The sequence below is a fragment of the Coregonus lavaretus genome (genome assembly GCF_964263955.1).
Source record: "Coregonus lavaretus genome assembly, chromosome: 12".
NCBI lineage: Eukaryota > Metazoa > Chordata > Actinopteri > Salmoniformes > Salmonidae > Coregonus > Coregonus lavaretus.
In genome coordinates this window covers 51,211,905-51,319,088 of record NC_139999.1, presented here as the reverse complement: position 1 = coordinate 51,319,088, position 107,184 = coordinate 51,211,905, and the positions used below count along the sequence as shown (strand labels likewise).

Here is a 107,184-nt window from a genome sequence, read left to right as displayed (position 1 = left end):
TTTAGTACTATATCTCTTGACACAATGATGAAAATAATCATGGCCTCTAAACCTTCAAGCTGCATACTGGATCCTATTCCTACTAAACTGCTGAAGGAGCTGCTTCCTGTGCTTGGCCCTCCTATGTTGAACATAATAAACAGCTCTCTATCCACCGGATGTGTACCAAACTCACTAAAAGTGGCAGTGATAAAGCCTCTCTTGAAAAAGCCAAACCTTGACCCGGAAAATATAAAAAACTATCGGCCTATATCGAATCTTCCATTCCTCTCAAAATTTTTTGAAAAAGCTGTTGCGCAGCAACTCACTGCCTTTCTGAAGACAAACAATGTATACGAAATGCTTCAGTCTGGTTTTAGACCCCATCATAGCACTGAGACTGCACTTGTGAAGGTGGTAAATGACCTTTTAATGGCGTCAGACCGAGGCTCTGCATCTGTCCTCGTGCTACTAGACCTTAGTGCTGCCTTTGACACCATCGATCACCACATTCTTTTGGAGAGACTGGAAACCCAAATTGGTCTACACGGACAAGTTCTGGCCTGGTTTAGATCTTACCTGTCGGAAAGATATCAGTTTGTCTCTGTGAATGGTCTGTCCTCCGACAAATCAACTGTACATTTCGGTGTTCCTCAAGGTTCCGTTTTAGGACCACTATTGTTTTCACTATATATTTTACCTCTTGGGGATGTTATTCGAAAACATAATGTTAACTTTCACTGCTATGCGGATGACACACAGCTGTACATTTCAATGAAACATGGTGAAGCCCCAAAATTGCCCTCGCTAGAAGCCTGTGTTTCAGACATAAGGAAGTGGATGGCTGAAAACTTTTTACTTTTAAACTCGGACAAAACAGAGATGCTTGTTCTAGGTCCCAAGAAACAAAGAGATCTTCTGTTAAATCTGACAATTCATCTTGATGGTTGTAAAGTCGTCTCAAATAAAACTGTGAAGGACCTCGGCGTTACTCTTGACCCTGATCTCTCTTTTGACGAACATATCAAGACTGTTTCAAGGACAGCTTTTTTCCATCTACGTAACATTGCAAAAATCAGAAATTTTCTGTCCAAAAATGATGCAGAAAAATTAATCCATGCATTTGTTACTTCTAGGTTAGACTACTGCAATGCTCTATTTTCCGGCTACCCGGATAAAGCACTAAATAAACTTCAGTTAGTGCTAAATACGGCTGCTAGAATCCTGACTAGAACCAAGAAATTTTATCATATTACTCCAGTGCTAGCTTCCCTACACTGGCTTCCTGTTAAGGCAAGGGCTGATTTCAAGGTTTTACTGTTAACCTATAAAGCGTTACATGGGCTTGCTCCTACCTATCTTTCCGAGTTGGTCCTGCCGTACATACCAATACGTACGCTACGGTCACAAGACGCAGGCCTCCTAATTGTCCCTAGAATTTCTAAGCAAACAGCGGGAGGCAGGGCTTTCTCCTATAGATCTCCATTTTTATGGAACAGTCTGCCTACCCATGTGAGAGACGCAGACTCGGTCTCAACCTTTAAGTCTTTACTGAAGACTTATCTCTTCAGTAGGTCATATGATTGAGTGTAGTCTGGCCCAGGAGTGTGAAGGTGAACGGAAAGGCTCTGGAGCAACGAACAGCCCTTGCTGTCTCTGCCGGGCCGGTTCCCCTCTCCACTGGGGTTCTCTGCCTCTAACCCTGTTGCAGGGGCTGAGTCACTGGCTTGCTGGTGCTCTTTCATGCCGTCCCTGGGAGGGGTGCGTCACTTGAGTGGGTTGAGTTACTGACGTGATCTTCCTGTCTGGGTTGGCGCCCCCCCTTGGTTTGTGCTGTGGTGGAGACCTCTGTGGGCTATACTCGGCCTTGTCTCAGGATTGTAAGTTGGTGGTTGAGGATATCCCTCTAGTGGTGCGGGGGCTGTGCTTTGGCAGAGTGGGTGGGGTTATATCCTTCCTGTTTGGCCCTGTCCGGGGGTTTCTTCGGATGGGGCCACAGTGTCTCCGGACCGCTCCTGTCTCAGCCTCCAGTATTTATGCTGCAGTAGTTTATGTGTCGGGGGGCTGGGGTTAGTTGGTTATACCTGGAGTACTTCTCCTGTCTTATCCAGTGTCCTGTGTGAATTTAAGTATGCTCTCTCTAATTCTCTCGTTCTCTCTTTCTCTCTGAGAACCTGAGCCCTAGGACCATACGTCAGGACTACCGGGCATGATGACACCTTGCTGTCCCCAGTCCGCCTGGCCTTGCTGCTATTCCAGTTTCAACTGTTCTGCCTGCGGTTACGAAACCCCTACCTGTCCCAGACCTGCTGTTTTCAACTCTTAATGATCGGCTATGAAAAGCCAACTGAGAGACCTGAGCCCTAGGACCATACGTCGGGACTACCGGCCGTGGTGACTCCTTGCTGTCCCCAGTCCGCCTGGCCTTGCTGCTATTCCAGTTTCAACTGTTCTGCCTGCGGTTATGGAACCCCTACCTGTCCCAGACCTGCTGTTTTCAACTCTTAATGATCGGCTATGAAAAGCCAACTGAGATTTATTCCTGATTATTATTTGACCATGCTTGTCACTTATGAACATTTTTGAACATCTTGGCATGGTTCTGTTATAATCTTCACCCGGCACAGCCAGAAGAGGACTGGCCACCCCTCATAGCCTGGTTCCTCTCTAGGTTTCTTCCTAGGTTTTCGCCTTTCTAGGGAGTTTTTCCTAGCCACCGTGCTTCTACACCTGCATTACTAGCTGTTTGGGGTTTTAGGCTGGGTTTCTGTACAGCACTTCGAGATATTAGCTGATGTAAGAAGGGCTATATAAAATAAAATTGATTGATTGATTGATATGCAGATGACAGATGTTGTGTATGCTTTTGCCCCCATGGCTGACCAGGCTAGTTTGGAGCTTCAATCTGCCTTTATTGCCTTGCAGAAAGCCTTTGTTAAACTGAAACTGAACAGCCACGGTCTCAGGGATGGCTAACTCTGTAGATCCCTTCGATCTCGACAGAGTTAGGTAAATCTGCCTTTAGCTATTTTGCACCTTGTTTGTGGAATGGTCTACAGAGGTCGCTGAAATTGGAGGAATTGGTGCCTCTGAGGCAGTTCAGACGGCTGTGTGAGGACCTTTTTAAGGACGAATGTGTTTGTTTCTTATGATTCTATGCTTGATTTTCTTTTCTTTTTTTTTCTGTTTGTGTTATTTGCTTGCTTATATATTTTGTAGGTTCATGTATTTTTATGTTTTGTAACTTTCTCCAGGTCGTTGCTGTAAATGAGAATGTATTCTCAGTTAAATAGAAATCCATTTAAAAAAAGGTCAGCAAATGTCTTATGTTTAAAAATGAAAACAATAACCTGAATCACTAACTGGGTCTTCTACTGTAAACAGATACATGTAGCGTAGAGATAAAGGACGTTTGGAGTTATGGACGTGAAGACAGGAAGTTTGGTCTGTCAGACAGGAAGTGCAGAACCCAGGGTTACACCTCCAGCTTCAGTCGTCCTTTTTTTTCTGTTGTCCTTTTCTCTCCTGCTCCTGATCTCTAACCTTTAACAGTTATCATCCCTGTCCACACCCCAGTTAAACGCTCGCTTTGGGCATGCACCCCAGAGGGGGTGCAGACCAGGGCTCTAGCACTGGCAGGGCTCTTGGGGTCAGTGCCCCCTGGGGCGGGCATGAGGGGGAGAAAGAGCGAAAGAGCGGAAGAGAGAGAGGCCTCAGAGGCCCATTGCACTAGGGATGGCAGTGTTATCATCCCTATAGTCTGGGCAGCCCTGCTGCACAAAAAAACGCCAATCTCATCTGACATAATGTGCTGCACGCAGTCATCTTCTAGCCGCTCCGCCAAGGTCTAAAAATAGCCGGGGCTAGCATGCGCTTACCGATTTAGTGGGGTGGAGAGATTTGTATGGTGTGCCAGGAGATGTTTCCACAAGGTTGGGTTTCACGTTAAATTCCCAGTGCATTCAAAATTCTGTTTTTCCTGTGTTTTATATCGTATTTTCAACAGCAGACAATGTAAAAGTGTCAAAAAATGGATCAGGTGACATCACCATGTAGTAAATTGGTTAATAGACCAATAACAAAGAGAGTTCCAAACCTCTCTGCCAATAACAGCTAGTTTTCAGTTTTCCACTCCCCAACCAGACAGTCCTAGCAAATAGTTGTACTAAAAAGCTATTTTTGACCATTTTAATGGAAATCTATTACAGTAAGGTACTTAATTGTTGCACAGAAAGATTTTATATTGATATAAAAACGGCTGCATTGGGGCTTTGTGTTTTGCAGAATGTCCAGAGCAGTGGTGAACCTTGACTATAGGACCGAGGCCTTCAGAGGGACCAAAAATCTTCCAATACGTTGTACCAAACAAAACAAATCTAGAAAATAACAGAAAACATAGCATCACTTAATTACATTTACATTTTAGTCATTTAGCAGACGCTCTTATCCAGAGCGACTTACAGTTAGTGAGTGCATACATTTTCATACTGGCCCCCCGTCGGAAACGAATCCACAACCCTGGCGTTGCAAGCGCCATTCTCTACCAACTGAGCTACAGGGGATAATGCGCCCGACAGTATATCTTCTGTAGTCGGACCATTCTAGTGAAGGAGGAGCAATGCTTTTTGATGACATTATGAATTAATCAAACAGGCCTGGCAGCGCGTCGGGCTGCAGCACACACAGAGACAGAACCGGCATGGACACAACATGACACACATCATAAAATAATGCACTGTATACACAACTTATCGTAGCCAACACCACTATTAGACTATCACCAATAGCAACAACAACAGTTTCACATCAAAGGTGACAGGCTCATGGTGCTGAAAGGGCAGCGACCGTAATACCTGTGCCCTCCATGGCACTGAAGGAGAGCCAATTTCGGTCAAGCACAGCAGTCACACACAGCATCAAATATTTGTAAAGAATAAGCAGCCCATTCACTCCAATAGGCCCCATGAAATCATACCAATACAAAGGCACAACCATTTCATGGCCAAAATGAAATGAACAAAGCAGTTATTACTTCCCACTGCAAATATATATTTTATTATGTTCATCACACTAACCAGTGATCTAAAGTTTAAATGCAACAATGTTTCACAGTCATTATTTTCAAAGAGATAGCTAACAGCAAGCGAGCTGCAACAAAAACAGTGCCACACCAGATGATAATCATTTGTAAACGAAGTTTGAAAGTTAATCTTGAAAAGGGTGATGCTAACAAATTAGCAACAACATCCACCTTGAAGTTGATAACAGCTGCTGCAGCCGCTGTCACCATTGTCACACTACTGCAACACAAGCTATCTAACGTTACTAGCGTTAAAGCCAATTTATGCTTGATCCGAAAATGTGGTCGGAGGCTCCATATGGAGGGTGTGACACAATTGCGCAGCCTCCGGAGGCATGCAGAGGCCAAATTGAGCACCACATCGCCATGAGCCTCCCAAATTTTGTAACAATGCGGAGGGCTACGTATAGCTCCGCATTGACATGATTGGTTGATGGTAGGTGAGGGCGGGTGGTCCTGTATAGACATAAACTCACTTCCTTGACAACTACCTTCATAACAGCTCTGCTCAACAGCTCTGCACTGCTCTGTGTATGAATGCTCTGCCCTGACTTCTGCAGAGGCTGTAAATGCTGCACTGCCAATGTAGATGTCGGATTGACCATGCAGCGCCCTTTAGCGTTGGAAAACGTCTTATTCTTTAGGGTTTTATGGCAGACTACAACCTAGTAGTGTATTACCACCACAGTCCCACCCATTGCAAGTCAAAATTTGATTGGTTTATTCCACTGTCACTCCAAAATTCTGTTCTAATACAGTTGAATAGCAGAGGCCTTCTGTCCAGCTTCTGAGCTAGCTAGATTTTTCTACCCAGAGACCACAAAAGAAAATCCTGATTGGATAAATGTTTCTATTCACTATTAACCCTGCTCTTTCCAACGGAGTCCGCACCTTTGGGGGGGGGGGGGGGGTACTGTCACGCCCTGACTCTGGGGACTCTTATTTGTTGAGTCAGGGTGTGATTTTCTATGTTTGTGATCTAGGTTTTCTAGATCTATGTTGGCCGGTGTGGTTCCCAATCAGAGGCAGCTGTCGCTCGTTGTCTCTGATTGGAGATCATACTTAGGCAGCCTATTGGCACTAGTGGGTTGTGGGATCTTGTTCCGTGAAAGGTATGTTGTTTGTGTCTACCTTGGACTTCACGTTTCGTTTTGTTTAGTCGTTGTGTTTATTAAGTTTAAATAAATATGTATGCATATCACGCTGCGCCTTGGTCTGACCCGTCGATGAATGAACGTGACAGAAGATCCCACCAAACGAGGACCAAGCAGCGTGCCCAGGAAGAGCGAGTAGCGATGTCACAGGTGGGCAAATTGTGGTCATGGGAAGAGATATTCGCGGGGAAAGGGCCATGGGCGAAGGTAAATGCCCAGGTAGGAGAGGAGAAACGGCGCCAATCGTGCCGACGACGGAGACCCGAGAGGCAACCCCAATAAAACATTTTTGGGGGGCTAAAGGGGTGGTCGGGGAGCGAGAGAGAAGAGCCCCAACCACTGCACCCGGTTGGTTTTCAGATTGGGTCCCTACGACCTTGGGAAGAGGAGTGGGAACAGTAAAACTCGGAGGATGACGACGACGACGAGTTTCTGTTCCCTAACTCGTGGGGGCTTCCGGAGGAGTCCTCACGGGAAGAGGAGTGCCAACGACGGAGACCCGAGAGGCAACCCCAAGAACATTTTTGGGGGGAGCACACGGTGTGGACAACGAGGCAGCAGGAGGCCACCATGTTACGGGGGCTATTGGTTCAGAGGGAGCAGGAGTTATTCGGTCAGAGGGAGGCGCTACAGGAGGCTAGAAGGGAGAAGGAAAGTGTAGAGGCACGGCGAGAAGAGCTGGTTAGGCAGCAGAAGGAAGCAAGTGGTGCGTGTCGCCAGTCCGGTCCAGCCCGTTCCTGCTCCCCGCACTAAGCCAGTGGTGCGTGTTCCCAGTACGGCCCGACCCGTTCCTGCTCCCCGCACTAAGCCAGTGGTGCGCGTCGCCAGCCTGGCCTGTTCCTGCCCCTCGCACCAAGCCAGTGGTGCGCGTCGCCAGCCCGGTCCGGCCTGTTCCTGCCCCTCGCACCAAGCCAGTGGTGCGCGTCGCCAGCCCGGTCCGGCCTGTTCCTGTCCCTCGCACCAAGCCAGTGGTGCGCGTCGCCAGCCCGGCCCGGCCTGTTCCTGCCCCTCGCACCAAGCCAGTGGTGCGCGTCGCCAGCCCGGTCCGTCCTGTTCCTGCCCCTCGCACCAAGCCAGTGGTGCGCGTCGCCAGCCCGGTCCTGCCTGTTCCTGTCCCTCGCACCTTTGGGGGGGGGGGGGTACTGTCACGCCCTGACTCTGGGGACTCTTATTTGTTGAGTCAGGGTGTGATTTTCTATGTTTGTGATCTAGGTTTTCTAGATCTATGTTGGCCGGTGTGGTTCCCAATCAGAGGCAGCTGTCGCTCGTTGTCTCTGATTGGGGACCATACTTAGGCAGCCTATTGGCACTAGTGGGTTGTGGGATCTTGTTCCGTGAAAGGTATGTTGTTTGTGTCTACCTTGGACTTTTGTTTAGTCGTTGTGTTTATTAAGTTTAAATAAATATGTATGCATATCACGCTGCGCCTTGGTCTGACCCGTCGATGAAAGAACGTGACACAAACTGAAGAGAAGAAATCAGAAAATTATTTTAATTCTTGTAAAGATTAAATAGAATTTAAAACGAAATTGTATTATATTTTTATAAATCCTTAGCCTCTCTGAAGGCCTAGAAGGCTATGACAGTTCCCCACTGGTCCAAAGTACAGACCCCCTCCTCTCTTTGCTTATTGATGTTGCATCCACTCCCTCCCTCTGCCTTGCGTGGAAAAACGTACTGTTCCAACAGAAAGCATTCGCCTCAGAAGTGAAGATTGTCTCTGGGCGGAAGGTAGCCTAGCTGTTAAGAAAGTAACCGAAAGGCCGCTGATTCGAATCTCTGAGCCGACTAGGTGAAGAATCTGTCGCTGTGACCTTGAGCAAAGCTCTTAACCGTAATTCGCTCTGGATAAGAGTGTGGTAAATGTAAAATTAGCAAAATAAAACATTCTGCCAGCACCAACTTTTATCAAGTTCACCATTGCTATTTCCCTTAGATACTCTCTTGGCCCAATTACAATACTTCCAAAGTATACAGCAAATAAGGGCGTTATTGTGACCATAAAAGGTCAAACTGCAGTGGCCTAATTCCAATAGTGCCAAATTATTCAGCAAATAAAGGCGATTGTCACCATTATAGATGAATGAAGTTTTAATGCTCATTCACGCCTGCACTGTTTTACGATAGGTCTGATATACACTGCTCAAAAAAATAATGGGAACACTAAAATAACACATCCTAGATCTGAATGAATGAAATAATATTATTCAATACTTTTTTCTTTACATAGTTGAATGTGCTGACAACAAAATCACACAAAAATTATCAATGGAAATCACATTTATCAACCCATGGAGGTCTGGATTCGGAGTCACACTCAAAATGAAAGTGGAAAATCACACTACAGGCTGATCCAACTTTGATGTAATGTCCTTAAAACAAGTCAAAATGAGGCTCAGTAGTGTGTGTGGCCTCCACGTGCCTGTATGACCTCCCTACAACGCCTGGGCATGCTCCTGATGAGGTGGCGGATGGTCTCCTGAGGGATCTCCTCCCAGACCTGGACTAAAGCATCCGCCAACTCCTGGACAGTCTGTGGTGCAACGGGGCATTGGTGGATGGAGCGAGACATGATGTCCCAGATGTGCTCAATTGGATTCAGGTCTGGGGAACGGGCGGGCCAGTCCATAGCATCAATGCCTTCCTCTTGCAGGAACTGCTGACACACTCCAGCCACATGAGGTCTAGCATTGTCTTGCATTAGGAGGAACCCAGGGCCAACCGCACCAGCATATGGTCTCACAAGGGGTCTGAGGATCTCATCTCGGTACCTAATGGCAGTCAGGCTACCTCTGGCGAGCACATGGAGGTGTGCTGTGTGCTGTGCGGCCCCCCAAAGAAATGCCACCCCACACCATGACTGACCCACGCCAAACCGGTCATGCTGGAGGATGTTGCAGGCAGCAGAACGTTCTCCACGGCGTCTCCAGACTCTGTCACGTCTGTCACATGTGCTCAGTGTGAACCTGCTTTCATCTGTGAAGAGCCAGTGGCGAATTTGCCAATCTTGGTGTTCTCTGGCAAATGCCAAACGTCCTGCACGGTGTTGGGCTGTAAGCACAACCCCCACCTGTGGACGTCGGGCCCTCATACCACCCTCATGGAGTCTGTTTCTGACCGTTTGAGCAGACACATGCAATTTGTGGCCTGCTGGAGGTCATTTTGCAGGGCTCTGGCAGTGCTCCTCCTGCTCCTCCTTGCACAAAGGCAGAAGTAGCGGTCCTGCCGGTTGTTGCCCTCCTACGGCCTCCTCCACGTCTCCTGATGTACTGGCCTGTCTCCTGGTAGCGCCTCCATGCTCTGGACACTACGCTGACAGACACAGCAAACCTTCTTGCCACAGCTCGCATTGATGTGCCATCCTGGATGAGCTGCACTACCTGGGTTGTAGACTCCGTCTCATGCTACCACTAGAGTGAAAGCACCGCCAGCATTCAAAAGTGACCAAAACATCAGCCAGGAAGCATAGGAACTGAGAAGTGGTCTGTGGTCACCACCTGCAGAACCACTCCTTTATTGGGGGTGTCTTGCTAATTGCCTATAATTTCCACCTGTTGTCTATTCCATTTGCACAACAGCATGTGACATTTATTGTCAATCAGTGTTGCTTCCTAAGTGGACAGTTTGATTTCACAGAAGTGTGATTGACTTGGAGTTACATTGTGTTGTTTAAGTGTTCCCTTAATTTTTTTGAGCAGTGTATAACGGGAAACATGCGTAGGCCTATGTATGGCATGCGCCAAGTTCATAAGTTCAGAAATGGCACATGCAGCCTCATTTATAACCGTTGCAATTTCACACTAAATACTGTATCTGTGGGCACAATTTCTGAAAAGACTGTGCACCCACAAAAATATATTCATAAACTTGGCGCACGCCATACATACAGTGGGGGAAAAAAGTATTTAGTCAGCCACCAATTGTGCAAGTTCTCCCACTTAAAAAGATGAGAGAGGCCTGTAATTTTCATCATAGTCAACTATGACAGACAAAATGAGAAAAAAATATCCAGAAAATCACATTGTAGGATTTTTTATGAATTTATTTGCAAATTATGGTGGAAAATAAGTATTTGGTCAATAACAAAAGTGTCTCAATAGTTTGTTATATACCCTTTGTTGGCAATGACACAGGTCAAACGTTTTCTGTAAGTCTTCACAAGGTTTTCACACACTGTTGCTGGTATTTTGGCCCATTCCTCCATGCAGATCTCCTCTAGAGCAGTGATGTTTTGGGGCTGTCACTGGGCAACACAGACTTTCAACTCCCTCCAAAGATTTTCTATGGGGTTGAGATCTGGAGACTGGCTAGGCCACTCCAGGACCTTGAAATGCTTCTTACGAAGCCACTCCTTCGTTGCCCGGGCGGTGTGTTTGGGATCATTGTCATGCTGAAAGACCCAGCCACGTTTCATCTTCAATGCCCTTGCTGATGGAAGGAGGTTTTCGCTCAAAATCTCACGATACATGGCCCCGTTCATTCTTTCCTTTACACGGATCAGTCGTCCTGGTCCCTTTGCAGAAAAACAGCCCCAAAGCATGATGTTTCCATCCCCATGCTTCACAGTAGGTATGGTGTTCTTTGGATGCAACTCAGCATTCTTTGTCCTCCAAACACGACGAGTTGAGTTTTTACCAAAAAGTTCTATTTTGGTTTCATCTGACCATATGACATTCTCCCAATCCTCTTCTGGATCATCCAAATGCACTCTAGCAAACTTCAGACGGGCCTGGACATGTACTGGCTTAAGCAGGGGGACACGTCTGGCACTGCAGGATTTTAGTCCCTGGCGGCGTAGTGTGTTACTGATGGTAGGCTTTGTTACTTTGGTCCCAGCTCTCTGCAGGTCACCGCTCACCGTTCTTGTGATCATTTTGACCCCACGGGGTGAGATCTTGCGTGGAGCCCCAGATTGAGGGAGATTATCAGTGGTCTTGTATGTCTTCCATTTCCTAATAATTGCTCCCACAGTTGATTTCTTCAAACCAAGCTGCTTCCCTATTGCAGATTCAGTCTTCCCAGCCTGGTGCAGGTCTCCAATTTTGTTTCTGGTGTCCTTTGGCAGCTCTTTGGTCTTGGCCATAGTGGAGTTTGGAGTGTGACTGTTTGAGGTTGTGGACAGGTGTCTTTTATACTGATAACAAGTTCAAACAGGTGCCATTAATACAGGTAACGAGTGGAGAACAGAGGAGCCTCTTAAAGAAGAAGTTACAGGTCTGTGAGAGCCAGAAATCTTGCTTGTTTGTAGGTGACCAAATACTTACTTTCCACCATAATTTGCAAATAAATTCATAAAAAATACTACAATGTGATTTTCTGGAGAAAAAATTTCTCAATTTGTCTGTCATAGTTGACGTGTACCTATGATGCAAATTACAGGCCTCTCTCAAGTGGGAGAACTTGCACAATTGGTGGCTGACTAAATACTTTTTTTCCCCACTGTATGCATGTTACCCGTTAAAAATCAGACCTGTCGTAAAACTATTGAATCTCAATTCACCTTTTATGGTGACAATCGCCCTTTATTTGTTGAATAATTTGGCACTATTGGAATTAGGCCACTGCAGTCTATAAGATTAAGAGCAATGGCATATTTGATCGCATTTCTGTAGAGGTGTGGGCAGAATGTTGTGATATTTTGCAGTGATTTTTTCTAACTTAACATGCCTATGGGTCGAGTAGATATTCACGTAATAATAAGGAATTTCCTTCGACCACGCCCACAAATTGGGGAAAATAAATTATTTCCCATTCACCCCATTGTGAAAGAGCCAACTTCATCATCGATTTTTTGTTATACAGAATTATACAACAGGTGGGTCTAATCCTGGACGCTGATTGGTTAAAACAGCATTCCAGCTGGTGTCTAGCTCTGAACAACAGTGTCCTGACGAGAGCGCACATTTTCTATGTCAGGTGAAATTGCTAATTGCATTAACTAATTCTTATGAATGTATCCAAATAAATGTCACTCGAAAACAGCTTAAACAAATGCAAATGAAGCCACTTTGCTGTTATTCTGGCTGCACTGTTTGACGGTCCTGGCGCTTGCTGGACTTTCTTGGGCGCCCTGAAGCCTTCTTCACAACAATTTAACCTCTCTCCTTGAAGTTCTTGATGATCCGATAAATGGTTGATTTAGGTGCAATCTTACTAGCAGCAATATCCTTGCCTGTGAAGCCCTTTTTGTGCAAAGCAATGATGACGGCACGTGTTTCCTTGCAGGTAACCATGGTTAACAGAGGAAGAACAATGATTTCAAGCACCACCCTCCTTTTAAAGCTTCCAGTCTGTAATTCTAACTCAATCAGCATGACAGAGTGATCTCCAGCCTTGTCCTCGTCAACACTCTCACCTGTGTTAACGAGAGAATCACTGACATGATGTCAGCTCGTCCTTTTGTGGCAGGGCTGAAATGCAGTGGAAATGTTTTTTTTCATTTTCATGGCAAAGAGGGACTTTGCAATTAATTGCAATTAATCTGATCACTCTTCATAACATTCTGGAGTATATGCAAATTGCCATCATAAAAACTGAGGCAGCAGACTTTGTGAAAATTAATATTTGTGTCATTCTCAAAACTTTTGACCACGACTGTAGTTTATTCGCCTAAGCATGACCTTCATCCACATACCAATTTTTTTCCAAACGTTGCTTTTTTGTGTCAGCAATTAGACATTGTTCTTAGGGGCGGCTAGTTACCCCCTAGTACCCTACTATGTCAAATTATTTTTGATTCCAAAAATAAAACACACTCTATTTTCGCTCTTCCCACTAACGACAAGTGGCTGCATCTTGTTACTATGTTTTTATGGATAAGCATGTCATCATACCCCTATTTGCACAAAATACTTAGGCCTACTTGCCTGCTTGCAATACAATACTTCAACCACTAGAACATGGCTCTCCAACCCTGTTCCTGGAGAGCTACCCTCTTGTAGGTTTTCGCTCCAACCCCTGTTATAACCAGAGAGGAAGAGGAAGAGAGAGGCCCAACTAGGCGGAAAATCATTCTCCCTCCAGCAGGTGGCGATTTTTCATTGTTTCACCCATCAAGCAAGCAGTTTTTTTTTTTTAGGTCAATGACCACGTTCACATGCGGACAGTATTCCGGATAGTAGCTCATACCCCGTTTAAGGTATTATTCGGGACAAGCGGTTTACAAGTACCTTTGATATCCCGCTCATGAGTATCCCTGGGATCTTTTATTTCAGCTCATGAAACATGGGACCAACACTTTACATGTTGCGTTTATATTTTTGTTCAGTATATATATTATTTTAAATACTGTATATATATATTCCTTGTTTTTTTATTTTCCCCTAACCCTACCACCCCTCCCCTAATTGGAGTAAATTTATGGACAACAATACTAAGGCTTCTACTTCCAGCTTATACACACTATATATATTTTACGGACACAGTATATCCTACATTAGTTATCTTTTGTTTGTTTTTAGTCCCATCCTTCGGCTACCCTCCCATCTATCTCTGAAGACCATCCAGTTTTGATTTCTAGCTGCCATATATTTTTACAATGTGCTGTGATGTTTCACAAAAGTTCTCAACCTTTCTTTCTCATAGTTTCTACAGATTGTAAATAACAAATTTTTCTAGGAGTATTAATATTCTATTGATCTTTTCAAATCACCCAGCAGTGCTATTTGCAGAGTTAGCTCCAAGTAAATGTTGCAATTTTTCAGCCATTCCTGAAAACAAGCTACATATGGGCAGTACCAAAACAAGTGATCTAATGAATCTGTCTCTTCGCACCAAAATCTGCAGAGCTGGGATGGTTGTATCTCCCATATATATAACATTCTATTGGTTGCAAGAATGTTGTATATCAGTTTATGAACAATGTGCCATGGAATCGATACATCGAAAATCTCCTCCCAACTATTTTGCAACCTGTATTTTTTGGTCCTTAAATGAAACTGGTATACTTTTTTCCTTATCACAATTTTCAAGCATAATATAATATTAACTCCTGCAGAATTATGCATTTCTTGCACTTTATTTAGTATTCTGGGGCATCAAGTTACGACAGAAGATAAGCTGCATGTATCTAACTGTAGTTGACAAACAAATGGCCTACCACATGTTGGAAATTATAATATGGCCTACCAAATGTCAGAAATTATAAACAGAAAATTGTGTAAATTAGGGGTGAATGTAGCCAGTAGGCTATGCGGTTCAATAATGAGTATCAGCAAAATAAATTATTATGGAATTATGGTTGATCGAATTGCGCAGGTAGCCTATTTTTTTAAGTGATATTTTTTTTTACAATCAGATGAAAACATCATCACACAACACCTATGGTATTCGAAACTGAGCCTACGCAGGCCACGAAAAACAACAGTAAACGGGATAAGATGTTTACATGCCACAGTATCCAGTCTAAGATCAGCATTTCCCAGGCATTTTATCCGGGTTTCTCATAACAGCGATACAAGTTTTTTTCTGGTTATTGTAAGCGGGATATGATGTTTAGCCTACATGTGTCAACTCAAAAACAGAATATGCCTACCTGAGTATCCCGAATAATAACGGGATATTTGTGTGCATGTAACCGTGGTCAGTTAGGGCGGAGAGACATGTATCTTGTCAGTATATCCATAATATTTCTTATAACTAACCTGATTCAGCGTATCAACCAGCTAATTATTAGAATCATGTGTGCTAGATTAGGGTTGGAGTGAAAACCTCAACAGAAAGTGCCTACCCAGCCTCAGACCTCACCATATGTCACTGCTACAAATACACCATAGCCCAGTGGTATTCAAAATCGGGGAATTGCAGTGGGGTCGCCAAAATTAATGGGACAATATACAAACGTTTTTGAGATAGATCATTAGAAAAATACAATTGTATTGAGTAAATGTAGCCTATTTATTGGTTTCTTTTCATTTTGATAAGAGATGAAAATTCAATGATTTTAAGGTTATTTGCTCATGTAAAAATAGAAATCTACCGATTTTGAAGGTTATGTCATTAGATTTGAGGTGTGGTCGCGAGAAATTATTGTGGGAAAAATTTGGAAAAAATTGTGTCCCCGCTGAAAAAGTTTGAATACCACTGCCATAACCAAACCTCTAGCATATTATTCCCCCCAACAGGAGTTAACATATTGAGAAGGGTCATGTCTATGATCCCCTCTCCCCTCAGTGTACGTAGCGCAGCCTTGGGGATTGAAGCTCGGTCATGTTACAGTCCAGTAGCACTCTGTCACACCCCGCTGCTTCTCAAACAGATGAGATCAGAGGATGACACTGAGGCGCCCAGCACGGTCCTTCCGTCACCCCCTCTGCCCCCAACCCCCCTACCTAGCTTCCACAATGCCTGCCCCTATTGGGGCTGCTCGTTCCAGCACCAATGACCCCTGTAAAATATTGTGGAAGGAGATGTGAAGGCCAGGTTGGGTCATCTGTTTGATTAAACTATATTAACTTAGGTGGTGCCAGAGTCGGCCTGGTGGTAGTGCTGACTCTAGACTAATGGTTCGAAACCCGCCGTGACCTTCCAAATCTGTCTCACCATCTCATTCCTCTTTATATCAATCCATTAAATTATTAATAAATAGCCTAACATTTTCATTTAAATTATTATAATAATAAAAAATACTATAATAAGGATGGATAGCATTGATGTGGTTAACCAATCATCAGATGTTTTAACTGTAGGTGTGCACTGTGTAGCATAACACACCTAATTTCCCACACGTGCTGTAGTGGAGAGTTGGAGAGACATCCGACCGTTTTAAGCAGTGGTAGCTGTTGTAAGTGGTGAATAATGAATAGGATATAAATGTTGTTCCAGGTTGACTACACAGAGAGGCCGTTTAAGACGGTGTAGTAGAGTTTTGTCAGGCAGGCTGAGCCAGCTTGTCTTCATAGATTATTCATAGATTCTTCCCCAAATAAATACAGTAACATCATAATTTTAGCTTGAGAATTAAGTAAAAACCATGTGCGTGTACTCTTGACTCAGGGCCTGGTTCTGGCAGTAACAACTACAGTAGGTATCCCAAACAAATCTCAAAGAACCTGAAAATGTCATAGCAGAGGCACTCAGAATAAATACAAATGAAGTTACAGTAGTCATCTGGTTCACTAGTGCGTTATTATGATTATTATTTGCATTTGTTTTGGATACATAATAATTGAACTTTAAATGCTACTAGATGGCGTTATAGTTTACTTTGGCTGAATGCATTATTATTAGTTTTTCCAGATAGTTAGTGTCTCCAGGGGGGCCAGTATGAAAATGTATGCACTCACTAACAGTAAATCGCTCTGGATAAGAGCGTCTGCTAAATGACTAAAATGTAAAATGTATCTCCACCAAATAATGGAAAAGCATGATATTCAATTGATTTATTTCATTTTTTCTTTAAAACAACAACACTAACAATGTTAAAGTGGTGTGTGACAATATCTGTCACGATGGACTCTCCTGCTGCACAATCTTGCATAAACATTCCATTTTCATAACATCGAGAGACATCACAGCATCTCATTACGATAGAAAATAACATTACGACTATTGCAAAGCAACAAACAAAGATTGAAAAGAAAAGCATTCAACAGGTAATGCACGTAAAAATAAATAGTTGGATGAATTACAAATTATTCCACAATTTCAGTTTTCTTGTTTTGGCACATTTTGATCAGAGAAAGAACAAAAATAAAAACAGATTCTTAAGTAAAAGTGACAGTGCATGTGACTACCTAGCCTGGGCAGCCGCTAGTGGGCCTTATGGATCTCCACTATCGTCTGGGCTTGATGTGCACAGCCGGTAATACACTCATGTCCCCCGGCGACCGGTTCCTACATAAAGCATTCTCTATTCAGGCTACAAAGGCTTCGACTTCCTCCTTAACTAGATTTAATGGCGAAAAGCGGGGAAAAAACTGGGAAAATATACATACTTTCTTTATGAAACATCATTTTCCACCACCATGCTAGTGGCTAATGCTTAGGAACGCCACTTCCTGATGTTGCGCCCCGCATTCAGCCAATCAGGTGGCAGCAGTCTGTTGTATTTCAAACCGAGACGAATCGTTTATTTTTATTTGTGAAATGGCAGCCAAGCATGATCATCATGTCACCAAAATAAGACCCTCAATATTTACTGGAAAGGAGCATCATACTCGTCACCGTGCACTTTCGCCACCCTGTGAAATTCATGATAATTTATTTAATCTGTACCCTAATAAACTGCATGCTTTCCCGAGTTGTAGTGGGAGGACCACACAACATATAATTGCGTGACTTTACGAGTTTACTTTGATACAATGGTTATGATATCAATATTTGCGCATAATGGCGTTTCCACCGCCATTTCTCGCATAATTAATTTTACCTACACCAAAAGATCCCACCTTATCTAGCTTATTTTGTTTTGTCAACATTTGGAAAGTTTACTGAAACATTTTCTTTTTCCATCAGGCGTGTCATGAAACGTTTTATCTGACATGTACTTTACTCGCATGAAAAGCTTGGATGGAATCCTGATTATTGGTACCGAGTGTCTTGTATATTGAATTCACAAACTCATCTCAGTGTGTGGTTTGACATAAGACTCATCTGGAGGGATGCTCGACACTAAGACTATAAATATAATTGTAATGTCATTTTTGGCACATTTTAGTAGAACATATCAAAGTGTGAATCAAGCAACAGATCATATAACTAACATACAAATTAAAGAATTGATATGGCAATTTGCTGACAGGTTTCATTGTAGCCAATACAGGGAGTTGTACATTTTTTTGGAATAATAATGAGGTTCAGAGATATTTGATGTAAATCACAGTAAAACAACAGGGATAATACAAAAATGAAATGGTCTCCCATTAGAACCATCCCAATACATTTCAATTTCCGTTGTTACATACACATTTAATTCGAATTGATGTGAGGCTGGGATGGGAGTAGAAATCTGCTTTGAAACGGCTATACAAAGGGTGCTTCTGAAATGGCATCCTATTCCCTATATACTGTATTGCACTACTTTTGGCACCCTATTCCCTATGTAGTCAACTAATTTTGACCAGAGTCCTAGTCAAAAGAAGGGATTCTGTTTAAAAGTAGTGGTCTACATAGGCAATAGGGTGACAAAAGTAGTGCAATATATGGACTAAAGTGACCCTTTGGAAGCTCTGTCCTGAGGAAACCCTCAGGATGTTGTCATTGCTGCTGTCAGGCCAATGGGGCGCAAGAGTGGTTTACAAGAGACTAGCCCAGTCAAACTCCTAATGAAAGATGTGCCACATGGCACTATTCAAAACAAAACAGCCTAGTGAGGGCACCCCTACCGTACAAAACACTGGATGCTCTGCAAAATATAAAACTCTCAAAATATTTGTAAGGGTCCAAGTATTCAACCATGAGGTACTCCCACCCATCTGCGTCAACGTGGGCTCTTGTTCCCTCAGCGTCTGTAGATCAGGGAGGTCATTTGATGGACAGGTGTTGATACGCACAACCTTGTAAGACTAGTTGGGGGTCAACTCAGTCCTCTTGTCATATTGTCTTACCAGAAAAGAGAACAGACATGTAGAAAACAAGTGAAAGGAAAGTGATACTAAGCACACCAAATTATATATATTTTTGTTCTATATTTTCATATCCCCATTCATATCCCTCTGTGGTCAGTTGTTACACCAGTCTTTCGTTTCCATGTCCCTCAGGTGGATAAAAGGCCTGAGGAGGACACAATTTCCTTCAAAAGAGTCTCGCTAAACGGAAACGATCGGTCTGAAAATGGCAATGGCCCGGGAGAAAAAAACTCTGATGATATTCATTCAAATACTACCAAGGAAACATATATTTTTGCATTTACAAGTCCTCATTTTAGAATGGCTGATCCACGGGAGCCAGAGGAAGGGGTGTTGGGATAAGGAGAGGAGAGGGGCGAAGAAAGAGTACGTGTCTCTGCCTGACGTCTACAGTAGGACGTCGACTGTGTTTGATTGTCAGGCTTTGCCGCCATTTTGCTGGGTTCCTCCTCCTCTCCCTTTGTTGTTCTTCATAAGCTCATTCTCCTTTGTTATTTGCTACATCTCAAAAGAGGAGCACTTCTATTTCCTCATCTATATTGGAGGTTCAAAGTTCAAGTATGGGGGACTTAAGGTATGGTGACATAGCTGGGTTGGGAAAGCACCACAGAGGAGTCTGTCCACCACCTAAAGAGACCGCTTTGATTACCTCTGCTCCACATCCAACATCCCATTAGTCTAGCCAGGCAGGACATTACGATTGTGTTGCAGCACAAGAGGTCAACCTCACTGACCTCAAGATGATGACACCAGTTCTATTGACCCAAGACATGTCGCAACACTTCGTCTACTCACCGTTGGAGAACAACCCTGGGATGTCCTGTATTTATTTAATCTGAGATCCAAAAATGGGATCTGTGATACACTTCTCTGTATGTCGTTTGACCTGCAGCTAAGCCTCACAGTAAGAAGATCTGTGAAAAGTGTGGGGCAAAATCTCTGGGCATCTGAGGTGTCAGGGTCTAACATTTAGTGCTGAGCGATTAACCAACATCTAATTGACCAATGTCGGTTCAATTATTAGAATTATATTTAGTCTCTAGAGATAAATCAGATCATGCCCGAACTGTGCGGTGTAGTAGGGAGTTGTAGTTTCCAACAGGCCAATATTCTACATAGTTTAGTGCAGAAAACGTGGCAATGAACTACAATGACCATAATCCATTGCATGCCTACTTGTCCGGTCTGTGTGGTGCAGATACAGAAATGGAGAGAAGAGACAGAAGAACGCGATCGCGAGGGAATTTTGTCAGACAGCATAGGCAGCAGCTCTATAGCGATGAGATGACTTGGAATTAAATAATAAACTTGTCAAATAGGCCTAAACAACTGTAATATACACAACAACTGAAATATTTTTAATTTATTTGAATAAATGATGGTTAATAAGTGATACGCAGTAATGGGCAGTCGCTACCATCATTGGACTGTGTCCATCATTGTTTTATTCTGTGTTGTTACAGCATTTAACCCACATAATGCATAGTGCATTTAATGTAATTTCTAAAAATCTAAATCATGTACCGTGATTATTTTTCAATAATCGAACCGAAACCGAACCGACCTCAAAAATCACTAATCGCTTAACACTTCTAACATATACTCTACTATAGTATTATACTCTACTCTACTCTAATCAGGTTGAATAGTGTCTATATTCTTCATTAGTTGCATCTCCCTGAGATAATACCGTAAAACTTTAATTAATAGCCCAGGCGTTTATTTGCTTAAATCACTGAACAAAACAGGCGCTTTTTAGGGACAGGCTTCTATTTGAGCCAGGCGTCTATTTCTTTAATGCACACAGCTTTTGCTCATTTGCATAGTTAATTGTTTAATTCCAGAATTAATTTCCAGCATTTTTATCAATTTCTTCATTTCCTGCACTAATGTGTTATCATTTACACACTGTGTCACGTTTCTTTTGTCTTAGTATGCCTAAAAAAATACATAAAAAAATACACAATTATTCTAAACAATGACTGTGTGCATTTTCGGCAGTTCTTACTTTCGCCACTAAGGGCGATTGGCCGATTTCTATGGGTCTGTACTCCCGAAGGTGTTGACTGTTTTTTGTTTGCCAGTTAGCTAGCAGTTCTCAGCTATTAGCAGCCAAAGGCTTGCAGTTTCTCTTACTGGCGATAAAAACGGATGATTGCCATAATTTTTTCAAGTCATTACCAAATTATTTAATGTAATAAATCAAACATTAAACCTTGTAAACAATTCATGGTAATTAATGTTAACCTTGTAAACAATTCATTTAGACCGGGCGTTTATTTGAAACAGACATTTATTTGCTGAAATGTGTGCCTCTGCCCGGCTATTAAAAGGGACAGGCGGCTATTTGAGACTGCGTTTAATTGAAGTTTTACGGTACTCTGGCCTGCTTTCACAATGATATTAACATGACCGCATGAGAAACAGAGGCTATTTTGCTTGTACCACTATGTTGCGATAGACTAAAAACGAAGTTTTCTTACCAACAGCAACATAGATTTTCAGCTAATGTTATGCTACCACTGCTAGACATGTTGTGTTACTTGTTTCCAACTTTCACTAGGGTTTTCCTCATTCTCTGGTTTGGGACTGTGAAGTTCACCTTTTTCCCAATCAAAGTTATGAATGATCATTCAGGAATGTATGAGTGCTTGAGAGGGGAGAGATCTTTTTGAGTCTGACTCATCTGTGCTCGGCTCTTAGCCCCTGGCCTGTGGAGTGGTAGAACCCTTTTGGGTTTCATTAACCCAAACGGGTTCTACCTGGAACCAAAAAGGGTTCTTCAAATGGTTCTCCTATGGGGACAAGCCTTTACGGTTTTAGATAGCACCTTTTTCTTCTAAGAGGGTAGACCATGAAGCTTGTTGTGTCTAGAGCATGGAGCTGGTTGCCTCTGGAGCAAAGAGTACTGTAAGCCTTTCTTTGCAAGCCTGCACTCTTAGAAAAAAGGGTTATTTGGGGTTCTATATAGAACCTTTTGCTTCTTTGGACAAGATTAAAGAACCCTTTACTAAAAAAAGTTATATATATATATATATATATATACCCATTAAAGGCAAATAACCAACAGCTAACAAAAGCTAGCACAATCACATCAACCTCTGAAATGGCAACTAACTAGCTCACTTTCCATTTGTTTTAGCTGTTTTGCATTGACATTTCTATCCATATTAATGATGCTGCTGCATGATTTCGCCTGGTCAGAAAAATGGCAAGCTGACATCCCACACCTTTAAACTCTCTATGGCAGGGGGGAGCTCGAATTCACATTTTGCAACATTGTTGCCGAGGTCGGAGTGGCAAACAGCAAGGTTCATACAAACCTGTGCTGTTGCAAACTAAATGCTAGCTAAAAGCAAGAGGAAATAATGTGTTTAATAAAAGCATACACTCTTAGATAAAAAAGGGGTTCTATATAGAACCTTTTGGTCTATTCAAATTTTAACTGCCATTCTGATTCAAAAACAAACTGCCATTCCAGCATGATGTTGCAAGAGGATGGTGGTTAAAGGTGCAAATAGCCTATCAATAAGCATGTTTTTTCCCATTTATTAAGGTAAGCAAAGTTGATTATTGAATTCAAATATATGACACAAAAGTAATATGATAAACTATAGCTATGCTAGATAGATAAAGTTGTATTAGAATTTTAGCACCATTTGTAAGCTAGCTAGCTAGCTAGACAGGAAAAAGCTAGGATACTTTAATTAGCTACTTTACAAGCTAGCTAGCTCAGTTATTAGTAACTCTTACAAAAAACTTTATTTTGTATTATTGAAAATGCCAAATAGAGCTACAGACCCAGCCTGACATGGGCTATTAGCTAACTGTTACTTTTATTTCAGTATTTCACTGTGGAGTCAGATGAGGGGACTGTTTCATGAAGCCATTAGAAGACTCTTGCTGACCTCTGTTGAATGCACGTGATGGGCAGTGGGCTGACTGAGAGGAGGTATGCATCTAAATTATTTATAATTATTTATAAGTCTTGGTGATTCAATAGCCTAGTTAATCATTACATTACTTTTAACACACGATCTATATTTTACTCAGTCTGGCAATAACCCAACTATCAGAGGTAGCGGATCTCTGTTTCGGCTGCTGCTGACAACAACTCTATGTAAGTTGTTCTTCTACATCATAATAATTATATGCCTGCACAGCATTTTGTTTTCATTTTGTCAGATTAACTAATGCTTATTTGATGACATGGGCCATCATTCAAACAAACATATGCCTCCTTGGCCACCAGTGCATATTTCCAAACTATGTTTGTATATAATGACAATAAAATCTCAAAACTATGCTGGTATTATTTTCTCCATTATATAATTGTTTATTAAATTATATTCTTAGCTACAAATATTACCATTTATTAGTATTAGCCATAATTCATAAATGGCACCATCCAGGGTTCTATATGGAACCAATTTTGGTTCAGTGAAGAAGAACCCTTGGGGTTCTGATCAAAGAACCCTATAAAAGGGTTCCATATAGAACTTTTAGAGGTTCCATATATGAAGCAAGCGATATAACCCTTTTTGTTTCTATAAGAACCCTTTTTTCTAAGAGTGTGAGTTAGATGCAGCATGCAGGATTGTGATTGAAATTCTGTAGATTGAAAGAGTTGAGAGCAGTGAAGTCTTTTCTTTTCAATGCCTGTCAATTAATTAGGTCCATCATTACCACTGTCGTTGCTCCTGTTGGCTTTTCTGGTTCAGGGATGTTGGTAGATCAAATTACACGGGGAGAAGAGAAGAAATGGTGCAGATAATCCACACTTCCTTTTCCAAGATGATGATCAGAAAGGGGTTGCTATTCCAAAGGGTTTTGAGTGATGATAATTATGGGGTAATAAATGCTAGAAGTCTTTTTACCCTGTTTCCATAGAAACACCTTATTTACACGTCTTCCTTTTCTTTTGTATTTCCTGGGACCAGACATCATGTACAAAGAGGGGGAAGTTGAAAATCAGTCAGAAAAAATATGATCTTCAAAATTCCTGTAGCTGTACAAAATTCTTGTTTGTGTTTTTTTCCCCTTTTTTTCTTATTTTATTAGATATCTCAGAAGTAGCACCCACTTGTACAAATGCACTTCTTAATGGTTATTTTTAAAGCTGGAAATTACTCATTTTCCATTCTGAATACAAATATGTAGATTTTCATAGAATATGCCTGCCGCAAGCATTATCATTATCATTAACTTAATTACCTTGGTTATAGTAATATTATGTGATAATTAATTAATACTGTATATCATTAATTATTTTCCCAGAGTTTTATAAAGCTGATCATATTATTCCTTTTTATCGTATTTCTCTTCAAACAGACGAATAGTTTCTCTTTTTGAATATCTTCCATTTCAGTTCTATTTTACAAACAGCTGGATGGAGCCTCCACTCCGAGACCAGTGGTTGGACCTGAAGAGCTGGGGTCTTTGGGGGCGAATGAGTGGAGGAGATGGAGAGGAGGAGGAGGGTCTGAAACAGTTGGGGAGGGGGATGCTCAGCGGAACCGTTGGACTCCGTATCGTGGATCCTTGGCCTCCCGGATTTCAATCTGTGAAAAAAATGAAAAGATAAGAGAAAGGTAAGAGTGGACTCCAGAAAGTAAGGCAACACATGGGGGAAAGAGGGAATGGGAGAGGAACAAGGAAGTAGCAGGGATCTGTTCTGGATTAAGGGGAGTGACACAAAGGTTCACATTATGGGTTTTGGATCATTCATGCCTGATTTCATACTTGTGTCAGGAATCCACTACCCACTGCCGCCCCACCGGCCACCCCCCTGCTTGTGTTGTGTGCTCAGTTATTAGTATTACTGTCCATCCCAGCACCATGGTGAAACAAAAGCAAGAACAAAGGTGCTGGGGCGGACAGTAACACTAATAACCAAGCACACAAGCAGGGGGTGGCCAAGGGTAGTGGTTCCTGCTTTAACAGAAAACAAATAACTTGATTCCTCTAGTGGCTATTATCATAATTTTTTATAATCCTGTCAAATCATTTCATTTCGAATGTCATCGTGGATGTGAAAGGAGCAGCACAAGGGAAACATGAGTCACGGTCAGTAACCGAGGTGTGTGGAATATGAAAGAAACAAAAAAGCATACAAATGCAATACCGTTTAAAGGTCACAGATGACATTTTCTCTGACATTTCAGACCAAATCCCTAAAAACAACATTTCATTATGTTTTTGTATGGGACCATCTTGTATATAACTTTTCATTATGTTTGATATATTTAAATTGAATGGGACTCAGCGTTGCGACAGTGATAACCATAGTAACTGTGCTACAGCACATAACAAAACTTGATGTGCCTCAGAACGTGTATCTGCTCTCCTTGTTTATATGCTATTATTGTCTTTTTGCCTGGTTTTAAAAATAGTGTTTGCATAAACAAAATGTGCATGTGCTTGACTTGTTTTGTCCTTGACGCTTTGCAGAACACACAGAAACCCAGCTGATGTTTTCAAGCACAACAGCCATTAACATTCTGTACAAAACGGCTACGTTGCCTAACGAGGACTATCAAAGTAACGAGTCAGTTAATTAAACCCAAACCGCATCGCGTGTCACATCCTGCCCTAACCCCACATCGTTAGTCCACTTGGACCTGAGACTACATGAACTTCCTGTTTGCGACTCAGCGTGCCTGGCGGGGATAATAATAGCTGGAGCACTTTGCCAGGATGACTCATCCTCCACGCAAGCCAATTTAATGAAAATCGGATTACGCCAAAAGTGAATCAATCAGGGGCGGGGGCTGAGGATGAATAGGTGGATGGAGGCGAAAAGGGATTACAGTGTTATTAATCTGTTTAAGAGCCTCGCTCTACCTCCGCCACCCAAGCAGGTGTCACATTTGGCTGGGGGCCAGGACGGCTGCGGCGCAGACTGAATTAAGTCATCACATTCCTCCCCCACTTTGGAAACATACCGGGAAGTGCTAAGGCTCCACCTGGAACACAACACTACATCTCACCCCCAACTCCCACCTCCAGCTGCCCACCTCTCTTCACCCCCCTCGCTACACATAGGTTGGGCTGCTTGCCTGGAGCATGAGTTTTTCCCCCTGATTTATGGGGAGATCTCTGTGCCTTCCAAAGACAGGCTTTTTGAGGTCATTAATTACAATAGTTTGGGGCATGTCGGCCATTTTGTTTTGAGTTGGCGTCTGACCTGTGCTCTGTGCAAAACTAAGTTGATTAATGATTGTATTATCTACAAAAATGCTGATTCACTGAGAAAAGTATCAACTTGTCTGTAGCAGGTTGGAGAAAATATCTAGAGAACAATGTCAAGATGTCTGATGTGGTCATGAAAAAAATTGCATCACCTGTCTATATCAAGAAGAGAATATGAACATAGTGATATCTAGATGTCTATTTTGCTGACTTATTTTAGACAAGCTAATTGATGCCTTTAATTTGGGAGCATCACGCACAGGAAATATTATTAGAGGTCGAGGGAAGGAGTGCACAAAACACCAGTACTACTTATTACAAACAGAAGCAGTCACGTCAAGACATCCGAAACAGCTACAAACAGGTTCCAGGTGAATGCTGGGGTAAGTCACATGCACATTGGTTGAGTGACAAGGTCATATTCCCCCATCATTGAATGGGGGAAGCTGATTGGTCTTACTCCGTCCATCCTGAGGGTGGAGCCAAGGTAGAGATGCTGGAGGGGAGGAACGTAGCGTTAGCCCTGTGAATCGTCACAACAACAATAGGTACTGCTATTGTCTACCACACCCAATTACTTTTGTCACATCACTTGCATTAATAGCACTAAATAAACATTAAGAAAATGTACATATTTATTGTAAACTATTACAGCGAAGAAACATAGCCAACCAGTGCCTAGTTGACCTTATTTAGATTTTATTGGATGATTAATTGGAAAAACTAGCCTACCTCTATAGCCTCAAAATTATAATTTAGTTTTTCTTACTGCAGCCAGAGTGAAAATGACATCCGCACATTAACCTATAGTTGTCCTGTACGGCATCCATATTAGGAAGTCATCAGTTCTCAGACAAAACTCTCTCACGACTTCCTAATATGGACACCGTACTGCTGACTAAAATGATGGACATTGCATTAAAAATGACCTCCGAAGTGTCTTTGTAGAGCAGTGTCATCAGCTTACTACTGTATATTAAATACCAGTCCTCCGGCTCTATCCATATTGTATGCGGACTCTGTCATTACTTTCACCACCTGACGAGCACAGTTGTCTCCTTCTACAGTATGTGCAAATAAAAATGCCTCATGGTTCAATTTGGCCCATTTCTATCGATTGAAGCTATAAGTCAGCGTTTTCAAGGTAGCCACTCAATCTACTGTGGCAAGGGGTTCATTTCTGCACTCGTCTAATAGACAACTCTACTTTGAGGTTATTATCTCTCCTTGAACTATGATAACCTTCCCTCCTCCTCCTCCTTAACCAAGAATAAGCCTTCTTCCAGATCAAGTGAACAGACACTTAAAATGCGGAAAACGGTTCTTAAAATACCCCTGACATTAAATATTCACATATTCAAGGTACAATTCCTTTTCATTGCGAGACATTTAAGATATAAGCAGACATTTTTTCCCCCAGCACATTAAAAGTTATCGCAGCGGCTTCTTTTCTGTGGAATACAAAGAGGCGGACACGTTTCTCCCCTTAAGCGTCACTACTAGTGCTTTTAACAATTCATTTTTCATGGGCCCCGGGGTGCTGGTGCGCACAGCTCACATCATATTTGTGTTTGTGAGAGCTTGTTTTTTTTTTAAGACCCCTCCACTCGTAATTAGGCTAGCATTTTCCTCTGCTCCCTTTCTCTCCCTCTCGTTCTCTCTTTCTTCCCAGAACTGAATCGGAGTGGCTACACACTAGCCCCAGGCCCCGTAGCTTCTCCTGCAGACAGAGGCTCAGTGATATGAGTTCCTCGACTTGACGGCTCCTCTCCACTCGCGGTATGCCTCGCTCCTGTGGGAGTGCATTCTGCCCCGGGATCTTTTAATACAACATGCTACCACCTTTGTTTTCCACTAACCTCTCTTCTCTCTCCCTCCTTCCCCCCTCTATCTACTCCCCTGTCCCCTCCAGGGGGGATGAGAGAGGACTGAAATCACTGTGGAATATCACTTAGTGAGGCCAGCGCATGTGACCATCTCACAGGGACGAGTGGAACGCTGAGGGGTAAGACAACCGACATAACACCAGGTTGGGTTAGCAGAGGCAGTAACACACGCACACACACAGGCTGAAGCAGGGGGTGGGGTTCTACTCTACTCGTTAACCCACCTGGACAGCAGAGGTCACTGTAAACACCAGAGGAGGCTGGTGGGAGGGACCATAGAAGGATGGGCTCATTGTAATGGCTGGAATGGAATAAATGGAGCGGTATCAAACACATCATATATATCAGTATATGGAAACCACATGTTTGACTCCCTTCTATTCCTTTCCAGACATTACAATGAGTCCTCCTATAGCTCCTCCCACCAGCCTCCACTGGTACAAACTAGTGGTGCGCGGGTCAGCTGTTTGTTCACCCGCACCCACCCGCAATTGCTAATAACCCATCCGCAACAACTTTATATGTGATACATTTTTTTTAAAAAAAGTGAAAATCTGAGGCCTGCACCTGACCCTAACCCGCTAATATAGAAAATACGCTGTAGGCCACACAGTCAGAGACGGCAGAACGATTTTTTGACAGGGGGTGCAGGATTATTTGTTGTTGCCTGATATAGATATGTTTCTGAATATAATATGACACTTTGGTAGGCTTTTTGTTAGTCAACTTGTCTATAATTAGATACATGCAGCTTCTCTGTCACTATATGTTGCCTTAGAAGACTAAATAAACCTTTGCTCACCAGAATAATGTCATAAATCGATAGAATGAATGCTTCAATGTAGTTGACATTGGTAAAGTTCTCTCTGTGATCTCTGCTTCTTTCGCCAAGCAAAGACATTTAGGGACCGGAGAGAAAATGCAATAACCAAAAAAAGTTTGACCGGTTCTAAGGAAAAAGAAAGTGCTGAAATCTCTTATGATGCTGATAAAGATAGTACCTCTACAGACGGTATCTAACGCTCAAAATTCTTAAATAAATAAATCATATTTCTCCACTCCTGTTCCCGAATAAACATTTTGTGTACATTTGGAGTATAATATTACTGCAAGCAATACTTAATTCTGCTGAGTTAATATTAAGGCTATGTGAGAGGTTATACACTGAGTGTACAAAACATTAAGAACACTTGCTCTTTCAATGACATAGACTGAGCAGGTGAATACAGCTGAAAGCTATGATCCCTTATTGATGTCACTTGTTAAATCCACTTCAATCAGTGTAGATGACAGTGAGGAGAGGGGGGGGGGGGCAACTCAATATTAGGAAGGTGTTCTTAATGTTTTGTACACTCAGTGTAGACCTAGAGTCAGTGTCCAGATTTCAGTTTCCATTTAACCCATCTGAACAGTAGGCTACAGTTCCTTTAAAGTACCATGGGCCTATTTGAAGTTCCCATCTTGTGACTGTCAAATTTGTATAGCGCATCTCACAATCATCACACATAATATAGCCGGCACTGCTATCATCCTCTTTTATCACTTCACCAAATATTTCCCAAACATTACTTTCCTGTCCCTACCTTCTCTTTATTTTCAACTCTCCATTTCGCAGCTTTTCTCTTCTTGAATTAAACTCCGATATTGTCCTTTTTGCCTCTGTGGATCGACAATAACTCTTTCTGCCCGTACCCAAAAGCATTTAACCATTGGCATGTAGGCCATTTGGCCCGTGTACAGTTAGGCCCTAAAACTTAAGCTTAAGCACTAATGGCAGATTGCCAAAAAGAATGAAAGCAAAACCTCAATGTAGCCTATAGATATAAATTGCACAAGAATTATACATTTAATACTTTTTTTTTACGTACTGTTTTCTATTTATTCAATCCACCCGTCACCCACCCACCCTTCATCCACACAATATTTCATGACCCTAAACCCACCCGCCCCGCGGATATAACCGAGAGGACTGCGGGTTATGAGTCAACCTGCGCATCACTAGTACACATCACACACACGCCGGCGCATGAGCAAACAACACAGATACAGTGCCTTGCAAAAGTATTCATCCCCCTTGGCGTTTTTCCTATTTTGTTGCATTACAACCTGTAATTTAAATGGATTTTTATTTGGATTTCATGTAATAGACATACACAAAATAGTCCAAATTGGTGAAGTGAAATGAAAAAAAATAGCCATGAAGACCAAGGAGCTGTCCAAACAGGTCAGGGACAAAGTTGTGGAGAAGTACAGATCAGGGTTGGGTTATAAAAAAATATACAAAACTTTGAACATCCCACGGAGCACCATTGAATCCATTATTAAAAAATTGAAAGAATGTGGCACCACAACAAACCTGCCAAGAGAGGGCCGCCCACCAAAACTCACGGACCAGGCAAGGAGGGCATTAATCAGAGAGGCAACAAAGACACCAAATATAACCCCGAAGGAGCTGCAAAGCTCCACTGCGGAGATTAGGAGTATCTGTCCATAGGACCACTTTAAGCCGTACACTCCACAGAGCTGGGCTTTACGGAAGAGTGGCCAGAAAAAAGCCATTGCTTAAAGAAGAAAATAAGCAATCACATTTGGTGTTCGCCAAAAGGCATGTGGGAGACTCCCCAAACATATGGAAGAAGGTACTCTGGTCAGATGAGACTAAAATTGAGCTTTTTGGCCATCAAGGAAAACGCTATGGCGCAAACCCAACACCTCTCATCACCCCGAGAACACCATCCCCACAGTGAAGCATGGTGGTGGCAGCATCATGACGTGGGGATGTTTTTCATCGGCAGGGACTGGGAAACTGGTCAGAATTGAAGGAATGATGGATGGCGCTAAATAAAGGGAAATTCTTGAGGGAAACCTGTTTCAGTCTTCCAGAGATTTGAGACTGGGACAGAGGTTCACCTTCCAGCAGGACAATGACCCTAAGCATACTGCTAAAGCAACACTTGAGTGGTTTAAGGGGAAACATTTAAATGTCTTGGAATGGCCTAGTCAAAGCCCAGACCTCAATCCAATTGAGAATCTGTGGTATGACTTAAAGATTGCTGTACACCAGCGGAACCCATCCAACTTGAAGGAGCTGGAGCAGTTTTGCCTTGAAGAATGGGCAAAAATCCCAGTGACTATATGTGCCAAGCTTATAGAGACATACCCCAAGAGACATGCAGCTGTAATTGCTGCAAAAGGTGGCTCTACAAAGTATAGACTTTGGTGGGGTGAATAGTTATGCACGCTCAAGTTCTGTTTTTCTGTCTTATTTCTTGTTTGTTTAAAAATATATATATTTTGCATCTTCAAAGTGGTAGGCATGTTGTGTAAATCAAATGATACCAACCACGCAAAAAATCTATTTTAATTCCAGGTTGTAAGGCAACAAAATAGGAAAAATGCCAAGGGGGGTGAATACTTTCACAAGCCACTGTACCTTACAACCACAACACACTACAAGGCACAAAGAAAATAGCCATAATAACGGTTGAACTTACCCTGGACACTGCAAAATCTGTGAAGACAGAAGGAGAATTGTTTTGAGTCAACCTCCTTTAGTAGGACTGATGTGAACATCGGGAAATGGTTTTGACTGCACATGTATATTCTATCTAATAATTTTTTCTCATCAAATTGTTTCTAATTTCATCATACATACAGTTTGATTCAGAAAACCATAACCTTTAAAGGCCCTACGCAGTCACAAATGTGATTTTCCTGTGTTTTATATTTACAAACCAAATCAAATCAAATTGTATTGGTCACATACATGTGTTTAGCAGATGTTATTGTGGGTGTAGCGAAATGCTTGTGCTTCTAGCTCCAACAGTACAGTAATATATGACAAGTAATATCTAACAATTTCACAACATATACCCAATACACACAAATCTAAGTAAGGAATGAATTAAGAATATATACACATGGACGAACGATGTCAGAGCGGCATGGACTAAGATACAGTAGAATAGTATAGAATACAGTAAATGAGATGAGAAATGCAAGATATGTAAACATTATTAAAATGACTAAGATACCGTAGAATAGTATAGAATACAGTATATACATATGAGATGAGAAATGCAAGATATGTAAACATTATTAAAATGACTAAGATACCGTAGAATAGTATAGAATACAGTATATACATATGAGATGAGAAATGCAAGATATGTAAACATTATTAAAGTGGCTAGTGTTCCATTTCTTAAAGTGGCCACTGATTTCTAGTCTATGTCTATAAGTGAAGAGGCGACTCCAGGATGCTGACCTTCTAGGCAGAGTTGCAAAGAAAAAGCCATATCTCAGACTGGCCAATAAAAAGAAAAGATTAAGATGGGCAAAAGAACACAGACACTGGACTTTTTCTTTGCAACTCTGCCTAGGTCAGCATCCCGGAGTTGCCTCTTCACTCTTGACATTGAGACTGGTGTTTGTGGGTACTATTTAATGAAGCTGCCAGTTGAGGACCTGTGAGGTGCCTGTTTTTCAAACTAGACACTCTAATGTATTTGTCCTCTTGCTCAGTTGTGAACCCGGGGCCTCCCACTCCTCTTCCTATTCTGGTTAGAACCAGTTTGCGCTGTTCTGTGAAGGGACTAGTAAACAGCGTTTCTTGGCAATTTCTCGCATGGAATAGCCTTCATTTTTCAGAAGAAAGTTATTTGTTTCTGGCCATTTTGAGCCTGTAATCGAACCCACAATTGCTGATGCTCCAGATAATCAACTATTCTCGAGAAGGCCAGTTGTATTGCTTCTTTAATCAGCACAACAGTTTTCAGCTGTGCTAACATAATTGCAAAAGGGTTTTCTAATGATCAATTAGCCTTTTAAAATGATAAACTTGGATTAGCAACACAACGTGCCATTGGAACACAGGACTGATGGTTGCTGATAATGGGCCTCTGTACGCCTATGTAGATATTCCATTTAAAAAATCAGCCGTTTCCAGCTACAATAGCCATTTACAACATTAACAATGTCTACACTGTATTTCTGATCAATTTGATTTTCTTTTAAATGGACAAAAAAATTGCTTTTCTTTCGAAAACAAGGACATTTCTAAGTGACCCAAAACTTTTGAACGGTAGTATATATATATATATATATATATATATATATATATATACAGTGGGGGAAAAAAGTATTTAGTCAGCCACCAATTGTGCAAGTTCTCCCACTTAAAAAGATGAGAGAGGCCTGTAATTTTCATCATAGGTACACGTCAACTATGACAGACAAAATGAGGAAAAAAAATCCAGAAAATCACATTGTAGGATTTTTTATGAATTTATTTGCAAATTATGGTGGAAAATAAGTATTTGGTCACCTACAAACAAGCAAGATTTCTGGCTCTCACAGACCTGTAACTTCTTCTTTAAGAGGCTCCTCTGTCCTCCACTCGTTACCTGTATTAATGGCACCTGTTTGAACTTGTTATCAGTATAAAAGACACCTGTCCACAACCTCAAACAGTCACACTCCAAACTCCACTATGGCCAAGACCAAAGAGCTGTCAAAGGACACCAGAAACAAAATTGTAGACCTGCACCAGGCTGGGAAGACTGAATCTGCAATAGGTAAGCAGCTTGGTTTGAAGAAATCAACTGTGGGAGCAATTATTAGGAAATGGAAGACATACAAGACCACTGATAATCTCCCTCGATCTGGGGCTCCACGCAAGATCTCACCCCGTGGGGTCAAAATTATCACAAGAACGGTGAGCAAAAATCCCAGAACCACACGGGGGAACCTAGTGAATGACCTGCAGAGAGCTGGGACCAAAGTAACAAAGCCTACCATCAGTAACACACTACGCCACCAGGGACTTAAATCCTGCAGTGCCAGACGTGTCCCCTTGCTTAAGCCAGTACATGTCCAGGCCCGTCTGAAGTTTGCTAGAGTGCATTTGGATGATCCAGAAGAGGATTGGGAGAATGTCATATGGTCAGATGAAACCAAAATAGAACTTTTTGGTAAAAACTCAACTCGTCGTGTTTGGAGGACAAAGAATGCTGAGTTGCATCCAAAGAACACTATACCTACTGTGAAGCATGGGGGTGGAAGCATCATGTTTTGGGGCTGTTTTTCTGCAAAGGGACCAGGACGACTGATCCGTGTAAAGGAAAGAATGAATGGGGCCATGTATCGTGAGATTTTGAGTGAAAACCTCATTCCATCAGCAAGGGCATTGAAGATGAAACGTGGCTGGGTCTTTCAGCATGACAATGATCCCAAACACACCGCCCGGGCAGCGAAGGAGTGGCTTCGTAAGAAGCATTTCAAGGTCCTGGAGTGGCCTAGCCAGTCTCCAGATCTCAACCCCATAGAAAATCTTTGGAGGGAGTTGAAAGTCTGTGTTGCCCAGCGACAGCCCCAAAACATCACTGCTCTAGAGGAGATCTGCATGGAGGAATGGGCCAAAATACCAGCAACAGTGTGTGAAAACCTTGTGAAGACTTACAGAAAACGTTTGACCTGTGTCATTGCCAACAAAGGGTATATAACAAAGTATTGAGAAACTTTTGTTATTGACCAAATACTTATTTTCCACCATAATTTGCAAATAAATTCATAAAAAATCCTACAATGTGTTTTTCTGGATTTTTTTTCCTCATTTTGTCTGTCATAGTTGACGTGTACCTATGATGAAAATTACAGGCCTCTCTCATCTTTTTAAGTGGGAGAACTTGCACAATTGGTGGCTGACTAAATACTTTTTTCCCCCACTGTATATATATATATATATATATATATATATATATATACATATACAGTGAGGGAAAAAAGTATTTGATCCCCTGCTGAATTTGTATGTTTGCCCACTGACAAAGAAATGATTAGTCTATAATTTTAATGGTAGGTTTATTTGAACAGAGAGAGACAGAATAACAACAAAAATATCCAGAAAAACGCAAGTCAAAAATGTTATAAATTGATTTGCATTTTAATGAGGGAAATAAGTATTTGACCCCCTCTCAATCAGAAAGATTTCTGGCTCCCAGGTGTCTTTTATACAGGTAACGAGCTGAGATTAGGAGCACACTCTTAAAGGGAGTGCTCCTAATCTCAGTTTGTTACCTGTATAAAAGACACCTGTCCACAGTAGCAATCAATCAATCAGATTCCAAACTCTCCACCATGGCCAAGACCAAAGAGCTCTCCAAGGATGTCAGGGACAAGATTGTAGACCTACACAAGGCTGGAATGGGCTACAAGACCATCGCCAAGCAGCTTGGTGAGAAGGTGACAACAGTTGGTGCGATTATTCGTAAATGGAAGAAACACAAAAGAACTGTCAATCTCCCTCGGCCTGGGGCTCCATGCAAGATCTCACCTCGTGGAGTTGCAATGATCATGAGAACGGTGAGAAATCAGCCCAGAACTACACAGGAGGATCTTGTCAATGATCTCAAGGCAGCTGGGACCATAGTCACCAAGAAAACAATTGGTAACACACTACGCCGTGAAGGACTGAAATCCTGCAGCGCCCGCAAGGTCCCCCTGCTCAAGAAAGCACATATACAGGCCCGTCTGAAGTTTGCCAATGAACATCTGAATGATTCAGAGGAGAACTGGGTGAAAGTGTTGTGGTCAGATGAGACCAAAATCGAGCTCTTTGGCATCAACTCAACTCCCCGTGTTTGGAGGAGGAGGAATGCTGCCTATGACCCCAAGAACACCATCCCCACCGTCAAACATGGAGGTGGAAACATTATGCTTTGGGGGTGTTTTTCTGCTAAGGGGACAGGACAACTTCACCGCATCAAAGGGACGATGGACGGGGCCATGTACCGTCAAATCTTGGGTGAGAACCTCCTTCCCTCAGCCAGGGCATTGAAAATGGGTCGTGGATGGGTATTCCAGCATGACAATTACCCAAAATACACGGCCAAGGCAACAAAGGAGTGGCTCAAGAAGAAGCACACTAAGGTCCTAGAGTGGCCTAGCCAGTCTCCAGACCTTAATCCCATAGAAAATCTGTGGAGGGAGCTGAAGGTTCGAGTGGCCAAACGTCAGCCTCGAAACCTTTATGACTTGGAGAAGATCTGCAAAGAGGAGTGGGACAAAATCCCTCAGGAGATGTGTGCAAACCTGGTGGCCAACTACAAGAAACGTCTGACCTCTGTGATTGCCAACAAGGGTTTTGCCACCAATTACTAAGTCATGTTTTGCAGAGGGGTCAAATACTTATTTCCCTCATTAAAATGCAAATCAATTTATAACATTTTTGACATGCGTTTTTCTGTTTTTTTTGTTGTTATTCTGTCTCTCAATGTTCAAATAAACCTACCATTAAAATGATAGACTGATCATGTCTTTGTCAGTGGGCAAGCTTACAAAATCAGCAGGGGATCAAATACTTTTTTCCCTCACTGTACATTTTATGGACACAGTCAATTTTACAATAATTCTATTTCGTTTGTTTTTACTCCTGAACTTCCTCTACCCTCAACCTCTCCGATCATTTTCATGATGTCCATCCAGTTTGCCTCTACATTCCATATCCCCCAAACTGTGCTATTTCACAAAAGCTCTCAACCTATATACTTATTATGAACACAGTATGTTCTACATTAGTTATTTTGTTGTTATTAGTTGTTATTAGTCCCAACCCTCAGCTACATTCAACCCCTCCCATCTATCGCTTAACACCATCCATATTGGATTTCTACTTGCCATATATTTCTCAACTGTACTGTGATGTTTCACAAAAGTTCTGAACCATTCTATTCTCATTGTTTCTACAGATTGTACATTGAAAATAATTTTTTTTCTAAAAGTATTATTATATTATTGATTGATTGACTATGACTTTCAGATCACCCAGTAGTGCTATCTGCAGGGTTAGCTCCAGGTAAATATTGCAAACTTTCAGCCATTCCTGGACCTGTGACCTAAAACAAGTTACAAATGGACAGTACCAAAACAAATGATTCTGTCTCTTTGCAGCAAAATCTGCAGAGCTGGGAAGATTGTATCCCCCATCTAAATAACATTATATTGGTTGCAAGAATTTTGTATAATAATTTAAATAGAAAAATTATACGTTTTGAATTCGGCGTCGTTTTGCGTATCAGTTCATAAACCATTTGCCATGGAATCGGTACGTCAAAAATCTCTATATCCCAACTATTTTTCAATCTATATAGGACGGCTGTCAGTCCTTTGGTCCTTAAATGAAACTGGTATACTTTTTTATTTATCACAATTTTCTTTAACCAATTATGGTCTTTAATGCAGGGCCGACAGAAAAGTTCCTTACTTTTTCCCCCTTCCACTTTCATCTTCAATTTTTGCGGTAATGCTGCAATTATTTGGTTGTAATTTTGGGTAGAGCAGACATTTCCATATGTTTTTGTTAGCTACATGTGCAACATAACTCCACCAGTCCTACCTATGATATCGTTTACGAATATTATACTTATTTTATTTTATTTTATTCAAAGAATAATGGTTTTTTATCAATTAGTATATTTGAGTTTAACCACAATATTTGTTGCATTATTTGTTCTGGCGTTTCTGGCGGATTAAATTGAAATTGCAACCAACTTTCTATGGCTTATTTTAGAAATAGTGATATTTGGGAGATTATTTCCTTTTCAAATAACTGAAAGTGAGAGGTTGTAATCTGAATAAAGGGGAAAAGGCCATTCTTGAACATGGGGTGAGACAATCTTACTAATTTGCTAGAGAACCAGCTTGGATTTAAGTATTACTTTTGTATGACTGAAGCTTTTAGTGATAGGTCTAATGCTTTAATATTTAATAATTTCTGTCCTCCGAATTCATATTCATTATATAAATAGGCCCGTTTAATTTTGTCTGGCTTGCCGTTCCAAATAAAATGGAATATTTTTTTCTCATATAATTTTAAAAACAGTTTGCTAGGCGTAGGCAAGACCATAAGCAAATAGGTCAACTGGGATAATACTAAAGAGTTAATCAGGGTGATTTTTCCACAAATAGACAGGTATTTACCTTTCCATGGTAGCAAGATCTTATCTATTTTTGCTAACTTTCTATTAAAATGTATTGGAGTGAGATCATTAATTTCTTTTGGGATATGCTAACAGTTCGATGGCCATAATAAATAGATATGCCGATAGTGGACAACCTTGTTTTACTCCTCTTGACAGTTTGAAACTTTCTGAGAAATAGCCATTATTTACTATTTTACACCTAGGGTTACAATACATGATTTTAACCCATTTTATACGAAATTCTCCAAAATTGAAACGCTCCAGTTGTACTTTATCAAACGCCTTTTCAAAGTCAGCTATGAATAGCAGACCTGGTTTCCCAGATTTTTCATAGTGTTCTATTGTTTTCAGTACTTGCCTTATATTATCTCCAATGTATCGTCCATGTAAAAAACCTGTTTGATTAGAATGAATAATGTCTGACAATACCTTTTTCATTCAATTTTTTAAATGGACTGGATCTTTATATTTCCCACTTGTATCCTGTTTCAGTAATAATGAAATCAGACCTTCTTCTTGAGTGTCTGATAATCTACCATTTACATAAGAGTGGTTAAAACATGCTAATAACGGTCCTCTGACTATATCTAAAAAGGTTTGGTATACCTCAACTTGTATGCCATCCAACCCTGGAGTTTTCCCGGACTCAAAGTCTTTAATTGCATCCAGAAGTTCCTCCTCTGTAATTTCACCTTCACATGAGTCTTTCTGTATGGCTGTTAATTTTACATTATCAATAGAAGAAACAAAATCCATACAATTAGCTTCAGTTAGAGGAGATGGAGGCAACTGAAACGAAAACATATGTTTAAAGTACTTGGCTTCCTCCTTCAAAATATCATTTGGTGAATCATGGGTGACTAAATTATTTTTGGTAGCATTTCTATGTTGAAGATTAAAAAATAATTTGGTGCATTTTTCCCCATATTCCATCCAGTTTGCTTTATTTTTATAATATATTACACTTGAGCTTTCTTGAATAAATTCCTCCATTTCTAATTTATTCTGAGCCTTTATGTTACAGTTTTTATAGCAATCTATCTGTTCTGTTAGACCTTCTATTTCCTTTGTTAGTATGGACTCTTTTGACCTAAATTGCTTTTGTTTTTCGAGATGAGTACTGAATTGCATGGCCTCTCAAGGCACATTTGTGTCGAGTACTGAGGATACGAAGAGGTAGGACGCAGATGCAGGAATCAACAATGTAAAGGTGTACTTAACACTGAGCAAGAGAACGACATGACACTAACAATCACACACTGAACAGTACAGGGCTATATTTAAATTTTAGTCATTTAGCAGACGCTCTTATCCAGAGCGACTTACAGTTAGTGAGTGCATACATTTTCATACTGCCCCCCCCCCCCCCCCCCGTGGGAAACGAACCCACAACCCTGGCGTTGCAAGCGCCATGCTCTACCAACTGAGCTACAGGGGTGGTGATGAGATGATGAGGTGCAGGTGCGCTGGAGGTGATTAGGGTGCGTTGGGTTTCCATTCTGGTGTTGCCGAGGTGGTGCGCTCAGACCGGTGGCTCAGTATACCGGCGAATCAGAGCGCCGGAGGGGAGCAACGGGATGAGACGTGACAAAATTTAAAAGTGTCCCATACAATAAGGGGATTTGCTGTACCTATGTTATGTCGGAAAAATTCAGCTATAAATTCCTCTCTCCTAGTTAAAAACAAGTTATCATCCAATAGGCTTTGATTAAATTTCCAATATCCTCGCCCACGTGGAATTCAGTAAGAGTAATGTATATGCCAATGATATGATGGTCCAACCGCATTCTGTCCCCTATCAACACTTTTTTAACATTTGGTGCCAACGAAAATGACATAAGAAAGAAGCCAAGACGACTAGCTTGATTGAGTCTCCGCCATGTACATTGCCTTGCAAAAGTATTCATTCCCTATTTTGTTGCATTACAACCTGTAATTTAAATTGATTTTTATTTGGATTTCATGTAATGGACATACACAAAATAGTGAAATGAAAAAAATAACTTGTTTCAAAACATTATAAAAAATCAATAACGGAAAAGTGATGCGTGCATATGTATTCACCCCCTTTGCTATGAAGCCCCTAAATAAGATCTGGTGCAACCAATTACCTACAGAAGTCACATAATTAGTTAAATAAAGTCCACCTGTGTGCAATCTAAGTGTCACATGATCTGTCACATGATCTCAGTATATATACACCTGTTCTGAAAGGCCCCAGAGTCTGCAACACCACTAAGCAAGGGGAACCACCAAGCAAGCGGCACCATGAAGACCAAGGAGCTCTCCAAACAGGTCAGGGACAAAGTTGTGGAGAAGTACAGATCAGGGTTGGGTTATAAAAACATATCTGAAACTTTGAACATCCAACGGAGCACCATTAAATCCATTATAAAAAAATGGAAAGAATATGGCATCACAACAAACCTACCAAGAGAGGGCCGCCCAGTCATGGACCAGGCAAAGAGGGCATTAATCAGAGAGGCAACAAAGACACCAAAGATAACCCTGAAGGAGCTGCAAAGCTCCACAGCGGAGATTGGAGTATCTGTCCATAGGACCACTTTAAGCCATACACACAGAAAAAAGCCATTGCTTAAAGAAAAAAATAAGCAAACACGTTTGGTGTTCGCTAAAAGGCATGTGGGAGACTCCCCAAACATATGGAAGAAGGTACTCTAGTCAGATGAGACTAAAATTGAGCTTTTTGGCCATCAAGGAAAACGCTATGTCTGGCGCAAACCCAACACCTCTTATCACCCCGAGAACACCATCCCCACAGTGAAGCATGGTGATGGCAGCATCATGCTGTGGGGATGTTTTTCATCGGCAGGGACTGGGAAACTGGTCAGAATTGAAGGAATGATGGATGGTGCCAAATACAGGGAAATTCTTGAGGGAAACCTGTTTCAGTCTTCCAGAGATTTGAGACTGGGATAGAGGTTCACCTTCCAGCAGGACAATGACCCTAAGCATACTGCTAAAGCAACACTCGAGTGGTTTAAGGGGAAACATTTAAATGTCTTGGAATGGCCTAGTCAAAGCCCAGACCTCAATCCAATTGAGAATCTGTGTTATGACTTTAAAGATTGCTGTACACCAGCAGAACCCATCCAACTTGAAGGAGCTGGAGCAGTTTTGCCTTGAAGAATGGGCAAAAATCCCAGTGGCTAGATGTGCCAAGCTTATAGAGACAAACCCCAAGAGAATTGCAGCTGGGATGAATACTTTCGCAAGCCACTGTATATCTCACTAGGTCAGGATATCTAAGCCTCCATATATCCACTAGTTCTAATGTATCCATGACATTCATGATTTCCTCAAGAGCATGAGGGTGATAGTTTGTAGTGTGATTTCCTTTACGGTCCATTGAGCTATTTAAAACAGTGTTATAATCTCCCACCATAATAATAGAGTCTTGTATTGCATGCAGGGTTGATAATTTATTATATATATTTTCAAAAATGTGTGGATCATCCTTATTTGGTCCGTAAAGGTTAATGAGCCATATCTGTTTATGGTCCAATAACATATTTAAAATCATCCATCTACCTTGTGGATCTGTTTGGACAATTTGCACATTCTGATCAAAATTACTGTTAAATAATATCATCACAACTTTTGAGTTCCTTTGCCCATGGGAGAAGTATATTTCGCCCCCTCAGTCCTTTTTCCACACAACTTCATCTAGAATTGTTGAATGAGTTTCCTGTAAACAATAGATATTATATTCCTTCTCTTTGAGCCAGGTAAATATTGTTCTTCTTTTCTTATTATCTGCTAAGCCATTACAATTATAACTGGCTATACTTACAGTATTTCACCATTTACCATAATGAGATACAAATTTCAAATCTATTTATCATTATATATGTTTGTAAATTTACCATTAAAAAGTACCATAGTGATTGAGTGTCGATATAGCTGTACCATGATATTTGCATTGCTACTAAGTAACCCTCCAATTGTTCTCCACTATTACCCCCGCTAAAGCCCCTCTCCATCCTAAATTGGGTTGTCATCCCAGTGATCGGCAGACCACCCCCGTCCCCCCGGATCCCTAGGCCCCCCGAGAGGCCAGGACCCATCCTTTGAAAACAGCACACAGTGCCACCCACAAAACAGAAGCAGGTCAACCACCAAAAGCCTTTCCAATGCTCTCACCTCAATTTGCTTTATATATAGCTATTAAAAATATAGATCTATTCAAATATCTTGCATATTGTAATTTCCATCATTATCGATTAATATGCGTAATAATGTCAGCAGTTCATGCAAAGGATTGTTACCTATAACCCGGATTGCCATTGCATTACATTACATTTTTGTCAAGCAATTATTATTTTAGCAAACAATTATTGTGGTTTATCCTATATTCTCCCTAACATCCTTACCCCCTTGCAACAGATGTGGGATACACACACACACACACACACACACACACACACACACACACACACACACACACACACACACACACACACACACACACACACACACACACACACACACACACACACACACACAACCCCTTTCCTCCACAATCATCCATAAGCGCAGATGCTCAACGGTTGTTACATCCCAGAGCCCAACTCAAAAAAAGGACCTGATTTACGAATGTATATACAGTTATAGCTGTTTGAGAAATCATGCAAGATTGAGCAAAAATTTACAAAAATTCCCCATCCCCATGGGTTACTGCAGCCAGTGTTGCCAGCACTGCCACTACCTGGGTGGGGGTACCCCACCGGAATCCCCACCCGGCTAGGTACAAGGTCGTCAAGGTTCTCATTAACAGCTTTGAGAATTTCCTTGTATATTATGCTCTCCCATCAGGGGGCTCTGGCTTTGTAGGACCAACCCTGCCAGGCAGGCTCAGAATCTTGAGGGGGCGGTGCTGCTCTCGTAGGTCTCTGACCGCATGTATCTTTCTGTTTTGGCTGCATATAGGCAACTTACAGCAGGGCCATAAAACAGATGGGGACTTCTCTTTGGTGTATGGGTCGCTCAGGTGGGTGTCTAGAGCCTCGAGCTTAATGATGAGCTAGGAGGGTACTATGGTGTTGAATGCTGAGCTTTAGTCAATAAGCAGCATTCTTACATAGATATTCCTCTTGTCCAGATGGGATAGGGCAGTATCCAGAGTGATGACGATTGCATCGTCTGTGGATCTATTGGGGCGGTAAGCAAATTGAAGTGGGTCTAGGGTGGCAGGTAAGGTAGAGGTGATATGATCCTTGACTAGTCTCTCAAAGCACTTCATGATGACAGAGGTGAGTGCTACAGGGCGATAGTCGTTTAGTTCAGTTACCTTTGCTTTCTTAGGTACAGGAACAATGGTGGCCATCTTGAAGCATGTGGGGACAGCAGACTGGGATAGGGAGAGATTGAATATGTCCGTAAACACACCAGCCAGCTGGTCTGCGTATGCTCTGAGGACACGGCTAGGGATTTCGTCTGGGCAGGCAGCCTTGCGGAGGTTAACACATTTAAATGTTTTACTCACGTCGGCCACGGAGAAGGAGAGCCCACAGTCCTTGGTAGCGGGCCGCGTCGGTGGCACTGTGTTATCCTCAAAGCGGGCGAAGAAGGTGTTTAGCTTGTCCGGAAGCAAGACGTCGGTCTCGGCGACGTGGCTGGTTTTCCTTTTGTGTCTGTAGATCCTGCCACATACGTTGTGTCGGAGCCGTTGAATTGCGACTCCACTTTGTCTCTATACTGACGTTTTGGTTGTTTGATTGCCTTGCGGAGTGAATAACTACACTGTTTGTATTCTGCCATATTCCTAGTCCCCTTGCCATAGTTTAATGCGGTGGTTCGCACTTTCAGTTTCACGCAAATGGAGGGCGGGGGAGGGCCTTGTAAGCGTCGCAGAAGTTTGAATAACAGTGGTCCAGTGTTTTAGCAGCGCGGATACTACAGTCGATATGTTTATAGAACTTCGGCAGCCTAGTTCTCAAATTTGCTTTGTTAAAATCCCCAGCTACAATAAATGCAGCCTCAGGATATGTGGTTTCCAGTTTGTATAAAGTCCAGTGAAGTTCTTTTAGGGCCGTCATGGTATCGGCTTGAGGGGGGATATACACGGCCGTGGCTATAACGGAGGAAAATCCTCTTGGGAGATAATACGGTCGGCATTTGATTGTGAGGTATTCTAGGTCAGGTGAACAAAAGTACTTGAGTTCCTGTATGTTACTACAATTACACCATAAGTCGTTAATCATGAAACACACACCTCCGCCCTTCTGCTTCCCGAAGAGATATTTATTTCTATCTGCGCGATGAACTGAGAATCCCTCTGGCTGGACCGATTCCGACAGAGTATCCCGAGAGAGCCATGTTTCCGTGAAACAAAGTATGTTACAGGCCTTGATGTCTCTCTGGAAAGAAATCCTTGCCCTGAACTTTGTTATCCAAAGACTGAACATTAGCGAGTAATATACTCGGAAGCGGTGGGTGGTGTGCGCGCCTCCTAAGTCGAACCAGCAGGCCGCCTCGAGTGCCTCTCCTCCACCGGCAATGTTTTGGGTCGGCCTCTGGAATCAGTTCAATTGCTCTGGGGAGAGCGAACAAAGGATCTGCTTTGGGGAAGTCGTATTCCTGGTCGTAAGGCTGGCTGTTCTGGTGAGTTACCGCCGCTCTGATATCCAATAGTTCTTCCCAGCTGTATGTAATGACACAAAACATTTCCTGACCTAATAATATAAAATAATATAAAAAACAAAATACCGCAAAGTTTCCTAAGAGCTAGTCGCGAGGCTGCCATCTCCGTCGGCGCCATCAATAAACCGTGCACCATCAATTGAGGTTGGAATAATACTGTGAAATTATGATAATGCCCTTTTAGTGTAAGAGCTGTTTGAAAAGACCGCCTAACATTTCTGCCTGTTTCGGTTGGATGGAGTTTAGGCCTGCCTGGTTACGTCACCAGGCAATACATTAGTTAATAGACCAATAAGAAAGAGTGTTCCAAACCTCCGCCAAAAAAAGCTCGTTTTCAGTCCCCCAAATGTGTTAAAAACAACTTTATATGGCCTATATCAGGGATGGGCAACTTAATCGGGGTGAGGGCCAAAAAAAATCTGAACTCATCATCGGGGGCCGCAGTGGCATAAACGTCTGCATACGCACATCCATACCCACACGTAGTCAGAGCTGGCCCTAGCCTTTTGGGGGCCCTAAGCTAAATTTAGTTTCCCCACCTTGCAAGCAAAACAAGTTTTTGACTTAATTTCTTGCAATTCAATACATTTTGCCATGGGGCATAGAGAAAATGTTGCAATTTTAAAGCAAATTTGTTGCAATTCTACTCATTTTGCCATGGGGTGGAGAGAAAAATAACAGCTTTACAGCACATTTCCTGCAATTCTACAAATTTTGACGTAGGGTGGAGAGAAATGTTTGCAGTTTTTAATATGATATCTGAGTGAGAGTGACTAACAAAATCAATGGGTCGGTAATTCAACCATGATTACTACACGTTTAGATAGCTGGCCACTAGACTTATTTACCACTCTAAAAATGGGCTAATTGAGTGACTGACATAACAAAATAAAAACTGTTGATGCACAACCAAATTTCTAAATTGCACCTTGTGTATACTACTATTCTAACTCTCAACAGTAAGCTGAGATACCGACTGAGTTAAATCCCGCTATGGCCTTGGATGAACAATGAAACAGACAAAGCTTCAATACAGGACTAAGATTGAATCCTACTATACCGGCTCTGACACTCGTCGGATGTGGCTGGGCTTGCAAACTATTACGGACTACAAAGGGAAACCCAGCTGCGAGCTGCCCAGTGACGCGAGCCTACCAGACGGGCTAAAAGCCTTTTATGCTCGCTTCGAGGCAAGCAACACTGAAGCATGCAGGAGAGCACCAGCTGTTCCGGACGACTGTGTGATCACGGTCTCTGTAGTCGATGTGAGCAAGACCTTTAAACAGGTCAACATTCACAAGGCCAGATGGATTACCAGGACGTGTACTCAGAGCATGCACGGACCAACTGGCAAGTGTCTTCACTGACATTTTCAACCTCTCTCTGACCGAGTCTGTAATGCCTACAGTACATGTTTCAATCAGACCACCATAGTCCCTGTGCCCAAGAAAGCGAAGGTAACCTGCCTAAATGACTACCGCCCTGTAGCACTCACGTCAGTAGCCATGAAGTGCTTTGAAAGGTTGGTCATTGCTCACATCAACGTCATCATCCCGGAAACCCTAGACCCACTCCAATTCGCATACCGCCCCAACAGATCCACAGATGACGCAATCTCTATTGCACTCCACACTGCCCTTTCCCACCTGGACAAAAGGAACACCGAAGTGAGAATGCTGTTCATTACCTACAGCTCATCGTTCAACACCATAGTGTCATCACTAAGCTAAGGACCCTGGGACTAAACACCTCTCTCTGCAACTGGATCTTGGACTTCCTGACGGGCCGCCCCCAGGTGGTAAGGGTAGGCAACAACACATCTGCCACGCTGATCCTCAACACGAGGGCCCATTAGGGGTGCGTGCTTAGTCCCCTTCTGTACTCCCTGTTCACCCATGACTGCGTGGCCAAGCACAACTCCAACACCATCATTAAGTTAGCTGGCGACACAACAGTGGTAGGCTTGATCACTGACAACGATAAAACAGCCTATAGGAAGGAGGTCAGAGACCTGGCAGTGTGGTGCCAGGTCAACAACCTCTCCTTCAACGTCAGCAAAACAAAGGAGCTGATTGTGGACTTCAGGAGGAACTAGGCTGGGCACGCCCCCATCCTCATCAACAGGGCCGCCTTGGAGACGGTAAAAAATGTCAAGTTCCTCTGCGTACACATCTCAGAGGAGCTGAAATGGTCAAACTACACAGACACCCCGGTGAAGAAAGAGGCTGAAGAAATGTGGCCTGTCCCAGAGGGTCCTCACAGTGTTTTACAGGAGCACCATCGAGAGCATACTGTTGGGCTGCATCACAGCCTGGTATGGCAACTCCAACGCCACTGAATGAAAGGTTCTACAGAAGGTGGTACGCTCAGCCGAAAGCATAATTGGGTGCTTCCTGCCTGCCCTCCAGGTCACCTACAACACCAAGTGTCGCAGGAAGGCCAAGAAGATCATCAAGGACCTCAGCCATCCGAGCCACGGCCTGTTCTACCCGCTTTCATCATTCAGACGCAGGCAGTATCGGAGCATCATGGCAAAAACTGTCAGACTAGCCAATAGCTTCTACCCCCAGACCATCAGGCTGCTGAATAGCTACAAATAGGCAGCTACCTGCTCCCCCTGTACCCCTCCTGTCCCCCGGACTTCCAAACGTTTACTCCTGAACTTATTTAGGCTTGCCATAACAAAGGGGTTGCATACTTATTGACTCAAGACATTTCAGCTTTAAATGTTTTATTAATTTGTAGAAATATCGAAAAACATAATTCCACTTTGACATTATGGGGTATTGTGTGTCAGGCTGTAACACAACAAAATGTGGAAAAAGTCAAGGGGTGTGAATACTTTCTAAAGGCACTGTAAGTCAAGGGGTATGAATACTTTGTGAAGGCACTCTCTACACTCACCCGCAGTTTATTAGGTACACCACCCCGTTCATGAAAATGGATCGCTCCTACAGACAGTGAGTCACGTGGCCGTGGATTGCTATATAATGAAGGCAGACAGGCATCGAGGCATTCAGTTACTGTTCGATTGAACATTAGAATGGGCAAAACGAGTGACCTAAACGACTTTGAGCGTGGTATGCATAGAAATGTAGTATAGTGTATTTTCCTTCTATCGCAGGTTAAACCAACTGTTCATCCCCAAGGGTTGTTGAATAAGACTATTCCTCTTGGGTGGCTCAAATAGGATTTGCAACTCAGTCGGAATTCTATCCAAATTCTGGCCTCCCACGGTGAGAACCAGTGGGAGGTCTGGAGTGGGAAGCAGAGGAGGGAGACCCTCTGAAAAATGTGCCAGGAAAATATCCCTCGCAATCCATCGGACACGGGCACGGTTCCCAACACGCAAACATGTCCACATCTGCCCTTCGATGCTCCATCGTATCTTATTCAAACAAAAAAGTGGTTTAATTGTTTACGTTTTTTTTGCTTATTTTTCATGTATAATTGTTTTCCCAATTGCATTTCAGGGCGTCATATTTCTATGACTGAGAGAAAAGACGAAGCAGTCATATCGTAATGAAACGAACCATGACGCTGTGAATGAAGCTATTTTATCTGATGAAGAATAAATAAATACAGATGGGGGAAACAGCAGAGTGGATTAAGGCAAAAACAAATAACGCCAGTGGAGTTCTGGCACAGTGCCACCAGGTTTGGTTGTTGACGCAACACCGATCCTCAGGCAACTACAGATGCCTTAACACCCCCCTCCACACACACACTGCATCCCCCCCCCCCCCCCCCCCCAATCTTGTGCTATCCCAGAGAACCCCAACCCTCCATCCCTGCTGTCTTGCCCCCCACCCCCTCCAACCTCATTTACCCCCTCCCACCTCATTTACCCCCTCCTTAAACCTGATGAAACAAAATGAGCATCCAGATGAGGGATGATAGGGAGAGAGAGAGAGGAGGGGGGGTGGGGAGAGAGAGAGACGGGGAGGAAAGAGAGACATTAATCGAGAGGGGGAGAATCGAGGAGGAATGATTGGAGGAATATTGGAAAATGTATGTGTGAGAGAGGGAGAGAGGGAGAGAGAGGGAAGAAGGAGGGAAAGCAGGCACAGCTGCAGAGTGCCAAGTCGCTTGGGAGAGAGAGCAACCGCAGCCTTATCCTGCTTGAATCTGACACGTAACCATGGAAACTTCCTCAATAGAATCAGAGGGCTATGAAGGAATTTTCCTGCCTCTGATCATGCTGCAACATCCCTCATCACGACGCTAACAATATTTATGGTAAATCATACAAATATACAGACGCACCAAATCTAGATAGAGCGGCGTTGTCTCGTTATGCAACCCTTAGACAGCACACATTGAAATATGAAATACACTGACATTTTATAAAGGGAACAGTGGGTAGATGATTGAAAACCTGGATGATGTAATGCACACAACTAATTTAATATCCCCTGATCTTCAAGAATAGGACTTGGAAATATGGAAGTATAGATTAGCTTAATTGTTTTACCTGAGCATAACCCCAAAACTAAGGACTTATTAGCCAGCCCTACTCTGTTGTTTATGATTTAGTTGTCATGGAGGACTGATTGGGCTCATTGATTCGAGTTGAAAAATAAATGCTGCGCTCATGGAATGGAATGCTTTGAGCACTACCGAAAAGTGCTATTTACATGAGAAAAATGTATGCCATATGCTGCATTTGCTATAGGCCTATTGTTTACCTTTTTGTTGGTGACACTTTGATATCTTGATAATATGCAGCGGTTTAAAGGGCAAGTCCACAGTTGAAACAATAATAAAACGGCCGCCCCGCCTCTGTTTTGGTAAAAAGCTGAGGGATGGGCCTGGAGAAATGTAACCACTCTCAGATTAGTAGACACAGCTATGGATGGAAGGACTAACCATCCATGATATCACAATTATTGTTTTACCATGTTATGAGGCTATACAGTGTTTGTTTACATTTACAATGTTTACAAACATTGGGAGAAAATAAGCTTATATTTTGGGTTCTGATGGGGTCATTTACACATTTACAAGTGATATTCTTAAAAAATCTATGATATGTATATATAATTAATTTATAAGTCCAAAAATGGATGTAGCAACTACAGATTGCCCCTTTAAGTCTATCAAAAGTGTGCGAGTTTGATCATGTGTCCATTAGGCCTATGGATTTGTTTTTTTATCAGCATGAATTAGATTGAGCAATAAAAGCCACACTTTTATTCCATAGGCTGGCATCCGCACTATGCAGCTGCTGCAAGAGCGCATTTTTCACTGGCTGTCCACTGGTTGCAAAAACATTGATTGATAGGCAGCTTAAACTTCTTCAATTCAACCATTATTGGGTTCAAATACACATTTAGATTTGTGAACAGCCATCCACAACAATCGCAATCCGTCAGGCGCAAATAGCTAAATGAGAGACCAGCAGTGTGATGCATATATCAATAATACATTATAGCCTCCCGAGTGGCGCTGTGCCACTAGAGATCCTGGTTCGAATCCAGGCTCTGTCGTAGCCGGCCGCGACCGGGAGACCCACGGGGCGGCGCATAATTGGCCCTGCGTCGTCCAGGGTAGGGGAGGGAATGGCCGGCAGGGATGTAGCTCAGTTGGTAGAGCATGGCATTTGCAACGCCAGGGTTGTGGGTTCAATTCCCACGGGGGGCCAGTATGAAAAATAAAATAATGTATGCACTCACTAACTGTAAGTCGCTATGGATAAGAGCGTCTGCTAAATGACTAAAATGTAAATGTAAATATCAGCATCGTCCGTAGACTACACCACTGCTGTCGTCGTTAACTCCAAGCGTTTTTTCAAGTCGGATAATCTTTGGATGCCGACAGCAGTCGCACCATTGGAAGACATAGTTTGGACTGTAGACCACAGAAGCCTATTGCTGCGCTTTTCCCACGATCCATCAAACACATTTGGTGTGTCATCATAGTGGTCTCTGACTTGTGGTCAGACTCGCTACGGCATAACAAATTTAAACATGCGCCTTTTTTCAATACTGATTTGAATGTCATTGAGAAAACAAAGACGTGTCAAATATTTATTTTCGCAAACATCCTTTCTGAATTTAAAAGTAATCCTAGAAGTAATCATCTACTTTTTCAAAAGTATCCGTAATCTGATTACAATATTTTAGCTGGTAATGTAAAGGATTACAGTTACAGTTTTTTTTGTAATCCATTACATGTAACAGATTACATGTAATCCGTTACTCCCCAATCCTGGCGGTGTTGCACTATAGCTGTAGCTAGCGGTTTTCATTTTGAAACAGCTAGCTACACCACATGACCAAAAGCATGTGGACACCTGATCGTCGAACATCTCATTCCAAACATCATGGGCATTAATATGGAGTTGGTCCCCCCTTTGCTGCTACAACAGTCTCCACTCTTCTGGGAAGGCTTTCCACTAGATGTTGGAACATTGCTGCGGGGACTTGCTTCCATTCAGCCACAAGAGCATTAGTGGGGTCGGCACTGATGTTGGGCGATTAGGCCTGGGTCGCAGTAGGCGTTCCAATTCATCCCAAAGGTGTTCGATGGGGTTGAGGTCAGGGCTCTGTGCAGGCCAGTCAAGTTCTTCCACACCAATCTCGACAAACCATTTCTGTATAGACCTTGCTTTGGGCACATGGGCATTGTCATGCTGAAACAGGAAAGGGCCTTCCCCAAACTGTTGCCACAAAGTTGGAAGCACAGAATTGTCTAGAATGTCATTGTATGCTGTAGCGTTAAGATTTCCCTTCACTGGAACTAAGGAGCCTGAACCATGAAAACAGCCCCAGACCATTATTCCTCCTCCACCAAATTTTACAGTTGGCTCTATATTTTCGGGCAGGTAGCGCTCTCCTGGCATCCGCCAAACCCAGATTAGTCTGTCGGGCTGCCAGATGGTGAAGCGTGATTCATCACTCTGGAGAACGCTTTTCCACTGCTCCAGAGTCCAATCGCAGTGAGCTTTACACCACTCCAGCCGACTGCGCATGTTGATCTTAGGCTTGTGTGCGGCTGCTCGGCCATGGAAACCCATTTCATGAAGCTCCCGACGAATAGTTATTGTGCTGATGTTATTTCCAGAGGGAGTTTGGAACTCGGTAGTGAGTGTTGTAAGGCTATTCTTCTGCCAATGTTTGTCTATGGAGATTGCATGGCGGTGTGCTTGCTGTGAGTTGAGCATGGAGACTTGTTTGTGGCGAATTTCAAACTCAAAACCACTACATTGAAACTTGATGCGCAATAAAATAATACAAAAGGACAGGGCTGGTTTTGAAGTTTCATCACTTGTATTAAAACATTGAGAATGCCAAAATAATACAAAAGGACAGGGCTGGTTTTGAAGTTTCATCACTTGTATTAAAACATAGAGAATGCCAAAATAATACAAAAGGACAGGGCTGGTTTTGAAGTTTCATCACTTGTATTAAAACATAGAGAATGTCAAAATAATACAAAAGGACAGGGCTGGTTTTGAAGTTTCATCACTTGTATTAAAACATAGAGAATGCCAAAATAATACAAAAGGACAGGGCTGGTTTTGAAGTTTCATCACTTGTATTAAAACATAGAGAATGTCAAAATAATACAAAAGGACAGGGCTGGTTTTGAAATTGCATCACTTGTATTAAAACAAGAGAATGCCAAGAGTGTGCAAAGCTGTCATCAAGGCAAAGGGTGGCTATATGAAGAATCTGAAATACAAAATATATTTGGATTTGTTTAACACTTCTTTGGTTACTACATGATTCCATATGTGTTATTTCATAGTTTGATGTCTTCACTATTATTCTACAATGTAGAAAATAGTACAAATAAAGAAAAACCTTGAATGAGTAGGTGTTCTAAAACTTTTGACCGATAGTGTAGCTGCATAGCATTTTGTAAACCAAATGCATTGCTTGATATATGACAACAATTAGCATTAGCCACTGGTGTCTCAATAACCTAGCCCATCTGTTAAATGGGCAATGCTTTATTTTACAGTCCTGCTGGTAAGATGTGGTAAAAAAATGGGACTTTTGGCGCATAATAAAACAAATGCCGATAGCATAGATTAGCATTAGCCTAGCCATCAGTCTAGCCTAGCGTCATTAGCGCCTCACCTTTCTGTTCTGCTTTAAGCTGCTCCTCCAGCTGGAAGTCGTTCTGCCGGTTGCCCAGCACGAAGGCCAAGAAGGAGAGGATGAGGGCGTCCATGATGCCAACGATGGCCAGCATGTAGGCCCAGCGCACCGAGCAGTTCCCCAGTGTGTACTTCCCCGTCTCCTCGCCACACATGTCGCGCACCACCTCAGAGTCCCAGCCGTCCGGAAAGATCATACAGCCCAGGATCAAACACACGGCTATGAGAGAGAGAGAGGAGGGGGAGAGAGAGGAGGGGGAGAGAGAGGAAGTGAGCCCTAGCTATAAGAGGTGCGCGTCGACTACCACACCACAGAGTCATCTATAAATCAGGTTGAAAGACCACACTGCCACTGTATGTTTTAGCGTACTCGCTTGAGACAGGATGAAGTGTACAGTTTGGGGTGGAGGGGGTTGTATGGGAAGTGTCATGAGGGAGGGGTGGAGAGGTAGATTGAGGGGGGATGGTTTGGGGGTTTAATATATGGGGGTGAACAAATGGGAACAGTGTTGTTTTGTTAGGGGTACTATAGTACTATATGGTAAAGTTGGCGCCGGAGGGGATGGCTGCCGTTTTATGGACTCTTAACCAACCGTGCTATTTTGTGTGTTTTTTTGCATTGTTTGTAACTTATTTTGTACATAATGTTGCTGCTACTGTCTCTTATGACCGAAAAGAGCTTCTGGACATCAGAACAGCGATTTCTCACCTTGAACTGGACGAATAATTTTTCTTTAATGAGTCGGACGAGAGGGCTTTGCTCCAGACACCCGACAGGGCCCTCATCCCCGTCATTCACAGTAGATAGAAAATAAGATATCGCGGAAGGAGATCGAGGTACCTGGTAAGGAGCCGGTGACGAGTGGCTAATCTGCCTTTGCCATCGATACTATTGGCCAATTTACAATCGCTTGATAATAAAGTGGACGAATTACAGGCAGGAATATCCTACCAACGGGACATTAAAAACTGTAATATCTTATGTTTCACCGAGTCATGGCAGGATAGAACGGCAGCCTCTGGTAAGACAAAGGGTGGCGGTCTATGTATATTTGTAAACAACAGCTGGTGAAAGATATCTAAGGAAGTCTCGATGTTTTGCTCGCCTAAGGTAGAGTATCTCATGATAAGCTGTAGACCACACTATCTACCAAGAAAGTTTTCATCTATATTCTTCGTAGCTGTCTATTTACCACCACAAACCGATGCTGGCACTAAGAACACACTCAATGAACTGTATACGGCCATAAGCAAACAGGAAAACGCTCATCCAGAGGCGGCGCTCCTAGTGTCTGGGGACTTTAATGCAGGGAACTTAAATCTGTTTTACCTCATTTCTACCAGCATGTTAAATGTTCAACCAGAGGGAAAAACTCTAGACCACCTTTACTCCACACACAGAGACGCATACAAAGCTCTCCCTCGCCCTCCATTTGGCAAATCTGACCATAATTCAATCCTCCTGATTCCTGCTTACAAGCAAAAACTAAAGCAGGAAGCACCAGTGACTCGGTCAATAAAAAAGTGGTCAGATGAAGCAGATGCTAAGCTATAGGACTGTTTTGCTAGCACAGACTGGAATATGTTCCGGGATTCTTCCGATGGCATTGAGGAGTTCACCACATCAGTTACTGGCCTCATCAATAAGTGCATCGATGACGTCGTCCCCACAGTGACTGTACGTACATACCCAACCAGGAGCCATGGATTACAGGCAACATCCGCACTGAGCTAAAGGGTAGAGCTGCCGCTTTCAAGGAGCGGGACTCTAACCCGGAAGCTTATAAGAAATACCACTATGCTCTCCGACGAACCATCAAACAGGCAAAGCGTCAATACAGGACTAAAATCGAATCATACTACACCGGCTCCGACGCTCGTTGGATGTGGCAGGGCTTACAAACTATTACAGACTACAAAGGGAAACCCAGCCGCGAGATGCCCAGTGACACGAGCCTACCAGACGAGCTAAATTACTTCTATGCTCGCTTCGAGGCAAGTAACACTGAAACATGCATGAGAGCATCAGCTGTTCCGGACGACTGTGTGATCACGCTCTCCGTAGCCGATGTCAGTAAGACCTTTAAATAGATCAACATTCACAGGGCCAGACGGATTACCAGGACATGTACTCCGAGCATGCGCTGACCAACTGGCAAGTGTCTTCACTGACATTTTCAACCTCTCCCTGTCTGTCTGTATTATCAACATGTTTCAAGCAGACCACCATAGTCCCTGTGCCCAAGAACACTAAAGTAACCTGCCTAAACGACTACCGACCCGTAGCACTCAAATCTGTACTCACGTCGGTAGCCATGAAGTGCTTTGAAAGGCTGGTCATGGCTCACATCAACACCATTATCCCAGAAACCCTAGACCCACTCCAATTTACATACCGCCCGAACAGATCCACAGATGATGCAATCTCTATTGTGTTCCACACTGCCCTTTCACACTTGGACAAAAGGAACACCTATGTGATAATGCTATTCATTGACTACAGCTCAGCATTAAACAGCATTTCACTGTAAGGTCTACACCTGTTGTATTTGGCGCATGTGACAAATCAAATTAGATTTTGATTTGATTTGATTTATAGGTAGGATAGGATAGGTGAGATTTAGGAAAACAGGTTTTGGGAGTAAGGACAGGGGACAAAAGGAGGGGATATGGAGCAAGAAAGAGGAAAGTGATGGAGAGAAAGAAAGGGAAGGAGAAAAAAAGTATATCATTTCTCAATTTCACATCGTAAATCAACCCTCATTGCCATTGGAACTGCTTCGCAAGCATCCCTCTTTGTCTTTCTCTTGCACTCGACCAAGGCTGAGCCAAAGAAAGAGGGAGGTCGGGAGTGAGAAAAATAGGGAGAGAGAAAAGAAAGAAAGAGAAAATGGAGTGCTAACAATCGTATTCATCTTCAGCAAAGGCCTAGTGGAGTCAGTGAGGAACACTGACACTGCAGCTGCGCCCAGTGAAAAGACCCTGGCTAAAGAGGTGCGCGCGTCTGTCGACTACCACACCACACAGTCATCTATAATGAGGTTGAAAGACCACACTGCCATTGCACTGCCACTGTAAGTTCTAGCGTTGTCCGCTCAGAGATACAATGCTGCACTTGCACTGTTTGTGGAGCGCCTCATTAATACTGTATCAGTGTCTTCTTCCAATGTAGCTTGCAACAAGCGAACTCTGACTAACACTGTAAATATTACTTGCAATGATACAAGCGAAGACAGACAGAAGTCGCGTAATATCGTACACCACCATATAACATACAATCTGATGTAGTATGTTACATGAAAAAAGGTCAAATAAAATACAATATTCTCTCTGCGCTATGTATGTTGATTGCACTAGGAACAGGCCTAAACTATGGCTTATACATACAGATACAGATATACACATACATGATACACAGTATCGGCTTCAAAACCAATATAAAAAACAAGTGTCTCCAGACAGTAGTGCCGTTCATCTGCAGTATACAACAGGAGGGAAAAGGAAAGTAAACGGATCACTTCATTTCTATCTACTTTTTAAGAGGAGCAGGGGGACAGGTTGTTTTCTGTCAGTGGCAAAGCCCAATGAGCGCTGATCTACGCTGTGAATGTAGAAGGTGCTTTGATCCACCACTGTCACAAACACACACACACACACAGCCGAGGAGAAGAGGGGGCAGAGCGCTTTATGAATTATTGATAATGAAGAAGAGAGAGAGAAGAAGGGAGGGAGGGATGAAGGGAGAATGCCAGAGTGAAATAAAGCCTCAAAAGGAGTAGGAGAGAGAGGGAGGATGAAGAAATGACTGGCATAGAAAGGACAGTCAGAAAGGAGAAAGAAAATGTGGCGAAGAACTGAAAAGAGAGGGAAAATTAGAGAGAAAAAGAAGAGAGAAGGAGATTTAGGGAGTCTAATATAAAGAAGAACGTGATAATGATTCATATTTATCATTACTATTCCCCCCCTCTGTCTCTCTCCAACCTCATATACACTATATATATGGCCAAAGGTATGTGGACTGAATTGCTTGCTGTTTGGGGTTTTAGGCTGGGTTTCTGTATAGCACTTTGTGACATCTGCTGATGTAAAAAGGGCTTTATAAATACATTTGATTGATTGATTGATTGGACACCCCTTCAAATTAGTGCATTCGGCTATTTCAGCCACACCCGTTGCTGACAGGTGTATACAATTGAGCACACAGCCATGCAATCTCCATAGACGGCGCACAATTGGCCCAGCGTCGTCCGGGTTTGGCTGGTGTAGGCCGTCATTGTAAATAAGAATTTGTTCTTAACTGACTTGTCTAGTTAAATAAAGGTAAAAAAAAAAAAAAATAGACAAACATTGGCAGTAGAATGTCCCATACTGAAGAGCTCAGTGACTTTCAACGTGGCACCGTCATAGGATGCCACCTTTCCAACAAGTCAGTTCGTCAAATTTCTGCCCGGCTAGAGCTGCCCTGGTCAACTGTAAGTGCTGTTATTGTGAAGTGGAAACGTCTAGGAGCAACAACGGCTCAGCCGCGAAGTGGTAGGCCACACAAGCTCACAGAACGGGACCGCCAAGTGCTGAAGAGCGTAGCACGTAAAAATAGTCTGTGGAATAATGGTCTGTGGCTGTTTTTCATGGTTCGGGCTAGGCCCCTTAGTTCCAGTGAAGGGAAATCTTAATACTACAGCATACAATGACATTCTAGACGATTCTGTGCTTCCAACTTTGTGGCAACAGTTTGAGGAAGGCCCTTTCCTGTTTTAGCATGACAATGCCCCCATGCACAAAGCGAGGTCCATACAGAAATGGTTTGTCAAGATCGGTGTGGAAGAACCTCAACCCCATCAAACACCTTTGGGATGAATTGGAACGCCTACTGCGAGCCAGGCCTAATCGCCCAACATCAGTGCCGACCCCACTAATGCTCTTGTGGCTGAATGGAAGCAAGTAACCGCAGCAATGTTCCAACATCTAGTGGAAAGCCTTCCCAAAAGAGTGGAGACTGTTATAGCAGCAAAGGGGGGACCAACTCCATATTAATGCCCATGATGTTTGGAATGAGATGTTCGACAAGCCGGTGTCCACATAATGTACCTCCCTGGTCATTTATTCATAACACTGTGTCTTATGGGCATATGTCCTCTTTTTCTGGAGCAGGACTTACAACTGTTCATCCATCACATAACAGGGAGAACAGTCCCTCGTCCACCGCTGCTCTCTTCTAGGCACGTCCACACACACAGCACCCTTACAAATAAACACATGAAAAAATCACGTGAAAGAAACCTGTGCTTTTCAGACACGTGTGAACAAACCCGTAAAAAATTTCACGTGAATTATTATTTAATGTTGGTTGTTGAAATGTTCACGAGACAGACACGTGGTTTTCGGACACGTGTGAAGTTTCACATGTTAATTCTTCACGTATTTTTCATGTGTTTTACTATCAATATTTCTGGGATTACATTTTGCTTTCAATATCAGTCTTTTTGTTTGCAATACTTCGAATTTTGTTCTCGAATTCAGAAGTTTTGCTTGATGGCACAAAAGTAAATCCCTCACTAGAGGATTGCACCATATAACACCACTACTACTCTATTAAAGGTGTTTAAAGCCGCAATTCTTAATTGAAACATTAACAAAGTGACTCCCCACCACAGTTTCAGTAAAATGCTGAGGAATGGGGTTGGAGAAATGCAACTACTCTCAAATCCATAGATTACGCTATGGAAAATACATTAAATCAAAATGATAGTTTTAACCATGTTTTAAGGCTATACAGCGGTTGTTTACATTTACTTTGTTTACAAACATTGGAGTAAAACAAGCTTATACACTGAGCAAAAATATAAACGCAACATGCAACAATTTCTAAGATTTTACTGAGTTACAGTTCATATAAGGAAATCAGTCAACTGAAATAAATAAATGAGCCTCTAATCTACGGATTTCACATGACTGGGAATACAGATACCTTTAAAAAAAGGTAGGGGCATGGATCAGAAAACCAGTCAGTATCTGGTGTGACCACCATCTGCCTCATGCAGTGTGACACATCTCCTTTGCATAGAGTTGATCAGGCTGTTGATTATGGCTGTGGAATGTCGTCCGACTCCTCTTCAATGCCTGTGCAAAGTTTCTGGATATTGGCGGGAACTGGAACACGCTGTCGTACAGGTTTGTGGCGGCGGATGAATGGCACGACAATGGGCCTCAGGATCTCGTCACAGTATCTCTGTGCATTCAAATTGTCATCGATAAAATGCAATTGTGTTCGTTGTCTGTTGCTTATGCCTGCCCATACCATAACAACACCGCCACCATGGGGCACTCTGTTCACAACGTGGACATCAGCAAACCGTTCGCCCCCACACGAAACCATCTGCCCGGTACAGTTGACACTGGGATTCTAATGAGGGAGGACGATTATCTTATGAGCATGGCCTTATTTCTATTACAGCAAATTGGATGACTGTCATTCATATTCCATTTACCCAGTTCAATGTAACATCGATAGGTTTAGGCTACTACATGATACTTTAATTTTCCCTATACCCATCATGAGGTTGCTACAACCTAGCCTATGAATGAACGTTTACAACGTAGGTGCACACAGGTCGAGTGAAAAATTTGAGGTGACAGACAGTGACACATGGACAGACAGTGACACATACTGCCTTGCACACTCTTGCCTTCATCTAGCTGATCTAGGGTGTAATCATTAGTCCAAGAGTTGCAAACAAGAGTTTCTATTGGACAAATGCAGGTATGTTTATCCCCATATCACACTGTTTGTTTCCGTTTAAGAAACGTTTTTCAACAGAATCGTCGGAATGAATACACCCCTGATCACACGTAAACACAGTTCACTTTCATAGCAGCCACGTTGTATTCCTCCTTGCATCTACGTGCTCTCCTCCTTTCACCTTTTCCCTTCGCTTGTGGACTTCAATGCACAACACAGCAGCTGTCTGTGACCAGGTGAGAAAACCTTTCCAAGCCGAACCATATCATAACCGCTAACCGCTACAAACTGCCTACATTGTTATCACCATACTAGCTAAAGTAACGTCATAGTCAACATAGCTAATAGAACTAACACATTAGTAAACCCACTACAATCATGCAGTACAGTGTACAGTCAGTAAGCAGTTTAGCAGTCACACCGGCGGGCCCCCGGTGGCAATAAATTAGTAAAACCAAAAGCTTACCTTGACTTGGAAGAGTTCCAGTGTTGGATAGCCATAGCCTGCTAGCTAACATATCATCCCTCTCTGTTTGAGCTGCATTCACTAGCTAAGTAAGTGAAAGTGAAAAAAATACAATATCTCTCTCTCTCTCTTGCTTTGACATTTTTTAAGAAATGTATTTGTTTAAAACTGTTTAACTATTGTCTTTCTCTCTCTTTGAGTAAAATACTCACCACATTTTATGCTCTGCAGTGCTAGCTAGCTGTAGTTTATGCTTTCAGTACTAGATTAATTCCCAGATCCTTTGATTGGGTGGACATGTCAGTTCATGCTGCAAGAGCTCTGATAGGTTGGAGGACATCCTCCGGAAGTTATAATTACTGTGTAAGTCTATAGAAGGGGGTGAGAACCATGAGCCTCCTAGGTTTTGTATTGAAGACGATGTACCCAGAGGAGGACGGAAGCTAGCTGTACTCCGGCTACACCATGGTGCTACCCTACAGAGTATTGTTGAGGCTACTGTAGACCTTCATTGTAAAACAGTGTGTTTTAATCAGTTATCTGGTGACGTGAATATATTTAGTATAGTTTTATCTAAAAAGGATAACCTTGTTAATGTTTCAATATTTAAATTTTTATGAAATTCACTGAGGAGGATGGTCCTCCCATTCCTCCTCTGAGGAGCCTCCACTGTGAAGAGCACACTTCTCCATCGACAGTGAGCATTTGCCCATTGAAGTCGGTTACGATGCCGAACTGCAGTCAGGTCAAGACCCTGGTGAGGACAACGAGCACGCAGATGAGCTTCCCTGAGACGGTTTCTGACAGTTTGTGTAGAAATCCATTGGTTGTGCAAACCCACAGTTTCATCAGCTGTCCGGGTGGCTGGTCTCAGACGATCCCGCAGGTGAAGAAGCCAGATGTGGAGGTCCTGGGGTGGCATGGTTACACTTGGTCTGCGGTTGTGAGACCGGTTTGACATACTGCCAAATTCTCTAAAACGATGTTGGAGGCAGCTTATGGTAAAGAAATTAACATTAAATTATCTGGCAACAGCTCTGGTAGACATTCCTACAGTCACCATGCCAATTGCAGGCTCCCTATAAACTTGAGACATCTGTGGGATTGTGCTGTGTGACAAAACCACATTTTAGAGTGGCCTTTTATTGTCCCCAGCACAAGGTGCACCTGTGTTATGATCATGCTGTTTAATCAGCTTCTTGATATGCCACACCTGTCAGGTGGATGGATTATCTTGGCAAAGGAGAAATGCTCACTAACAGGAATGTAAACAGATTTGTGCACAACATTTGAGAGAAATAAGCTTTTTGTGCGTATGGAGAATTTCGGGGGTACACTACATTCCCAAAAGTATGTGGACACCTGCTCGTCGAACATCTCGTTCCAAAATCATGGGCATTAATATGGAGTTGGTCCCCCCCTTTGCTGCCATAACATCCTCCACTCTTCTGGGAAGGCTTTCCACTAGATGATGGAACATTGCTGCGGGGACTTGCTTCCATTCAGCCACAAGAGCATTAGTGAGGTCAATAACTGATGTTGGGCGATTAGGCCTGGCTCTCAGTCGGCGTTCCAATTCATCCCAAAGGTGTTTGATGGGGTTGAGGTCAGGGCTCTGTGCAGGCCAGTCAAGTTCTTCCACACCGATCTCGACAAAACATTTCTTTATGGACCTCGCTTTGCACACGGGGCATTGTCATAGTGAAACAGGAAAGGGCCTTCCCCAAACTGTTGCCACAAAGTTGGAAGCACAGAACTGTCTAGAATGTCATTGTATGCTGTAGCGTTAAGATTTCCCTTCATTGGAACTAATTGGCCTAGCCCGAACCATGAAAAACCAGACTCCTCCTCCACCAAACTTACAGTTGGCACTATGCATTGGGGCAGGTAGCGTTCTCCTGGCATCCGCAAACCCCAGATTCGTCCGTCGGACTGCCAGATGGTGAAGCGTGATTCATCACTCCAGAGGACGCATTTCCACTGCTCCAGAGTCCAATGGCGGCAAGCTTTACACCACTCCAGCCGACACTTCGCATTGCGTATGGTGAATTTAGGCTTGTGTGCGGCTGCTCGGCCATGGAAACCCATTTCATGAAGCTCCTGCTGAACAGTTCTTGTGCTGACGTTGCTTCCAGGGGCAGTTTGGAAGTCACTGAGCTCTTCAGTAAAAAGAATAATAGCCGAATCCACTAATTTGAAGGGGTGTCCACATACTTTTGTATATGCTGTATAGTGTATTTTATTTCAGCTCATGAAATATTGGACCAACACTTTACATGTTGCGTTCATATTTTAGTTCAGTATATTTTGGGTTCTGATGGGGTACGACAGTTGAACTAAGCTCATTTATACATTATATTCTTCAAAAATCATTGGGTTCATATAATTAATTTATAAGTCCAAAAATGGATGTAGCATCTAAGGATTGCCCCTTTTACAGGCAGTGACTATCACATATGAAACTGCAAATGTGATTTTTACATGTGAAAGTGAGATTTTCATATGTGAAACTCAATATCCAATGTGAAAGTTTGTAACATGTGTAATGGCAAATTTCACGTGAAACTGCAATTCACATGAGGTGAAAACATGTTATTCTCCTCACATGTAAAAATGTGACGTTAACATGTGAACTCTAAATGTATGTCACGATCGTCGTATTGAATAGACCAAGGCGCAGCGTGATGAACGAACATGGTTAACTTTATTATCTTTAGTGATAATAGAAACAACAATCAACAAAACAAGAAACGACTCGTGAAGTCCACGGTAACAATGACCAACACGGAACAAGAACCCACAAACACAAAGGGAAAACAGATAGTTTAAATATGGCTCCCAATCAGAGACAACCAACGACAGCTGACACTCGTTGCCTCTGATTGGGAGTCACTCTGGCCAACATAGAAATAAACACAACAGAAAGAACACACCCTGGCTCAACATATAGAGTCCCAGAGCCAGGGTGTGACAGTACCCCCCCCTAAAGGCACGGACTGCGACCGCGCCTCAACTTGAACAAAACAGGGGAGGGCTGGGTGGGCATTCCTCCTCGGCGGCGGTTCTGGCTCCGGCCTTGCCCACCACCCTCCAATAAACCCCCCATAGCGCCCCGGTCCAGTCTGGCCCCGCTGGTTGGAGCGGAACTGGACGCAGCAGGAGCGGTTAGCTTCAGCTCCGTAGTGGAGCAGTGGACCGGTACCTTACCAGGCACCGGTGACCCAGGCACGGGTTGTGCTGGACTGACGACGCGCACCCCTGGCTTGGTGCGTGGAGGAGGAACGGGCCTTACCAGGCTGACGACGCGCACCCCTGGCTTGGTGCGTGGAGGAGGAACGGGCCTTACCAGGCTGACGACTCGCACCCCTGGCTTAGTGCGAGTAGCAGGAACAGGCCGGGCCGGGCTGACGATGCGCACCCCTGGCTTGGTGCGTGGAGTAGGAACAGGCCGGACCGGGCTGACGACTCGCACCACTGGCTTGGTGCGTGGAGTAGGGACAGGCCGGACCGGGCTGGCGACGCACACCGTAGGCTTGGTGCGTGGAGCAGGGACAGGCCGGACCTGGCTGGCGACGCACACCGTAGGCTTGGTGCGTGGAGCAGGGACAGGCCGGACCTGGCTGGCGACGCACACCGTAGGCTTGGTGCGTGGAGCAGGGACAGGCCGGACCTGGCTGGCGACGCACACCGTAGGCTTGGTGCGTGGAGCAGGGACAGGCCGGACCTGGCTGGCGACGCACACCGTAGGCTTGGTGCGTGGAGCAGGGACAGGCCGGACCTGGCTGGCGACGCACACCGTAGGCTTGGTGCGTGGAGCAGGGACAGGCCGGACCTGGCTGGCGACGCACACCGTAGGCTTGGTGCGTGGAGCAGGGACAGGCCGGACCTGGCTGGCGACGCACACCGTAGGCTTGGTGCGTGGAGCAGGGACAGGCCGGACCTGGCTGGCGACGCACACCGTAGGCTTGGTGCGTGGAGCAGGGACAGGCCGGACCTGGCTGGCGACGCACACCGTAGGCTTGGTGCGTGGAGCAGGGACAGGCCGGACCGGGCTGGCGACGCACACCGTAGGCTTGGTGCGTGGAGCAGGGACAAGCCGGACCGGGCTGGCGACGCACACCGTCCATTTGGTGCGAGGGGCCGTAACAGGCCGGACCGTACTGGGGACACACACCACTGGCTCTACTTTGACCAGTGGCCCCCGTAACCTGGTGGCCTTCTGAATACGCCCCTTTTCTGCCTCCGTCAGCCCCGTCGTCCATGCCCTGTGCCCCCCCCTAAAAATTATTTGGGGTTGCCTCTCGACCGTCCGACGACGACCTTGATCACGCCGTTGCTCCTCTCTCCGTCGCCTCTCTACAGTCTCACTCCATGGCCGGCAATCCATCCTGGCCAGGATTTCCTCCCAGGTCCAGGACCCCTGCCCGTCCAAAATCTGCTCCCACGTCCAGGCTGCCTGCTCCTGGACACGCTGCTTGGTCCTTGTATGGTGGGTTCTTCTGTCACGATCGTCGTATTGAATAGACCAAGGCGCAGCGTGATGAACGAACATGGTTAACTTTATTATCTTTAGTGATAATAGAAACAACAATCAACAAACCAAGAAACGACTCGTGAAGTCCACGGTAACAATGACCAACACCGAACAAGAACCCACAAACACAAAGGGAAAACAGATAGTTTAAATATGGCTCCCAATCAGAGACAACCAACGACAGCTGACACTCGTTGCCTCTGATTGGGAGTCACTCTGGCCAACATAGAAATAAACACAACAGAAAGAACACACCCTGGCTCAACATATAGAGTCCCAGAGCCAGGGTGTGACAGTACCCCCCCCTAAAGGCACGGACTGCGACCGCGCCTCAACTTGAACAAAACAGGGGAGGGCTGGGTGGGCATTCCTCCTCGGCGGCGGTTCTGGCTCCGGCCTTGCCCACCACCCTCCAATAAACCCCCCATAGCGCCCCGGTCCAGTCTGGCCCTGCTGGTTGGAGCGGAACTGGACGCAGCAGGAGCGGTTAGCTTCAGCTCCGTAGTGGAGCAGTGGACCGGTACCTTACCAGGCACCGGTGACCCAGGCACGGGTTGTGCTGGACTGACGACGCGCACCCCTGGCTTGGTGCGTGGAGGAGGAACGGGCCTTACCAGGCTGACGACGCGCACCCCTGGCTTGGTGCGTGGAGGAGGAACGGGCCTTACCAGGCTGACGACTCGCACCCCTGGCTTAGTGCGAGTAGCAGGAACAGGCCGGGCCGGGCTGACGATGCGCACCCCTGGCTTGGTGCGTGGAGTAGGAACAGGCCGGACCGGGCTGACGACTCGCACCACTGGCTTGGTGCGTGGAGTAGGGACAGGCCGGACCGGGCTGGCGACGCACACCGTAGGCTTGGTGCGTGGAGCAGGGACAGGCCGGACCTGGCTGGCGACGCACACCGTAGGCTTGGTGCGTGGAGCAGGGACAAGCCGGACCGGGCTGGCGACGCACACCGTCCATTTGGTGCGAGGGGCCGTAACAGGCCGGACCGTACTGGGGACACACACCACTGGCTCTACTTTGACCAGTGGCCCCCGTAACCTGGTGGCCTTCTGAATACGCCCCTTTTCTGCCTCCGTCAGCCCCGTCGTCCATGCCCTGTGCCCCCCCCTAAAAATTATTTGGGGTTGCCTCTCGACCGTCCGACGACGACCTTGATCACGCCGTTGCTCCTCTCTCCGTCGCCTCTCTACAGTCTCACTCCATGGCCGGCGATCCATCCTGGCCAGGATTTCCTCCCAGGTCCAGGACCCCTGCCCGTCCAAAATCTGCTCCCACGTCCAGGCTGCCTGCTCCTGGACACGCTGCTTGGTCCTTGTATGGTGGGTTCTTCTGTCACGATCGTCGTATTGAATAGACCAAGGCGCAGCGTGATGAACGAACATGGTTAACTTTATTATCTTTAGTGATAATAGAAACAACAATCAACAAACCAAGAAACGACTCGTGAAGTCCACGGTAACAATGACCAACACCGAACAAGAACCCACAAACACAAAGGGAAAACAGATAGTTTAAATATGGCTCCCAATCAGAGACAACCAACGACAGCTGACACTCGTTGCCTCTGATTGGGAGTCACTCTGGCCAACATAGAAATAAACACAACAGAAAGAACACACCCTGGCTCAACATATAGAGTCCCAGAGCCAGGGTGTGACAGTACCCCCCCCTAAAGGCACGGACTGCGACCGCGCCTCAACTTGAACAAAACAGGGGAGGGCTGGGTGGGCATTCCTCCTCGGCGGCGGTTCTGGCTCCGGCCTTGCCCACCACCCTCCAATAAACCCCCCATAGCGCCCCGGTCCAGTCTGGCCCCGCTGGTTGGAGCGGAACTGGACGCAGCAGGAGCGGTTAGCTTCAGCTCCGTAGTGGAGCAGTGGACCGGTACCTTACCAGGCACCGGTGACCCAGGCACGGGTTGTGCTGGACTGACGACGCGCACCCCTGCCTTGGTGCGTGGAGGAGGAACGGGCCTTACCAGGCTGACGACGCGCACCCCTGGCTTGGTGCGTGGAGGAGGAACGGGCCTTACCAGGCTGACGACTCGCACCCCTGGCTTAGTGCGAGTAGCAGGAACAGGCCGGGCCGGGCTGACGATGCGCACCCCTGGCTTGGTGCGTGGAGTAGGAACAGGCCGGACCGGGCTGACGACTCGCACCACTGGCTTGGTGCGTGGAGTAGGGACAGGCCGGACCGGGCTGGCGACGCACACCGTAGGCTTGGTGCGTGGAGCAGGGACAGGCCGGACCTGGCTGGCGACGCACACCGTAGGCTTGGTGCGTGGAGCAGGGACAGGCCGGACCTGGCTGGCGACGCACACCGTAGGCTTGGTGCGTGGAGCAGGGACAGGCCGGACCTGGCTGGCGACGCACACCGTAGGCTTGGTGCGTGGAGCAGGGACAGGCCGGACCTGGCTGGCGACGCACACCGTAGGCTTGGTGCGTGGAGCAGGGACAGGCCGGACCTGGCTGGCGACGCACACCGTAGGCTTGGTGCGTGGAGCAGGGACAGGCCGGACCTGGCTGGCGACGCACACCGTAGGCTTGGTGCGTGGAGCAGGGACAGGCCGGACCTGGCTGGCGACGCACACCGTAGGCTTGGTGCGTGGAGCAGGGACAGGCCGGACCTGGCTGGCGACGCACACCGTAGGCTTGGTGCGTGGAGCAGGGACAGGCCGGACCTGGCTGGCGACGCACACCGTAGGCTTGGTGCGTGGAGCAGGGACAGGCCGGACCTGGCTGGCGACGCACACCGTAGGCTTGGTGCGTGGAGCAGGGACAGGCCGGACCGGGCTGGCGACGCACACCGTAGGCTTGGTGCGTGGAGCAGGGACAAGCCGGACCGGGCTGGCGACGCACACCGTCCATTTGGTGCGAGGGGCCGTAACAGGCCGGACCGTACTGGGGACACACACCACTGGCTCTACTTTGACCAGTGGCCCCCGTAACCTGGTGGCCTTCTGAATACGCCCCATTTCTGCCTCCGTCAGCCCCGTCGTCCATGCCCTGTGCCCCCCCCTAAAAATTATTTGGGGTTGCCTCTCGACCGTCCGACGACGACCTTGATCACGCCGTTGCTCCTCTCTCCGTCGCCTCTCTACAGTCTCACTCCATGGCCGGCGATCCATCCTGGCCAGGATTTCCTCCCAGGTCCAGGACCCCTGCCCGTCCAAAATCTGCTCCCACGTCCAGGCTGCCTGCTCCTGGACACGCTGCTTGGTCCTTGTATGGTGGGTTCTTCTGTCACGATCGTCGTATTGAATAGACCAAGGCGCAGCGTGATGAACGAACATGGTTAACTTTATTATCTTTAGTGATAATAGAAACAACAATCAACAAACCAAGAAACGACTCGTGAAGTCCACGGTAACAATGACCAACACCGAACAAGAACCCACAAACACAAAGGGAAAACAGATAGTTTAAATATGGCTCCCAATCAGAGACAACCAACGACAGCTGACACTCGTTGCCTCTGATTGGGAGTCACTCTGGCCAACATAGAAATAAACACAACAGAAAGAACACACCCTGGCTCAACATATAGAGTCCCAGAGCCAGGGTGTGACAATGTAATACGTGTGGAAATATGGTTTCACATGTGAAATTTAAGCTCAACGTGAAAACAGCTGTAAGAATGCAATTTTCACATGTGAAAATGCAAATTGTACATGCAACGCACTCACGCACACACACAAACACACACACACACACACACACAATCCCCACCTTTGAAATCAGTCCACAAAATCTAATCATTAAACAGTTTTTTTTACAATTTTAATGACTGAGCTCGAATTAAAACCATCGTCGGGGAACCATGTAGTGTTGCCATAGTGCACAGCAACAGCGGGTTGGTTCCTCACGCACTACACATCATGCCCTGGGGTGGCACTTCCTCTCTCCCTCACGCTCTCTTTCTCCCTCTTTCTTTCTCTCTCGCTGCACTAACCACAATGTATTCCACTTTGGCGAGCACAAATAAAAGGGTATTTCAGTGTAGACTAATAATTGATAACAGCCCATATCCTTGGGATTCAGGGATAACCTTTTAGACGAGCTTGTGCATTGAGATAGGAAGAGCACTATTAACCTTCTATTACTTCATTAGATCACACAGAGAACTGAACGTTGCCAACACCGACCATGAAGAAAAATGTGCACATATTATACCAGTAACCACAACATATTCCATATGTACATACTTATACATACCAGTATGCTCGCAATTTATACGTCTTATTGCCTGAACAACGCTGCTCTCTCCCTGCCCTACATGTAAAACATTTGTGTGTATGTGAAGCAGACAGCTTGGGAGTTCTCCCAATGGTCTGAGCAGTCCCCGTGTGGCATACAGGCCAGATGTGACCAAGCCGTGTTATTTTATTGGGCCGTTCCTCCTGATTAACCCCCCACTCTGATTTAATGTTAAGGAAGGAGAAGCCTTTGCATGATGGAACTCTCAGGCCATACTAATAAAGCATCTCAGAGTAGGAGTGCTGATCTAGGATCAGGTCCTCCGTCCATCGTATTCATTATGATCTAAGAGGAAAAACTGTTCCTAGATCGGCTTTATGAATACGGGTTCTGGACTTGTGACTCTGGAATTTAGACAATTAATTTAGACCCAAATTCTAACTTGAGATCTGTGCTGTGAACTCTTTTTGCACTGACATCAATGTATGATTTATGTAATCACATTTTTCTCAATTTATGTTCCTCTATTCCTGGTCATGGCTAGAAGGGATCCAGCTTTTGTCAACTTAATGTCAGATTTGACGTTTCATAGCAGGTTAGGAGAACTCACGCAGCAGGTTAGGATAATTAACATAGCAGGTTAGGATAATTGGGCTAAGGTTAGGAAAAGGATTTGGGTTAACTAAAATGCAAAGCATTTCAACTTTTGATGTTAATTTGACAAAAGCTGGATCCATTCTAGCCATGACCGCTATTCCTTGTCAATTGGTCCGGGTCAATTGGTGTTTCTGTGTTCTGATTGGCTGTCCTCTGCTTGTGGCTGGCTGACACAGGTGAACACGATTTAGACTTAGTAATTAATAGCAAACGATTTAAATCGGTGTCAGGGATGTTGGAAGAGGCTTCCATAAATGTAACGCATATTCAGTGTCTCTCACTCCCTAAGCACATGCTCTCTGAACTCGTGTGTATGTACAGTGAGCGCCACACTGCACTTTAACCTCATAGTCATTGTTTCATTTCAAATCCAAAGTGCTGGAGTAGAGAGCAAAAAAATTAATATATATGGGTCACTGTACTTTTGGAGCTCATTGTATGTGTGTGTGTGTGTGTGTGTGTGCGTGCGCACGTGTATGTGTGTGTTTGGCCCTGTGTTGGAAATCAGTGCAGAGCTGATCCCATTTTGAGACACAGCACTCTGAAGTAGTTTTCTTCCCATCTCTCTCTGTCTTTCTCTCGCACACGCACGCACACACACACACACACACACACACGCACACGCACACGCACACACTGCTGCCATTGTAGGGGTTAAACCCAAGGGAAGTGCACTGTGGATGTACATCAAGGTTATACCTTCACTGAGGGGATTGAAAATAGCTAGCTAACTCTATAGTGACCTCCAACTGAGAGCTGTACCTTAAATACAGTAACTATTATCACACTCTGTGGGAAGAAAACGATACTAATCTTTCTGTACTATTTCTAGCTTTGGGACTTGGGCTTTTGAGCAGCTTGAATTATTTTGAATGAAAAAAGCTTTACTGGGCATTGATTTGATTTGGAGACAACTACTAAACAGTGAAGAGAGATATGGTGTTATTGCGTCAGATATATCCTGTCTGTGGAGTGAAAACACAAACACACAAGCTGTTCAGAAACTAACGGCATGACGAAAGACCCTTCAGTTATTAATGTCCCCCAAACTTCGCTCCTCTGAATGGAAATCCAATTGACTCGCTCTACGCTAATGTTGCAAGAAAACAACTGAATGAACGAAACCAACTCGACTCAATTAACTCTGACCATTAGTGTTAAGCCCATTCACAGTCACTGTGGAGTGTATGAGATACATACTAATAATGAGAGCAAAGGAAATTAGAATAGTGCATCCGAACAAGCATCAAGCCGGTCCCTCAACATGGGAAATAGCTTGTTTGACATGTGGTAATATGAATATAAATGGGCTATTCTGACAGGGATCTACAGTATATCTGCCATGCAGCCTGGTGTGATTTGTACAGTATATATGGCCAGTCAGCTGAGATATAGATTATTTTAAATAACAGAAAAATAACTACATTTCCCAGATGCCCTCGAGGCCTTGGAGTTCCAGAGGTATTCATTATATTTTGGTTGGCCCAGCTGGGAGGAGGGGGAGGAACAAATTACTAAATCGATTATTCTGTTAATCCAAGGCTAATGCCAGACTGTACACACACACATTCACAAGCTCATGTACATACAGGAATTCATTAATGGCACACAAACATACATATACTGTCAACATACATATACTGTCAACATACACATACTGTCAACATACACATACTGTCAACATACACATACTGTCAACATACACATACTGTCAACATACACATACTGGCAACATACACACACATACTGTCAACATACACATATGACTACTACACAACTAAACTCAGCAAAAAAAGAAACGTCCCTTTTTTCAGGACCCTGCCTTTCAAAGATAATTCGTAAAAATCCAAATAACTTCACAGATCTTCATTGTAAAGGGTTTAAACACTTTTCCATGCTTGTTCAATGAACCATAAACAATTAATGAACATGCACCTGTGGAACGGTTGTTAAGACACTAACAGCTTACAGATGGTAGGCAATTAAGGTCAAAGTTATGAAAACTTAGGACACTAAAGAGGCCTTTCTACTGACTCTGAAAAACACCAAAAGAAAGATGCCCAGGGTCCCTGCTCATCTACGTGAACGTGCCTTAGGCATGCTGCAAGGAGGCATGAGGACTGCAGATGTGGCCAGGGCCATAAATTGCAATGTCCGTACTGTGAGATGCCTAAGACAGCGCTACAGGGAGACAGGACGGACAGCTGGTCGTCCTTGCAGTGGCAGACCACGTGTAACAACACCTGCACAGGATCGGTACATCCGAACATCACACCTGCGGGACAGGTACAGGATGGCAACAACAACTGCCCGAGTTACACCAGGAACGCACAATCCCTCCATCAGTGCTCAGACTGTCCGCAATAGGCTGAGAGAGGCTGGACTGAGGGCTTGTAGGCCTGTTGTAAGGCAGGGCCTCACCAGACATCACTGGCAACAACGTTGCCTATGGGCACAAACCCACCGTCGCTGGACCAGACAGGACTGGCAAAAAGTGCTCTTCACTGACGAGTCGCAGTCGCGGTTTTGTCTCACCAGGGGTGATGGTCGGATTCGCGTTTATCGTCGAAGGAATGAGCGTTACACCGAGGCCTGTACTCTGGAGCGGGATCGATTTGGAGGTGGAGGGTCCGTCATGGTCTGGGGTGGTGTGTCACAGCATCATTGGACTGAGCTTGTTGTCATTGCAGGCAATCTCAACGCTGTGCGTTACAGGGAAGACATCCTCCTGCCTCATGTAGTACCCTTCCTGCAGGCTCATCCTGACATGACCCTCCAGCATCACAATGCCACCAGCCATACTGCTCGTTCTGTGCGTGATTTCCTGCAAGACAGGAATGTCAGTGTACTGCCATGGCCAGCGAAGAGCCCAGATCTCAATCCCATTGAGCATGTCTGGGACCTGTTGGATCGGAGGGTGAGGGCTAAGGCCATTCCCCCCAGAAATGATCGGGAACTTGCAGGTGCCTTGGTGGAAGAGTGGGGTAACATCTCACAGCAAGAACTGGCAAATCTGGTGCAGTCCATGAGGAGGAGATGCACTGCAGTACTTAATGCAGCTGGTGGCCACACCAGATACTGACTGTTTGTTCAGGGACACATTATTCAATTTCTGTTAGTCACATGTCTGTGGAACTTGTTCAGTTCATGTCTCAGTTGTTGAATCTTGTTATGTTCATACAAATATTTGTTAAGTTTGCTGAAAATAAACGCAGTTGACAGTGAGAGGACGTTTACTATACTCAAACCTTTACCAAACAAACCCTCATGTGTAGTGCTGCCCGTCTTTTAAGAACGATCAATTATCTTAATCTGCTTGTGTTAGATTTACATTTACAGTTCATACATACTGGTCCCCCTTGGGAATTGAACTCACAACCCTGGCGTTGCAAGCACCAACTGCCAAAATAATGGAAACACTTGAGTAAATGCAAAGTATATTGAAAGCAGGTGCTTCCAAACAGGTGTGGTTCCTGAGTTAATTAAGTAATTAACATCCCATCATGCTTAGGGTCATGTATAAAAATGCTGCACAGGCCATTCTTTTGGCCATTATTTTGGCTACCATGGCTATGCCCCCATAGGATGACAATGCCCCCATCCACAGGGCACGAGTGGTCACTGAATGGTTTGATTAGCATGAAAACGATGTAAACCATATGCCATGGCCGTCTCAGTCACCAGCTCTCAACCCAATTGAATACTTCTGGGAGATTCTGGAGCGGCGCCTGAGACAGTGTTTTCCACCACCATCAACAAAACACATAATTATGGAATTTCTTGTGGAAGAATGGTGTCACATCCCTCCAATAGAGTTCCAGACACTAGTAGAATCTGTGCCAAGATGCATTGAAGCTGTTCTGACTCGTGGTGGCCCAACACCCTAATCCTTTATTTTGGCAGTTACTTGTACTTCCCTCCTCAATATAACCTTTTACTAATTTGATGTCAGGTATTACTTGATTGAATGAATGCCATTGTCCATTCCTTTTCATAGCACCTGGATCAAAAGCTGAAAGTGGCGAATCAAAGAGCTTTATTTTGAGGGGGGTGTTCCCGCTCAGCCCAGTCAAAGCAATTTGCTGCTCTGGCACCCCAATGGTGGAACAAGCTCCCCCATGACGCCAGGACAGCGGAGTCACCTGACCACCTTCTGGAGACACTTGAAACCCTACCTCTTTAAGGAATACCTGGAATAGTATAAAGTCATCCTTCTACACCCCCCCCCCCCCTCCCCCACCACCCCATAAAAAAAAGAAAGAAAATAAGTTGCTATCATAAATTGAATGCACCAATTTGTAAGTCGCTCTGGATAAGAGCGTCTGCTAAATGATGTAAATGTAAATGTAAATGTAATCCGCTCTTTAGTATAACATATGGACCACAGTCGACCAGATGGAGCAGATATGGAGAATCCAGCAGGGAACCAGGTGCTATAGACGTGTGTGTGTGTGTGTGTGGTGTGTGTATTTGTTTATGCGTGCATGAAAGTGTGTGTGTGTGTGTGTATACAAGTGTGCGTGTGTGTGCGTTTTTCAAATGAGTGTAACAGTGACACGTAAGATTGGTCGATGCAGCCAATTATCCAAGAGCAGGGCTCTTACAACTATCAGCACAACATGACTTCAAGATGAATACGCAAACACACACACTCTCCACGCACACGTTTGCTATTTACACACACACACACACACACACTATATAACACACAATTTAACCCCATCCATAATACTAGAACAGAATGGCGCCGGAGGAGATGGCTGCCGTTTTACAGCCCTCTAACCAATTGTGCTATTATGTGTGTTTCTTCGCGTTATTTGTAATTTATTCTGTACATAATGTTTCTGCCACCGTCTCTTATGACCAAAAAGAGCTTCTGGATATCAGGACAGCGATTACTCACCTCGTACTGCACGAAGATTTTTTCTTCAACGAGTCGGACGCGGAGGATATTCTATAGACACCCGACAAGGCCCAAATCCCTGTCATTCGCATAAGAAAAAGACAGAGATATCGTGGACGTAGGTCGGGGTGCCTTGTAAGGATCCGATGGCGAGCGAGTAATCTGCATCTTCCATCAGTCCATTTAGCCAACGTACAATCATTGGAAAACAAAATGGACGACCTACGATCAAGGATATCCTACCAACGGGACATTAAAAACTGTAATATCTTATGTTTCACTGAGAAAGTGGCTGAACGACGACATGGATAACATACAGCTGGCGGCATATACGCTACATCGGCAGGATAGAACGGCTGACTCCGGTAAGACAAGGGGTGGCGGTGTATATTTGTAAACAACAGCTGGTGCACAAAATCTAATATTAAGGAAGTCTCAAGGTTTTGCTCGCCTGAGGTAGAGTATCTCATGATAAGCTGTAGACCACACTATTTACCAAGAGAGTTCTCTTCTATATTTTTCGTAGCTGTCTATTTACCACCACAAACCGATGCTGGCACTAAGAACGCACTCAATGAACTGTATAAGGCCATAAGTGAACAGGAAAACGCTCATCCAGAGGCAGCGCTCCTAGTGGCCGGGGACATTAATGCAGGGAAACTTAAATCCGTTCTACCTAATTTCTACCAGCATGTTAAATGTGCAACCAGAGGAAAAACGACTCTAGACCACCTTTACTCCACACAGAGACGCGTACAAAGCTCTCCATTTGGCAAATGTGACCATCATTCTATCCTCCTGATTCCTGCTTATAAGCAAAAACTAAAGCAGGAAGCACCAGTGACTCGGTTAATAAGGAAGTGGTCAGATGACGCAGATGCTAAGATACAGGACTGCTTTGCTAGCACAGACTGGAATATGTTCTGGGATTCTTCCGATGGCATTGAGCAGTTCACCACATCAGGCACTGGCTTCATCAATAAGTGCATCGATGAAATCGTCCCCACAGTGACTGTACGTACATACCCCAACCAGAAGCCATGGATTACAGGCAACATCCGCACTGATCTAAAGGGTAGAGCTGCCGCTTTCAAGGAGCGGGACTCTAACCCGGACGCTTAAAAGAAATCCCGCTATGCCTTCCGATGAACCATCAAACAAGCAAAGAGTCAATACAGGACTAAGATTGAATCGTACTACACTGGCTCCGACTCGTCGGATGTTGCAGGGCTTGCAAACTACAGACTACAAAGGGTAGCACAGCCGCGAGCTGCCCAGTGACACGAGCCTACCAGACGAGCTAAATCACTTCTGTGCTCGCTTCGAGGCAAGCAACACTGAAGCATACATGAGAGCATCAGCTGTTCCGGATGACTATGTGATCACGCTCTCCGTAGCCGATGTGAGTAAGACTTTTAAGCAGGTCAACATTCACAAGGCCGCAGGGCCAGACGGATTACCAAGACGTGTACTCCAAGCATGCGCTGACCAACTGGCGAGTGTCTTCACTGACATTTTCAACATGTCCCTGACTGAGTCTGTAATACCAACATGTTTCAAGCAGACCACCATAGTCCCTGTGCCCAATAACACTAAGATAACCTGCCTAAATGACTGTAGCCATGAAGTGCTTTGAAAGGCTGATCATGGCTCACATCAACACCATTATCCCAGAAACCCTAGACCCACTCCAATTTGCATACCGCCCCAACAGATCCACAGATGATGCAATCTCTATTGCACTCCACACTGCCCTTTCCCACCTGGACAAGAGGAACACCTATGTGAGAATGCTATTCATTGACTACAGCTCAGCGTTCAATACCATAGTGCCTTCAAAGCTCATCACTAAGCTAAGGACCCTGGGACTAAACACCTCCGTCTGCAACTGGATCCTGGACTTCCTGACGGGCCGCCCCCAGGTGGTAAGGATAGGTAACAACACATCTGCCACGCTGATCCTTAACACGGGGGCCCCTCAGGGGTGCGTGCTCAGTCCCCTCCTGTACTCCCCGTTCACCCATGACTGCATGGCCAGTCGGCAAACACCATCATTAAGTTTGCCGACGACACAACAGTGGTCGGCCTGATCACTGACAACGATGAGACAGCCTATAGGGAGGATGTCAGAGACCTGGCCGTCTGGTGCCAGGATAACAACCTCTCCCTCAACGTGATCAAGACAAAAGGAGATGATTGTGGACTACAGGGAAAAAAAGAGGACTGAGCACGCCCCCATTCTCATCGACTGGGCTGTAGTAGAACAGGTTGAGAGCTTCAAGTTCCTTGGTGTCCACATCACCAACAAACTATCATGGTTCAAACACACCAAGACAGTCGTGAAGAGGGCACGACAAAGCCTATTCCCCCTCAGGAGACTGAAAAATTTTGGCATGGGTCCTCAGATCCTCAAAAAGTTATACAGCTGCACCATCGAGAGCGTCCTGACTGGTTGCATCACTGCCTGGTATGGCAACTGCTCGGCCTCCGACCGCAAGGCACTACAGAGGGTAGTGCGTACGGCCCAGTACATCACTAGGGCCAAGCTTCCTGCCTTCCAGGACCTCTATACCAGGCGGTGTCAGAGGAAGGCCCTAAAAATTGTCAAAGACTCCAGCCACCCTAGTCATAGACGGTTCTCTCTGCTACCGCACCACAAGCGGTACCGGAGCGCCAAGTCTAGGTCCAAAAGGCTTCTTACAGTTTTTCTGAATTGCTAAAACACTAAACCCCATTCTCTGAACCAAATGCTCAGTGGCCTAAACCCATTTGTCAAATCAATCACTCTTTTTGCAAAACTCTAAACACATTCTCACTCACTAAAACACATTTCGCACTGTGATGCACTTGTGTTACAAAATCGTAAACACAGGCGGCAAAAGTTAAACACAACTAAAACACAGTTGTCATCGTTTACACACAACAACTCCAAATTGTTCACACTTGTTTCTAATGATGTGATCAAACCAATTGTACCGAATATAAGCCAGTTCAGAGTGCACAGGTGGCACAGGTGCGTTGAATGTTGATACCAACAATGGATGGAAACAATCTGAGCGGCAGAGGAGGAAGAGTACGTGTAAGAGGTGGTGGACGAGGAGGAAGAGTACGAGGACGAGGAAGAGCAAGACCAAGAACAGTCATTTCAGAAGAAATTCAAGCAACTGTGATAGAACATGTTGTTGTTCATGGAATGACAATGAGGGAAGCAGGACAAAGAGTACAACCCAATTTGAGCAGATTCTCTGTGGCCACCATAATCAGGACATTCAGAGAAGAGAACAGGTCATTGTTTCTTTTTATTTTGGTCACTGAAGGTTTACTGTATACATTTGATTCAGTACATCACTTTGTCAATAGAAAGGGGACTGGGGAAAAAAAGAATACTTTTTTACGTATAGAAGTAATGTCCATTACTATTTTTCCTGTATGTATACGTTTGTAAGTGCATTTTCCCTTTTTGTAGAATTGCAAGACTACCACATGAGGGTGGAAGGCCTGCTGTTCTCCCAACAGCAAGAGGCTCTCATTGTTGATATGGTCCTTCAAAACAATGCCATCCGACTGCGTGAAATATAGCAAAGAGTTGTTGAACACAATGTCACCTTTGAAGGAATCAACAGTGTCAGCCTTTCTACCATTGACCGTGTCCTCCAGCGCAACAGGGTACGCATGAAGCAAGTGTACAGAGTACCCTTTGAAAGGGTCAAAGATCTACGATTTCAGTATGTGCAAGTAAGTGTACACTCAGACACTTTCAGCGCTGATGCTTACAGTACAATGCTATGCTACTAGCCTACTGTTACTGTAAACTGCACTATATTGTAGTGTATGTAAATCAGGAGTGCATACAAATGCACTATTGCAGAAGTCTGTCTTTCTGTATCACTTACTAAACTACTTATTTATCTATTTGTATATATAGAGAGTGTTTGAATTGGATTCCATGGAAAGGCCCCATGAATACATTTTTGTAGATGAAGCAGGGTTCAATCTGGCGAAGAGGAGAAGGAGAGGCAGGAACATAATTAGCCAACGTGCCATTGTGGAAGTCCCTGGCCAGCGTGGTGGCAATGTCACCCTTTGTGCAGCCTTTAGTAATCGTGGGGTTCTCCACCGTCATGCAACCCTGGGGCCATATAACACTGAACATCTTCTTACATTTCTGGGATGTCTTCGGGATGTTTTGTTTGAGCGTGGGCAGCAGGATCATCAGCAGGCAGTGCATCCTGTCTATGTCGTGGTTTGGGACAATGTCAGCTTTCACCGTGGTGTCCGGATACGCGAGTGGTTCAACATCAACCAGCGATTCATAAATGTTTGCCTTCCACCATACAGCCCTTTCCTCAACCCAATAGAATAGTTTTTCTCTGTGTGGCGGTGGAAGGTCTATGACCGAAACCCATATACCAGAGAAAATCTCTTACAGGCAATGGAATTGCATAGGTGTGGAGTGTTGTCAAGGCTGGATCCGGCACACCAGAGGGTTTTTCCCCCGTTGCCTGGCAAGGGACAATGTTGCCTGTGATGTGGACGAAGTCCTCTGGCCGGAACCAGCACAAAGACGTGATGCTGAGGCAGAATGAATCTCTCATTGACTTTGATTTCGCAGTTGCACAACATTTTTGAGTGTACTGTAATGTGCTTTTCATTTAGAGTTTTCTTTGTTCTTTGGGCTTTTGCAGTTGGACTACTGTATTTTTATGCTGAATATACAGACATTCAATACTGTATTACTTGCAGTACTTACAGTATACAATATATTCACTGTACTAAGTTGTGATTACTATACTTTTTGTTTTAATTGCAAAATGTGTTTACTATTGAAAAAATGTTTTTACAGTTTTTTTCAATTGCTTAAGCACAATTTTGAAAACAGGGCCCGGTTTTTCAAACCCCTTCACACAATTAGCACAACACTACACCAAAGTAGCACAACACCTCAGATCATTTGCAAAATTGAACACTTTTGTCAAAACTATACAATGTCTTATAAAAACCTTATTTTGTTGTCATAACATAAACCCAACCATCATATGGTCTGATTCTGTTTGAATCAGTTAAACACTCCTGTGCTCAACCTAAAACACTTTTAGCATTTACACAGAGAAAGTGTAAAAATAAATTCACCAACACCACGACACCAATTGTGCAGACTAATGAAAATATGTATTTATTTTCATGTACTCAAGTCAGTCAATACTGAACATTTCAACAAAACATTTTCCAGTTTTCATACAGTATTACTGAATGTACCATTGTACTGTAAGCTTACAGTAATACTGTAACATAAATTACATATCCTTTTCAGTACCGAATAAAAAAGAAAAATAACCTAAACATCTCTCCGCCTAGCTGGATCTGGCCACAGGGCCTCGTCAACATCACAGGCTATATTTTCATTTGCAAGGCAATGTGGGAAGAATCTTTTGGAGTGACGAATCCACCCTTGTATGGATGCTGCTTCAATTTGATCACATGCTTCCACCATAGCTTGAATGAGGGCCATCTGGACATAGGGCCGGAGATCATAAACCTTCCACCGCCATGCTGAGAAGAACTCCTCGATGGGGTTTAGGAAGGGGGAGTATGGTGGAAGGTATTGAACTGTCAATTGTGGGTGTTGATGAAACCAGTTTTGGACCAGAGCAGAACGATGGAAAGCTACATTGTCCCAGACGACAATGTATTGCATCTGGTCCCTTTGGTTTGCTGCTGTGATAATATTGTGTAATCTGTCTAAAAATGTAAGAATGAGGTCAGTGTTGTAAGGACCAAAGTTGGCATTCTGTGTAATGGCAGCACAAAGGGTAATGTTACCCCCACGTTGCCCTGGTACATTGACAATAGCCCTGTGGCCAATTATGTTTCTTCCCCTTCTTCTCACTGTTGTCAGGTTAAATCCAGCCTCATCAATGTATATAAACTCATGCGGGACTTCCTCCGCATCCATTTGCAAAACTCTCTGAAATACAGCAAAAGATCACATTGTGTAGATCAATTTACTGTAGGTCTGCTATACAGTAAAATTACATGTACAGTAAAAAGGTTCTTTTTTATTTTATTTTTATTTTTATGTGTGCAGTACACAATACTACAGTCAGTGAACAAAACGTACCACCACATATTCACGCCGCAGGCCTTTCACCTTTTCTGAATTTCTTTCAAATGGCACTTTATACAGTTGTTTCATCAGAACTTTATGTTTTTTAAGGATACGGGCTATTGTTGATAGAGAGACCTGTTGGACATTATTGAAAATTCGGTGATCATTGACAATATGGCCTTGAATTTCTCTAAGTCTGATTGCATTACTGGCCAAAACGAGCTTTATGATCTCTCTCTCTCTTGCTCCTGTGTGAATATGGGGCCCCTCCCTACTTGGTGTTCTCGACGTTCAATCCTATGTTGGCCAAACAAAATACATGTAGCTTACTGTAAAATGATACAGGAACTGTTGATATAGTACATGCAGTAAGCTATGGATTTTCTGTTGACAGAAGATACGTTTCTCACCTGTGCTCTTGACGAAATGTCCGAACTATTGATGCCACCGTGTACCTGCTTAGGTTAGGCTGTAGTCTCAGTCCAGCCTCCCTCAGTGTTAGTCCGTGGTTTATTACATGGTCCACAATTGTAGCACAAATTTCGTTACACAGATTTGGTTGTCTTCTTCTTTGTGCATGTCCTACCCCTCCTCCAGGTCTTCCTCTCCCTCTCCCTCTCCCTCTTCCTCTTCCTCTGACACCGTCCATTTTTTTTGAAGACAGGTGAACTTACCTGTTGCCTTTTTATAGTGCTTAAACCTGATTGGTGTGTCTACAATTAAGCACCAGTGTGTGTGCACACCTGGCGGCTGTGTTTAACCAATTGGTTCATGGGTGTGTTCATTTGAAAGCCTTTGCTTTGAAATTGCAAGGAAATGACATCATGATACATTTCTGTGTCAAATGCATACAAGTGTGTTTAGTGTTTTTGCAAATCACTGTGTGTAATGTTTTGCAAAAAGTGTGAAGCTGACAATGTGCTTACAGTTGTGCAAATCTAGGCCGGTGTTTTGCTCCTTGAGTGTAAGGTTTTGCTAATTTTGGGAAAGTTCTAATTTTAGTTTGTAAGCATTTGAAAAAAACTGTAAATCTGTAACTACATAATATAATAATAATAATAATAATAATAATAATAATAATAATAATATAATATAATATGCCCTGGACGCTGTGTTCCCTGGACGCTGTGTTCTCCATTTTTAGATGTAGTGTCTAAGTGGCGCAGTGGTCTAAGGCACTGCATCGCAGTGCTAGCTGTGCCACTAGAGATCCTGGTTCGAATCCAGGCTCTGTCGTAGCCGGCCGCGACCGGGAGACCCATGGGGCGGCGCACAATTGGCCCAGTGTCGTCCAGGGTAGGGGAGGGAATGGCTGGCAGGGAGGTAGCTCAGTTGGTAGAGCATGGCGTTTGCAACGCCAGGGTTGTGGGTTCGATTCCCACGGGGGGCCAGTATAAAAAAAATAAAAAATAAAAATAATAATAATAATAATAATTCTACAAAATTATAATGCATGCTCTCACTAACTGTAAGTCGCTCTGGATAAGAGCGTCTGCTAAATGACTAAAATGTAAATGTAAAATGTAATGAACGCTCTCTAGTGTTTATATATTGACTGGCTGTGTGTATGATCTGAAAGCATTGTTTGATTTTAAGCACAGATTAAATGGTTTTGAGGCGATTGTTTGATTTTGCCAGAAGAGTCAGGGGTTTTGTGAATGTAGTTTGAAGATTTGGTTTTGTGTTTCAAGTTTTGAGAAAATGGGTGAAGGTTTCAAGAAATTTGTCTTAGCAATCGAGAAAAACTGTAACAGCTTCTACCCCCAAGCCATAAGACTCCTGAACAGCTAATCATGGCTACCTGGACTATTTGCATTGTCATTTGTTTTCATTTGATTTAGTGCACACCCTCCTAGATCCTCAAACATAAGATGCAATTCACAATCTTTTTGCTGTCACACACTGTACTAGGTCTCTCTCAATGTATGAGAGAGAGGAAGAGAGGGAGGGAGAGAGGGAGGGAGGGAGGTAGGGAGAGACAGAGAGAGGGACAGTGAGACCGAGAGAGGGAGGGAGAGACAGAAAGAGGGACAGAGAGACAGAGAGAGGGAGATAGAGACAGAAAGTGGGACAGTGAGACAGAGAGAGAGAGGGAGAGACAGAAAGAGAGAGGGAGAGACAGAAAGACAGACATTGAGACAGAGAGAGGGAGGGAGAGACAGAAAGACAGACATTGAGACAGAGAGAGGGAGGGAGAGACAGAAAGAGGGACATTGAGACAGAGAGAGGGACAGAGAGACAGAGAGACAGAGAGAGGGACAGAGAGAGGGAGGGAGAGACAGAGAGAGGGACAGTAAGACAGAGAGAGGGAGGGAGAGACAGAGAGAGGGACAGTAAGACAGAGAGAGAGAGGGAGAGACAGAGAGAGGGACAGTGAGACAGAGAGAGGGAGAGACAGAGAGAGGGACAGTGAGACAGAGAGAGGGAGGGAGAGACAGAGAGAGGGACAGTGAGACAGAGAGAGAGAGGGAGAGACAGAAGGGATGAGTGATGAGGAGGAAGGACAGAGACATAAACAGAGTGGCAAATAAGAAGTTGTCTCGAGACGGTAGCGCCGTGATACAGGAAGGTCATGAAACCATGGCAACCGGCTGGGCCCCGGAGAAGGGAGGAGCAACTCCACCACGACTCGCCTCTCAGCTCAGGCACTGTGCAGCGTAGGATAGAGGGAATGGGACACCAGGTGGGAGAAAGAGAGAGGGGGAGGAAGAAGAAGGAGAAAGACAGCAGAGCCAGACAGAGGAAAGTAACAAGGGAGATGTGGGAGGAAGAGATAGTGATATATGCACGCACACACACACAACCCCCCGCCCCCAAACACACACACACACACATTACCCTAAATGGTTGATCAGAGTTGATTTCAGATGATGAGTCATTTGAATGGAAAAGGCCCAAAGAGTATACCACACACACACACACACACACACACACACACACACACACACACACACACACCCGCACACTACTGGAAGCCAAAACACAGTAAACACACAGGACAAACAGCCACTGTGCCAGTTCAGCTCCTGCTGTGTTGGAGATATGGCTTTGATTGGCAGTATCAAACAAATCCCCTACCGTTGACAGGGGACAATATTTAGAACAGCCAGTTATTCTATCAGAGTAGCGTTAAAGGGCACACTTCTGAACCATGGACAAGCGCAGTGTGCTACCGTAACGTGTCCTCTTTCATGCCATCGACAAATACAATGCACCTCAATTCTGCACCATGTAACGGCCTCCATACATCAAAGCCATTCTCAAACTGTATGCAAAGCGAAGCATATGAAGCTTCAAACAACATGCGTCTTTCCACCCACACCCACATGCGCGCGCACACACACACGTGTACCCTACGTTTCACTTTGTTCCACATACATACAGAGTACCTTATGGAATTATTCTAGCTTGTTATTTTTCACAGGGGTGAGAATTCAAGCATGAAGTGGCGTTGAGTAGCGAGGGGCCAAATATAGACCATTAAAATTGTTTATAAGCTTTCGTTACGTAACTCTTGATTCAGCAATGAGTCCACTGAAGTGTGGTTAAGACTGCGGTGGAAATGAACACACCAGACACACATCACATCGCTCCTTCCCTCCCGTCTCCAGTCATCCTGTTCTGGGGGACTCCAGATTGGGATTAAAGGTGTATGAGATTACATAGGAAGAAGTCTATTGATGGGATTATGATTAGAAGATTGATATCTAGACTGTAGGGTCGCTAATCTATTTTAATGGAACAGGGAACGATACTGACCAAGCATGTCTTTGCCTTACAGTAACTAACTTTTGCCCTGGTATAGATCTACTGATGTAAATCAACAATTACTACGGTACAATATTGGGCAACATTGCCCAGTTTTTGAATGAACTACAGATGATAGGGACTGTTGGGATTTCCGTTGAACAGTGCTTACAATGATTTCTAAGTCGTTTAAGGTAACAAATAAAAATATAGCTGCAAGCAGCAATAAAATGGGTTACTGTCTTATGAGCAGGCTGAAAGAGACAGTTACATGGAAGCATTATACATCTTCCCTCTTGTACATGCAACAATTCAAAACACTTTATGTGCAAGCTTCAAGTTGATAGAGCGAAGAGAAGTGGAGTTATTATGGTTAAGCTGAGGCCCTTTTTTAAACTTTTTTAATTTTTACAAATATGCCATTTTATCAAGGAGATTTCTGAAGATTTTATAAAAAATCCAATATGGCGGAAAATCCAATATGGCGGAAGAGAGACAGACTTTGATTGCTTACTACAGTGCCACCTATGGGCCAATCTGTGCCGTGTTTGGTGTAGCGGTGTTGCTACTTTTTTTATTTATTGCCAAAGTGTACTTTTTTAAACCAATTTGGGCATTGAGATATTGTAAAATTGTGCGAAAGAATAATTCCATCAAAAACAATAGCTTTGCTTGCAGCTTCACTGCCAGCACCCCTAACAAGTCATTTCATAATTGGTATTTTACAACTGCTAATAACATCCAGTGTATATGTACCATTCCTTTTATGACATGGTGTGATCCTCATTATGTGTTCCTACCTGTCCATGCCTCTTCAGCCACTAGGGATAATAAAGTGTATATCACCAACTCAACTCAACTCGAATCCAATCCAACTTTATTTAAACTAGGCCTACATTTAAAAATGTCAACACACTTTACAGTATCTACAACATAATCTACATCACATCTACATCATAGACAGCAATATGCCAGAGGCTGTTAGCTAGTAAGCATTGGGTCTTCAGCACCCCTCATACGCCAAGGTCCTCCATCCATTATCCCTGCCTTAAGGCTTCGATAACAAGCAGGGACTTTGATTGACAATTTGTCCCCGGACGGCCACTCGATTATCTCTGTTGATAGGAACACCTCCCCCAGCCCTTCCTTTAGGAGAGGGACGCAATCTCCTGATTCACAAGGAGTGGAATGTAATAAAAAATCCATAAGTGGTTCTGATGATTTACTGCGAGATGGAGTGAGGCGCTGAGATCACTTCTCGCTCGGTGTGAACGCACACGCCGTGGAATCAGTTAATGACTAAGTAGGGTACACTCCACTGTTAGTGTGGCAGGTAGCCTTGTAATTATTGGCGTTGGGCCAATAACCGAAAGCTTGCTCTAAGGCTATGGCTGACATTTCCTTGTACCTATCCGTTGTATGTGACAATAAAAACATAAAATACATATAGAGTCGGAAGTTTACATACACTTAGGTTGGAGTCATTAAAAGTCGTTTTTCAACCTCTCCACAAATTTCTTGTTAACAAACTACAGTTTTGGCAAGTCGGTTAGGACATCTACTTTGTGCATGACACAAGTCATTTTTCCAACGATTGTTTACAGACAGATTATTTCACTTATAATTCACTGTATCACAATTCCAGTGGGTCAGAAGTTTACATACACTAAGTTGACTGTGCCTTTAAACAGCTTGGAAAATTCCAGAAAATGATGTCATGGCTTTAGAAGCTTCTGATAGGCTAATTGACATCATTTGAGTCAATTGGAGGTGTACCTGTGGATGTATTTCAAGGCCTAACTTCAAACTCAGTGCCTCTTTGCTTGACATCATGGGAAAATCTAAAGAAATCAGCCAACACATCAGAAATAAAATTGTAGACCACAAGTCTGGTTCATCCTTGGGAGCAATTTCCAAATGCCAGAAGGTACCACGTTCATCTGTACAAACAATAGTACGCAAGTATAAACACCATGGGATCACGGAGCCGTCATACCGCTCAGGACGTGTTCTGTCTCCTAGAGATTAACGTACTTTGGTGCGAAAAGTGCAAATCAATCCCAGAACAACAGCAAAGGACCTTATGAAGATGCTGGGGGAAACAGGTACAAAGTATCTATATCCACAGTAAAACGAGTCCTATATCGACATAACCTGAAAGGCCGCTCAGCAAGGAAGAAGCCCCTGCTCCAAAACCGCCATAAAAAAGCCAGACTACGGTTTGCAACTGCACATGGGGACAAAGATCGTACTTTTTGGAGAAATGTCCTCTGGTCTGATGAAACAAAAATAGAACTGTTTGGCCATAATGACCATCGTTATGTTTGGAGGAAAAAGGTGGTCCTTGCAAGCCGAAGAACACCATCCCAACCGTGAAGAACAGGGGTGGCAGCATCATGCTGTGGGGGTGCTTTGCTGCAGGAGGGACTGGTGCACTTCACAAAATAGATGGCATCACGAGGAAGGAAAATTATGTGGATATATTGAAGCAACATCTCAAGACATCAGTCAGGAAGTTAAAGCTTGGTCGCAAATGGGTCTTCCAAATGGACAATGACCCCAAGCATACTGGCTTAAGGACAACAAAGCTTAAGGACAACAAAGTCAAGGTATTGGAGTGGTCATCACAAAGCCCTGACCTCAATCCTATATAAAATTTGTTGGCAGAACTGAAAAAGCGTGTGCGAGCAAGGAGGCCTACAAACCTGACTCAGTTACACCAGCTCTGTCAGGAGGAATGGGCCAAAATTCACCCAACTTATTGTGGGAAGCTTGTGGAAGGCTAACCGAAACATTTGACCCAAGTTAAACAATTTAAAGGCAATGCTACCAAATACTAATTGAGTGTATGTAAACTTCTGACCTACTGGGAACGTGATGAAAGAAATAAAAGCTGAAAGAAATCATTCTCTCCACTATTATTCTGACATTTCACATTCTTAAAATAAAGTGGTGATCCTAACTGACCTAAGACAGGGAATGTTTACTAGGATTAAATGTCAGGAATTGTGAAAAACGGAGTTTGAATGTATTTGGCTAAGGTGTATGTAAACTTCCGACTTCAGCTGTAGATATTTATTTTCATACCTTGAAAGACAAGAAGTGACTGGAATACACACTTTGGTTTAAATGTCATCCCCAAAACTTCCGACTTCAACTGTATATATGTTCACTTAGGACGCCATTCCAATATTGTTGGTTAAATTATTTTTATTTTTTGATGGGGGCCAATATGCCACAACAACGTTAGAATTTAGACACTGCATTTAACCATAATCAAATGGTGAAGTAACAAGTGCCGTGGGGGACAATTGTTTTGATTTAGGGCAAGAGTAACCTTTGTGAAAGTTCAGAACTTTTCAGAGTCAGTTATTGAGTTATTGAGTCAGGACCTTCGGTACTATGATTCATCTGAACACTAGTAAGTCTGAAATGAGTCCTGACAACTTACAAACCTAAACACCGCTTACAATTTGAAAAAGAGGGTTTCCTACCACAGTTGGCATGGTAGGCTAACCCACTAGCAAAAGCCAGAAATGTTGACTTCAGGTTTCTGCTCGTAACTTGAAATGTTTTTGCTTAAATTATCCATTGATGTCAATTGAGGTCAATGGCAGATTTACCCTTAAGTTTGCCTTTCAATTTCACATTAGCCCTTCGGTTACCCCAACTGTCAAAAGCACGGAAATGAGTGTAGAATGGGAAAGGTAATGTCACGCCCTGACTCAGGGGACTCGTATATGTTGAGTCAGGGTGTGTATATTCCTTGTTGTATATATTCTATGTTGTATTCTAGTATGTCTAGTTCTATGTTGGCTGGTGTGGTTCCCAATCAGAGGCAGCTGTCGACCGTTGTCTCTGATTGGGGATCATACTTAGGCAGCCTATTGGCATTGTGTAGTTGTGAGATCTTGTTCCGTGTAAGGTATGTTGTGTGTTCTACCTTGGACTTCACGTTTCGGTTGTTGTTTTGTCATTGTGTTTATAAGTTAATAAACATGTACGTATATCACGCTGCGCCTTGGTCTGACCCGTCATTCAACAAACGTGACAGGTAAAGTTTGATAGGCTTATCAATGATTCCCAATAATGCCTGTGGGCCACCAACTTTTTAAAATGGTTTTGTATATGGATGGAGGAGTACACTCAGTTAATCAAACTTTCTTTGGTTACACATTGCACACATAATCACCATAATGACCATGTGTGCTTGCTTGTGTCACGGTCGTCTACAATTCAATGGGAACAATGGGTACAACACCAGACCTGTCCCCCTCATTATTGGGCTTTATCTTTAATTATTATTCACAGCAACAAATCAATGCTAACTAGGCCAAGTCCTGCTTAGAAGTGTGTGGCCAAAAGCAGAATAACAATGGCGAAAGAAGAGAGAGAAAGAGAGAGATCTCAAAAGATTGGTATTCTCCAAATGTAGGCTAATTAGACGCAAATAACTACAGTTCCCCGCAGGCCCAGAGGTTTCTGTTTCTCTCTCTCTCTCTCTCTCTCTCTCTCTCTCTCTCTCTCTCTCTCTCTCTCTCTCTCTCTCTCTCTCTCTCTCTCTCTCTCTCTCTCTCTCTCTCTCTCTCTCTCTCTCTCTCTCTCTCTCTCTAATTCATGGATGGAGGGAGGAGAGAAAGAGAACCTCTGTGTGTTGTGTCATCTGGCCTCACAGGGGAGGTGTTGTTAGTATAATTTTTTTTCGTGATGAGCAGGAATGTGATGCAGCTGGCTGTACAAGTGGTCAACTTTATTGTTTGAAGAGCACTAAATCATCGCCACTTGGAGAATCCTAGCCACGTTGACTGACATCACCTGCCATCTGAATACACGGAATCTCCAGCTCCATGGGAAATAAAACAATCTAGCTAATCAGGGGTGGAATTGGGAGGGGAGTGAAATTATTTTTTTAAAAGTATGTTTTAGAATAGAATGGAATTTAAGAATTTACATTGGTGTGACGAGTACTTGAGGATACGAAGAGGCAGGACGCAGACGCAGGAATCAACAATGTAAAGGTGTACTTAACACTGAGCAAGAGAACAACAAAGAGCGCGTACACGACAAGACACTAACAATCACACACAACACAACACTGAACAGTCCAGGGCTATATATGGGTGGTGATGAGATGATGAGGTGCAGGTGCGCTGGAGGGGATTAGGGTGCGTTGGGTTTCCATTACTGTGTTGCCGAGGTGCTGCGCTCAGACCGGTGGCTCAGTAGACCGGCGAATCAGAGCGCCGGAGGGGAGAAATGGGAGGAGACGTGACAATTGGTGTTTTCCCAGAGTGACTTTTTACTGCAATTGAATCCCTGCAAGTAACATGCTGCATGTCGTCACAGCATTCCAAAACAAAATCACCACACTGTTCATCCCTGACAGACAGTCTGTGCACTTCCCAAAACTCAGAGCAGTCACCACAGATGACCCAGAACTTTTGCAACATTTCAACTACAATGTACTTGTGGAAGTGTTGGAGGATTGGTCTTCTCTTACCCAAGTCATCACAGGCCTCTCCCCTGACCATGCTGCAGTGGAATGTGAAGTTGTTGAACTGCAGGCAAATGACACCCTGAAAGCTGAGCTGAGAACCGGGGTTTCCCACTTCTGGAACATCGTCCCTGACACAGAGTACCCAGCTCTGAAGCAGTGTGTGCAAAAGGTGAAGTCCTTTTTTTGTGAGCATGAACTTTGTGAAGCGAAAACACAGGAACTGACTGCCCCACTGCACATCTGGACTGCATTACTAGGATTGCCATGACAAAGTACAAGTATTGCATGAGGAGAGTCAAGGGGCAGCAGGCACACTTCTGCTCATCAAATGATTAAGCATGTTGCTCTAACATAGGGGTGTTTACAACACATGACTAGGCTTATTTGTTTTATGAGAAGAGTCAAGGAGCAGCAGGTACACTTCCGCTCATCAAGGTTCAGCTTTTAATGTCACAAGCACAAGTACAGTGAAATGCCTTTCTTGCTAGCTCTAAACCCAACAATGCAGTAATCAATAACAATGTAATACTAAAAATAACAAGGTAGAACAAAAACACACGAGATATAAAAATAAGAAATAAGAAGAACATGAGAAAGTAAGTAAGCATACTACAGTATATACAGGGTCAGTTCCAGTACCATATTTACAATGTGCAGGGATACTGGATCGATACAGGTAGATACTGTATGTATAGGGATAAGGGGACTAGGCATCAGGATATATGATAAACAGAGTAGCAGCAGCGTATATGATGATTGTATGTGAGTGGGTGTGTGTAGAGTCAGTATAAATCTATGTGTATATTATGTATGTGTGAGCAAATGATGGAGTGAGTGTTTGTATGTGTGTTGGAGTATCAGTGTGTGTAGTGTGTAGGGTCCTGTGAGTGTGCATAGAGACAGTGCGAAAATAAGAATAAAATACAATACAAAGGTCAACTCAGATAGTCCGTATAGCCATTTTGTGAGCTATTTAGTTAGCTATTTAGCAGTCTTATGTCATGGGGATGGAAGCTGTTCAGGAGCCTGTTGGTGTCACACTTGATGCACCGGTACAGCTTGCCGTGTGGAAGCAGAGAGAACCATCTATGGCTTGGGTGGTTGGAGTCTTTAACGATTTTCCGGGCCTTGCTTTCACACTGCCTGATACAGAGGTCTTGGATGATAGGGAGTTCGGCCCCAGTGATGTACTGGACTGTCTACACCACTCTCTGTAGCGCCATGCGATCGACGCCGGTGCTATTGCCATACCAAGCAGTGATGCAGCCAGTCAATATGCTCTCAGTGGTACAGCTGTAGAACTTTGAGGATTTGAGGGCCCATGCCAAACCTTTTCAACCTCCTGAAGGGGAAGAGGTGCTGTCGCGCCTTCTTCACGACTGTGCGCGCGTGTGTGGACCATCTTAAGTTCTTAGTGATTTGGACACAGAGGAACTTGAAGCTCTCGACCCGCTCCACTGCAGCCCCGTCGATGTGGATGGGGGCGTGCTCACCCCCGTTTCCTGTAGTCCACGATCAGCTCCTTGGTCTTACTGACGTTGAGGGAGAAGTTGTTGTTCGGGCTCCATACTGCCAGGTCACCGACTTCCTCCTTGTAGTCTGTCTTATCGTCGCCGGTGATCAGGCCTACCACCGTCCTGTCGTCAGCAAACTTGATGAAGGTATTGGAGTTGTGCATGGCCGCGCAGTCGTGGGTGAACAGGGAGTACAGGAAGGGATTAAATACACCCCTTTGGGGCCCCAGTGTTGAGGGTCAGCATGGCGGAGGTGAGGTTGCCTACCCTCACCACCTGGAATCGGCCCGTCTGGTAGAGAGGCATCGTTGGCCAGATCACGGCTGGATCTTCCTTTGTAATCCGTAATGGACTGTAGCCATGTGAGTAAGACCTTTAAACAGGTCAACATTCACAAGGCCGCAGGGCCTGACGGATTACCAGGATGTGTATTCAGAGCATGCGCTGACCAACTGGCAAGGGTCTTCACTGACATTTCCAACCTGTCCCTGACCAAGTCTGTAATACCTACATTTTTCAAGCAGACCACCATAGTCCCTGTGCCCAAGAACACCAAGGTAACCTGTGTAAATGACTACCGACCTGTAGCGCTCACGTCTGTAGCCATGAAGTGCTTTGAAAGGCTGGCCATGGCTCACATCAACACCATCATCCCAGAAACCCTAGACCCACTCCAATTTGCATACCGCCCCAACAGATCCACAGATGACGCAATCTCTATTGCACTCCACACTGCCTTTTCCCACCTGGACAAGAGGAACACCTACGTGAGAATGCTGTACATTGACTACAGCTCAGCATTCAACACCATAGTGCCTTCAAAGCTCATCACTAAGCTAAGGACCCTGGGACTAAACACCTCCCTCTGCAACTGGATCCTGGACTTCCTGATGGGCCACCCCCAGTTGATAAGGGTAGGCAACAACACATCTGCCCTGTTAATCCTCAACACTGGGGCCCCTCAGGGGTGTGTTCTTAGTCCCCTACAGTACTCCCTGTTTACCTACGACTGTGTGGCCAACCACGACTCCAACACCATCATTAAGTTTGCTGACGACACAACGGTGGTAGGCCTGATCACTGACAATGATGAGACAGCCTATAGGGAGGAGACCTGGCAGTGTGGTACCAGGACAACAACCTCTCCCTCAATATGATCAAGACAAAGGAGATGATCCTGGACTACAGGAAAAAGAAGAGGACTGAGCACGCCCCTATTCTCATCGACGGGGCTGTAGTGGAGTGGGGAGAGCGTTTCAAGTTCCTTGCTGTCCACATCACCAACAAACTATCATGGTCCAAACACACCAAGACAGTCGTGAAGAGGGCACAACAACACCTATTCCCCCTCAGGAGGCTGAAAAGATTTGGCATGGGTTCTCAGATCCTAAAAAGTTATACAGCTGCACCATCGAGAGCATCCTGACTGGTTGCATCACCGCCTGGTATGGCAACTGCTCATCATCCGACCGCAAGGCACTACAGAGGGTAGTGCATAGGGGCCAGTACATCACTGGGGCCAAGCTTTCTGCCATCCAGGAGCTCTATACCAGGCGGTGTCAGAGGAAGGCCCTAGAAATTGCCAAAGACTCCAGCCACCCTAGTCATAGACTGTTCTCTCTGCTACCACACGGCAAGCTGTACCGGAGCACCAAGTCTAGGTCCAAAAGGCTCCTTAACAGCTTCTACCCCCAAGCCGTGTGGTCCTCTGTAGCTCAGCTGGTAGAGCATGGCGCTTGTAATGCCAAGGTAGTGGGTTCGATCCCCGGGACCACCCATACACAAAAATGTATGCACGCATGACTGTAAATCGCTTTGGATAAAAGCGTCTGCTAAATGGCATATTATTATTATAAGACTGCTGAACAGCTAATCAAATTGCTACCTGGACTATTTGCATTGACCCCCCACTCCTGCTACTCGCTGTTTATTATCTGTGCATAGTCACTTTACCTCTACCTACATGTACATATTACCTCAATTACCTCGACTAACCTATACCCCCGCACATTGACTCGGTACCGGTACCCCTGTATATATAGCCTTGTTATTGTTATTTTATTGTGTTTATTTAGTACATATTTTCTTAACTCTTATGTTTTTTAACTGCATTGTTGGTTAAGGGCTTGTAAGTAAGCATTTCACAGTAAGGTCTACACCTGTTGTATTCGGCGCATCTGACAAATAGAGGAGCCTGTGTAATATGATTCCACCTTAATCCTATATTCTCCTTTTGCTCGTTTGATGACCCTGCGGAGGTCATAGTGGGACTTCCTGTACTTGTTCCTGTCTTCAGCTGTAGCCTCAGGGTTGTCTGCGATAGCCCTGTGTGAGTTAGCCCTATCCTTTAGTTTAGTGCCAAAATCATATATATATATTTTTTTGTCATTTAGCAGACGCTCTTATCCAGAGCGATTTACAGTTAGTGAGTGCATACATTTTCATACTGGCCCCCCGTGGGAAACGAACCCACAACCCTGGCATTGCACGCGCCATGCTCTACCAACTGAGCTACAAAGCAGCGAACCTTAACTGTGGGGACAACGTTGCTGAAGCATTTCCTAATGAAGCCAGTGACGGAGGTGGTTAGCTCGTCGACGTTATTGGCGAAGTCCCAAAACATATTCCAATTAGCGCTAGCAAAGCAGTCCTGTAGCATAATCTCTGATTCTGGAGACCATTTCTCAATGGAGCGAGTCACAGTTAATTCCTGTTTGAGCTTCTGGTTGTAAACAGGAAGCAGGAGTACGGAGTCATGATCTGATTTGCTGAATGGCGGACGAGGGGGGGCCTTGTATGCTTGCTTGTGGGTAGACCTGCAGCATAGTGACAGATGAGAGGGATTGGGCAGCCACCCCCTCTGCATGATACACCTTATCCAGCTGAGCAGCCGAAAAGTGACAGTGCTTGTTAGGGAGCGCAGGATTCGCATTAGCCATGCCCTTGTTAGCCAACGGGGCTAGGTAGCTAGCTAGCTTGCCATCCACCGGAGGCATGTGCACAAGCCCTGCCCCCTCCATCCCCTCCAGATCCATGAACGGGGCACACCCATGCAGCATCAGTTTAGCTGAATGCGGGTTGGACCAGGTTGCTGTCAATTCTTCGACGATGTCAGGAAACAGGGGTAGGTTGTGCTTGACTGTGGCAGCCACATGGGGAAGGTAATTCCCATCAAACCTTGATGACTTCTGCCACGAGGGTGAACATGGCCATACAATAGATGGCCGTAATCACCCCCAGACACATCTGGCTAACTTGATGGGTCATGTAATCATCTGGTAAAGTGGAGTCTTTTGTTTAGACATGTAGCTAACTAGCTAGCTAAATAATGAACCGGCATAATCCCAACTCATACTATTACCAACACAAACTGATTGTCTTAGCTGTAGTATGAATCTGCAGGTAGATAAAGCTAACCAACTAGGTTTAATGATCGCTAGCTAGCTAACAGGCTATAACTAGCAATGCAAATGGATTTCTGATTTGAGTAATATTACTACACAGATCATACACGTAATGTTAGCTAGCGAGCCAGCAAGCTAACGTTCGCTAGCTACCTAACAGTACACTTTAACTTGCAATGAAAATGTCGTTCTGACGAAATTAGAAAATTATAATATCTGAAAATGTAGCTAGACTCTTTCCCATATACATGGATGAATGCTTTACGGCAGACTGGAACCATTTAACTCTGTTTTGTTTGTAGCTACATCTTGTTAGACCAGTGTTGTGTCAAGTCTCTCCGGTTCACACTGACCGTGGCGTGTGCAGAAAGTAGCCCATCACAACTTTTTATAACTGATCTGTCGATAGCGCCTGTTAAATTCAGGGCATCAATGTTGTTGAGAAAAGTAGCTAAACTTTTGTATTTCTTGATGGCTAAAAAAAGCTGCAGTAGAAAGGATTATCAACACATATTGAGCAGCTCACATTATAGACAGATGCATGCTACATGGCAGACCAATCCAAACTCATCTCCCGGCATGTCCAGCCCATCCATTATCTCAGCCAATCATAGTTAGCGGGAAGGTTCCTGTATTTTTCCGCCTCTCCTGTGAAGTAGTGACATACAACTTCTCAGATAGAGTTCAATGTGTCAAATCGGAGGGCCTGTTGTCTGGACCTATGGCAGTCTCTATGGGGGTGCCACAGGGTTCAATTATTGGGCCGACTCTTTTCTCTGTGTATATCAATGATGTCGCTCTTGCTGCTGGTGACTCTCAGATCTACCTCTACGCAGACGACACCATTTTGTATACATCTGGCCCTTCATTGGACATTGTGTTAACAAACCTCCAAACGAGCTTCAATGCCATTCAACACTCCTTCAGTAGCCTCCAACTGCTCTTAAACACTAGTAAAACTAAATGCATGCTCTTCAATCGAATGCTGCTGGCACCCGCCCACCCGACTAGAATCACTACTCTCGACGGGTCTGACCTAGAGTATGTGGACAACTACAAATACCTAGCTGTCTGGATAGACTGTAAACTCTCCTTCCAGACTCACATTAAGAATCTCCAATCCAAAGTTAAATCTAGAATCGGCTTCCTATTTCGCAACAAAGCCTCCTTCACTCATGCTGCCAAACATGTCCTCGTAAAACTGACTATCCTACCGATCCTTGACTTCGGCGATGTTATTTACAAAATAGCCTCCAACACTCTACTCAGCAAATTGGATGTAGTCTATCACAGTGCCATCCGTTTTGTCACTAAAGCCCCATATACTACCCACCACTGTGACCTGTACGCTCTTGTTGGCTGGTCCTCACTACATATTCGTCGCCAAACCCACTGGCTCCAGGCCATCTATAAATCACTGCTAGGCAAATCCCTGCCTTATCTTAGCTCATTGGTCACCATAGCAACACCCACCCGTAGATGCGCTCCAGCAGGTATATCTCACTGGTCATCCCCAAAGCCAACACCACCTTTGGCCGTCATTCCTTCCAGTTCTCTGCTGCCAATGACTGGAACGAATTGCAAAAGTCTCTGAAGCTGGAGACTCTTATCTCCCTCACTAACTTTAAGCATCAGTTGTCAGAGCACCTTACCGATCACTGCACCTGTACACAGCCCATCTGAAATTAGCCCACCCAACTACCTCATCCCCATATTGTTATTTATTTTGCTCATTTGCACCCCAGTATCTCTATTTGCACATCATCTCTTGCACATCTATCACTCCAGTGTTAATACTAATTGTAATTATTTTGCACTATAGCCTATTTATTGCCTTACCTCCATAACTTGCTACATTTGCACACACTGTATATATATTTTCTGTTGTATTTTTGAGTTTATGTTTTGTTTTACCCCATATGTAACTCTGTGTTGTTTTTATCGCACTGCTTTGCTTTATCTTGGCCAGGTCGCAGTTGTAAATGAGAACTTGTTCTCAACTGGCCTACCTGGTTAAATAAAGGTTAAATAAAAATAAAATAAAAAAATAAAACAACATACGCCTAGCTTCTTGAAACGGGTCACTTTTCTCTCTTTCCCTCCTTCCCTCTCTTTCCCTCCTTCCCTCTCTCCTTATGTGAGGGGTTTAGGTGCTGGCCTGGTCCTGGGCTCCGTTGTGGAGCAGCTGTCCCTCTCCTATCCCTGACTGGGCAAGCGTCTGGCCTGCCAGCCTGCAGCCTGGCACACAGCGGAGCTCCACCGCAGAGCCCAGTGGAGAGGGGAGGCCCCAACTCAAGAGCTGCACCACAGAGCTGATTAAACTATCATCTCCGCCCGGCCTGAGTGCATTAGGCCCACATCCAATTCCATTAGGTTGCTCCCTCTCTTATACACACACACACACACACACACACACACACACACACACACACACACACACACACACACACACACACACACACACACACACACACACACACACACACTCTCTCTCTCTCTCTCTCTCTCTCTCTCTCTCTCTCTCAAAACATACACATCAAAAAGCATTTCTTTCTAGTCTCTCTTCCACACATATTTTACAGAGGGCTTCTGAGGCTCCATTCTGCTTGAAAATCTCAACAAACCTATTGCACCCCCTCAAGAAACACACATGCACACACATTCACAGCAACCCCTCACTTATCTCTTATTAATGAGACAGAAATACTGTACATATTGATTACACACCTCCAGGCAATTACCTGTCAACTCCTCTTCACCACATTGCCCTTAACTCTGAACTGTTCCAAAAGCCCCTGCCAATGAATTGAACCCTTTCCCTCTCTGCTTCCTTCTCCTCTCTCCTTCCCTATCCCTCCCCTCTTCCCTCTATACTCTCCTCTGCCCTGGGAGGTGTGTGTGTGTGTGTGTGTGTGTGTGTGTGTGTGTGTGTGTGTGTGTGTGTGTGTGTGTGTGTGTGTGTGTGTGTGTGTGTGTGTGTGCCGTTCGGCGGTGATCTGCCAGCGATAATGGGGTTTCGTGGGGAGTGTAGAGTAATTGGCGGAGGCTTAACGTCTGGGGGAGAGGAGAGGATTATGGGTGGGAGAGTGGGCTGCCACAATGTGAAACCCCGGGCAGGCACCCCCTCTGATTGGAGCTTAACTCTGCATTAACAGAGTCCCCACTGGCAGCCACACACAGAGCCACAACGTACTCACACTTTTGCCTACTTTCTTTCCCTCTTTTACTTTCCCCTCTCCCTTCTTTTGTTCTTGATTCTGTCCGTTTAATCTTGTGTTATCATTTCGCATCTTTCTCTGTTGTTTGTTCGTTCATTCATTCATTTGTTAGTTCTTTGGTTGGCTCATTTGACAGTGCTGCCCGGCTATCTCGCTTACTCTTTCCCACTTTGTCTGATTTTAGATCCCTTAAGGAGGGTGTTGGTGCTCCACACACACACACACACACACACACCTTAACAACATAATTACAGCATGGCTCATCTTGCCTCTCATTGAGGCACAGGTCCATGAAAAAGCCCCATGGGGAATATATAATGAGGGGGGAGACCTTCTTCTTTAAAGCACCTAAATCTTAGCTGAGCTTGGAGGAAGCCTACATGCTTAATATCTCACACACTGACTGATCAGGCACACAGTGTTTCATTTCTTCTTTGTGTTGTGCTGTAAGTAAGCTGTGACAAGCTACCCCTACATCCAATTACTTACATTACCTTCTGAGTCATTTGCACTATGCTACTCCTCGACAGGGCACTACAGACTCCCCATACAACAGCCATTTGCATGAGGTTGTTGATCGAGAGACGAAAGGGCGGGAGAGAAAGGGAGAGAAGCACTAAGACGGAAAGAGTGTGCGAGAGTAAAAGGTGCATGGATGGAAAGATAGAGGCAGTAAACGGTGAACAATGAAGGAACTCCTGGACACCGCACCCCTTATTTATCTAAGTTAACATTTCAATCTGACTTAAGGTCTGTGAACCTAAATGTTAGCTTTGGTGCAGTGCTTTATCGCAGTACATTTTATAATCAATCCCAGTGTCAGACCGTTCTGCAGCAAAACTACACAGGCTTTTGTTTCCAATACAACTTTGATGATACTTTTTTTGTGTGTGGATTTATTAGGATCCCCATTAGCTGATGCCAATGGCGACAGCTAGTCTTACTGGGGTCCGACACATAACGAAAAATACATTACAGAAAAAAATACTTTACAATTTACATACATTTAAAAACATGAACATGTAGTGCGTGTGTGTGCATCTATCAGGTACACATACATGGCAGTAAATACACACAACAAGTTGGTCACATGGGGGAGAGGCGTTGTGCTGTGAGGTGTTGCTTTATTTGTTTTTTTAAACAGGTTTGCTGTTCACTTGCACTATATAAGATGAAAGGGAGTTCCATGCACTCATGGCTTTGTATAATACTGTATGTTTCCTTGAATTTGTTCTGGACCTGGAGACTGTGAAAAGACCCCTGGTGGCATGTCTGGTGGGGTAAGTGTGTGTGTGTCAGTGCTGTGTGTAAGTTGACTATGCAAACAATTTGGAATTTCCAACACATTACTGTTTCTTATAAAAACAAGAAGTGATGCAGTCAGTCTTTCCTCAACTCTCAGCCAAGAGAGACTGGCATGCGTAGTATTAATATTAACCCTCTGATTACAATGAAGAGCAAGTTCTGGACCAGCTGCAGCTTAACTAGGTCTTTCTTTGCAGCACTTGACCATATGACTGGACAATCATCAAGATAAGATAAAACCTGCAGGACTTGTTTTGTGGAGTGTGCTGTCAAAAATGCAGAGCATCTCTTTATTACGGACAGACCTCTCCCCATCTGTACAACCACTGAGCCTGATCTAGATACAGTACATGAGGAAATAGAGTGCAGGGCTCCAGACTGCAACCATTTAGTCGCATTTTGCGACCCTTTGACTTGTGAGAGTTACATTGACTGTGCGAGATACATTTTGAATTGGTCGCACTGGTGCAAGCTGCACATTCTACCTGGTCACCTCAATCAAAATGTCCTATTTTTGGGGGGCGTTAAAACCAGCAACTAGTTATCCATATTAAAGAGAGGATGGTCTCAGCTTTCTGTTGGTATAATTTGTATTTCTCAACGATCATTACTGAGATCAAAGTACATTGTTTTACAATCAAGATATCTGATATGACTTTGAAATACGGAGTGTGCGAGAGAGAGAGAGAGAGAGAGAGAGAGAGAGAGAGAGAGAGAAAGACAGAGAGAGAGAAATACAGAGAGAGAGAGAAATACAGAGAGAGAGAGAGAGAGAGAGAGAGAGAGACAGACAGAGCGAGAGAGAGAGAGAGAGAGAGAGAGAGAGATAGAGAGTTAGAGAGAGAGAGAAGAGAGGTTGGGGGCACATACTGTAGTATCTATGCATGAATCATATGATATCCGACGCTACTTTACACCCCGGGACTCCCTTTTGGAACCTAATTTACTGTATCAGCCCAGATGAGTGAAGAGACCAGGTGAGTGGGGATGATTTCATGCATTACCTCATACCTCGTGTTCCTCGTCCTCTAGGCCTATTTATCGCTCTCTTAATGGTTATTGTGCGCTCTCAGTCGATGATGGAACCACATTCATTCATTCACTACTTACATAGTATCCGACCTAACATTTCCATGGGGTCTCACAGTGGTGTCATTACGTAAAGCTACTATAAATACCTGGATATGGCCCATTTCTTGACATTGTATGGCAATGAGCGTCTCTTAAGATTACAACATTTTTAAAGATGTTTGTAAAATAGTGCCTTTAAAAGGGCAATTCCACAATTTTTCAGCCTCATTTTAATTATCTCCAGTGTCTACAAATGTGAAAATGGCGCATTTCTATGTTTTGTAGAAAAAATATAAAGTAAATAAAGTTCTACCCAATGACATCATCAAAAGTCAAAAGGCCCAATGCAGCCATTTTTATATCAATATCAAATCATTCTGGGTAACAATTAAGTACCTTACTGTAATAGATGTCCATTAAAATGGACACGAATAGCTTTTTAGCAGGACTGTCTGGGAGTGGTCTGAGTGGGGAGGGGAAAACTGAAAACTAGCTGTTATTGGCAGAGAGGTTTGGAACTCTCTTTGTTATTGGTCTATTAACCAATTTACCACATGGTGATGTCACCCTGGAAAGCTGAACGTCCAACCCAGGTAAACCTGCTGATTAGAAGGTCCTGGTAGATTGTATTTTCAACCAGCAACTATCAGGAAATAACATAGATTTGTTGTTTTTTTATCACACTTTTACAGCTGTTGTACAATATGATACAAAACACAGGATTTTGACTGCACTGGGCCTTTAACTTTAACTTCTCAGTCCACAAATACTGGAGGAAAACTGTCATTGGGAGAAATGCTGCCCGTCAGCGCAATTTTTGCCACATTTCGAGCCGACAGTCAATATCTCATTGAACTTGTCTGCATTATTTTGCACTGACCCAGCAAACCACCTATGCGGTCTATCTTTTATAGACAACTGAGCTTACTGCTGAGCTTGTACTAGTATTAAAAAAAGACATTTGCAGAAATACACTGTAGTAGCCTACTACATTTTTAAAGAACGTTGTCAATAACCGTTCTACTTTTTAAGCAATGTCATCTAGGCCTGCCCCAGTCCAGCGTGCCTTATTGTAGTATGCTCGAAACATACCTGCTCTCATGATTGAAGACAGCTATACTTTGGGTATAGAAGGCATGTAGTCAGTAGAGGATGAGGAAGGTTAATACATAGAATCAGTACTCCTGCAAGAGCAGCTCTGATGACATGCTTTTTTTCCCCCAGTTTTGAGCAGCTGCCAAAGTAGTCCACTACGAACAAAACAGTACAAGTGCTAAAAGCCGAGATCGAGCGCGACGACAACAGTCCTCCGAGCTTGTTCCATGCGGAAGAGACAGAAGGCGCAAAGCTAATGCACAGCGAGAACAGCCACAGTTTCACACCATCTGCCTACCTGATGATACACACGTCGCATCCTGGGAAAACACTGCCACCGTGACAAGGGATAGACCAGAGCAGGGATGGGCAACTTTAATGGGGGTGGGGTCCACAGAAATTGGAAACTCATCATTAGGGGCCGCAGTGGCTCACGGGTCTGCGTACCCACATCCATACCCACACATGCAGTCAGAGCCGGCCCTAGCCTTTTGGTGGCCCTAAGATAAATGTTGTTGCCCCCCCCCCCCCCCCCCCCCCCCCCCCCACCCCCATTGTGAGCAAAACATTTTAGCGACCCCCAAATTGACAGCTCTTTTTTTTTTATGCCATGGCCGTTTATTTATTTTTAAGCTGGTTTGCTGCAATTCTACATATTTTGCCATGGGGTGGAGAGAGGATTTTTACAATTTTATAACTAATTTATAGGCCTTGGCATAATTCGCAGGCCTACAAAAGGGGGTCAGTTTCCCATCCCTGGACCAGAGGGAAGGAAGAGGAGGGGCAACGGAATGCGAGAGAGAGAAGGTGGGGAAAGAGGAAAATAAGATACTCTACACTTGCAGCTTGTAGAGAGCTTTTCATACTACAGCCGAACAGAGCATAGCCAAACCAAGCTGTACTGAGCTGGCCCACCATAGTAGCTGGAACCGTGCGGAAAAGGTGAAAAGTAAATATCCAACACAGTTTGGCTTGGTTCGGCACCATAGTGTGAAATGGTTATAGGAGCCCCTACAAAACCCATGATATGTTATGTCATATCAAACATAACCTTTATGGCAGAGAGGGGGAAACTCAAGTTGTAGAAACATCTCAAGGGTGATCAATGGAAACAGGATGCATCTGAGCTCAATTTCGAGTCTCATAGCAAAGGGTCTGAATACTTATGTAAATAAGGTATTTCTGTTTTTTATTTTTAATAAATTAGCAGACATTTCTATAAACCTGTTTTTGCTTTGTCATTATGGGGTATTGTGTGTAAATTTGCTGAGATTTTGTATTTATTTAATCCATTTTAGAATAAGGCTGTAACGTAACAAAATGTGGAAAAAGTCAAGGGGTCTGAATACTTTTCGAAGGCATTGTACACCTTTGCTCTTATATAACATTAAACTGAATGAAAACATCCTGCTATCTGTAAAGCTAGAGTGCATTCAACTGAGTCTGTTGCCTACTGCTGCCTTCCTGGTGACAGAGGTGCTGATGGAACTCCACAGCTTACCATTAAATTGATATGTAGCATCCCACATATCATCCTGTTCCCTGCGTCCCAAATATCATCCTGTTCCCTTTATAGTGCACTACTTTTGAACAAGGCCTTGGTTCCAGTATATCCTATCCCAGTGTCACCCAGCTGTGAATGTCCCCCTCTCTGTCTCTCTCTCTCTCTCTCTCGTTCCCTTTCCAGTTCTCTCGTTCCCTCCCTCTCTAGAGACAGGGACTTGGCAGAGCAGAAAATGAGGAGAAAGTTGATTTGAAGAGGTACTGAGTCCACCATATTCCTCCCTCTCCTGTGCACCACATGCACTCTCCAATCCTATAACTTTGAAGCAGAACAATAGTGCAACAGCAGATTGGGGTTTTCCCATAATTCCCCCATTTTGCCAATGGTGTGAAGTGTGTGTGTGTGTGTGCGTGCGTGCTTGAGCAATTACTCCAAGAAATATCAACGCTAATACTCACCATCCATTTCCAAATCTCACTCTCAAATCTGCACCTTGACTTTCTCAACAACACGCACGTCTCATTCGTCTCTTATCTGAATTCACAGTCGGTGGCTACAGACATTGAGAGCACATTCATTTGCACTGTGTCTAATGACTTAGGGGTTAGTGCAATTAGGGATGTGTGAAGGGCTTCCGTGCAACAGAGCGCATAATGTGAATTGGCGTGTCTGTGGCAGGTGCACTACACCTGAGCTGAGGCAATCTATTCCCTCTCTTGCCTGTGTGTGTGTGTGTGTGTGTGTGTGTGTGTGTGTGTGTGTGTGTGTGTGTGTGTGTGTGTGTGTGTGTGTGTCGCTCAGACAAGAGAGGGTGGGTGCATGAACCGCACGGCACAGCAAGAGAAATCCCATGTTTCTGTCACAAAAGCTTAAATACAATCCTAGAAACCGAGGCCAGAGATTCCAAACAAAGTAAACGGCTGTCACCTGTCACAGTTATTCGTGTTTTTGGCTGAATTCTCTCAGTAAAATAAATAACAACAAACAGAGCTCATATGGCTTTCTTGATGCCAGACAAATCACCATTTACACGTCCTTCACCCGGGTTCCATTCAAAACGAGTCAAAAATGCAAATAATATTATCTAATTTTCAATTGTCTGATTCATGTAACATTGGCATGTTATACACACTTAATTATGCAGAAATCCAGTTTGAAACCACGACAGGAATTCAATTGTGCGTTCCCAATGATAAGAACTAAATTAATTTGACCAAGATTATTTGAAAAACATCAGGTATTAAAATCATGCATGATGTAGGCTATATGGGCACTTGGCACAGAAATAAAAACTGTGATCGCTGTTGCAATACTGCCCAAGGCAGTTAATGAGCATCATTTCATACAATTACACTATAACAATTTGTTCCATCCCCGATGTCACGTGGCCACAGTGATAAAGATGAAGGGGTTTGATAGAGTAAAGGGAGATACCCTTGAGTCCCCCCTCTCTGTCTCTCTCTCTCTCTCTCTCTCACTCACACACACACACACAGCCCACACACCATATATTTTACTATCCTTGTAGGGACCTAAACTAGATTTCCATTCAAAATCCTATTTTCTCTAACCCTAACCCTTACCCTAACCTTAATCTTAACCCCTAACCCTAACCATAACTCCTAACCCTAATTCTAATCCTAACCGTAATTGTAACCCTAAACCTAAACCTAACCCCTAATCTTAAAATAGCCTTTGTTCTCGTGGGGACTTGGGAAATGTCCCCATGAGGGAGAATATTCCTTGTTTTACTATCCTTGTGGGGAAATTCATGGACCCCTCAATGTTTGTGAGCACAATGCATGAATTGCCCATCCGTGGTGGATGCTACCCAAACGCCAATCTCTTACCACATAGCAGCTGCATCCAAGCGCAGGTCTTGTAGACAGTGGCGGTGTTGCAGAAGAAGAAGAGGATGAAGCAGGCGATGCATCCCAAGATCAGCACCATGGACAGCAACACGAAGAAGGTGGCCGCTTTAAACGCGCTCGAAGGGATGCTGCTGAATTCGGCGAAGGTCCCTTGGCAGGTGAGCTCCCGGTTGGAGTTCCCAGTGCCCACGCAGTAGTGGAACAAGCCGAAGTAGCCGGCGTGTGGGGTGTTCACGCTGTCCCCAATCCAGTAGGGCTGAATGAACACCACCACGTTAATAATGGCCAAACATATGGTGAAAATAGCCCACAGAACCCCAATGGCCCGCGAGTTCCGCATGTAGTTGTCATGGTAAATCTTGGAGGCTTCTTGCGAAGGCAGCATTTTCCCCACCCCTGGCTTTATCTCGTAATCCCCTCGTCTCCCTCTATCTTCTTCAATGGTCCCTCAGCAACGCTTTTGATATGCACACTCCGGGGTCTCTAAAATATGGAGATAAAAATGTTCTTATACAAATTACACAAAGGTCTGCACTGTCTCCACAGGTAGTCAATCAAAAGGTCCAGGTTTCTGGCTTTATTTAGTCTCACATCCAAATGGTTTCCAAATGATGGAAGACCGAAGCGTTAAGACCAAAGCGTGATTCAACAATGATGGGGAAGATCCTCCCTCCTCTCAACACGTAAAGACACAGCTGAGTCGACCAAGCTCACATTGTACAAAACAATTGTCAAGGAAAAACGGGATTAGACGCATTATTTGCCATTCACCACCCACCACCACAGTTGGAGTGTTAATAATGAAGCTATACGACTCTCATTAGACCGAACGGTTCAAATGAGAGACAACCAGCGCTGTCGAGCCCCACTGACGAATCTGCCGCGAACGAATTGAGATATAAGGAAAACGGGAGAATTCGTTTCAAACGCCTGTCATGTTGTTATATACATCCGGAAAAAGAGACCGATACTTGTCCTTTGAAGAATGAAGACGATAAAAGATGGCCTTTAGTCATATCACTGTACATACCAAGACCCCATGGTCGTGGGTTTTGAAGCTGTCTTCTGGTTTTCCCTCTCGCCTCCTCCTCTCTTCTCCGCGCGAGCACGCTCACGGGGGGATGTTGAGGGTTGTAGATGATGGCGCGCACACGTTTTGAATATTGCAGAAATGTGAACGCCCCCAATGCCGCTACCTCACTCGTAATTCTCAATTCCCAACCAAACTCAAACTGTTGTATAGCCTACAGAGAAAACAATTGGAAAATGTTGCATGGTGGTATAGGCTATGCTACGGGGACGTACAGGGCTAAACAAAACCTGATAGGCTTACTTATCCATTGACAAAAATAATCAATAGGTGTTAAAATATGGCAATGATTTAAAGGCAACGTCAAGTTAGTCAATTTTCTAACCACATTGCATCCTGCACACTAAAAACAAATGGTAATATATAGTAATAACATGGGACCAACACCTTACATGTTGCGTTTATATTTTTGTTCAGTATATATAGTACCAAAAAGGGATCCCCTATGGTTATAAGCCAAATAACCCTTAAGATCCTAGAAATGTCCCAAATGCACAAAAAGCTTATTTCTCTCAAATTGCATGCCCAAATTTGTTTACATCCCTGTTAGTGAGCATTTCTCCTTTGCCAAGATAATCCATCCACCTGACAAGTGTGGCATATCAAGAAGCTGATTAAACAGCATGATCATTACACAAGTGCACCTTGTGCTGGGGACAATAAAAAGCCACTCTAAAATGTGCAGTTTTGAGGGAGCATGTAATTGCCATGCTGACTGCAGGAATATCCACCAGAGCTGTTGCCAGAGAATTGTATGTTCATTTCTCTACCATAAGCCTCTCAACGTCATTTTAGCGAATTTGGCAGTACGTCCAACCGGCCTCACAACCGCAGACCACGTGTAACCACGCCAGCCCAGGACCTCCACATCCGGTTTCTTCAGCTGCAGGATTGTCTGAGACTGGCCACCCGGACAGCTAATGAAACTGAAGAGTATTTCTGTCTGTAATAAAGCCCTTTTGTGGGGAAAAACTAATTGGCTGGACCTGGCTCCCCAGTGGGTGAAATCCATAGATTAGGGCCTAATGAATTCCTTATATGAACTGTAACTCAGTAAAATCGTTGAAATTGTTGCTTGTTGCATTTATATTTTTGTTCGGTATAGAACCCTTTTTTGAAGGTTCTATAAAGAACCATTATGGTGCTATAAAGAACAATTTTTAATGGTTCTATTAAGAACATTTCTCAATCTCAAAGGTTCTACAAATAACCCTTTGAAGAACCATACAGGGTTATTCTTCCTGGTCAGCCATATTATATTGTAAAAATTGTGTTAATTGAGGAGTTTAATCAGGTGTGCTAGCCCTGGAATGGCTTGGGGTCCCTAAGGAGAGAATTGAGAACCACTGATTTAGACAACAGTTCTCAATTGACACAACGCCATACAAGCATTGCCGCAGGAAGTAGGGGTGCTGGGGATGCTGCAGCACCCCTTGGTGGCGAGATGGTAAAACTGCAGAAGAGGTGTAAGAATTTGAATCAGTTTCATTACTGATATAAATGATAATGGGATATTTACATATGGGCCCCATTCTGCACGGAGAGCTCTCAGCTCTGTTTTGTAAGCGGTGCATTCATGACATGCTCTTATATATTCAGTTGTGGGGTTTTGGAGTTGGACACGCTCTGCTGTATGCTAGACAGTTTAGTTTGAG

The 107,184-nt window shown here is 44.1% G+C and overlaps 1 protein-coding gene across 1 annotated transcript; it reads right to left on the bottom strand.

Moving 5' to 3' along the window:
• Positions 1-24,286: 24,286 nt before the first annotated feature.
• LOC311138877 (LHFPL tetraspan subfamily member 3 protein-like) lies at positions 24,287-104,824 on the bottom strand (the record flags this gene model as incomplete). Its single annotated transcript, XM_084173670.1, has 5 exons — positions 24,287-24,340; positions 26,431-26,466; positions 31,351-31,367; positions 52,587-52,826; positions 104,419-104,824. The coding sequence occupies 5 exons, from the start codon at positions 104,822-104,824 to the stop codon at positions 24,287-24,289; spliced, it is 753 nt and encodes a 250-aa protein (XP_084029796.1).
• Positions 104,825-107,184: the final 2,360 nt, after the last annotated feature.